This window comes from Rhinolophus ferrumequinum, chromosome 8 (assembly GCF_004115265.2).
Source record: "Rhinolophus ferrumequinum isolate MPI-CBG mRhiFer1 chromosome 8, mRhiFer1_v1.p, whole genome shotgun sequence".
Lineage (NCBI taxonomy): Eukaryota > Metazoa > Chordata > Mammalia > Chiroptera > Rhinolophidae > Rhinolophus > Rhinolophus ferrumequinum.
In genome coordinates this window covers 6,726,031-6,868,261 of record NC_046291.1, presented here as the reverse complement: position 1 = coordinate 6,868,261, position 142,231 = coordinate 6,726,031, and the positions used below count along the sequence as shown (strand labels likewise).

General features: G+C 47.8%; 3 protein-coding genes across 5 annotated transcripts; 2 read left to right on the top strand and 1 right to left on the bottom strand.

Annotated features, from left to right (window-relative positions):
- The first annotated feature begins 61,311 nt into the window (after window positions 1–61,311).
- On the top strand, window positions 61,312–66,205 carry PTMA (prothymosin alpha). Its single transcript, XM_033112705.1, has 5 exons — window positions 61,312–61,549; window positions 64,234–64,305; window positions 64,550–64,643; window positions 65,107–65,174; window positions 65,450–66,205. Exons 1-5 carry the CDS (start codon window positions 61,505–61,507, stop codon window positions 65,495–65,497), a joined length of 327 nt encoding a protein of 108 aa, XP_032968596.1. The 5' UTR covers window positions 61,312–61,504; the 3' UTR covers window positions 65,498–66,205.
- Window positions 66,206–76,744: 10,539 nt separating this feature from the next.
- Window positions 76,745–114,073, bottom strand: PDE6D (phosphodiesterase 6D). Its single transcript, XM_033112885.1, has 5 exons — window positions 113,814–114,073; window positions 80,742–80,830; window positions 80,017–80,142; window positions 79,219–79,324; window positions 76,745–77,353 (listed from the first exon to the last, which is right to left on the bottom strand). The coding sequence occupies exons 1-5, from the start codon at window positions 113,861–113,863 to the stop codon at window positions 77,272–77,274; spliced, it is 453 nt and encodes a 150-aa protein (XP_032968776.1). The 5' UTR covers window positions 113,864–114,073; the 3' UTR covers window positions 76,745–77,271.
- Window positions 114,074–114,423: 350 nt separating this feature from the next.
- On the top strand, window positions 114,424–138,077 carry COPS7B (COP9 signalosome subunit 7B). 3 transcript variants are annotated; one of them, XM_033112600.1, is made up of 8 exons: window positions 114,427–114,621; window positions 118,520–118,765; window positions 120,226–120,403; window positions 123,485–123,560; window positions 125,770–125,858; window positions 127,554–127,756; window positions 129,591–129,696; window positions 136,864–138,077. In XM_033112600.1, the coding sequence occupies exons 3-8, from the start codon at window positions 120,242–120,244 to the stop codon at window positions 137,020–137,022; spliced, it is 795 nt and encodes a 264-aa protein (XP_032968491.1). In that variant the 5' UTR covers window positions 114,427–114,621; window positions 118,520–118,765; window positions 120,226–120,241; the 3' UTR covers window positions 137,023–138,077. The 3 variants fall into 3 exon arrangements, with proteins under 3 accessions (XP_032968492.1, XP_032968491.1, XP_032968490.1); XM_033112599.1 differs by having other exon boundaries at window positions 118,490–118,765; XM_033112601.1 differs by lacking the exons at window positions 118,520–118,765; window positions 120,226–120,403 and having other exon boundaries at window positions 114,424–114,621; window positions 136,864–138,073.
- Window positions 138,078–142,231: the final 4,154 nt, after the last annotated feature.

The window sequence follows — 142,231 nt, the reverse complement described above, 5'->3', positions numbered from 1 at the left end:
ACAATTCAAACATCCATGTCAGTAAAGGCGGCCCCTTCTTCAACATGAACCTTTTTGAAGTCATGAGAGCATGCTTCGTTGTCCTCTGGTCTTCAGGAACCCCACCTGCTACCCAAACTCAGCAGCCTCCCCATTCAGGTACAGCCTGGGGTCTCCTCTGCTGCTCCCAGAAGCTGGCTCTTGGCCGCAGAATCATTTCCTAGTCTACATCTCTTCCCCACTCCAGGGACCCCACAGGTTCAGGCTTTGCCTCGACACCCCACGGCACAAATACACAAGGGGACATTTGAACCAGGAAGAGCCTGTGGCTGAGGCCAAACCAGGCACCAAGGTTTTTATTCTCAACTCCCACCAACTCCTTTTATGGCCTCTAGGTCCAGTTCCTTCCTCATAAGTCAGAATTGGAAAAGGCCTCAGGAGTCACTGGGTCCAACTTGCTCCAACACTTTCCTTTTCTACAAAAAAAACACAAAAAACAAAAAACCACGGCGTGCAGCCTCCTCATGTCCAGGCAGGTTCACGAGACCAGGGCAGGGTAGGCAGCGTCCTGCACGGGTCGGAAACTCCAGCCCTGGAGCGGGACCTTGGCGCGTCGAGCCCTGGGAGGCCCAGTTCCAACACCTGTAAAATGGAGCGGGAATAGGGGACCGGTTTCGCTTCTTCGGGGCTTCTTCTAAGGCCCCGCCCCAGCCCATGAGGTTCTGTATCTGGCCTCCGGGACCGCCATAAAGAGCATCTATTTCGCCCCCCCCCCTTCGGTGGGACCCATTCCTTCCCTCTATCCAGGGAGCTGCGGGCAGCTCGCGTGTCTGGGCGCACGAGCGTGTAAACGATCTTGTGTGTGCAGGGGCACATGCGTCCGCGCCATTGCCAGGTCTGTGCGCGCCCCCTAAGGGCCGGCCACCACAGGCTGCCGCAGCTGCCAAGTGGCCGTGTGCAGCGTTGCGTGTGCCCCGCGTGTGGCCACCCTCCCCCGCGGCCGAGATCATGGGGTGTGCACCGCGGGCAGGCTGGCGCACAGCATCCAAAGCACGGGGGCTCTGGCTCCCGGTCCCCAGCCCAGCCCAACCCTTCCCGCCTGGCATTTTCTGTCTTCCTCGGCCTCCCTCTCCACCCGCGAAGAGCGCTCCGGGGCAGGGGCCGAGAGCAGCCCCGCCCCGGCAGGCCGGCGAGGGTGGCAGGGCCGCCCCCGCCCCGGCGCCCCGGCGCCCCGATGGGTTTTTCCATGACTGCATCCGGCCGCGGGCCGCCTTTGTTCCCGTTGTCCCGGGCGGTAGCCCGCCTCTCCCCCGCGCGCCGGGGTTTTTCCAGGGCTCAATTGGAGCATGGCAGAGCCGCCTCCCCGCCCCCGGTCTCCAGAGCCCAGGCTCGGGCGGCGCCCTCCTCAGGAACCCGAGATCACCTGCGGGAAGCCGAGCACTCTCCAGACTGCCGCTCGGTCCCTCCGGTCCCCGCCGCCAAGGCTTGCGGCCACTGAGCCCCACATTTGTGCGCAAAGTTGACGGTCTCTCGGCCCGCGCGCCTCCGCGCTTCGTGAGGCGCTCTTGGTTCTCCGAGTCCCTCCCTGGCTGCACGTTGCGGGGCTGGGGTCAGGCGAGTGCAGTCTGCAGATCCGGAGCCGGGCCGCCTGTACCTCCAGATTGTGGAAGGGGCCTCACGTTTCTTCCAAGGGGCAGACGACGCAGTCCCGGCGTTAGCAGTCCCTACCTCGGAGGGGAACCCAGGCGCGCACACACGGCCTGGCAGAGCGGGGAGATCACCGGGGGTCCACCGCCTCTGGCAGATGCCAGGTGGAAACGCGCCAGCCCCCGCGGGAAAATGGGCACGCTCGAGGGCTGTAAGCGCCAGAGCTCTGGGACTCCTGTGTTCCTGGCATCCCCTCCCGGCCTTCAGGAAGGAGAGATAGGCAGGCAGAAAAGGTCGGTGGAGAGATGCGGGATCCGGGGAATGTTTGAGGCAGTGAGGGCAGGCCAGAAACCCCAGACCACGCCTCGGGCAGATCCCCATGTACGCCCTAGGGACTGTGTGTCCGGGGCTCCGATCCTGTCCGTGCTGAGCTGCGTTCAGTTTGTGCATGTCTCCGCCACTAGCGGAGCTTTCGGGCTATTACCCGGCCATGTTGGCGGGAAAAGTGTAAGAAACGCTGTTTGCTTCCCAGTAAGGCTTGCTAAGCCCTACCAGAGAAGCCAGAAAGAAAGAGTGGTCTCCAAGCTAGGGTACAGGGGTGAGGCTGCGCATGTGCAGAGGAAGGGGTCCTGGACTAAGAAGGAGGGTGTCTGGTTCTGTGGGGGTTTTGGAATCCTTGCTGGTCTCCTCCCCACAACCCAAACAGGAGGTGGCCTCAGACAGCTAAAGAGGTGAGGGTGTGAGGAGGATACAGTAAGGGACACTTGGGTCCATGGAGACCCAGAGCTATCTTCTCTGTCGGGGGTGGGAGGGATTGCCCGAAAGCCCTTTGAGTGCCAGCAGCTTTCCCCGCTCCCCTGTGCATTCTCCTGTTTTCTAAGCAGTAATGGGGAGCCCAACTGCTCTGAAAGGGCCCTTCCTCCAGGTCACCTGAGCCTGCTTTGCCCCTGTGTTGAGGTCCGCTCCCTCTCAACCCTCTTCTTTGCTCTTCAGAGGCTGAACACCCACCTCCCCAAGCTATACCCGTGAGGAAGTCTTGGTCCCACAAAGCTGGGCTCTCTCCTGCTCACAGACTAACTCAGATGCCCTTTGCCCTTGTGAAGTTGGTGGGAAGTTCCAGAAGCTGAAACAGAGCCCCTGATTGGGCACCAGTCCCTCAAATAGGGGAATTTTCACTGAGTTAACAGCTATCCTGCAACACCAGACCCTCAGTGTGTACAGCTTCTCACCCCAGAGCTGCCACCTAATATATTGACTGGAACTGTCAGACAAGCAGGCCTCCCCAAACCCACCTAAACATATTGAGGTGAGGGTGGCATAAGCAGGATGCAATCCAGTTCCCCAAATGATGGCATTCTGGCTTCTCCTTTCTTCTCTTCACACCCTGCACAGAGGTGCAAATCATTGTCAAGATCTTAGTCAACACAAGTGGTTCAAATAGTAAACCACACAGTTTTACTTGTCCTCCTGGGTGGGGGTTGATAATGGGGAGGGCAGGTTAGAAAGCATCTGCTGGCATAAACATCCTGCTTGCCATTCCTTTGTCCTCAGTTGTCTTGTCCACCATTTGCCCTTCATTCTCCCTCTTCTTGCTCAGGCTGAGAATCTTAAGCCCAGGCCTTCACCGTTATCCCTCAGTTTTCTCAGCTATAAAATGGGGATACTAATGGTGCCTACCTCCCAAGGTGGTAATATGGGTTAAATGAATTTACATGAATTTAATACATGTAAAGAGCCTGCATGTAGAAAATACTAAATAAGCATTCGGTATTATTAGAAGTTAAGCAATTTGTTCAAGATCATACAGTGAGCAGCTGAATTTGATATCAGCCCAGACCACCTGGCTCCAGAGCTCAGGTACGTATACCGTGCTCGTGAAATTGAGCACTAGCAGAACCGGGCAAGGGTATTCAAATACATAGTTCTGTAAAGTAGGACAAACTGCCGGGGGCTAGGAGACATTTTTGTAGGGAAGAGCCCATTCGTAACGGTGATGTCTGAACTTATTACCACTTTGTGGCTATTACAATTGTTTTATGGGGGTTTTAAATTACATACGTCAATAGAGAAAATTGTGAAATCAGATAATCACCTTGATGGTAGAAAACTTCGTTCTTCCAGCAGTGATGTGAATCCTAAAACATTTCTTCATTCCCATATTTGTTGTCTTGCTCGTCTGTGCCCAGCACTGTAGTGGATGCTGTGGGGGTAGGAAGACCGTTTCACTCTCTTCCTCAGGAGACAATAGGTATGTCTGTGGAACAATGATACCTTTAGTTGCCAAAAATAGTTCACTTAACTAACGGTGATATCTGACGAGCACCTGTGGTCTTCATGCTCTTGTGTAATACCCTCCCGAGTGTGGGTGGGACTTATTCTAACCCATAGAAGGGGACAAAGGTAATGGGATGGATGTGATTATGTGCACATGAGTATGTTACACAAAGTTCTAACCACCTTCCTGCTACGATATCTCTTCCACTGCTGGCTTTGAAGACCCAAGCTGCCATGCTGTGGACTGCCTTACAGAGAGGGTAAGATTCTGAAGTACCAGCTGACACCCAGCAAGAAACAGGCCTCGGCCTGATGCTGACCAGGAAGTAAATTCTGCCAACCACTCCATGAGTTTGCTAGCAGATCCTTCCCCAGTCATGACTCAGATGAGACCCCAGCCCTGGCCAACACCTTGACTGCAGCCCTGCAGAAGACCCAGTCAAGCCTTATCCAGACTTCTGTGAGAAACTGTGATGTATAATAAATAATACTATGTTAAGCTTCTAGGTTTGCTGTTCTATTGTTATGCAGCAACACAAAACTAATACAGGATCTATTAGGTGAAAAGTCCCGCATGGGACTTTTAGGAGATACACAAAAGTATAAGGAAACCAGCACTTCAGGAGCTTCCTAGCAGTCAAGGTGAGAAAGGAACCAGCATGCGTGGTTTCACAATTTGACAAAAATGAAAGTAATCTTCTAAAAAGGTAGCTTGGCTCCTGATTCTAAGAATTTGTCATATGGACAGTAGACTCTAAACAGAGCAAATGGCCTGGACTTAACCTGCAATTCAAGATCCCTCCTTATCTTGCCTTCCTGCGTGATCTTTTGCCATGTCATGCCCTCTTGTTTGCTGCCCTCTTTCTGGACTGCTCCTCTTGCTTTTCTGCCCATTGACTACTACATTCCAGGACCAGCTTGGCCCTGTCACCTCTTCTGCGAAGCTTTCTTTAGTTCCATAACAGAATCAACCTCTTCCTCCTGATCTCTCAAATCTGTTTTCAAAGGCATTGTGTTGTATTATTCATTTCTAATTTTTTATTGAACACCTACTAAGTGCTATGCCTCCTGTTAGGTGCAAGATATACTGTCACAAATACAGCGCAGGGCTGTCCTTGGGGTCTGCAGCCTGGGGGTGGCACTGCAGTCATGGGACCATCTTCTCCACGTAAGGCCAGGCCCTCTCTGAATCCTTGGAGCTCAACACCACACAGCAGCCACAGGCCTCATTGTTGGTTAGGTGAATGACAGAGGCTGGGCTGGCCTTCCTCTTATTATCTTTTGATGGGTTGCTGGCTTCCTGCCAGGCTTTTGGGGATGAATTAGCTGTAAAATATACCCTCGAGTAGCTGAATCGGTTGGATGTTATGATGTACGGAAGTCCATGGAAACTCACCATTCAACATGTAAATGTCCCCAGAAACCGACTTAGTTTACCTATAATTGATATGGGGCTCCAGGAGCTGACTGTAATTAATCCGTAGGTTCAGCAGCATTTTAAGGTTGTTCCTGGTTTATTGTCATCAGGTTTCAGCGGTATGGAGACAGGGAACATCTTGTACCAGTGATAGGAGATTTATGCATCTAATTTGTCTAGAAAATGAAGGACTTTAGCAGCAAGTTAAAAAGAAAGGGGGCCAAGTCAGGGCATTATTTCTGGTTGCTTGGCACCACCCCTAGGTGTTTATAAGACGGGATTTCAATTCCCCTGTAACCAGAGGCAGCCTCAGTTGACAAGACTGCAGAGGGTGCTGCCCGCACTGTCAGATGGAGTTTGCAAATGTCTGAGGGCCCTGGAGGGCGACTGTGGCATTTGGCTGTTACCAGGGGCGCAGCCCACTGCATCCTCCCACTATCCCCCACACACACATTCTCACACACAAACTTCCTGGCCATCCTAGGCAATAAAATGCATGGCCCCCTATGTTCAGTTACCTGGAAAGTCTTCTTCCCCAAACATCCTGGCCCGAAAGGAGGGATGGCGTGCTGCCCCAAGGTCTCCCTCAGTGGGGTCCTGTCAGCCTGTTCTGGGGTTGCCCTCAGATGGATTTTCCTGGCTGTGACTCATCCCTGTACCTGGGGCTTCTGTTATTATCTCTGCTCAGAATTTCCAAGCCACTCTAAAATCCTCCGATGGGAACCCCTGTCCCACCCCCAGACATTAGCCAGGGCGTCTAGGGGTCCTTTCTGCAGTATGACTAGGTTCCTGGAATCCACCTAGAGTTCTGCTTCATTCCCTGGACCTTGTTTACGGCAGACTGCAGCCTCTCCCCTGGGTGTTGTGGCCTTTCCCAAGTGTGGAGGAACCTGTCTCTACTTGTTTCCTCACTGCCCCAGTTTGCCCTCCTTCCCTCCTGGGCAGAGCTGATGTCCCCTTATTAATTTAAGCTGCAGGGGACATGGTCTCGGGAATGGTCTAAAAAGTTGCTCTCCAGCCCCAAAATTTAAAATATTCTCCTGTGAACTGTGCCCTTTGTATCAGGGCTCTGCCTGCTCCATCCTCCCTAGGACGGCACCATTTTTGGTGTCCTATCTTCATACACATTTTTCTGTTTGATTCTTGGGATTTGGTGACTTGAATTTTGGTCTGCTGTCTTGGCTGAGAGCCTGGCATTACGCTGGCTCCCCCTTCACTCTTGGCAGGCAGTTATAGAAGGCCTGCCTGCTGTTGTCCCAATGTCTTCAGGGCCCTGATCTGCCCAGCCCGACTCCTGTCCCAGGTTGTTGTTCCATTGGGGCCACTGCCGCTCCAGGCTCTGATCTCCTCCTCAACCAGACAGCTCGGCCCCAGGCCGATCTGCCCAGCCCGACTCCTGTCCCAGGTTGTTGTTCCATTGGGGCCACTGCCGCTCCAGGCTCTGATCTCCTCCTCAACCAGACAGCTCGGCCCCAGGCAGTTTCCAGTTGATGGTGTGGGATTAATAAACACTGCAGGAGGTCTTTGTTCTTAATAAGGAAAGTTCTCTTTTTAAAAAAATAGCTATGAACATGCTAAAATGTTCAAAAACAACAAAAAAAGTCTCTCCAATACCCTTGCTTTCCAGTTCCACTCTGCGTGGGTAACTATTTTTGGTGTTTCTTGTTTCTTCCAGGCATTTTTCTAAGTACTCTCCCTCCCCCGCCCCCACTACCCAACAAAAAGCCCTGATTTGTAGTATTTGCCAATTTTTGTGGAGTCAGTACTCCCACCGCAGCCCATTTCAAGCTTCCAACGTGATGTCAGTGAATGCAGAGCTGAGGAGAAATGGGCACAATTAGCTAAGGATGAGAGCCAGCTCCCGCTCACCGTGGGAAAATTACATGCACATCATTAAACACACAGCCAGACACACACACATGGGATCATAGGACACCTACACCTTGCTTGTGATCTTGTACTTAAACAACTTCGTAAGATGAAGCCAAGTATAGCAACCACAGCGGAATGGATGTATCAACCCATCTGCTCCTCATATAAGACTACCGATTGCAAAGGTCTGTCCTACAGTTGTGGGGAAATGTGTGGCAGAAAACTTTGAAGGGTCATCAGGTAAACTACGGGGTAAGTGATTTTAAGAAGCAATTAGTGGGATGTCATTTTTGAAAAATAAAAACCTTGGTTTGAGTAAATCTCGAAAAAAACAATATCTTCATTTCTAATGGAGTAATTAGGAGTTAAGAGAACCCTTAATTTAAGATAGGATTTAAACTGTTCTGTCGGGGATGGAAGGGGATTCTCCTAGCTCTTTTTAAAACTTCAGATGATTGATCAAATTTATCTGCCAGAGAGAATTCAGGAATCTACAAAACCTGAAGAGAGGAGTCCAGTGAGAGATGTCACATGCAGGCGTGTGACCGTGAGCTTCCTCGGTCTTTTCTGAAGCTATGAACAACCTAATCCTGACATCCGCCTAATTACCCATCTTGGTGGCTGCCCAGGACTCCCTCTGAGCTCCATTAAGAAACATTTGTTTTTTTGAAAACAGGCACTTGAGAAGAGGATTTCAACTCCCTGTGTTTCTGAGTGACTTCTTCTGTGGTTGGCTTGTCACTTTGCCTCCTGGCACTTCCATCAGGCATTTTGAGCTTCCAGCAGTCTTTGTCAGACAGGGGACAATTAGAGCTGGTGTCCACCTGGGCTCTGTTGGTCTGGGTTATTCTCTGCAAAGCTGCTTCTGATAGATGAAATGGAGTTTTACATATACTTTAGATGAGAAGGTTACCCCTGGGACCCAAAGTGGCCTCATGTCATGCTGGCCACTGTGAACCCCTCATTTCCCAGTCTCAATCCTGGGAACAGACGAGGGAACACAATGTTGAGATTTAGAACCAAAAACCATTTGTTTATGGGGAAAATGATAGCTTCTAAAGTACCCATCTCGTGCCTAGAACCAAGCAAGGGATTCATTCTAAATGCTAAGAAGTGCGAGTGTAGGGACCGCTAGATGCATCCCACTGGCCACTGTTCGGCAGCAGGAAGTGATGGATGACCGACAGCAGCACTCAGGGTTCCCCTTGAAGCAGGTGGCTGATCCTCACCTTAGGAAGCAATCCTTCAAGCCCCATCTTTTCCAGGGATACATCTTGGGCAAAGCCGTCGCTAATGAGTATATGAGGATATACAAAATGGGTATATACAAAGTTCAAAAGACTATCAGGTTGGAACCAGATAGCTGAGAAATTTCTTCAGCTTCTCATAGATACACAAGGACTATGTCATTTCAGTTTGTTTAGGGAACAGCAGCAGGAGAAATGGATCATACTGAGGGCCAGGTAACTCCCTGATGAGCTCTGGATAGGTAGCCCATCTATCTTGAAGCGGGGAGGAGGGGTTAAAAACCTAGGCAGGAAGGAGATTTGGTGTCTGAAAGCCCCAGGCTGATAAAGAAATGAGGCTAACCCTGGGAAGAGAGGTCACGTTCTTCGGATGTACTCACCATCCTGCCACGTTCAGGATTTGGGTTTTAGTTTACTGACGGGTACGTGTTTCAGAACACCTTTGGGGACAGAAGAAATGAAACCATTTCTTTTTTTGGAGTTCAGGACTGAATAATTCTCGAGTGGGTATACTCACATTGTCAGGGTAAGACACGCCTCATCCATTTAGGCAGAAGGGCAGCAATGCAGAAGACTGTACTCCTCCCAGCGGGAGAATCTGGCACGTTCCAAGGCTTTCTGTGGGGAGAGCCGGGAGCTCCAGAATCATCTAGCAGCAGGTCTTCTAGGGCTAGCAGAAATAAAACTCAGCCCTCTGCAATGGGGAACTTCACAGAGAGCAAATCTGGGGACAGGGTGCCACGCAGAGCCTAGAGGTCCTGGGTGGATTTGTCACTCAAGGTCAAGATAAAGGAAAGATCCTAGATGTATAAACACATCAAGAAAAAAGTGGGAGCAGAACAGATTGACAGGAAAATATACAAGGACAATCTTTTTTTAAATAGTAAATCTGAAAAGATGCTGGTGAGGATGTGGGGGACACGAGTACTTTTAAACACTGTTGTTGGGAGGTACTTTGCGACCACGTGGCAAACTGAGAAAAGCAGAAGGTATGCATATCCCAGACCCAGCCATGCCGTGCCCAGGTGTTTCCCACTGAGGTCTGTAGCACAGGTATTCCGGGAAACAAAGATATTTATTGAAGCACAGTTTGTAATGGCAAAAAAAAAGTGAAAACAATTTGTGCCTCAGCAAAAAAAAGGACAAAGTGAATTCTAAGTTGCTCATGGTAGATAGTCTATACTGCAGTTAAAAAGAATGTATAATCTCAAAAACATATTGAGTTAAAAAAGCAGGTTGCAAAATGATCCACAGTGATTCCCTTCACATGAAGTTTCTAAACACACACAAAAACACTACTGTTCTGTTTAGAAATACATTTGTAATAGGTAGCAGAGAACAGAAACATACATGGGGATTATTTTCACCAACCTCATGAGAGTGGTTACCTGAGGAGAAAGGGAGGGAAAAGCAACTGTCATGCAGGGTGTCACGCGGGGTCTCTGGTCTCGCTTCCCACATAAGAACGCAGGACATGGTGAGACCAAAAAGGAACACTCACGGAGCCATAGGTAGGGAAGTCATACCACTATAGTCTCGCTGGAGGCTGGGTTGGAGACACAGGAGGCAGGAGCCACACTATCCGCAACCCGCCATCCACTTGTCTCTGCCAAACAATCTCACTTGCTAGCAATCCGTTTCTCTGCAATCTGAAATCCACACCACACTCCGCTGCTTGCTAGCCCAGCCACCTTCTCCTTGCTAGCCCCCATTTTGTTGCTAGCGTAGCCACAGCAGTTATATTAGTGGCCAATGGCTCACTGGTTACAGCTGACGGCCAACTAGCCACAGCTGATGGCCATCCAATCACAGTTGATGGCCATTTACTACCTGAGCCAGCACCTTTCTATGTGAGGCCGAGAGCCTGGAAACTGCACTCCTGACTCTGTCCCCACAGCGACATAAGGTTTTAGCTATTTCCATAAAGCTTTATTTCTTAAAAGAAAAATCTGAAGAAAATAAGGCAAATTATTAGCATCTGTTTAATGTTGATGGTAGATACAGGTGTCTATTCGTATTACATTTTACACTGTGATAGACTAAATAATGGCCCCCAAAGATGTCCATCCATGTCCTAATCCCCAGAACCTATGAATATGCTACCTTATGTGGTAAAAGGGAGTTTGCAGATATGACTAATTTTAGGATTTTGAAATGGTGAGATTATCCTGCATTATCCGAATGGGCCTAATGTAATCACAAGCGTCCTTATAAGACAGAGGAGAATCGACAATGGATGTAGAAGTTAGAGGGATGTGCTTTGAAGACGGAAGAAGGAGCTACAAGCCAAGGAATGCATATGGTCAAGCTGGAAAAGGCAAGGAAACAGTCTTCCCCCAAGGCTCCAGAAGGAACATAGCCCTGCTGGCACCCTGATTTTAGACTTCTGACCTAAAAAAACAAATCTATGTTGTTTTAAGTCACTAAATTTGTGGTAACTTGGTAGCTTGGCAATAGGAAACTAATAGTACTTGTTGGGGAATGTTTCATAGTTTACAATTTTGTTTGCTTTTCTTGGATGGTAGTGAGTCAGGAGGATGGTGGTAAGGCCGACGACCATCTTCCTGCTCCTCTCCTTTAGAGGAGGAAGAGCTGTCCAGGAATGCTTCTCTCAGCCCGCCGTTGTACTGTGTGCCCATCTCAGGTGGGCCCTGGGGTTCTGGAAGCCCTGGATGTCAGAACATGTCCGGGCTGTTGGGGTGAGCCACACCCCAGGAGAACCTCTGAGGCTGCTCCCTCCGTCCCCAGTAGGTAAAGCTGCCACAAGCTCAAATAAGTCTGAGGGTGACTGCAGAGATGAACTTGAGACACTGCATGAGAAGCATCCCTAAGAAACTCTGGACCCCTTCATCCACCCCCGAAAGAGACCAGTGTCGAGAGGCTCTTCCTGGGACTGGAGAGTCCAGATGTCAGCCAGCCAGGCTCTCCTCCAAAGCCAGAGCACCTCTGCAGTGGGGGAGGGGCAGCATTGTGCTCAGCAGAGCCTGCACCCCTCTCCACCCCTGGACTGGGTCAGTGGCCTCCCAGGCACCATCAGCAGGAGGGAGCAGCCGGGGATCTGAGCTGCTACATGTGTGAAATATTCAGGAAGGGGGCATTTGTTGAGCAAGTTGGGCTTGAAAGGAAGGAAACTGATAGGAAACTTGGATAAAATGCATGCAAGGATCCTGAGATAGTCTCAAGAAAAGAAACGTGTATACACACACACACACACACACACACACACACACACAGGGTAAGGGGGGCTGTGGAGGGGAGAGAAGCTGGAAAGGGGGGGCGTCCAGGCCGCAGGCTGTGGAGGAGGCTGCAGGGCCCAGAACACAGTATGGGCTGAGAGGAGGGACCTTGGGCAGGAGGAAAGATGGTTCTTCTCTTTCCAGATCTGGAAACTTGGCAGGAAATACATGGACAAGGGTCTGGAGGGACACGCCCCTGCCACCTGCACTGTTTTACAATAAAGATGGATTCCTACATGACTTGTGAAATTAAAAATAAACTTAAATACATTAGGTCCTATGATCAGCACAGACAGTGAGCGCTAGCAGTTGAGAGAAGGGTCAGGCAAGTGCAGGATTGACCGCGAACTTGACCAAGTGAAGGGGCACATCAGGGGGAAGAGCTGAGGGAGGAAAGGGAAGCTTGGCAGGTCTTGAAGGCAGCAAGACCCCCAGGGCCAGAGCGAGGCTCCTCGTGGAGAGGACCTGGCAGCTGAGGAGACGAGGACCAGCTGCTTCAGTCTCTGGGAGGCCGGTTGAGAAGCAAAGGCCCACCCCCCCCACACAAAGGTTCTGAGTCAGGAGGGCTGCTGGAGGCTCTGGAATTTCCAGGTAACCAGGTAATGGGTCCACCTGGGTAAGGATTCTGCTGGGGACTGGGGTGTGGATGGAGGGCTGCCGTGTGAGGAGGGCTCCAGGTCTCACCCCTCCTCCAACCAAGGCAGCTCAGCTTTTATATTCTACAAGGAAGCAGCCAAAAACCTGGCTCAATGGCTAAAAAATAAAATAGGTTAGAACCAGAGAGTGGCAATGGTTGTGTCTCTGTGAAGTAAACTGGCTTGTACTCAACATGACCATGTTTCTGACCAGCCAGGCAACTCTCGAGAAGCCCTAAGAGAAGAGGCCAGGATGAGGATGAGAGTGGAAAAGAAATGATAGGGCCAAGGGACGTTTTAGAAGCAGAGGAAATGACCTGCTCTGTGGGGGATGCCCACAGACTGATGAGAAAGAGAACCACGAGGCCTGCGCCCCCAGAGCTGGGCTTTGTCACCGGGACCTGAGGTGCTCCAGAGGCAGCCATATTGCGGGAAAGGTTCCGAGTTAGGGGTGATGGGACACAGTAGCTGGAATGGCTGCCTTGCTTTCATGGCTGCCTTGAAGATGCATATGTCCTGCTGGGGAGAGGCTCGCTGGAGAGCCCAGGGCCACTTTAGGGAGCTTAAGGAAGACAGTAAGAGAAGGAGGGAACTCAGTGAGCTCACTTACAGAGGAAAGTTCAGGTGATGTGGCAGCTTTCCCATAAAAAGGGTATTCTCCAGGTCACCTTTCCTTGTGGCAGTGTGAAGGTTCCAAGAGACCGAGACCTTCACCGTAGGAAGGCCTGGGACAACAGCCCAGCGCCATGGCGACAGCAGGGTGGGTGGCAGGGGAGGCAGAGCTCGGCAAATCCTGACACAGTCTGTTGACCCCATCCCCTCCTATAAGGGACTTCTCGCCCAGACATATGGTTCAGCATCGAGGATCCGGTTACCTATAATCCAACCTCCAGGCTACTTCCTGGGAGCCTGCTACCTACTCCTCTGCCAACTTTTCTCCACCGAGTCCTGGCCCATCTCCTGGGCCTCACTCAGCCCAAGGTCCCACATACCTCAAAGCAGGAAACTGAAGGGGAAGGCCCTTTCCGTGTGTCACAGGGCCAGGGAGGGTCTGAGCTAACCCTCAGACTCACCCCAACTCAGAATATTTCTTATCAACTGCATTTTTTTATTAAGGTACTGAAATACAAAATAACATTCTGGCACAGTGTGTTGAGAATTTAAACAAATATAACATAAACCAGGCCCAGAAGAATTGGGTATACAGTCAAAAAAGAGGAAAAAATTATGAATGCATTTTTTTCTTTTTGTTTAGCAACAGTACTGCAATGAGTATTTTTTTCCTTAATAAATTTTATTGGGGAACAGTGTGTTTCTCCAGGGCCCATCAGCTCCAAGTCGTTGTCCTTCATTCTAGTTGCGGAGGGCGCAGCTCAGCTCCAAGTCCAGTGCTGTTTTCAATCTTTAGTTGCAGTGGGCACAGCCCACCATCCCATGTGGGAATTGAACCGCAGCTTTGTTGAGAGCTCGCATTCCCGGCAGCTTGTTGTCTTCACTCTAGTTGTGGAGGGCGCAGCTCACTGGCCCATGTGGGAATCGAACCCGCAACCCTGTTGTTCAGAGCTCGAGCTCTAAAAAACTGAGCCATCCAGCCACACCTGCAATGAGTATTTTTGTAGCTATACATTTTGGATACCTTCAAGATTCCTTCCAGGAACTTCTAGAGGTGAAACTGACAAGTCAAACGGTACTGGTAATTTTAAGGCTTAATTTTCTTCCAAAAGGCTCTTCCAATAATTGTGCATTCCTAGAAGTAATTAATGAGAAGACCCATGCTCAACAATAGGTATTCAGTTGCTGGTCCAATAGGCGATAAGGGGAAATGTTACCTCACATGGTTTCCTTTTGCCTTGCTTTGAGTATTAAGAAGGTTGAAAATTTTCTTCTTTTATTAACCATGTTTCATTGTTTTGATGGCTCTGCCTGCTCACATCCTACGTCCTCTTTGGTGCCCCGTACTTTATAAAAGCCCTTTGAGATAAAGGATATTTGTCTCTGTTGCTACCTAGTAGGCTTTTTTGTTGTTTATTTCTGTCTTGTGTGAGGCACTGATTAATCTTTTCAGGTATAAACAGTAAGAATAGAAAGGAATTCTGGTGGCGAGGGAGAGGATTTCATCTCTGGGAGGACAGATTGAGTATGTGAGGCCCCAGTTCACTAAAGGTAACTCCCTGTTGGGGCAGGAAGGGAGAGAGAGAGAGGGCGGGAGGGAGGGGAAAAGGGGGAAAGGGACAGAGGGCAGAAGGATAAGCATGGCAGGGGAGGTCCTGGCCAGACCCAGGGTGTGGACAGAAGATGTCTCTAGGTTGGTCCTGTCTGGTGATGGTTCTGGAAAGAAGCCTGCTGTGGCCAGCAAGACCAGATTATCTCATCCAAAAACCAACATAGTGTCTGAAACACGGAGAAGGGGACAGAATCTACACAAGGGGGCTGTCCTTGGACGCAGCTGAGGTCACAGCTGTCTACTATATGCCCAGAAGTTTCTGCCTAATCACAAATAAAGTCACAGTGTGATACCAGACTACGGTCCAGTCCTCAGTTTATACCCATTCCTGACAAGTGAGGGGCACTGCCCAGAAGGGGTCTTTTCCTGTTGTTTCTGCTATACTTTTCGACTCCGAAGCTGCTGCTGTGTGCCTGTTTACCAAGCAGGAATCGTAAGAATCACTGAAAAGTTGGTAAACTTGCCTTTCTCCTACATCCAAAAGTTGAAAACACCTCCAGCATGGTCTGTCTGTGAAATTTAAAAATTATCCTCTAAATTTTCACATTGTGCGTTTAGTGTTTGCACAGCTCATTTTGAAAACAAAGGTCAGAGGCATTCTTTGTAACTTACCTTAGACATTTCAAAAGAACAATCTTTGGTTAATACTAAGAAGTTACAGAAATAGACTGTTTGGTCACTGGCTGATTACAATGGAAAAGCCAAAAGTTTTCCTAGAGAAAACAAAAGGAGGGGAGGAGTCTAGGCTGTCACTGAGATGCGACTGGAAGTTTAGGGGGCTTACCTCGCTGTCTAAATCTGGGTGAGTGTTTTGGGGTGTGAATGAGCAGGCTCTGAAGTTACACAGCTGTTTCTGATTTGCAGGTTTTTCCTGGTGGGCATATTCCCATGGCAAGACGGTCTGCTTCCTGCGATCCTGTCATGTGGAAACAGCGTGAGTGTGTCTCAGGGCCTGGCATTCGGGGTTGCTGGGCAACCCAGTGTGTCTGGGCCTGTCCCCTCAGCACTGCTGATATCTGTGGGTACAGTCTGCACGCCGGTTTCTGGGCTGTGACTGTCCCCTCGTGACCAGGTCTGTGACAACCCCTGTCCTCTAGTCTCGGTGAATACACTCATAAAAGCACAAGCGCTGCATTGCTGGGGTTCCTCTCCCAAACTGCTGCCTCAGGAGGTTGTGGTTGAAACTGTAAGTTTCCATTTGGCCAATGGTGTGCTCAACCCTCTGTGTCTGAGTGTGGGACTATTCAAGGCTATAGCAGGATCTTGCTTGTGGCGGAGGGTGGAACTGGCCCCTGCAGGAGCCACTGTTCCTCTCTAGGGGCTGGCCTTGGGCAGCAGGTGCATTTTGCAGCAGTGATGGCGCCTGCCAGACACTTGTCATCAACCTCACACGGATCTTTTGAATTCAGTGTTTGGAACCAGCCCAAAGTCTCTTGGTACCACGGACAGTGATCCCTCTAGGCAAAAAGGAAACGTCTGGGACTGTAACAAGGCAGACTTGTGAGTGCCCAAAACTGGTTCTGAAAGGAGTTTTACAGCAAAAAAAAAAAAAAAAAAAAAAAAAAAGGACTTTAAAAGTATTTTGAACAATGAAAGCAAAATCTTTGAAACAGAACTTTTTAGGGTGGTTCCTTTAGACTTCTGTTCTATTTGGACTTTGAAGAGATCTATTTTAGTATTGTAGAGGTGAAAAAATGGGTTCATTAAAGGAGGTATTTGTTCATGCCTCTACACAGAGAGGTGGAGACAGAGAACTGGCTCCTTGGGTCCCTGGGGTTCCCCCCCTTTCTGTTTGTTTCTGTTTACATCTGTGTGTCTCTGGGCGTGTCCCTCTGGGTTGTGCACTTGCAGGCTCCTCTAGGTGTGTCCCATCTCTCTGCAGCAGATCAGGCAGCAGGGTGGTTCTCCACTGCAGGGAAATTCCAGGGCAGATCCTGCCTCAGCTGCGGTGAGACAATATTTCCTTGGGAGGAAACCAGCTCTCAGAGCCAAGAATGAAACAGTTTCCACTCCTGGAGGGAGAGGGAGGAGGGAGAAGAGAGAGGAGGGAAGAGACAAGAGGGAGGAGGGAAGAGGCAGGAGGGAGGAGGGAAGAGGCAGGAGAGAGGAGGAAAGAGGCAGGAGGGACGTGGGCATTGCTCTAGGAAGGCGGAGCCGTCCTCTTGGAGGCCCCCCAGGAAGGGAGCCGCCCAGGGCCTAAAGGCCCGATTCCCTGAAGCCTCCAGACACAGTTTAAATTTAGACCCTCTATTCTGGTCCTTGCAGCTCCGCCTCACCCTGTAGTCTTCAGCTGGCCAGTTTCCCTAAGCACAACTCCTGGGCCCAGGGGTGGATTGTGTAGTAAGCTTTTCTCTCAGAGGCAAACAATGTCCTAATCATTGTTTTGTGGAGCTGTGTGTGGAACTGTGATGTGGAGAGGAATGGAAGAAAGATCAAAGCCAGAAAAATCCACCACCCTAACTCATATTTCCAAACCTGGGACCCCCATATCCACATGCCCTGAAATGTATTTGTCCCACAGGCGTTCGTGGAGAGTTGGCCACATGAGCAACTGTGATGGGAACCCACTGAGTCCCATTCACTGCCTAGTGGAAATTCAGACAAGAAAAGGACTGGTTAAGTGCACTGGGGAGAGTGCTATGGAGTCATGCGGGGGAAATCAACATCACATAACCCCAGTTCTCCAGAATGGAAGACCCAGGACAGCAGGGATGGCTTCACTCACTGCTGTATCCCAGCTCTGGCCCCATGGCTGTATTAACTGAACACTTGCTATGTGCCAGGCACTGTATTAAGTGCTTTAAATGCATTATTCAATCTTATCCTCACGTACTTGAATCCCAGTTTTCTGTGAACTCCCATGCATGTATGTGAATTTAAAAATCTCTTTTCTCTTGCTAATCTGTATTTTGCCAGTTAATTTGCAGGCTCCCAAATACTGAACATAAGATGGTGGAGCAACAGATTTTCCTTGCAGACAATGTCACATTTGATCTGGAGGGAGAAACACTAGTGCTGCATCCTTCAGGTGGTGGGGGAACCTGTAGACCCCTAACCAGTTGGTGGTGGTCAGGATGGATCTGTACTAAGTTTTCTTTCACCTGGTCACTGTGCAACTATAGTGTCCGAGGACACTATAATTTTGCTACTGTGTTTCTATCACATGAAGCTAACTTACACCGGAACCTCTTCCCTCAGCCTCCTCAACACGCTTCCAGCTGAAAGAAGGGCCGCACCAGGAAGGGCCACTGCCCCAAGCAGCAGGTTGGCTGGCCATAGAGAGCAAGTGGGCATTTACTTTGGGGAACATGGTGTGCACTGCAGCCCTGAGCTCTGTGAGCCTGAGGGGAATCCCTTTTGGCAGGACTGACTCACACTAAACAAACTCATCAAGCACAGATGTAAAGACCAGAATGCTATCTTCTTATTTTACAGAGAAGCCTGTCTGGTCAACAAGATACTCTCATTTTGCAGGTCTGTACAATCTTTCTCTATCCCTTGGTATGTGAGTCTGGCAGGAAACTATACTGAAGTGGGAAGTTTGATGGGTGGGCCTGGCATCTGTTGGTGAATGTCAGTGGCCCAAAGCGATGAAAGGGTCAGATGTCCATGAGAAGAAGGCCCCTGCTGGCCATGTAGACCATAGGACAAAGCACATATTCTTCAGCTCAGTTATTCAGAGCATGACATGTAAATACTGATAAATTTAGAAGTGCTCTGAGTGTGTGTGTGTGTGTGTGTGTGTGTGTGTGTGTGAAGCCCGCCTACCCAGCCCACCCCTCGGGAGCTCTGGGGAGCAGGTGGAACTCTTCTGACCTCTTAGCATCTTTCTGATGTGTCCCTGGCCAATGGCTGCTGGCCTGCCTGAAGTCCCTGGTAAGAGAAGCTGGGCAGGAGAGCTTGCAGGAGGGTTCAAATAGTAAAAGGATGGTATTTATTATAAAGAGCCCCAAGCTCAAGGGCAAGGTGAGTATCTCTGGATAGACAGAGATCTTGGTACCCTAACACTTGGATTTGGGGGCACCACAGATAAAGTCTTCTACCCAAAAACCAACCCCCCTTTGACTCCCCTGCCCCAAATTCTACTATGTAGTCATTTTTTGGATTAAGGTACTATAGTCCTATGGGGCCCCTTTGGAATTCTGGGTATGAATAAATGAATCCAAGAGTTATCCTGAAATTTCTGGCTATGTCTGGGTACTTCTGTTTCTGTGGAAAGGCATTCTTTTTCAACAGGCTGCAGGGAGAAATGACCAGAGAAATAAAAGGAAAAGAATGAGAAGGGAGCTATTTATATGCAGATAAAGAGCAATTTCCAAGAAAATATTGTTAAATAAAGAAGCCAGGTGCAGACCAGGTGCCTAAAATCTTCGTATTTAAGTAATAACTGGCAGGGTTCCAGCACATTCCTTTTGGCTGTAAATGTGCTGAGTAGCTCTGGAAGGAAAGAGAGCTGGTCAAGTTTGAGGCCGAGAGGCAGGAAGGAAAACTTACCACATTCTCTTTTCGATTTTCGAATATTGTCCCATGTGTTTGTGTATGAATTCAAGGCACCATTTGTTTTTAAAACTGCATTTGGCCTGATGTTAAACTGCAGATGCTTCTGCCTCTAGCTCTAAGACTCAGGTCTGCTCTCTGCCACCAACATGTTCCCAGGTCATCACAGGCCATGCAAAACCGCAGGTCCGTGGCCCAGGGACAGAGGGCCACTGGCAAGGGAGCAAGTGTGAGTGGGAGTGGCACACAGGTCCTCTGGCATGAGTTTGGGGCACAGTCCATATCTTCACTTACACCTCATAGTTCCCAGAAGGAATAGGACACCAAGCATTGATCCCGGCAGATGGCAGCGTGCGGCCAGCCTTCCCAGGAAGGGTGCCAGCCACACAGCACACCGAGAGTGCTAGCAGGGCGACTGTGACAGCAGGAGTACCCTAGGCAGGGCTGGGCAGGTTTGTCGTCTTTTCGGTGCCACAGGCCCCTCTGGAGTCTGGTGAGGCCTCTGGAACCTTCTCAGAGTGAAGCGCTTAAATGCATAAACTAAAATACCCAGGATTAGTGAGGGATATAAATGATAAATGTCTAACTATTACATTGTTTTGTACACCTGAAACTAATAAAAAAATAAAATTAAAAATAATAATAATAAAATAAAATACCCAGGATTACAAAGCAAGCAAATTATTTTGAAACACAATTGCCATGTGTGCTAGTAATTATTAATGTACTAAATCAGGTCCTGATATATACTATGATTTTGAAGTCATGATATACCTTTGGGATATTGATGATTTTAAATTAGTTATTTTTCAAGAAACAAAAGACTCAGGAAGAAACTTTTACCTCCCCTCTAACGGCCTAAAAGAATTTAGATGAGGGCCTGTCTGGGAAGGGAGCTGTCCTTATAGGTTACTGTAGTTTAATATGAACTAGTGAGAGATAGACAGAGAGGAACCAGCAAGGCCCATTTGATCAGTCTTCTCTGTGTCCCACGGTTAAAGGTAGCCCAGCAAACATTTGTTTATCAAACTTTTGCTTTTCCATCCCCATGTGAATTGCTTCCTGCCCTTTGAAGTCCCAAACCGTCCCCCACCCTTCTCTTTGGCTCAAGGTGACATAGAAGCCTCAACTACTTGATTTGTCCCAGGGTCTCATATTCCCATGGAACCCCAGTACACACATATTTTGATCATTTTCTCCTGTTAAACTGTCTCATGTCAATTTGATTGTTAGACCAGCTGGAAGAATTTAGAAGGGTAGAAAGAAAATTATTTTTCCTCCCCCACATGAGCACAGATGATATTCAAAGTATCTGCAACAACTGTGGTGTGACACGAAAATAGCTGTGACTTCTGTTGTTGACAGAGTGCCAGGACCCGCCCATAATACTGTGGTGTGAGGCTACACACACAATGGGAGGAAATGCTGTATTTCAATGGAAGCTTAGGGAAAGTAGGTTTGTAAGTTCTTCCCATCCAAGTTCACCAACCCCCAGGACCTTAAGTGCACACTAAGAATCTGAGGAGTGGAAGTGTAGAGGGGCACCAAGTCGGGAAGAAAAGGTGGATTGCTAGACCATCACTCCAAACCAGTGTTTACTTTTTCCATTCAAAGTAGGTGTGGGAGGGGACATAGAGGGCGGCCTGGGCACTGGTCTGGGACACTTTGCCTTGGCTGGAAGCCAGTGTGGAGTTTGCCTGGATGGATGCTCCACCTGACATTTCCAGGCTGTCCAGTGACAAAAGAAAATCAAGTCACGGCTGGGAGAAACATTCAGGGCTCCCCTGCATTCTCATTCCTCCATCTCTCCTCCCAGGCTCCCCGGTTCATTTTGAAGGGGTCCAGAATGAGCCTCCCCAAAATGTGCCATTTAGGCACGTGGACTGTTTCAAGCTGAAGGTCACCAAGACCCAGCAGATTCAAGAAAAACTTTTGCCTCCACTTTAACTACCTAAAAGAATTTAGACAGAGGGCCTGTCCAGGAAGAGAAGATCACCACAGATAACTACAGAGTGCGAGCCAGGTGTGGTGGGCTGGAGGGGGGCTACTCACGGCCTAGAAATCACATTTCTGTGTCCCATTGTCTCTGCAGGACCCAACGAATATTTGTTTACCGAACATTTGCTCTTCCCATCTTCCTGTGAACTGTCTTCCTCCTTTATGAAGTCCAGGATCCCTACCACTGCCTCACTTGAGTAGGGAGGCTGTGAAGTACTTGACAGACATAGAGGCCCCTTACCCTCCTGATCTTGCTCCTTTGGATTTTCACAGTCTTTCCAAGTCCTTTAAAATATGGCTGCCAGACAGTTCCAGGAGCCGCAAGTAGGGGCTGGGCCACCCCATCCCTTACGCCTGACACACACTGGTGTCACTACCACCACCTGGCAGTGTTTGGACATAACTTCCTTATGCGACTAGTGCCAGCTCCCAGAGCGAACCTTCTCATCCCATGGGTGGCCCCACAGAGAGATCTGGAGAGTGAAGGGGAGCACAGCCCTCCCTCTCCACCCCTACCTTCCATGAAGTGCCTCTGCTGCCTGAGCAGGCAGACATTTCCCAACCTGCCCATAAAACCAGTTTCTCCAGGTCCTTGCAAGATGGTTCTATAGGGAAGAAAAATTTTTCCTTCTAACCTTCTAGGTTCTTTGGCTGCTCTAATCATCAAATTAATATACGACAGATTAACAGAAGAAAAACAAATCTAATTTTGTATATACCGGAGCGCCATCAAAAGTAAGACCCAAACGGCAGCCAGGTAATTGAAGCTTATGTAACATTCTGAGCTAAGGAAAGGTGTAAGCATCCATCTGATACAAAGGGGAGGAAGGCCTTTCACAGGAAGGCAGAGATGTTTGGAAAACAAAGGTTGCCCTGCTCTGCAGATAAGTTTCTTAGGTAAAAAAAGGTATCTCTGGTAATAGCTCTTTTCCTGGTACAACCCCCCCTTTCCAATGCAAATTTAGACAGTTGAGGGGGAGGAAAAGAGCTTTTCCTGAATCTGCTGGGTTTTGATTGCCTTTAGCTCAAATAATTCTCAGGCCAAAGTGACATCTTTTGGGGTGGTAAATTCTACTCCACTTAAGGACCTACCTATTGGGTGCCTCCCCCATCCAATTGTGGAACAAAAGCCATTTGTCAAAAATGGGAATAAATGTTGTTGAAGGTACAAGGGGAATCAAACTCTCTTACTTTTATGTATATTAAAAATTTACATAAATTTTTAAAAATTTAAAGCAGTTTGTTCTCAAGGTAGATGACCTTAAAAGTACATATCGAAAGAGTCTCTTGGTTCATCATCACTCACGACAAATTTAAAAATCTGCAGAACTACAAAATCCTAAATGGGTAGAAACCACCACATTCAAATCATTCCCTCTTATAGTCAGACTTGATTATAATCCCCAGTTTTAAAAAGTAGCCATGTAGGGCCGGCCCGGTGGCTCAGGCAGTTGGAGCTCCGTGCTCCTGACTCCGAAGGCTGCCGGTTCGATTCCCACATGGGCCAGTGGGCTCTCAACCACAAGGTTGCCAGTTCCACTCCTCGAGTCCCAAAAGGGCGCCCTCCACTACTAAGATTGAAAGGACAACAACTTGACTTGGAAAAAAGTCCTGGAAGTACACACTGTTCCCCAATAAAGTCCTGTTCCCTTTCCCCAATAAAATCTTTTAAAAAAAAAAAAAAAAAAAAAAGTGGCCATGTAGCCATTTGGAAGATTCTGGAATAAAGGTCAGTATGCTCACTAAGGCAGTAGGGAGTTCTGCATCTACCAGCCTTCTTTTCTCCATAGTAACAAGCTGGACCTTTGACCAGGCACTTTCCCCAGCCTTTGAAATGTGTTAACTCATAGAATTCGTCACCTTTAGAAAGGTACCACTACTATCCCCATCTGTGAGAGGAAAATGGGAGAGGTAAAGAAAGTGACTTGCCCTAGTCACACAGCCCGTGAGGGGAGAGCCCAGCAGTCCACTGACCTTGGGGGCACAGTGCCTCCCCACACTGTGGCCAAGCCCCAAGACACGTTCCCATCACAGACTAGAGACTTCTTCTCAAGTCTTCTGAGGCACATCCACACAACGGAATGTTATTCAGCCATAAAAAGCAATGGACTACTGAGATGTGCTACCTACCACCTCGATGAACTTAAAGACACACGCTAAGTGAAAGAAGGCAGGCCCAATGAGCACCTACGTGGACTCCCTTTACATGAGCTGTCCAGGACAGGCAAGTCCGGAGACAGCAAACAGACGAGTGGTGGGGCGGGGCCGGGCCGCTGAGGAGTGACTGCCAATGAATGTAGGGCTTCCTTGGGGGGAGAAGACGATCCGGAGTTTGTGGTGATGGTTGCTCAACTTTGTGACTGTATTAAAAACTGCTGACTTACATGCGTGTAAAAGGGTTGGGTTTTTTTAGAGATAATTTTTTTTTAACTTTTATTTACTTAGGTGTGTTTTTCCAGGACCCATCAGCTCCAAGTAGTTGTTTCAATCTAGTTGTGGAGGGCGCAGCTCAGTGGCCTACGTAGGGATCAGTCAGGTAACCTTGTTGTTTAAGAGCACCGCGCTCTAACCAACCGAACTAACAGGCCGCCCCCCAACCCCCCAAAAAGGGTAGATTTTATGGTATGTGGATTACATCTCAAAAAAACCATCCTTTGAAGGTTCTCAATAATCTGGTCTAATGAGAAGACTGTTTCATTTTAGTCAACCAAAGCTAATGAAGGGTAGTAGAATATACCACCCCTAAATATGCCACTTTGGCATAAGGATGATTTGGGGCTGAAAGCAACTGAGAAGCAGATACCAAAGTTCTCTGCCCTCCTCCTACTTGCCTAAAGGCAGGACATAAATTTGCCGACTTGTCCTCCCTCTCCCCTCTCTACCAGGAAGGACGGAAGTTAATCACTGTATACAACTCTAAACCCTTATCAGCCTGGAGATGGCACCAGAGGAAGCTTCATAACAAGACTTGCTAAAACTAGCCTTTACCTACCATTAGTTCCACATATATTTACCTTCCCATAATTTTTCACCCTAGATACTCAAGTCCTTTTCCTTTGTCTGGTCACTTCTTTAAAAATGTGTTGTTCTTTTGTTAAAATGCTATAATAAGCCCAAGTTCTAACCACCGCCTTTGCTCCCAAGTGTATCATGAGATGCACATTTTAATGAACTTCTGTTTATTTTTCTCTTGATAATCTGTCCTTTGTTAGTCTAATTTATAGGCCCCAGTCAGAGAACCTAAGACGGGGAGAGGAAAGATTAGTTTTTTCTTCTCCTATAGAAATCTCCACCGTCCTGCTCCTTTCTCCATCTCAGCTCCTGTCACTCCCGCCCTCTAAGCTCCCACGCCCAGCCTTTCTGGACTTCTTCAGTACAGCTTTGACGTGCCTTTTCCCTCTTCAGCATCTGAGAATCCTGGGCTCAGCTAAAGCATCACTGCCTCCAGGAAGCCTCCCTAGTCTTTTGCCTAAGTCAGGGCCACTGCCACCTTGTGTAGCACCCGACTGTCCTGCACTCACTGATATAAGTGATGTTGGATCTGGCGGCAGTTTCTGGGTGTGGGCCGGGATCGTGTCTCGTGAAGCCGAAGAATGGACACACGGGCCAGGGAGAGGCAAAAAATTGTAAAGGAAGATAGCTTATTAGAGGCAGAAGAGGTTGCAGCTCCCAAGTGGGAGGGGGTACCCGAAACTGGGAAGCCCACTAGCTAGGGCAAAAGGCTTTTACTTTTATACTTTCCCCTGCCTGCTCAGGAAAGGGGCTGGAGCCTTCTAATGGAATTCATCTATCAGGTTTGTCCTGTTTGCTCATCCTGAAGGGATTAACGAACCAACCCGTTCCTATCTATCAGATCTGCTCCTTTGTCCGGCCAGAAGGGATTTGAGATTGTCTGTTAACCTTAAGGTGTATTCTCATGTCTGTCCTGGAGTGAAGGAGACATTCCAGGGCCTGGAGTTTCAGGATATGGCTGCTTTTTTGTTTATTCCATCAGAGACCCTCCTGTCTACCTAGCAATCATACTAACCAGTCTCATCATACTAACCAGTACCACCCTGGTAGTTTGGTCAGGTTCTGGCTTCCTCAAGAAATTCTAGATTCCATGAGAGCAGGAGTGGGCTTTCTTATTCACTATTCTATCCCCTGCCACCAGCAACCCAACAGAGAAGGCACAAATCCACTGAACAAAGAACACAGGGCTCAGATGCAGAGGGGCCTGGTGCTCTGAGAGGGCAGGGCTCCTTCCCTCCCAGGGTCCCAACTGACATCCAGCCAGCCCATCCTTCAGGCCCTTTCAAAGGTGGGGGGGGCAACCTCACATGGATCCATTTCCCCTAAGCCCGTTACTATTTACTTCACATAATGCACGTACCTGATGCATCAGGCAAGCACCTGACTTGTTTCTGAATTTAAAAACTTCTCGGGGCTGGCCAGGTGGCTCAGGCGGTTGGAGCTCTGTGCTCCTAACTCCGAAGGATGCCGGTTCGATTCCCACATGGACCAGTGGGCTCTCAACCACAAGGTTGCCAGTTTGATTCCTTGACTCCTGCAATGTAGGTTGGGCAGCAGCACCCCCTGCAACTAAGATTGAACACGGCACCTTGAGCTGAGCTGCCGCTGAGCTGCCAGATGGCTCAGTTGGCTGGAGTGCATCCTCTCAACCTTAAGGTTGCCAGTTCGACTCCTGCAAGGGATGGTAGGCTGCGTCCCCTGCAACTAGCAACGGCAACTGGACCTGGAAATGAGCTGCGCCCTCCACAACTAATATTGAAAAGACAACAACTTGACTGGGAAAAAAGTCCTGGGAGTACACACTGTTCCCCAATAAAGTCCTATTCCCCTTCGCCAATAAAAATCTTAAAAAAAACTTCTTAAGTTTTAAGCAGTTTTGGATGTTACCTGTGGTGGAAGTGCTTGTGATCTGCAAGGAGCTGTATTAATGTTTTCTCAAAGCAACCAACTAGTTGATCTTGCTACTTTTGAAATGTAGAATAGCAACCAAACATAATTGCTGCCACTTACTGAGCAACTAGTATGGTCTATGGCCTAGTCACTTTACAAATATCATCTCCAATCAACACCCCCAACCCCAACTCTGCCAGAACATATTCTTACCCACGTTTTACAGAAGACAGAATTAGGAATTGAGTAACTTGGTAAAGACAAAGCTAGTGTTTCTTTTATAAAATTTAAGAAAAGGCAATTATCTAGGAAGCTTTTCACAGTTGCTGGAACTTTTTGATTGTTCTTGCCCTGACCTCTCTACCTTGAACTGACTCTAATCTGCAAAAATGCGTTCCTCGTAGGCTCAAATGAGCTGGGGAAACGAAAGTTAAGGCAGTTATGACCTGAGAAGGTGCTACAGTAGGGCCAAAAAGGGAGAAAGGAATGAGGAGGCTTTCCCTCCCAACCCCCAGAAATGATCACGAGTCATGTGAGTTCTTCGGGATCACTAGATGCCAACATTCCAGAGTTGGGGTGCTCCAGACATCACCTAGTGCAGTCCCTCAGTGCACAGGACCACCCTGTCCCCGAGGCAGCGAGGAACGGCACCTCCCGCGACTTCCCGGACACCTCCGAGCCTGCCCGGACTTTCCATTTGCACCACCAACAGCTCTCCCAATTAGTAAAAAAATGCCACAGGTTACATGTATAACATGAACCCAACAACGCATAGAAAAACACTGGCTGGAATCATGCCAGTTTATTAAATAGTGGTTGTCTTGGAAGGTGGGTTTGCTATTTTTCCTCCTCTCCTGTACTTTAAGTACTTTTGTGTACTTAACCTTTCCGTACTTCAGTTTCTCCATCAGTACGTAGTTACGAAAATTAAAGCACTTAAAAAACGGCCTGGCATGTAAGTATTCAGTGAATGTCTGCTATCAATTCCTTTGAAATTACCAAGAATATGTATTACTTACACGGTGAAAAAATATTTTTAATGTTTGACAGATTACTGCTTTTACGAATGTCTCTTTAATGAAAAAAAAAATTTACTTTTTTTGCATCGGTGTCCTCAACCCTCTCCCAAATCCACATCCCAATTTGAAGTAGCAAGTCGCAACTACTGTAATCATTTGCGGAGGGGTCTGCCTTTTCGTTAAGAAAAACTCTGGGAATCACATTCCAAGACTTTCTAAATAGCTACATCACCCTCTCCCGCGCTGGCGGGCGCGGACCGAGAAAGGAATTTGGAAGACGGCCTCAGCTTCCCCGGAGGCGAGCCCGTCCCTCCGCACTGGTGAAAAGGGCCCGGCTCCGCCATTACAGTGCGCGAGGCAAAATGGAGGCGCCGAAGCCTCCCGCGGCGGCCGCCAGCGGGGCGCCTGCGCCCTAGCGCACCCGTCCCGCCCCACCCGGCCCACGAGGCCGTTATGGCGGTTGAAGGAGGGCGAAGGGAGGGGAAGGAGCGCTGCACCACGCCCCAACTCGCGCCCGAGCTTGCGGTTCCGGCGAGCCCAGCTCCGGCCCCGGGAGTCCAGTCCAGGCCGCTCCGGACCGCTAGCCGCTCCGTAGATGCGGGCCGTGCTCCGTGCTTTCCCTCCAGCCCTTTGTGTCCTGGTGCGCGTCGGAGGGAACGCGGGAACGCGCGCCGTGCCGTGCGCCTGCGCAAGGGGGCGGATGGCGCGCCCAGCCGGGAGTCGGGAGTGGGCGCCGCTCCCGGCCGCCCCGCCTCCGCCCCGCCCCTGGCCGCCATTTCGTGCTCCGGCGCGCGCGGCCTCCGCGTGATGGACGCCCGGAAGCCCGGGCACAAAGGCCTGATCGCAGGGGCTGCGCCGATTGCACGTCTTTGCGATGCCCGGGGGACGAAATTGGCGTCGAGAGGCTGCTGCTGTGCCCGACTATGGAGGGAAGTGGGCGCCTCTACCTCCTGCGAAAGGATCTGCGCCAGAGCGTGCAGACGGTCTCGTATGCCCATACTTGTGTTTGTATCCGGCATGCACGAACCCGTGGGTCTCCACGTATTCCTGTGTGCACAACCTCGAGGACGTTCTCACGCTCGAATAGGCGCGCACTTGTGTTTGCACTGCCTGACTACTTACACAGGTCCGGTGTGCATGGACTCAGTGCTTATACGAATCTGGGATGTGCATGGACACGTCTATTCATGAATCTTGTGTATGGCCCATCCTGTGCCTAGCGGTGGATGTGCAGAGACCAGGAGTGCAAGCTCTGCCTCCCAAAGTCTGGGGCAACCACGAAAAGTATCCCGTTTCTGGCCTGTTTTGGATTGATTCGCTCTTGCTAAGTTTATGTGCAAAGCATAACCACCAGCCCGCTACCCTATGGTATTCTCACCCTTTCCTCTGTTCTTTCCTCCTGCTAATGGGGCTCCTATGGGGCCCTGACTTTGCACTGGGGGCACATGGTGACAGTGCGGCCTAATGAAGGAAGTAGACCGAGAAAGGGGCAGTTAAGGGCATCGTGATGCAGCTGTGAAGCAGGGACCTGGCCTGCAAAGGTCAAGAAAAGCTTCCCAGGTCAACCAGGTCCAGGCCCCAGAGGGAATCGGTGTTCAAGCCCGAGAACGTGGTTCTAGGAGGCATTTGAACAGGACATAGACCAAATTCACTTTTCTGGGAGGACAGGTTTGAAGCAGAGGTGGGCAGGTGATGGAAAGGAGGATGTGTGGGAAAAGGACGCCTGTTTGTGTAGCTCAGGCTCAGCAGAGAAGTGGCCTCCCCAGGGAGGGAAGGGGGAAGAAAAGCAGGATGGGGGACTGTGGTCTCAACAGCTGTTCACACCTCCTGCTGCTTCTGGCTCTTCTGTGTTGAGCACACTCTTCTCCCCAGGAGAGGGACACAGAATCAAGCCCCAGAACCCCCCTTTACCAACTGGGCGCAAGGACAAGCACCTATTATTGATGAAGGTGATGTTGGATCTGTCGACAGTTTCTGAGTGCGGGCAGGGATCTTGTCTCGTGAAGCTGAAGAATGGAAACACGGACCAGGGAGAGGCAAAAAGTTTTAAAAACAGGATAGTTTACTAGAGGTAGGAGAAGAGGTTGCAGCTCCTGAGTGGGAGGAGGTCCCGAATGGGGGGTGTCCCATGACTGAGGCAAAAGCTCTTACTTTTATACTTTCCCTTGCCTGTTTGGGGAAGGGAAGCTGTTTGAAGAAGGGAACTGGCACCTTCTAATGAAATTCGACTACCAGGTTTGTTCTGCTTGCCCATCCTGAAGGAATTAGCAAAGTAACCCGCTCTTATCTATCAGATCTGCTCCATTTGTCAGGCCAAAAGGAATTTTATGATTAACCTCAAAGCTTTGTTACATTATGTCCTGGAGCAAAGGAGTGATTTCAAAACCTGAAGTTTTAGGATATGACTGTCTTTGTTTATTTCACTAGGGACCTCCCTGTCTACCTTGGGACATGCTAACTCTCCTGTATCATTATCAGTGGGGATGGAGGGAGACACTGCCTGTGGAGAACAGCCCAGGCACAGAGTAAGTGTTCAGTAAACACGGGATGTGGCATCTGAGCAGGACTGGCTTTAGAAGTCCCCTTGTGTGGCCCTCCTTTCCCTTCCATCAAAGAACCACCTATCTGTACCTTTCATCTGGTTACGGGTACCCTCTTGTTATGCTAGTATTTCTAAGTACATTTTAAGGATATAAAAGTCCATCTCCTCTAACATACTTCTACATTCCCATTGAGAACCCTTCCATAAGATCCCCAATATGTTGTCATTGAACCACCTTTTGAATATATCTCAAGATGGAGAACGGGCCACTTCACAAGACAGCCTTACAAGCTTAGCATGTAACGTTTACTTTATGAGGCCCAGAACTTTCTGATCTGAAATGAAGACTTTGTGTTTTTTTTTTCCTGTCACCCAAAAGATAATTTCTGAGCATATGCTGTGTGATAGGCCTGGGGATAGAGCAGCCAGACACAGTTCCTGTCTCCAGGAGCTTATGGACCCAAATTGCAGGACACCAGGGTCCAAGAGCAGACAATCTCTTCTTCATACTTGATACGATGATGCTGAAAGTGGATTATAATCCACTATGCAGTGTGGATTATACATGCTGGGCTGTCTCTGTGCATCTTGAATGAAAGCTGTAGGGGGTTCTGAGGTGGGATTGGATGGGCGCATGGGGAGTGACCTTGTCAGGCACAGCCTAACTCCCCCCATCCTTCACACAGTTGCCCCAGGCCTGGGCATGGTCCGCAGTCCATTCTATTGAGGGTGGGCAGAGCTGATCCCCTGCTCAGAAGCTCCAGCCACTTTATGCAGAAAAACCCAGCAGGGACCCTTCTCAGAAGGGGACTTTGGGCACAAAGGATGCCCAGGGCTGTCCTTAGGGGTGAGGTGATCCTGCTGAACCCTCTCAGCAGCCACTTCTGGGCAGCCCTGCCTGCCTGGTGGGGGGGACTTGGGGATAGGCAGCCTCTGCAGGCTGGAGCTTCCTAGGAAACCAAGCCTGAGATCTGCTCTAATAAAGTAACCTCGAAGTAGGCAAGATGGTCCTACTTTCCCTCCTGCTGAACAGGCAAGCTGTACTGGCTTACTGCTCAGCATTCACCCTTTTCCCAAAGGCCCACGGACTGGGGTGATGTCATCCTCAAAGGCCCTTTCCTGGATTGTGGGCTCCAGAGGTGAGCCACCACCCCCCATCCCTTGAGCAGAGGGCCAGAGCTGCCTCCTCTGACTGCTGCTGCACTGGGCTTGGGGTCCCTGCCCAGGAAACACACCTGGTGACGTTCTCTGGCTCCCAAGAGTAAACCACAGGGACCTAGAAGGCGCCACCCTTGGATGGCTTATTTCCAAAGGGTTACATTTGAGAGAGAGGAGGGGTCCCTGGAGAAATGAGACTGTTTGCAGAAGAATAAATGCCACCTTGTGCCTGCTGACTTCCTACAGAGGTCTGTGGGCTTGTTCCGGGCCTGTGTAAATAATTCAATGGAAAACTCCAGAAGGGAGGCAGCCCACGTGATCCTGACCTTGCCCGCCAGCAGCCAGGTTATATTAATAAAATGTTTCCCCTCTAAGCAGTCAGTGACTGGGGGTCAGGATGCCTCAGTCACAACCCAGAGAAATAAGACATTGCTCTGGGCTCCCGGGGAGGGATCGCTGGGCAGGTGGGATTTCTTCTGGAAGGCCATCCCTCCCGCTGCTTCTGCGGTCCTGCTCAGAGGCTCCAGGATGTGGCGCCTCTGAAATTGCAAAGCCAGGGTCCTGGCTGTCCCAAATGTGTACTGCCCACCCACCCCCTACCCCCGCAGGGCAGCCCGGGGGCCCAGGCAGTTTGCTGGGGGTAGGGGGCGGGAAGGTTTCCGGCCGGCTTCTGCCAAGCCAGGCAGGGTGTCCCCCTCGGGCAGCAAGGCAGGAGGACCACCGAGCACGGCCCCTGCCCCTCCCCCACTTCCCAGTCCAACCCAACGTCGCCTTCTCTGCCATCCCTACCGGCACCTGGCAAGCTGGGGGTTGGGCGGATCCCGCGGCCCGCCCTGGGCGGTTCCTCCCGGGTTCCACCGCCCCAGTCCGGCCCTCCCGTCTGGGAGATGGCCTGGGCGGGGAGGAAGCAAGAGGGAGGAGGGAGGAGGGCGGAGGGAGGAGGGGGGAGGGAGGAGGGGGGAGGGAGCGAGTGGAGCCACTGCCCAGAGGCCGCGCCGCCGAGGCACAAACATTTCCTTATGTGGTGGCTCTGAGGGCCGAGGGCCTGGGCGGCGCCCGGGGGGTTGCTGGGGACGCCAGACACGCCCCGAGTGATCGAGGCCACCCTGGCTGCCAGAGGCAGGGCCTCTGCCCACCGGGATCTCCGCCTCATCTTGTGGACTAGACAAAGAGGAAAGTCCCCCTGCCCTGTCCTTTGTCTCTTGGAGCAAGTCCCACGTTTCCCCAGGAGGAAGTGGCTACTGCGTCTCCAGCCAGACCCTCTTTCTCCGACTTACCCTACATCTGTTGAGAAAGATCCCTGAGATCTGAGGTTCAGGCAAAGTCCTCAGGCCTGGGCGAGGAAGGAGAGCAGGTGTGGGCTGCCTGCCCTCCTTTGCGGAGGTACCACCCCGGCCCTTCCCTGGCCCATTAGCACAATGCAGCACCCTCTTTGCCTCGGGAGTTATATTTGGCCATGGGGTAACAGAGGGACTCATGGGAGGGACGCCAGAGAATGGAAGTGGATGAGGGGCATCCTTTTAGTTCCAGGCTCTAGTCCTCCAAGAGCGCTTGACAGCTTGGGCTGGCTGGAGCTGCCTTTTCACTGCAAGGGCAGGTTTCAAGGTCTCCCTGCACTGCTGGGGGCAGGGAGGACAGGGAACTGAGCAGGTGCCCGAGCTTTCCAGAGCCTGATTAATGCATCCCTACCTCTGACATCCCCCTCCCGAGGTTCTGGGGTGTCTGCTGTGACCCCCAGAACTATCCTTGGGCCAGTATCTTTCTTCTCCAATGTTACAGCCTTTGAGCAGAATTTAATATCTGATAGGGCAGTTTCCCCATGGGATATTTTTTAAGTAGGGCTTTTAGCAGGGCATTTGCTCAGCCTAGTGAATCTCTAATTGGTCTAGTTTCAAGGAGTATAATTTGAGGCTGCATCTGAGAGAGAATTCCTGTATTGGAGGCCTTCGCGTGCAGCACCACCCCCATGGGCTGAGGGAGAAGAAATTCCCTGTGCCCAGGCCCTCGCCCTCCGCACCAGCTTCCTGGTGACTCCCATCGGTCCTCATCCCTCCTCCTGTAGCCCTTGATCCCTGGCTCCCTGGGGTCTGTTCCCATGTCACAGGACACTCACTCAACTGTCTTCCCCTGCCACTGCCCTTACTACCCAGCATGGGAAAATCAGCTCCAGCCTCAGAGTTCCCCTCAGCCCCAGGGCACTCACCCCGTCCTGGTTCTGTGGGAATGGCCAGGATGCAGGCCCAGCAGTTAGAGAACCACTCTTCTGTAGGATGCGAGGTTCTGGGAGCCGAAGTCAAGAACCCTGTCAGTAAAATGACAATAGCCGTCCTGGCCCAAGGCACTAAAATAGTACATCAGTGCATAGACTGTCCAGTTTTAAGATTCTCTTTTCACACTGAGGAGAGGTCCCCAAGAAATCTGAAGAAGGAAGATGGGGAAATAGACACTCCCAACCATGTGGCACTCTAATCCAAACGCTGACAGGATGACGCAGCCTCAGAGTTAGATGTGATCTTCGTCGTCACCTCGTTCACCCCAACTTCCCAGAGCAGAAATCTTCTGCACTATTTCTGGATTGTTTCCAGTGGCAGGGAACTCACTACTGGAGTGTGTTCTGTCTTGTATAGAATTGAAATCTGCTCTCTTTAATGTCCATCTTCATGGTTCTTGTCTGCCTGCCTGTGTTCTCCGAAGGCAGGGTCCCAGCGAGTCCCACTGCCCTCCCACAGTGCTGGAGCATAGTGGCGTTCAATGAATGTGTGGTCCGGATGAATAATGAAGCAATATTCAATGTTTGTCAAAGTGCCACCTCGAAGCCATCCACTCTGGGCTAAACCACACCAGCGTTTCCCACCATCTCATCTATGACACAGTTTCCTGAACACTCTGTCCTTCCCAGCTCGCTCCTGCATCCAGGTTGCAGTGTTTGTTCTAAGGAGTGGACCCCTGAAGCAAACTCAGCTCTCCAGATGTGCTCAACTGGCACAGAAGGAGAGTGCTGTGTGCTCTGTGCTGTCATCCACACAGCCTGGCCCTGTGAGGCCTTATTTTTAGCATCCTGCTGTGGTTGCATCTCTCTGAGCCCCAGGCCGGTCCTTTGTGTGGCACAGCTGTAGCTTTAACTTTCACAATTTTAACAAAGAAAAGGGCTCTTTGCTGTACATGGCAATAGCCCTTGCCCTGGGATGGGCCCCAACTGGCATCTCTGGGGTCCAGAGTGGGGAATGGGCAGCCCCAGCCCTCCCGGGTGGAACCTGCTCATGGGGCCAGGACTCTGGATGTGGGCAAGGATGCCAAACTATGCCTTTTGCCAAGGAAGCAACACCTGGCTTTGGGGCTCACCCCAAGCCCCTAAACTGAGACCCATAATTGGGTACTCAGCAGGTTCCCTGACTATGGTTAGGGCCCTAGGGTTGCCAGATGCTGTGGGTCAGCCTTGCTCTCCCATAGCTGAACAGGTTTGGGGGAGCTGTGAACACAACTCCGAGTTAATATGTGTTTGTTGACTGACGCCTGGGTGGCTAGGAGGTGGGGAGTAATCCTAGGCGAGTGTCCACACCTTGGACACCTGCTCCTTCCACCCGCTCCTAGGTTGAGCGCCAGGGCAGACTCACATCTCTCGCCCTCAGTGTGTGGGTCTGATGAAGGGCCGTGAGAGGAAGTTCTGGCCCTGGGGCAGCCTCGGGTAGACCAGCGGTCTGGCCAGGACCAGGCCTGGCCTGAACATGCAGACTAAAGGCAGGTGGAACGTGAAGTCCAAAAAGTTCTACCAGGGAGGAACAGAGAGGTTTCCCTCCCATGAAGGGGCTTTATGCCACACAGAGTGCCCTCCCTCTAGAGTGACCTACCAGCCAGGGAGAGGCAGGCATCCTCCTTCCCGGTCACCACAAACATGATGGTGCAGTGGTGGGAGCTCAGGCAGGGGCCTGGCCAATGGGGGAAGAGCTTGGTGGGGGAGGGACGGATCATGGCTCCTGCTCAATTCCACTGCAGATCATTGTGACAGAGAGGAAACCCCAGAAACCAACAAGGCCAGTGCAGGGCAACTGAAAGGAAGATAAAAGTTACCCGAGGCTGAGAGGAAAGGAAGGCTGCGGAGAGGCCCCTGGGTGGCCCATGTGCCAAGGAGAGCAGGAGCCCACCCCTAGACCACACCCTCACACCTCCGGCCCTTCGCCCAGCCTTTGCACTCTCCTTCACGCTGTCCTTCCCACTGTGCTGGTGCTAAGTGGAGACAGGTGCCCCTCTCGGCTCGCTGACACTGCTGTGGATTTGCAGACACCTCAGGTTTAGACCCTCGGGGCCTGTCCCAGGCCTTGGTGAACACGAGAGCCCCTGGAGCCCCTTGCGGTCCATGGAAGGCAGGCTGTATGTGTAGGGAAAGAGTCCTGGACAGGTTCTCAGGGCCGGCGTTGAGGTCCAGCTCTGATCCTAGCTGGCTGGATGACCTCGGGCAGATCTCAGCTCTGCTGGCCAATGTGTAATTGCTCTGATTCTCAGAGGATGGGCCATGTGAGCCTTCCCTAGGTGGGAAGCAGGGAGGAGGTCAAGGCCAGAGCTTGGGTATGAAATGTAAATGAGAAACCAATATGTAAATCAGTCAATGTTTGTTCCTTCTCTTCCGACAAGGCCCAGTGTGACCCAGACGCCCCCAAAGAGTGCCTGTGACATGGCATTTGGGTGTCCTCACAGAAAGGAGCGGTCTGGGCACCTGGGGGTACAGCGACATTGACCTGCTGGGGACAAGGGCCCAGCTGGAAGCCAGCCCTTCCCTGCCTGAGCCCAGGGCCCTTGGTCCCTTGCCGGTGAAATGCACAGCATTCTGCCCCTTCTGCAGTCACTTGTGTCCTGTGTCAAACACAGACTGTCAGTGGTGTCTGTCCCCCCAGGCTCAGAGTGGAATGTCTTTCAGTCTGGGACCCAGGTGGCCCTGTGGGGCTAGGGACTAATATGGCAAAGACCTTTGAGGAGCTTGCTGGCCACCCAATATAACAGGAACAGTTGTGGCTTTGGATAGGGGTCTCTGTAGGTCAGGTCCCCTAGGCTCTTTCTAGTAAAAATACCTTGGGATGAGAGGAGACCAATCTTGGGATCCCGCCGCAAAGGATGCCAGGCACTCACTCAAATGTTGCCAGGCAGGGTAACACCAGCATTGTGGGGGAGGGGTGGCTGTTTCCTGAGGCTGCTGGCCAGGCAGGCAGCTGGGCCACTGGGGCCCTGGGGAGACCCAGATGTTGTCTCTTTTCAGCTCCGTTGCTTCCCAAAGTGGGAGGAGGGAGACTGGAGAGGCCACAAGGAGGAGCCAAGGGGCCCCTTGGGGTTTACTGAGGAGCAGTCAAGGAGGGAGAGTAGGGGACATCTGTTTCCCAGGCTGCAGGCTGCAGGGAGCAAAATGGGCTGAGCCGGGACTCAGAGCACCACCTTCTGCAGGAGTGGGCTCCGAGGTGCCCTGGTAGGCGGCCGAGTGAGGAAGATGGGTTCTAAGACCCCCACACTGAGTGAGCCCCAATCAAACCCTAGGAGTTTGTTGTGGGGGACGGGAGGCCAGGAAAGGGGGGTCAGCCCCCAAGGGAAGGTAGGGGGATCCATCCCCCAGCTCCTTCTCTCCCCTGGCCTGCTGAAGGGCACCAAAAACACCTGAGACATAGACCACCTGGCAGTTTCAAAGCCCGTTCAGGCCCTGGATGAGGACAGGGCCCCCCATTTTACTGGGACTCTTGTTTTCCACTAAAATCAATGAGCCTCAGTTCTTGAGGGTCCTTGGAGTCCCCCTGAAGCGCTAGGTGAAAGGCTGCGAAGGAGGCATGGGGAAGGGGTTACAGACCTGGGAGGCTGTCTCTGGGCACTGTGCCCCCTCCCTGGGGGCTCGCACATCTGATTGCACCCCCAGCCCTGAGACAGCTGGAAAGCCCCTTCCCTCCCCTTACCCCACCCCTCCTCTGGGCTCCCTCTCCCCACCACTCAGGTCCCAGAGATAAAAGAGCCCCTCCCCGCAGGGCATCCCACTTCCTGCCTTGGTCACTGAAAACAGATCCCTGTCCCCAATGAGGAAGCAGGAGTGGCTCTGCCACTGTGCTGGTTCCCACCCTCCCCCACTCCGGGTTCCAGGCACCTGATTCCACTTTTATCCACGATACTGACTCCTCCCCATCAACTGAAGCCACTGACTTGAGTCCCTCCATGTTAAGCCGAGTGCCCTGAGCCCACCTCCCTCTTGGATCCCTTTCCTCACAGCCACTTTCTTGAAAGAGATGTCCCCATCTCCATTTCCTCCTCCCTTCCTCAGTCCTCAGCCCGAGGCCCGGAACTGCTCAAAGGCTCGCCTCTGCAGTGCTGGTCCGCCTTCTCTCCTGCTCCCTTGAGCGTCCACCTCTCTGGCCCTTCCTGTGCTCCCTGTGTCCCTCTGTCTGTCTGCATGGGTCTCAGTGCTAGAGTTCTTCCACTAAGAGTGGCAGAGGATTGGGGCCAAGGGCACTGGCATCAGACACCCTGGGTTCAAAGAAGCCTTATTGCCTACCAGCTGGATTGCCTGGGGTAAGTTCCTTCACCCTCTGGGCCTGGGTCTCAGCTGCAAAGTGGGCAGGACAACATGGAAGCAACCTCCCGGGTCTGTGAGGATTTAGGAGCACATGCCCTCCCTTACCACGGCTGACACAGGACAACTGCTGCTCGGAGGGAGCCCCGGTTCATAGGTTTGCCTGGTGGACCCTGGCACTGGTACTGTCTGACGGCAATGGGCCAGATAACCAGGGTGAAAGTTTACAGAGGGCTTCACAGGGCTTCCAGCTGTTGGGCTGCTCTGGGGATCCCAGTGATCTGAGAAGTCACACACACACATACCCCATGATTACTCTTCCTGAGCCCCTGAGGGGCTCAGTCATTTGTACAGAATACCATGTTCTTCCCTCTGCTTCTACTGCTCCCAAGGTCAAAGTCCCCCAGCCCACCCCACCCTGGGCATCTTTACCCAGAACCTGAGGCCCCGGGACATAAAGGGTGAAGGCTGGCAACAGATGGGTTAACTGCTGGCCTGGCTCCTGGAAGGGATGCTTCTTAGGGCATGCAACAACCCCCTCCACTCCTGGCCTTTCTTTGGTTCCCAAAGCAGCCAGCGCCCCTGCCCTCTCCCTCTGACCGAAGGGGACAGAGGGCTCCCCCAGGTGGCCAAACGTGCCAAGGCCAGAAGCTGGGGAGTCTGCAAGGCCCGCTTCAAACATCTTGCCCCTTCAGCCCCATAAATATACTTGCCTGGTCAGACCAGATGTTCTAGTGTGGGGTGGGGAAAATCAGGTCACTTGTATGTGCATTCACGTCTGAATGAAACAAGCAATGTGTGCAGTCCAGTGTTGTAAAGTGTTCTGAGCTGGGCTGTGGGGAGTTGCTTGCAGCCATGCTGAATGCTGGTGGAGACTGTCTGCTGGGCCTGGCCTAACACTCTGCTTTGTGTCATGCATCACAGGTCACAGAGACATGGGGACAGGAAGCAGAACACAGAGGCCCAGCTAGAAGCCCAAAACACAGCAGCACCAGTAATCACCACCATCTATCACATGCCTTCTGTGTGCCTGTCACCCTGTCCTAGGTTTTCCATTCTTATTTACTTCTCACAACAACTTAGGAAATAGGCATTATTATAATCCCCATTTAGCAGATGAGGAAACAGGGGCTTGGTGAAATTAAATCTCTTGTCCAAAATCACACAGTCCCGTAGGTGAAGCCTGAATTTGAACTCACAGATGTCTGACTCCAAATTCCTTTCTCTTCTGGAAGCCTGCCTACGCACAGGAAGATAATCTGGCAAAATCAACAGAAGGACACGAGCATACATGGAGATGCTCGTGAATGAGGATGTGTATCTCCTTCCTGCCCCAGGAGCACACATGCAGGTGCTCAGCAGAAGCAAGTGGGACAACGATAGGCCAGTTACACCAGCACCGCGAATACTCACATGTGAGAGAAAGGGAGAGCCAACCAGCTGTCCTCTAAGGTGCCCACCCAGGCCCTGATAGCTTCCAACGTCTGCTTGGGTACTGGTCCTTCCAGAACACGGACTCCTGGACACCAGAAAGTTCCAGTGACGGGCTGCAGCCCCCCTCAGCTCACTGGCAGGCTGAGGCCCAGCGTTCTCAACCCAAACAGGTCTGGTGACAGCCATGCACAGCCCATACACGAATGTGGGCTCAATCACACATCCCTCACACACACATCTTCTGAAGACAGGACCTGCTGCCACCATCTGTTCTGTGCACACACAGTTGAACTCTTGACCTCTTGGGCACACAGTCCAGCTCACACTGACAAGTGCACAGCTCTCAGAGAGAAAGGGAAGAAAGACTGAGCCAGCTGGGGTACTAAAAATCCCTGAAGCCCCATAGACATCTGGGGCCTAAGCCCTGGGGTCAACCCCTTGGATGCAATATCTGACCTCAGGTAAGCTTTCCACCTTCCCAGGCCCTGCCTGAGACTGTCTTGGGCCCTCCCATTTTAAAGGTTGTGCCGAGGCCTGAAATGCCCACGATGGCCACCAGGGGGCGTGTGAGTATTGAATAATCCATTCAGCCCAGCTTTTCCCCAAACCTCCTTCATTCACTCCTAGTATGTATAATGTCAAGCATCCATTCTGTGCCAGTTGAAAGGACACGTTGAAGAGGGGAGGTGGTTAGGAGAAGGGAAGAGGCACTTACCTACGTTTCAGTGGGACTGGAAGTTAGATGGGGAAGGTGTTGGCAGGAGGCGCTGGGTCAAAAATAACAGCTAGAATTCATTAAGCACCAACTGTGTTCCAAGCTCTTCTAGATTTTGATATGCATTAACTCATTTAATCCACAACTGTATGAACTAGGTGCTTCCATTATTCTTTTATTGTGGGTACACAGTAAAGCAGGCATAATGAGTTACTGCGTGGAGTTGTCGTAAGGATTGAATGGATCAATATGATTATGTGCAAAACACTTGGAACACTGCCCAGTTGTTGTCATCGTCCCCATTTTACAGATGGGAGAACCAAGGGAGAGTTAGCAAGGAGTGGTCTCCTTGCTGGTTCCAGAGTGTGGGCTTATCCAGTTACTAGACCCCCTGATAGGTCCAATTAGGAAGTTCTGGGGGCAGCAGGGAGCCACTAGAAAATTTTAGCAGGGAAGGGACAAGACCTAGTTTGCATTTCATGCTGGCTATAGGGTGGGCCAGCCCGGTGGTAGGGGATTGGTTAGGTGGATGCTGTCACCATGTGTCCAGCTGTGATCAGGATGACAGCAGAGCAGTAGAGAAGACATATTTGAGATATTAAGGAAACAGCCTGGAGGGTCTTGGTGACCAATTTCATGGCAGAACTGGGGGAAGGAGGAAGAAATCAGTGGATGGGGAAGAAGAATAGGTAGAGAGTAGGGATGTATGGGGCATCAGAGGGGAGAAGTCTATGGGTCCCCAACCTGCCCTCTAGCCTTGACCTGGGAGAGGGCTCCAGCTCCACACCTTCAGGGCTGAAGGTAAAGGAAAAGCAGCGCTCAGATCTCTTTGCCCCATCTTTCCCAGAGAGCCTGTGGTGGTGTGAGGGCCAGGAACCCTAACCTCTGGCTCCCCTCTCTTCAGGGCCTGTGGGGCTCCGGGCTCCCTGAGGATGGCACTGCACTGGTCTCTCCCCTCCTGCCTGGCACCCACAGGGGCAGGACCTGTGAGTCCCACCCACTCTCTCTGGTTGGCCGTCCCCAGCATTGGGACAGTGATAACATCCCCCTCCCCTTGGACATGGAAGCGTCAGTCTCACAAAGCCCTCTCTCCTCTGCAGGATCTCCTTTAATCCTCACAACTACCTGGCAGAGTAGGCTCTTATGATTTTGGTTTCACAACTATAGGAGTCACCTCTGGGGTAAGAGACTTGCCCTAGGTCACACAGCTTGTGCCTGGACCTGTTCCCTGCCAGGATTTTGCTGCAAATCCTGGGCTCTTACCCCCTCTACTCCCAGCACCATCAGGCCCTTGGTGGCCATCTTGGGGAGATGGAGGCAGCTGTACTCTGCAGCTGTGTCTGTGCAGAGCTGAGAATGGGGCTGAGAGGGGCATGGTTTGGAGTCATCAGGACTCCTGGGGTAGAACGTGGGTCCAGCTTCTCTCCCAGCTGGGTGGGATACAGAGCCTCCCTAAGGGTGGGGGCGGAGTGGATCGTGCCCGGGCAGGCAAGTGGGGACAAAGAGGGCTCCAGCACACCTGGCCGCCAGGCAGCCAGAGCCCGCCAGCACAGATTCAAAGTGGGGTTGAGGCTGTGATTGGTGGCTCGGGTCCCTCGCTCCACCCCTTCTCTCTCACCTCCCAGGAAGCTGGGAAAGAGGGATGAAGTTGGGAAGGCCCCTCACTGAAGTCCTTAAGCACCAAGGGGTGGCCTCGCTGGCAGTGAACTCAATTAACTCCCTCTCGTGCCCCAAGCGCTGCAGGGCCCGTCTGGCTTTCTGGCGCCGCTGCCGTAAACCTCGGTGACCCCGAAAGCTGCCAGGCTTGGGTGGCCCGGGCCTCAGGTCATCCACCCACCCTGACCTGTCCTGCAGGCCGTGGCTCCTTCACTCCCAGTCCGTCCTCTCTGAGTGTTCCCTGTTCTCTGACCCTCTCCCAGTCAACTTCCTGGGCCCTAGCCCCTTTCCATCTGGGCACCCCTGGCCCACTCATGCCCTGGAACCCTGCCCTTCCGGCCTTCCTGCCCGGGCCCCGAACGACCCCGAGCGCACCTGGGCGGGGGGTGGCGATGGGGGGAGCTGGGTGCACAGGTTGCCGGTCTCGGCGGCGGCGGGTCTAGTGAGGGGGTGCTGGGTAGGAACCCGACTCCGGTCCGCGCCCCGCCCCCGGCGCAGATGGCGCGGGCGCGGGCAGGTCCCAGGCCGCGGTTCCGGGCTCGGGTTTCGGCCTCTAGGGGCGGGGTCGGCGCGAGGGGCCCGCTGAGGCCGCGGCCAATCAACCGCCAGGCCGAGACCCCAGCCACCAATCACGGCTCCGCCCGGCCGCCCCCTCCCCGCCGCGTTCTTTGTTCCCAATCGCGCTGGCGGCTCTCGGTGCAGCGCGGCGCGGCGCGCCCCTGCGGACAGGCTCCCGGCCTCCGGCCCTGTGACTTCCGACCCGCGTGGACCCGGTTGTGTGCACGCGCGTGTGTGCAGGGTCGGCCCAGGCTTGTCCCAGGGCACTCCGGGCCCCGCCTCCAGGGACTGACTGGCCCGTGGCCTTGCACACTCGGGTGCCCGCAGCTGCCCCAGTGTGAGCCTGGCCAAAGCCCCAGAAAAGCTCTTTTGAGAGGATGAACTTTGACCATGTACGGGGTGTGGGGAGGGGGGCTCTGAGTGAGCACCGGGACCTGGGCATTGGTCCAGCTCATTGCTCACCTTTCCTCCCTCTCTCTTGCTTCCTTGCCTTTGCTTAGGCTGTTTCTCTGCCTGCTGCCTTTCAGATACACCCACCTAATGAATCCGGATCCTTCCTTCCAGACTTACCATGGGGTTGCATTCTCTGATGCTCCTGGGAGTCGCACACGACCGCTCACCCAGCACGTGGTCCCCTCTAGTTTGGATTTGGGCATCTCAGCAGAGGCCCTGAGGGACTCACTCAGCAACCCCAGCGCCTGGAAGAGCGTGGTGCTGCTCCATGCCTGTCTTTTCAAGGGGGCAACAACAAGCTCTCAAACACTTTGGGAGTCACACAGCACTTTCAGGCCTAAGCTTGGTTCCACCTGAGACAGGCTTGGTATCCCAGGCCTGTTGTAGGATTAAAAGAACTAAAATCTGTGGTGAACAGTGTCTGATAAGGAACCATGCACCCATGCATGCCACAGCCCCTGCCACAGCATGGACTTGCCCTTCCAGAGCCCCTGCCACTTCCAGATTCCCAAATACAGCAGACACTCCTCTTATTCTCCCACTCCTTGCAGTCCCCTTCCTTGACCTCTGAGCCTGCTCTGGATTCTATCCTCAGTCCCCTTCTCTTCTCTCCACCTTCCATGAGCTCATCCACCCCCAGACTTCCACCTACCCTGCCCTGATCTGTCTCCTGGGTCCCTGGGAGACCTCCACCTGGACATCCTTGAAGTATCTCAAACCCAGTTTATCTTAAACTCAGGGTTCCCCTCATCCTGTCATACTCATTTCGGTATCTTTAAAGGACCCACATCCTCACCATTGCCCAGGCCAGAGACCTGGGTGTCATTCCCAACCCCCTCGCCCACCATCCCAGCTCGACTGCTCCACTCCCCCAGGGCCGGTGTCTTGGTCCACGCTCTCCTACTTCTCTGCCTGTTCTCCTAATCAGCCTCCTTGCTCTCTATATCCACAGTCTGCAGGGCCTGCTGATTGCAAGGTTCCTTCTCCCATTGCACTCAGCATCCAGTCCTAACTCCTGGGCATAACCAACAGGGCCCTGCCATCTGGCCCTGTCTGCCCTCCTGTCTCAGCCACAGGCACACAGAATTACTTCAGTTGAAGCCCTTGTCACAGACTAGGAGGTTGGGAGTGGGTCCATTTTTCCAGAGCCCCCTGATAGAAGTGGTGCCAGGCACTGGGGCAATCAGAGGAACAGTTAAGGCTGGGGAGCTGACTGGTTCAGCAAATAGGCTCTGCAAACAGGCACACTTAGGTCTGGGCCCTGGCTTTGCACTTGCCTACTTTGTGACTTTGGCTCAGTTACTCACCCTATCTGGCTCTCATGTCCCAGATGGGTTTAATATGGCCTCTTTGAAGGGCTAGAGAACTTGAGACCCAGGGCCAAGAATGGCCAGGGGCGATCTCCCATCCCAGGTACTCCCTAAAGCTCCAGCTTCTAGATCACCTAGGGGAGAGGCAGGACCTGAGACGCGAGAGCAAGTTGGGAGGCATTGGGGGAGGAGGAAAGAAGCAGGGGGGGAGGGAGGGGCAGGGGAGGCTGACAAAAGAGACCAGCTGCTGTTTGCACACAAACCCCAAGTTGATAATGAGTGGAGGGGCGGGGGCGGGGCAGGGAAATGTCTTGGCAGGAGCCTCTGCCAGCTGAAGAGTCTGCCCAGAATCATCATGCCCCTCCCTCCACCGCCCCCTACTCTGGGCCCTCACTACTCACACCCAGCCATGCATCTGCTCCTAGGGCCCAGTCTGGGTGATCTGGCCTCCTCAGCCCAAGACTCAAATCCTCGCATTCAGGCCACGCACATCTTGAGAGTAGCCCCAGGGAAGCCTACAGGAAGGGTCAGAGCCTAACAGAGCTCCTGGGCATCAAAGGACCAGCGAGAAGGCCCAGACTCCAGCCTCTGAACTCCTGGGCAGATTGGAGGCCCCTGCAGGAGCTCTGGAGAAGAGAGGAGGCTCCCAGATGTGAGGCATAGACGAGTCCTCTGCCCGAGGCCTCCCCCTTACAGGGGCAAAGCGGCATACCATGGCTGGCGGATAAGCCAGGATGCTTCCAACAGCCCCTTGGCTCCCAGTAATACCAGGAAGGCCCTGGGTGGCCCACCAGACGGGATGAAGATAAGGCCCAAGAAACGCTGATGGGACCCTTGGTATTAGGAGTGGGACCCCCTCCCCAGCCACTTGGTCACCCTTGCCTGGAGCATCATGGAATGGTTTCTCTTCCTGTGGCCCTAGGGACCTGCTCCATCTCCACCTGCCCCCAGGGTCTGGCTGGCCTGTTGGCATCTCCCCTGGGCCAAGAGCTGCCCCCTGCCCACAGCCGGCTCCTGCCATGTGGACTGTGGGTGCAGCTGACAAGCTGTGCCAGCAACAAGAGTGTGTGCTCCCACTGCTGCCATGTGCCAGCCTAGCAACCGCTCCCAGGGGCTGGGAGAGGCGGTGCGGGGAGGGGACAGCAGCGCTCATGCTCTCCTCCGCCCCACTGCCTCCTCTTTCCCTTGATGCTTGAGCTCCCTGCCAACACCTGCTCCAGAGCAGGGTCAGCCTGGCGCCCATCTCCAAGGATGGGGCAGGAGTGTGGCACACCACATCGCTGGGCCTTGGGCTTCAATGGGCCAGTCCCTAAGGAGCCAGAGGCCAAGCTGTGTGTGGAGCAGCAGAGAGGAAAACACTGTGGACCCTGAGGCCCCGGGCAGAGCCCTGTGGGGGAGAGGACCATTCCCTTCAGTGTCTTTCTCGCCTCTCCTTCTCTGAAGGAATGGGATTGGGTGCAGTGTGAGGGAAGAGAGGGCGGTACAGGGAGGCAGGAAAGCTAGGCAAAGGCTTGGAGATGGAATGACGGGCACAGGAGCAGAGGTTCACAGTGAGAAGAGGCATGGGGTCAGGTGATGAAGGGGCCTTGAACACCAAGGTAAATGAGGACTTTTTCCTGGAGTCCATGGGAGCCACAGAAGATGCTGAGCAAGGAGCACCAAGATGGCCAGGACAGTGGGGAGACCACAGCCACAGTCCCCCGAGAGGAGGAATGACACCAGGGGTCCTGAGCGCAGACAGGGCTGGGATCCAGCCCAGTCCGTGAACCTCTCTGGGCCTCAGCTCCCTCTGCCGTAATTCTGGGGCAATAGGAGACTGTCCTCATGAGTTGTTGGGGGGGGTTGGATGATGTCATGCATGCGGAGCTCTCCTGAAAATTCTATTGTCAGTAGCGGGAAGAAAGAGTGGCTTGAATGGGGGCTCGGCTCCTGAGTCACAGGGTGGCCTCCATGTGGTCAGAGTGCACCATTGCTCATGTCCATTCCTGGGAGGTTTGGGAAGTAGTGGTGTACCCAGGAAGAATGTTGACGGGCTCCCAAGGGTGCCCCCGCATAGCACTGGCTGTGCAGCCGGAGTCCAGAAGTGCAGGATGTGTTCCTGAGCCACGTGCTGTGAGTGGGCCTGTGGGTGGGTAGAACGAGTGCTGTTGGAGGAGTGGCCTAAGAGGGAACCGCGTTAGGATCTCCAGGGCCCGCCATGAAAGGCCTAGGTACCACCAGGGAAAAAGTGGGGTGGCAGCAAGAAGCCAGCACCCCACAAGGTTCTACATAGTGAATGGGGCTTGACGTAAAAAGGCCACTGGGGTGTAGAAGAATAAAGTTGTATTTCTCCCACACCCGCATGTGTGTGCACATGTGCCTATTTTGTTGAGCCTGAATGATTGTGTGCTCAGGGACATTTTACCTGAGCTGGATTTCACAAGTGAGCACAGGACCGGCTTCGGCAGGGGCTTCGGGAACATCAGGCCCTACGGGTAGAGAAATGCCCACGTAAGACCCCGAGGTCAGTGCCAAGGAGGCCGGACTGGTGCCACCCCGAGAAGGGACCAGGCTGGCTGGGGCCCACGGCGTTACCCGGCCCACCCTCCCAGGCCCAGGCCACAGAGGAGGCATTGATGGGAAAAGATGCGCCTGGAGGCCGCTGCAGCTGGCGCAGCATGGGCCTCGCTGGGCCTCGGAGGGGGAGCAGGATGGTCCCTGTAGCACTCCGTCGGGCTGCAAGCCCAGTTCTGAGCATCCGTGGTTGTGTGGGCACCCAGGCGTCTTCATGAGGTGCTTCTCTGTGGCAGGCACACCCCTGGAAGGAAAAAGCAATGGGCCTTCCTTCCCAGGAGTTGGCAGGAGGCATCCACCCTTGAAGCCCACAATGGATGGTCTCTGCCCTGCTGAGACTTCTTCAGTGACCCTCCATCAGCAGGCAGTATTGGAGCACCTATGCCTGACCACCTCTCTGGCCTTGCTTTTCACCACTGGACTCCCAGTGGACCTTTCGCTCACTGGCTTGCCCCCACTTATCTTTCTGATTCTTTGCTGCCAGTGTCCTAAGCTCCCCACATCTTCACCCACCTTGCCTGCCTGGCCAGCTCTCAGGCTTTACCAACCCTTCAAGCCTCAGCTCAGGCTTGTCTCCTCCACAGAGCCTTCCAGGATTGCTGCAGGCCAACTTAGGCCCTCCTAGGCTCCCCTTGCATTTTGTAGGCACCTCCAGCATAGTTATCTTAATTATCATTCTAGATTATAACTGTTCACGTGCTCCTTAGAGATGTAACTCGCTCAACATCTTCCTCTTTTTCTCCTCGTAGGCACCGAGTAAACTTTACAGCGGCCAATGGCCAAATCTGCACTTCTCGACCTCCTGCCCATGCCCTCGTGAGCTTTCCACTCCAGGCCCCACCTGGCCAGGTCCTTCCAGCTGAACAAATGCACAGGGGCTGCAGGTGCCACCAGCCATTCATGCCCCGCACGCCCGAGGCCAGGCAGACAGATGTGTGCATGGACACGCACACTCACACAGACATGTGCATAGTCACACACACACCTCCACACACGCACAAATACAAACACAGATTTGCACACATACCAACACGCACATTGAAACATGCTCACAGATACAGATATGCACATGCGCTCACACAGATCCAGGCACATGCACACACATGTACACCACACATAGGCACCCATAAACACATCTACAGACACGTGCACACACAGACCCACTCACATACAGGCACACACTCACAGACACGGACGTACACTTGCATACACAGTACAAACATGCACGCACGGTACCCACCAGTGTACAAGCAGCCCGGCCTAAGGTGCGGGCAGGGGGAACCGCTGCCCTAGGCCGCAGCTGCCATCTCCTTCCTCCCGGAGCCCCCTGGCCTGCAGAGCACGCCTGAGGCCCCTTCCCTCTGGGCCCAACACCCCCAGGAAAAGAGAACACGTGGTTGCCACCTGCCCTCCCAAACCAGGTTCCCTTTGTTCCAACGCCTAGGAGGTGGCCACCATGCCTGTGGACTGCCCCGCCACAGAGTCCTCCAGGCCTTGCTTGGTCGTGCTCATTTCCTCCCCAGAGATGAGTCTGGAGGGGCCATGAGGTAGTTAGGGGACCAACGCTCAAGGCTGGTGCCAGGCATGGGGGTGGCAGCCACAAGGAGGGCGAGCTGGCCCATTACCCCACTGCCCCTCCATAAAGGACCACACAGCCCCAAGGGCCCTGCAAACCCACACCGCTTATAGGCCTGCAGCCCTTCCTCCTTCCCCATTGTCTTTCCAAGAGTTTGTTAAGGTGGTGCTCCCTGGGAGGGGGGGCCCTGGGAACACTGAAATAGGAGCTAAGACCCCGGAGGGAAAACCTTCAGTCCTCCCCTTTGCCAGTGTCCAGCTCTTCTGTCCCCATTGAGCCGCTGGTGATTCCTTAAGTACAGAAGCTCCCCCAAACTTTCCCATCCCCAAACCCAGAGTCCTGGAGCCGTGCCAAGCAGAGGTTACGCATGTCATTTAAGACCCACCTCTGCTGCTTACAAGTTACGGGCCTTGGGCGAGGGGCCTATCCTTCTGAGCCTCAGTTTTCTCCTCTATGAAATGGGCACCCTTAACAGTCCCTGCCTTGCAGGTGGGTGCGTGGACAAACAGGGCAGCACAGGAAGAGCTGCTGTGGAGCCAGGCACACAGTGCATGGAAGTTGGCTGTTATCACTGTGGTGGTTACTATGTGCTGAGCCCTTTCCTGGCTGAGCTGTTGGGATGGTGTTTGGACCCCAGCAGAGAGCCACTCAGCATGTGCTCACTAAACCCAGGGACATGCACAGGATGGGGGTCAGCCCTGGAATGCCGCACCTGTGCTATCAGCAAACAGCATGCATCAGGGAGCATCTGGCAAGGCACCAGGCCTTGTTTCTCAGGGACTTAAGTGTCTATTCCTGGTGGGGCCAAGCTCAGGACCTGGCCATGCGCCCTGGCTGAATGAAGTTCTTCCTCCTCCTTCTCCCAGGAGGGGAGGACAAGGGGAGGATAGGCCCTCCCTGTCCACTCTCCTCCCCCAGTTCCTCTTCCCTGTTGCCCCACCATAATTAGGCCCTTTGCAGCTCAGAAGGAGGTGTCTGTGTCTCCTCTCCATCCCCAGTCTCAGCTGGCCCAGGGTGGGGGTCTCTCCTGAAGGAAGGTGGGGAGCCCTGGCCAAGCCTGTGGTAGGGTTGGGCCCTCTTGTCTCCCGCTGCACGGCCCCTTGCTCAGTGGTCAGCTGTGCATGGTGCTCGGCAGGGCCCGGACAGGCTGCTCTCGTCATTAGCGGTCCGGCCTCGCTCCAAGTGAATTAGCTGGTCCTCCGGGAGCGAGCACTGAGGCCTGCAGGCTCCTGGCACGGGCCAGTGATTCATTCACCACAGCCTCACCCCCACTAGAGGCCAGCGGCATCCCTGCCCCCAGCCCACCAGCCTGGTTGGCGGCCGGGGAGCAGGAGGCAGCTGCCCAGAATGGCCCTGGCTGCCTGTCCGTCTGCCCCTATCATCCTATTAATCAGGATGCTCCCTGCTCCCTCGGGTCACGCTGGCCGCCATCCGCAGTCCCCTCCCACATGCAGACCTGGTGGCTCTGGATCTGCGCCTGGCCCTGCTTCCGCCAACCTGGCCCGCTCTGCCAGGCTCTGTCTTCAGCTCCCTTCGTCCACTGGGCACCTTGAGTGACCCTCGGGAGGCTGCCTCATCCTCTTTCCCCCTCCGTCTGTGCCTTTCTGCCTCCCTCTACAGAGGCCCTGGGATCCACTTAACTGGTCTTGATGAAAAACAGAGGCTCTGCCCAGGCATAGGAGGCTCCCGATAACTGCCCGGGGCCGGGCCCTGCCAGCCTCAGGGTCGGTCTGGGCTTTAGGACTAGTGTGGATGAGGAAGGCACTGCCTTCTACCACATAAGCCCCTAGAAACCCACACACGTCCTTCAATGACCCCTGCCTCATTTTCATTTACTCAACAGGGGACAGGGGTTCAGAAGCAGGTGTTGATGAGTGAATGAATGAATGAATGCCTTTCCCGCACAGCAAATATGACTTCTCTTCATCAACTCATGTAACTCACGTTTGTTCAGATCTTTCTGGCTTGAAAACTGTCCCACAGCAGCTGCAGAGTGGAAAGCACCTACGTTTCGCAGCCAGAACTGAATCCGGCCCCAACCTGTTGCCTATGAGCTGCCTCTGAGCCAACAGGTCCTCACGGTCACATGGGGCCGATCGCCCTCCCCCAGGCTAGTTCTGAGGATTAGAGACCATTTGTCTTGTACAGGGAACCAGCTATAGAGATACCACCCAAATGGCAGCCAGAGAGGACTCTGCCCCAAGGGTTCTCCCTGGGGGGCCTCCCCAGCACATATGTCACATGTGTGTGCAGTTTCCCCCGCATTGTTCTCTAATCCTGGATGGTTGCTCTATAATTGCTCTCAGATGGTCTCATCATAATGCATAGCATCTGCAGAACAGGTGACAGTTTACAGACTGTAACTTCTTCCTCATCCCCTTCCCACCTTTACAAAAAGAAACCGAGGCTCAGAGAGTTCACCAGTTTCTGTAAGACCACACAATGAGGAAGCAGAGCTGGCCCCTCCCAGCCTATGAGGCCTGCTGATCCCCAGCCCACTGTGTCCCCATTTCCAGGCACGGGAGGGAGGCACAGGGAGGGAGCTCAGCAGGAGGCAAGGAGACTACCTAGGATCTGCAGGCTGATGGGGGACGTAGGCATCTCACTCAGCACCAGGCAGGCTGCGTGCATGGCTGTCCATGCAGGATGCTGTGCTCACCTGTGTGTACAGGGGTTTAGGCTGACACCAGGCGACCCCTGAAGGGGGTTTATGGAGGGATCATGCTTCCCAAGGTGGGGATGTGAGGCTAGGTTAGTTCCACAGTCCCTTCCTGTTCTTAGGTCTCCTGTCCCGCTCAGGTGACTCAGAAACTTCTAGAAAAAGATCGGGCCAAATGAAATGTTTCTACTGGAACTGAGGTTCCATTATCACCCAGATAAGCTGCATTATTTGCTGTTTCATTTATTTATTTAGTTAGTTAGTTAGTTAGCTAGTTAGTTAGTTAGTTAGTTTTGGTCAGAAAACAGGAGCATCAGGGAGGTACCTGGATGTGTCCCAGAGGGATAGTGAGGTGAGAATGGGAGAGGAGGTAGCTAAGCTAGGAGCCACGGGAGGGAGCGGAGGGAGCGCTCAGCCAGAGGAAACGGGAGGAGGATCAGCAGGGAAGGCCTGAGTCCACCTGGAGTAGCACTCCTTGCCTTTGAAGTCCCAGCTCTGAGGATGCCTCCTCTGGGAAGCCCTCCCTAACTGCTCAGGCGGGGCTCATCTGGCTCTCTCCTCAGGTTCTGTTGCTGTGGTCCTCCACACACTTAGTGTGGACCTTCCTGATTATGCCTGCCTCCCCCACTGGGTGGTGTGTGTGTGTGTGTTTGTATGGATGCTTACATTTGGGAAGGTTAAAAAAGTACAGAAATGTACAAAGAAGAATGGAGCAAACACCCGTGTACCTGCAGGGACTGGCTTTGTGTCCCGGCCTATAGATGGGAAGGGTACTTGCATGACTGCCGACGTCGCAGACAGTGCTCATGACTGCACACGCACAAACACATGTCTGGCCCACACTCATGAAACATGTCACCCAACATGGATTATGTGTTCATGGTTATATTTCCAAGGCACGTGCACACCCATAGTCGGGATGTGGAAGGACTGGAAAGAAGCCTGTTTCAGAGAAGAAGCTGGGCCAAGGCCAGGGGTGTGTCTGGGCCAAGGCAGCGTGTCTGCCTTGTGCCTGTCTGCCGAGGGTTCCGCCGAGGGTTCCTGCCACTCTCACTCGGTGTTTCTGATTGATTAGGCAAGGCAAGCTCCCTCATCTAGGGGAGTCCACAGTGGGCCAGCAGGGTTGGGGCTCCCTGGCCCTATTTCTGGGATTTCAGGCTGCAATACTTGGCCGTTTCCGGGTCTTTCCTGCTGGCCCCTCTACCAGACCTGACGTCCAGCAGCTGGGAGGCAGCAGGCAGCCCTGGCTCCTGGATGATTTACACATGGTGTGACAGATCGGGACTGAGGGGGACCCAAGGGCAGAGATCAGAGTCTTCATTGACTTCGGAGCTGTAACCACCAACTGCACTGCCACAGTTTCTTGAAAGGCAACAATCATGAGCTTTGTATGCCAAGAAGGGAAATTACCACCAAGTAATAATAATAAAAATTACCAACTCGCTCTAAGTTGTGGGTTGCTTTGTCACTGAGATGTGAAGAAAATGACTGCTGCCAATGTCGTGGAAAAGCTCATATGCCCCATTTCTTCAGAGCAGTTCAGTTCTCTCTCCCCAAGATGGCCCATTTGGAGCTTCAGGTGCTCAGCTGGTCTCAACAGCTGTAAGCCTCAGAGGGCAGTTGGGGTTTTAAAGAGGGTCCCCTCTGCATTTCACTGGGGATTTGTGAGCCCCTGGCGTCCTGAGCCCAGGGAGCCCATTCAGCGAGTGAGGGGGTACCTGGCTGGATGGCGGATCTTTCCTCTAAGGAACTGGCCAGGCCTCGTTGTGGAATGTCCCAGCCTTGGGACCCTGGTGTTTCGAACTCCTGCTGCTAGTTCTGGGGAGCGTTGGACCACATTTTCTTAAGGCTGAGCCTCGTGCCAGGACTCCAGGGACATTACTGTCAATAAGGAGAAAGCCAAACCTGAATTATTTGGTGTAAAAGGCACGGAAGAAGCCACAAAGAGAGGTGGCTGATTTGTCACTCATCCTTAAATAATGCAATGAACTTTACCATCTCTTGGAAAGTCCCCCAAAACATAGGAGAATGATAACAGGGAAATGGAAGGTGGAATGGCAGGGAAGTGTGAGGCGGGGCAGAATCACCAAGCCCTATTCGGGCAGGGGATGCTAGGAAGATCTGGAGAGTTGTGTGTGGTTTTTTTTTTTGGGGGGGGACAACCACTTCTGGAGCCAGGCCAGGGGCAAAAGGGCAGCTGGGGCTGTGTGGGACGACCCATTTACACTCCACCAGCTTGCTCTGGGAGCCTCCATTTCCTCTTGCATAAAATGGGGCATGTACCTGGATTGGTGTGAGGCTTGAAATGGCACAACCTGTGAGAAAGTGCTTCAGTGTAAAGGGCTCCAGCTTGTTTAATTAATTACCACCTCAATTAATTTAGGCCTCGGTTCTGAAGTTTATAGAAATACCTAAAGGCCAACAGGAGAAAAAAAATTCACTGAAGAAGTTGGGCTAAGGGAAAGTAGAGTAGAAATAAGAGGAAGCTGGGGTTTGGTTAGTCTCATCCACCCGGGGTCTGTTCCAGAACCCAGAAGTACCTTCCAGGTGAGTCCGGCAGCGCAGACAGAGAAGGAAATGTAGTCAGTTATAAGACGCAGAAGTTCTATCAACAAAAAATGAAGCAAGTGATTCAGGAGAAGTCTTAGGAGGTTGTTATTGAGCCCAGTTTACATGTGAGAAAACTGAAGCTCGCAGCAGTTCATCTTGCCTGAGGACCCACACTCTAAGCCACAAAGGCCAGCTGGGAAACCCCCACACAGAAGGACAGGAAGGGGGGACCTGGAGTTTGTGCTCCTAACCACCGGGAAACACTGCGCTGCTGGTGCTGAGGCCCAAGAAAAATTTGTCCTGTGAGTCACTCTGACAGGGACCTTGTATGACCTTGTACTTTCACAGCCCTGAGCCAGGCCATAGTAAATGGTAGTTCTGCCGGGAGAAGTGTTCGAGGCAGATGTTACCAATTGTCTACTGATGCCATGAAAAAGCACAATGGAACACCCTGGGAGCTCTTAGCTTTCAGTAGGCTAACTTTCTGGGGAGCCCTTCGAGACAAACAGTTGCAAAATGCTCTTCCCCGCAGGTCACCAGGTCTCACTGGAAAAAATCTTGCCTCACAAGCAGGAAAGTCACATATCTGGAAAGACTTCTCTCATCCCCCTGCAACCTGAGAGGCACCTGCTGGGGGATGAGGGCCTCGGTGGGTGAGAATAAAATCAACAGAGGATGGCAAGCACCCCTGTCCATGTTCAGGCAGTGGGGTTGGGCAGAGACGAGAGGGTGGTAGGGTTGCTTCTGACCAGTGAGTAGCTTTACTCTTTGAAAGTTGGAGGCTGCACCTGCTACTGCAGGTAGGATGGGTCTCTGGAGTCAGGCTGCCTTGTTTCAAATCCCAGCTCTGCCACTCACTTTGGGCAACACCTGCCCACACTGTACCTCAGTTGCCCCTGTTGTAAGGCAGAGATAACCGCAAGCCGTATAGGACTGAATGAGTTAATGTTAATGTACGTTTAGAACTCTGAACAATGTCTGGCCCAGAGTTTGTTCAGTAAACAGGAGCTGCTCTTCTCACATGGCCTCTCTACTGCTTACATCAAAATGTGCCGGGGTTTCCACTGTGGTCACTTGTTATGACCCCGATGGGGCAGGTCTTTGGGGTCTTGCCCAGTAGCTGTGCACCAAGGTGGAAGGGCACTTGGAATGTCTGCTTGGTCGAGTCAAGCCAGGTTCCAGAAATACCCCTCTTCCCATTGACCCTCCTGCCCCACTTTCGTGCTCACACACATGCCTGGCTTGTTTCCCTGCTGGCGCTGCCATTGCTCACAACCCCCTGACACATCTTACCCTGACTCCTGGCTCTTGCGAAACCCTGCTTGCTCCAGGAAGTGCCCCTGATCTCTCTGGTCTGCCCTGGTCTTGTAAGCTGGTGTCAGCCAGGACCCTAGTCATTCAGCGACAGAGAGGGGGGGTGGCATGGAGCCCTGACAGCCAGGGCCACGGGGGCTGTCTTCCTGGCCAGGGGCCACTCCGCTGGCAAATCAGGCTTCCATTTTGGGTCCCAGCGTCTCCATCTGTCAAATGAGGTTCTCGCCTGTCCTCTCGATCTGCAGGGGTGCTTTCCATAACTGTTTGAAGTGTGTTCAGTTTTTCTCTGCTCCTCTGGCACAGAGCAGGCATCAACACCCTGGGATGAGGGTTCAGTGGAACGTCAGGCCCAATTCCATTCGACTCAGAGCAACTAAAGAGTCAATTCACGATGAAGTATAGTCAGACGTACAAGGCACAGGGCCACGCCAAGTGGAAACACAACCACATCTGCCCTTACCACTCCCAGCTCATGGCGCCTGCAGGGCGGTGGGCGCTTACACAACTGTCCATGCCCAGAAATCCCTTCATTTCAGCTCAGATGGTGGGAACAGGTGAGGAAGGTGAAGGAACTTGTTTAGAACCACTGTCAGTCAAGCCTAGGAGTGGATTCTCCAGTCCCACTCCTATTGGTGGCCCTGAGAGGAAGAGAGGCTGGGGCTAAAGAGAGAAAGCACAGAGAACCCCACTATTGCCAGTTGACAGCCTTCTACAAAGCTGAAAACTTTAAGTAACCAGAAGCTGGGGTTCTTGGCTAAGGATGGCCTTCATGCTTGTTCTTCCCTGCTTTGATGGCTGTTTCGTGTAGGCTCGTTTATTAACATTAATCATTCATTTCTAATTTTCCTTTTATGTGTTTCTGCAGGTATTCAGAACACATTTTACTTTCCATCATGAATGCCCCTGAATCCAGATTCAGCCTTGTATAATAGTCGTGGTGACTTCTGAAGAACATTCTGGAATACATTCTATCATCCTGACAATGTTAATTGAGGAAACCTTGAACATATCACATATGGCCCAACGGAGACTGATTTCTACCAACGTGATAAATACTTTGAGGGAGGAGTCTCAAAACCATGTCTTGGCCAAGGATTTTGCAGCTCAGAGCTCTGTGGCCTGTGAAGAGACAGGACAGAGAAGGGACAAATAGCCAAGCTGTTCTCTCCCTGTGGGCTGGGCCATATTCTTCTCTCCATTTAGCAAGTGGGAAAACTGAGACCTTGCCAGCAGCCAAGTGGATGGGAGGTGTCTGGCCGATGCTTTTGAGGTAACACTTTTAAAGCACCTAAGTGGCAAAACCAGTGGCCTGGAGAAAGCTGCAGACAGCCAATAAATGGTCACAATTCAAGACCTGGCCACAAGGCAGCAAGTTGAGAACACTGCAGCTGAGGATAGTGTGAGCCAGCTCTCAGTTCAGATGTCTGAGCTCCTGCTTTCCTCTCAGGCTTTAAACACATGGAACTCCGCTTCCCTAGAGAAGGTGCTGCCACTTTCCTTTCCCTGGGGAAGTTTGAGGTGTAGGGTAATTCTGCACCCCATTTTGAGATTTTCCTATAGAATTGTCCAAGTGAGAGTTTCACTTTTTCCCCCTTGTGAATCTCAGAAAACCTCTTAGAGGAGAGAGCATTTTATTTTTTTTTAAGATTTTATTGGGGAAGGGGAACAGGACTTTATTGGGGAACAGTGTGTACTTCTAGGCCTTTTGTCCAAGTCAAGTTGTTGTCCTTTCAGTCTTAGTTGTGGAGGGCGCAGCTCAGCTCCAGGTCCAGTTGCCGTTTCTAGTTGCAGGGGGCGCAGCCCACCATCCCTTGCGGGAGTCAAACCAGCAACCTTGTGGTTGAAAGCCCACTGGCCCATGTGGGAATCGAACCGGCAGCGTTGAGCGTTAGGAGCAGGAAGCTCCGAGCGCCTGAGCCACCGGGCTGGCTGGGGAAAACATTTTTGAAAGGAGCCTGAGGCGTTCCTCCCACAGTTCTAGAGACTCTTGCTCCCACCTGGATCTAGAAACTAACAGATTCCCATGCTCACAACCATCACCGCACATGGCAGCCAAGAGCCCACCCGGGAGCGTGTGGGAGCTGCTGATCCCCGCGCTGCGAGTGTTCTGCGAGCTTCGCTAAAACCTTCAATCCTTCTGCTCTGTCATGTGCAAACCAAATGCTCCCAGCATCACCCTGTATTCTCCATGGCAAAAAGAAGCAGCACCCAAGTGGGAGGCTATTTTGGATTGAGGGCCCCAGCACCCTTCTTGGCGGTGGTAAAAGATTTCTTGTGAAATGCCATTCTTACCAGCATGTGAATGAGGACTGACCAGTGTGACCAACGTGTCCCAGTGTGTCCGGGAGTTTCCTGGTTGCAGCACTGGGAGCTCTGCGTCCCAGAACAACCTGGACTGTCAGTCCCCGTCTGTACTCCCCTTTGGTGTGAGAGAGTGAGCAAATCCTGGCTGGTGGTGTGTCCTCCATTCCTTATACCTTCTCCCTGCAAACAAGACTGGGGGTGGCTTCTCTGCCAGGGGTGAAAGGAAGGTAGAAAAGACCCATTTGAGGTTAACAGAGAAGAGGAAAGAGGAAGCTCTGAGATGTCAAAGAACCTGCATTTCCTCAAGCTCAAGCTTACATGGACACACAGACCCTCAGTGGGGGCCCACTCCAGGCTCCTGTTTGCTGTGTTTCCCCGTGGGGCCAGGTGGCAGGAAGTGCCAGGTGCGGAGGTGCCGGTTAAATGCTTCCTCACAGTCACATACAGGTGTTTAACCTTTCCTCAGGCGCCCCGCTTTCACAGGCTCTCGCAGGCAGAGCAACTTGGTGTGTGCCTGCACATGTGCTCTCCCCACCGGCACCTTCACCTGCCACAGTGATGATGGGCCCACGCACTCACCAACGGGAACCAGAGCTTCAGCAAAACACCCACGGAGCTCGAGCTATGCAAATAGGCTTGCACACACGGGGATGGATGCAGGGAAGGGGGTCGGGAAATAGTCCAGGCAGGCAGAAGATGCCTGGAGACCCTGCAGGGGGCATGTGCAGGGGAATCCAGAACTGGCACCTCCACACGAGTGTGCTCTGGGGGAGGAGGTGGCCGCGTACACAGCACACACTCCTCCCCAGCCTCCTTTCCTCATTTTTACTCGGTCCTCCAGTTTGGCATCAGTTTCGGGGCAGGCCTTGAATCTCAAGAGATGCTCCCCACCCTCTCCCTGCCAGGCAGGAGCCTCTTGGTGCAGCCAGACCTGTGTGGGTACCAGGGCCTCTGGCACAGTTTCCCGGGAGAACGGGCAGGCCCGGGCGAGCTGCACAAGGGAGCAGGCGTGTGGGGGGTGACTCTTACACAATCTGCTCCTGGCTCAGTAGGGCGGGAGAGTTGAAAGGCCTCTGGCAGCTCCCCAGGCCCTTACGCCTGGGCAAGGAAACCACAGCCTGAAACTCCTGGGTTCTGAAGGGTGGGAAGGCGGGATTTTTTGAGGTCTGCTCCACTCGGGCTGCCTCCCAGACTCTGTCATTCCTCTGAGGCCAGAGGGACTGCCAAGCATGTCAGGCACCGAATCATAGACTTCCAGAAACTCAGCTAGGCCAGTGCCCTCATTTCCCACCGAATATGGGAAGATTTGCTGAAGACATTGTTCCTTTGTCCAGAGTCCTACAAACAGTGTGAAATCAACCATCTTAGGTACAGAGGGTGGCTGGAAAATGGAGTCCCAAGAATACTGATGGTTTTCCCAGAGGTGCCGGACACTATTTGAAGAACTTTCGGAATATTAACCCTTTCAGTTCCCACCATACCCCTGGAAGGTAGGAACTGTTACTGTCATCTCCATTTTTTTGAGGTGAGGAAGTACCTCACCCAGTGTTACATGGGCAGCATGTAGCAGGGCTGGGATTTGAATCCAGGCAGCTTTCCCAGCATTTATATTCTTTCTGGTCTTTTGGGAATCAAGCAGAATTGTGAGACAACCATTTAGGAATAGGATGGAAATGGCTTTGGAGAAGGTGTTGCAAACTTAAGTGCCTACAGGGCCAGGCTGGTGAATAAATGTGTGACTCAGGCTGGGCAGGGAGAGGCCTGTGGTCCAATTGGAGAGTGTATAGGGAACCCAGAGGTGTCCCTATGCAAATTTCCTAAACACAAAACTTGCCTGAAGGCCATTTGGGGGCTGCTAAGAGAGCTTTAACATAAGCCCAGTGTACCTGAGGCTGTGAACTGACCCTGGCCGGGATATGTGGCCTACCAGGATACATTTTTTTTTTTTTTTGGTGGTGGGGGTGGGGATAGGGCTTGAAAGGCCACAGAAGCAGCAAAGGGCAGAGATGCATCAATAAATAAAAGTGGGGAGTTGCCTAAGGCTCATGATAGCCTAAGTTGAATACCACACTCCCATGGCCAGGAGGAGAGGCCCAAGGAGGCTGCTTCCTTTCCAGGGCTCATCTAACAACTTCTCCATTCTAGGGTTTTAGACTCAGCCTAATCACGGATTCATTTGGTTACTCCAAGTCCCTTGCTATAATCCTTCAGTCTGCTCTCCTGACTTGTTAAAAGGAAAGTGATATCATATTAGAGGTTGAACCTATAAATTCGCTGATTTTCAATTGGTTTTGACCTACAAAAACATCAATTTCATATGATTCAACCCTATAATAGTCCTACCTATTGCAAGGTGCAGAGAACAAAGGAAAATGCTTGAAGCATGAGCCAAAGGCTCACTGCTATGTACACAGCAGGCACTCAGTGAGTGGTTGGTGAATAAATGCTGGTTCCATGTGGGCATGAACCTTCCTTACCTACTTCAAGCCAAAGGCAGCTGAATGGGGACAGGGTCAGGCAAAGCAGTGATTCGAGGGCAATTCACACTCACCCAGCTTTTCCTAGATGCAATACCCACCCTGCTGCACTCCCCACATAATGGCCACAATCCAGAACAGTCATGTTCAGCTGTGGACACAGACGACTGTCCAAGGCTACCATCCAGACAGGGAAGACGACCCAATCGCTTAGATGTGGCACAGACCAAGCTCTCTCGCTGCATCGGGTTTTGTGGACTCAACAATCCCCTAGAGTGTAACCAGAGCTTAATAGATGCACCGCAGGTAGACGGCGCTCTCCTGTCCCATTTATAATGCCTCACAAACTTCTCCGAGAATGTGGCACAAAGGAGGGGGAGGTGGCGGCAGTGGCCGAAGAGCCCGTTCCTCATCTGAGGCCAGGGGCAGCCTCAGGTCCGCGCCTCAATAAAGCTGGCGGTGGTAGGGAGGGGACCAAACAAAGAGTTGAGACGCCTGGTCCTCAGGGACACCTTTGTGAGTCCCTTGGATTGGCACGCGCTCAGCCTGGGGAGAATCCCATCTCCAGCTATTGGGGCGCTTTGGGGCAAGGCGGAGACCCGGCGGGCGCCCCCTCCGCCGTCGCGTACCTGGGACGGAATGGCGACCGCCGGGCAGCGGGAAGTGGCGCGGTGCCCCCGCCCTGTCCAGCACCTGTCCCACGTTTGTCCTGGCCAAAAGACGGAGTTCGGGTTTCTTTCCCCCCCAAAGACAACTCGCGCGAGAAAGCCCCACAGGCCAGAGGCCAGACTGGCAGATGTGCTCGGGGATGCGGGGCTGACGCGTGCGGGACAGGGTGAGCGGGTAAGGGCCCAAACCCAGCTGGCGCTCTGGTTCTCGGTGCCTCTTCCCGGTGGGGCAGCGGAGTCCGAGGCCGGGGGAGGCAGCCAAACCAGTGCATGGTAAGCTCAGTAAACTGGGTCTCGCAGTGGGAATGGGGCCAGCTGGCCCCTGACCTAAGAAAACCAAGAAGAGCGACTCAGTTTCTCCCCTCGCCCCTGATTTCAAGCTCTACAGGACTTGGCAACTGTCTTTCCTCTATGATCCCAGACTCCGGGTTTTCTCCATTCCCAGATCGGCGGCCCCAAGAGACAGACAGCGGCACCTGCCAATGGAAGGACGCAAAGCGTCAACTTTGTGTTCGCCCGCCACTCTCAGCCAGTGCGCGCTCGTTTCTCTCGAGTCCCGCCTTCCGTGTCGGGCGCCCCCTTGTGGCAGCACAGGGATGAACTCTATCTGTCGCCATCTTGTGTGTGGCACAGGTATTTTTCTGGAACTCATTCCCATCTATTCTAATCTTTCTTCCCACACAGCGGGTTTCTTAATTCGACAGCCAAGTGCGGTGGCAATAAGGAAAGTGTAGCCTACAGTTTTCGGATCGTCTGCGTGGGTTGGCTCGCCACGTCACGCCACGCTCGCCGAGCCCAACGCCATCTTGAGTGTGGCGTCGGAATGGTTCCCTTCTTGGGGCTCCTCGTGGTTCCCTAAATGGCGCCCCAAACTTCAAGGATTCCCCAAGGAGTAGCCCAGTTGGCCTAAGGGACGGTTATTGCCCCCCAATAACTCCTCAGTGTTTAAGTTCATGTGCCCCTCGCAGCCCCTTAAGTGGGATGGTAGAGGGGTATGTATGCTCGAAGGCCAGGCGCTGGAAGGAGGCTCCCTGAGTCTGCCGCGACGGCAGTGACCGTTCCGGGCAGGCGCTGTCCAGAATCCTGGAGTGTGGCGCCCGCGGGCTGTCATGCTCGAAGGCAGGAGCCTGTACCGGCCTTTGCGTCCCCTCGATGTATGAATCACTGAGTCTGTGTGCTTGGCTCGGAGCCCGCTCCTCGACTGGCTTAGGGGGTGAACGAAGGGGATGATGGTGGGCGACGGGGTGACCTCCCCAAAGACTCGGGGCCCCTGGGGCAGGGCAGATGGGGTGGACATGGTAGAGAGACGGGCAGTCCAGGTACGCAGGTCTCGGCCTCGCGCCCTCATCGCTCGTCGTGGGGCTTACGCCCACCTGCGCAAGGACAATCCTTGCTCGCGAGGGGCCAGGCACGGGGGGCAAGCATCTCTTCGGGTACGGCTAAGGGAACCGCCCGGGGCGAGCTCAGCCCAGCACCCGACCTTCCCCTCCCCCTCGCTGGCAGCCGCTGTGCGCCGGCCGCCACCTCCTCTTCCCTCCCCCTCCTTCCGAGGAGCCACGGGGAGGGGAGGACGGGGGGCTGGGCGGGCAGCTTTGCCGCGCTTTGGCTTTTTGCGTCAGCAGCCCCAGCAAAACAGCAGCGGGAGCGCGCGCCCCGAGCGCTCCCGCGCGCCCTTCCCCCGCGGCGTAGGTGCAGCGGAGACCAGGCAAACTCAGGCCCTGAATGACAGTGCGATCGGCGACTGCGCAGCGCGGGACGCACCAAGGCACTGCCGCTTTAAGCACGCTTGCCCATTGTTCGGAATGGAGCCAATGAGCGAGCGCCCGCTCCCTGCGCTCAGCCAATAGTATTCGGGCAAGGGAAGCCTAGTGCCGCCCATAATCTATATTAAAGGTTCTGGCGCCGCGTGAGTTCCCCACTGGCTGCTCTGAAAAGCCATCTTTGCATTGTTCCCGTGTCTGGCTCCCCACTCGCCGCAACCACCTCCGCCGCGCGCCTCTTCCGCCGCCGCGGACTCCGGCAGCTTTTTCGCTAGAGTCCTCGAACTCTCGTTTTCTTTCTAATCCGCTGCTTAGGATCACCGGCGTGCCCCACCATGTCAGACGCGGCCGTGGACACCAGCTCCGAGATCACCACCAAGGTGAGGGTAGACGCCGCCCGCCCCTTCGGGCTCCGCGCGTTGTCGCCGGAGCGGTGTTTGGCGCGCCGCGGCTGGGTTACCGCGAGCCCACTGTGGTTCCCTCTTGCGGGGAGCCCGGCCTAGGCCCCCAGGCAGTCCACTCTTTGTGTGTGCGGGGGAGGGGGCGGGAAGCGCCGCGGGCAGACCTGATGCCGGTGGTGGAGTGGGCCGGGCGCCCTCAGGGTCGGGCGGGAGGGGAGCGCGGAGGCTAAGGGGCTCTGGGGGAAGGTTGCTCCACGGCTCCGAAAACTTGTTTGTGATTCGTCTGAGTGGCGGCGGGAGGAGAGGGGCCGGGCTGGGGGGTCGTGGGCCCGCAGGGCGCACGGAAATAACTTTGAAACTCGAGCGCGTTTGGAATCGGAAGTGCTGGGGGGGGGCGCGTGTGCGGGCCGGCTGCGGGAAGTGGCGGCGACTGCCCGCCGGCGGCGCTGCTCTTTGTTCCGCGCCGGGCCGCCCCTTTTCGCGCCTTGTGGGTCAGAGGAGGTTTATCTGCCCTGAGGTCTGATAAGGTGGAGTGGGCGGCGGGCCGGCAGCGAGGTCGATCGTCTCTGCGGAGGTGTGAAGGGCTCCTCAGACTTGGGTGCTTGGGGAGGCGGGGGTGGGCGTCTTCCGGGAGAGTGTTCCAGGAGCAGCCGCCTAGTTTCAGTAATTCACCAGCGGTGCCGGGTTTGGCTGAGGAGCGAGCCCACGCGCCGGAGGGGAGGAAACGGAAAGTGAAGGAGCGGCGCGCCGGGACGACGATGGGCGCCCCCGGCGGCTGCCCTGGAGCACCGTGTACGCGGTCCCTCCAGGGGCGACGCGGGCGAACAAAAGCTGCGGCCGCTCCTGACCTGTTCTGGGGTCGTGCTGGGCGCCGGGGTTGCCGAGTCTGGAGCTGCGGGTTCGTTGCCGCCCTCAGTTTTGAGGTCCTGTGCGTTTGGCGCAGCTCCGCTTCTGCGCGCCGCGTTTGTCCCGCTGCCCGCCCCAGGGAGCGTCTCCGCCCTCGGCGGGAGCGCGACACTTTGAGGCGAACCGACTTTTTAACCTTTAGGCTCTTAGCGCCCCTCTTGTGCCCGTGGTGACAGGCGCGAGTCACCTTGGCGTCTCCTTAACCCCAGTGCCCCTGGCGTCACCTGGCTCTCCCAGGGGCGATTCCCCCGGCGGAGCAGAGCTTGCGACCCGGCTCTCCACGGGCTCGCGCCGATCTCCTCTGAGCCCAGCCGGGGACTAGTTTGCGTTGGAGGATCGGCCTTCCCCAGCGCGGACGTCCGCGTGTGTTTTTCTCCGAGGTGATTTCCCGCTGGTGGCACTAAACGTGTGGAACGCGTCCTCGACGACTTAGGTTATGGGGCTGAAAAAGCCCGGCAGACGTGGGGCGTCCTCCCGCGGGACTTTGCCCGCCAAATGCGGAGACGCGGGCTGGCCGCGTATCTAGGCCGGGGGTGGGGGGGCTGCGTGGGCGACGGGAGCCAAGGAAAGACTAGTGCGCCCTTCGCGCGGTCACCGGGGCCGCGGCGGCTCCGCGGGCTCTGGGTCTCTAGGGTCAGGGACACACTCGGCGGCCCCGGGGCCACGTGCTCCGCGCGCGCGGTGCGTGCTGAAGCCCGCGCGCAAAGCCCGCCGGGCGGGGACTGCGCGCCTGCGCGCTGCGATCTCCCCGCCCCCACCCCCACCCCCTCCCTGGGGCTTTGGCCGCCAGGGGGCGGGAGCGGGCGGCACCCGTGTCCACGGTGGTCCGGCCGGGGCCAACCCGCAGACAGGTGCCCGGCGCGGCTCTCTGGACGGCGCCCCGGGCCGCTCGACGCCTGTGTTGGCAGCCGGCCCAGCCATACCGGGTGGAAAAAGTTACGGGGCATCAGGGCGACGACCGCCATGGCGCTGCCCGCTGGCCGTGTCATTCCTGCCAGGTGCGCATGGACGGAAGGGCTAGAGGCCGCGGGAGGGAGATGGGGCGCTCCAGGCCGCGCTATTCTGAGCGAGAGAGAGGCGCCTCAGGCTTAGGCACGCGTCATCCGAGTCCATTTTCAGGCAACGGTTTGCGACACCGCCCCCTCCCCACCCCTGGACAGCTGTCCAATATGGGGGGGATTGGGGTTTGGGGGCTTTCACAAAGGCCTGAGGTGGCCATGTCCTGGACCACCGTGGTTTTGGTCCTTGAGCTCTGGCTTGGAGGACTCTGGTGAGGCAGCCTCCCCAATTCTGCCAGTTGGCTCTCTCCCTTTCCCTTCCCCGGCTAGTCCACCCACGGGAATCCTCCCGCAGTGTCAGGGCCCTCCCTCCTTTGCCTTATTTATGGCACATACCTGCTGTCTTCCCAGAAGGATTTGTGAGAGGCGGTGCTCCCTCTGGTTGGAAACAAGTCTGATGGGTGTGTGTGAGAGTGAAGTGTTTCTGGGCTTGTCTGCCCGGCCAGACGAGTTTGGGGCTGTGGTGCCACATGGCCTTTTTAGTGTGTTTCTCTAAAGGCTGCGAAGTCAGACTGACAGCCTGACCACAGACACACTCCGTATTCTGCGGCCTTTCCTTGCATGGGTTCCATATGTAATATGTGGTTCTTTTATCTTTAGTCATCAATCAGCACCACATACATACCTGTAGCCCCTGGGGGCCGTTGCTAGCCTTAGGTTTCTTACAAGGCTTACTAGTTCCTTCTTCCCTTTTTGAAGGACTTAAAGGAGAAGAAGGAAGTTGTGGAGGAGGCAGAAAATGGAAGAGACGCACCTGCTAACGGGAACGCTGTGAGTGTCCACCTTGCTCATGACCCCCTAGCAGCTTCTGGCCAAGAAGTTCTCCTCCGATGATTTTGGACATAGTCCAGGGTGGGGGATGAGGCTGAGCCCTTGGGCCGTTCTTGTGTCAAGGTCTCCTGGTGTGGAGCTTCAGGGGCTCTGAGGCTGTAGTAGCACTGGGCAGGGTTTGGAGGAAGGGATGGGGACTGCAGTGATGCTGTGTGTTCATTAACCTGGTGTGTTTTCTGTTGAGAATGAGGAAAATGGGGAGCAGGAGGCTGACAATGAGGTAGATGAAGAAGAGGAAGAAGGAGGAGAGGAGGAGGAGGAGGAGGAGGAAGGTGATGGTGAGTAGCCTTGTCTGTCTCCCCTTTTGGGGGGGGTACCTGTCCCTGGCCTCAGGCACAGGGTGGGGGCCAGTGGACCACCTGCAGCTCCTTGTTTTAGGCTAGCAATGTGAAGCTGTATCCCACACTTACTCCCGCTGGAGAGCTCCGTCCTCACTGAGCTGTGGGTGTAGCCTTGGTACCGTTGCTTGGGTCACTGGACCCTTTTCTCCCTCCTGAAGAAAAGTGCCTGCATGGGCAGTGTGGGTGGTACCCTGACTGCCTGGTTTGTCAGGCAGCAGACAGATCAGGGACATTCTACCCTGGCATATCTGTTACTGAGAGATGCCCTGAGGAACTGCAGTCCAGCTCCCCACTGCGTGCGCCACCCCCCCACCCCATCTGGCTGCCACTGGGTGGGGCGACCAAGGCCCTCCCTGATTGGCTGAGAAGGCAGTGTGGCTTACCTGGGTTAATTCTCCAGGTGAGGAAGAGGATGAAGATGAGGAGGCTGAGGCAACTACGGGCAAGCGGGCAGCTGAAGATGATGAGGTGGGTGCTGGCCTGCGGGAGAGGTGGGGTCTGAGGCACTGTAGCTGGAAGGGCTGATGGGACTCAGCTGTGTGTGAGGTGCTGCGCGTTCCTGAGTGGCTCCATCTCCATGTTGAGCAGGAACAGGAGGGAACATGGGCCCGGCTTCCCAGAGCTCTAGAGGCTTCTGGAGCTGCCAGTGCCTGGTCCTTCACTGCCTGCAGGAGCTGAGACAGTTGATAGGTGGGCCCAGTGCGTTGGAAGGGGCCTTGACGTGACGGTCTTTCCCTGCCCAGGATGACGATGTTGACACCAAGAAGCAGAAGACTGATGAAGATGACTAGACAGCAAAAAAGGAAAAGTTAAACTTAAAAATAAAAAAAGGCCGCCGTGACCTATTCACCTTCCACTTCCCGTCTCAGAATCTAAACGTGGTCACCTTCGAGTAGAGAGTCCCGCCCACCTGCCCGCCCACCACGGGCAGTGCCACCCGCAGATAACGACACGCTCTCCACCACCCAACCAAAACCACAACGTGAATTTGCAACAGGGGAGGAAAAAAGAACCAAAACTTCCAAGGCCCTGCTTTTTTTCTTAAAAGTACTTTAAAAAGGAAAATTTGTTTGTATTTTTTATTTACATTTTATATTTTTGTACATATTGTTAGGGGTCAGCCATTTTTAATGATCTCGTGATGACCAAACCAGCCTTTGGAGCGTTCTCTGTCCTACTTCTGACTTTACTTGTGGTGTGACCATGTTCATTATAATCTCAAAGGAGAAAAAAAACCTTGTAAAAAAAGCAAAAACAACAACAAAAAAACAATCTTATTCCGAGCATTCCAGTAACTTTTTTTGTGTATGTACTTAGCTGTACTATAAGTAGTTGGTTTGTATGAGATGGTTAAAAAGGCCAAAGATAAAAGGTTTCTTTTTTTCCTTTTTTTGTCTATGAAGTTGCTGTTTATTTTTTTTGGCCTGTTTGATGTATGTGTGAAACAATGTTGTCCAACAATAAACCGGAATTTTATTTTGCTGAGTTGTTCTAACAAAGCTGTCTCGAAGCCTGGTCTTTCTGTTTTGGTTTCTTGAAAGCTGGGGACACGGCAGAGAGATAGGGGATGATTTTGAACTCAGGCCTCCTGTTTTTCCTGGGTAGGAACAGTAGGTTGAAGACACCTGTTTGGGAGGGGATGGGTATGCCTTTTGAGCCACAGCCTCTGGAGTTACGGGCTGAAGGGAGCTGTTTACCAGGTTGGCCTCCTACTGATTGTAGCAAGAACCTTTCTGGGACCACGTCATTGGATGCCACGTGGAGCTCGGTGCCCTGGAAGGTGTCCATAGATAGCCCCAGTCACTAGAACAGGCTGCATGAGTGGCAGCCCTAGTGTGGACACGGCCTCCCAGTGGGACAACTTGGCCTTAGCTGCGTGGGCCTCACTGGGTTAGCCTGGCCATGGAGTGGCTCCCCCTGGTGGAGGTACGTGGCACCTTGTCCCTTAGGACTCGCTTTCCAGGGCACTGATGCAGCCGCAGTGCCCTCATTATCCAAGCTCTTGCCTCCTGGAGAAACACCTTGGTTAGCCTGGCAGGCCACCCTTGTCCTTCAGCACAGTGGGAGGTGATCTGTGGACCATTTTGACTTTCAGACAGGTGAACAGTGTTGGGAAGGCTAACTAGAGGAAGTGTGACCTCAAGCTGGAACCCTCAGGGAGGTGACAGCCGCTAAGAGCCTTGTTTCCTGGCCTGGGGTCCACAACTTCATGCGTGGAAGTCGCCTGTTAAGCACTCATAGTATGTCCTTGAGTAGAGGTGGTTGTGCCCATTCTCCAGGGGTTCGGGGAGGGTTGACACCCCAGCTGTGGAGGTTCAGGCAATGGGCATATTGCAAGCTGGAGGCTGCAGGACCCGCTGGAAGAGATCCGCCACTGAGGACAAAGTTGTGCGTCCTGAGCCCAACTGCCACCAGCTGGGTGACCCTGGGCCTCCTTTGTCCCTCCTGAGTACATCTCTGGTGTCATGGTGTCCAAGTGAGATACTGATGGTTCAGAAGGGGTGGGCCACAGACCTCCCCTCGGGAGGAACCTCCGCCTGGAGTTCTGAGTTTGTCCTGCATGCAGGGGTGGCTGTGGGCAAAGGAGGGTGAGGGGACTGAAAAGCCATGCACCCTGCCACCCCAACACTGGCCACATGGGGGTTACTTGCTTTGGAGCTGATGGGGTGGGGGGCACACTGCTTATCACAAGAAAGAGCCCTGGTACCCCAGCACTTCTGATAGAGGGAGACGGGTATTTCATCCATACCCCATCCCTCTCCCTGCCTTCCTCCTCCTTCCCTCTGACCCTCACTATTTGCCTTGAGTTACTTGTTTTAGAGACGCCTCCGGTGGGGGTGGGGGTGGAGGTGGGCGAATGTTAACAGGCATTCAGGCCTCCATCTACAGCTAGTACCATATCGGGCCACAGACCAGGGAATGGGATGCAGGGAGGGCTTCCCTAGGGAGGCAGCGTTGAGGCGGAGACTGGAATGGCCAGGAGGATGAAAAAGGAGATGGGGGTGGGGGTGGAGAGGGTGAGGGTGCATGGGCAAAGGGGGTGGAAAGGGACAGGCAGTCAGTCTGTGGGCCAGTTACCGAGATAGGATGAGGGGAAGCCAGGATTAGGGGAAGCCGTGGAGGAGTTTTAAGCAGGAAAACTGGGAAAACACTGAAGTGACAGCTGCAGAGGTGGGGTGGAGGTTACGGGGGGAAGCTGGGAGGGAGGGAAGTGTGCATGTAAGAGACCACATGGGGTAAAGCATCAGGACTCAGGGATGGATTGGATGTTGGAGGTGGTTCCCAAGGAGGATCCCCCAGGCTCTGGCCTGAGCCCCTGAGCACAGGAAGGAGCCATTTACCACAGGGAAGGAGCTGGAGATGGGGTCTGGAGCCCATAGGTGCACAGGTGTGGAGGGCAGGAGACAGGCCTGGGCTGGGCCAGAGTAACCCCGGCCAAGGTGTGGAAAAGGCGAGCCAGAGCGAGGGTGTAGCAAGAAGAGACAAGGCTCAAGTGACACTGGGGAGCATACCCAGCTGGCACTGTCCCACCCAGTAAGTGAGAACTCGGAGACCAGGGTCACCTCTTCCTCTGTGGCCTGCCCTGTGCCTCGCCCCCCTTGCTTACCAGCCACGCAGCCTCCTGTGTCTACGACAAGCTTGGTCCTCAGGGCCTTTGCACTTGCTGTTCTTGCCACAGGAATGTCTGACTCCCAGACTTCTCATGACTGGCTCGGTGCCAGCATTGGTCTTCCCTGGTCCCCAATCTAAAGAAGGCCCTCTTCAGTTCTCCCTTGGTGGCATAGTCATTCTCACAGTGTGAGCTTATATATGTACCTGCTTGTGTGTTTTTAGCTGCTCCCACTGAGGTCAGGGGCCACTTACCACGCTTCCCTGCATGTGGTAGTATTCTGTTCACTCATTCGTTCGTTCATTTATTCATTCATTCACACATGTACCAAATGCTCTTCCTGTGTCAGGTGCCTTTATAGGCTCCAGAGATACAGAAAAGACCAAGAGAGACCAGTCTCCTCATCCTGACACAGCAGGACACCTTCTGGTGGCAGGACACCATGCTCACCGTCTCCACCACAATTGTGGTTTCTGTCGGGCATCGTGTGCTGGGGAAGTCCCTGCCCTTCACAGGGGCTAGAGTTTAGCTGTCCTCAGCGGGCCGCTCAGGCCCCAGGACACCCGTCTCCCATTGAGCTGCCCCCAAACTTGCCAGGGTCAGGGTCAGACCAAGACTTTGGTAGCAGGGACCCTCTGACCATGTGCGCCCACCCCGCACCCCGGCACAGGCCGGGCCACTAGCCAGATGCTCTGTCCTGCTGCCCAGGGCAGCAGTCCCAAGCCTGGAGTCCAGGGGATTCTCTAAGGCAGCAGAAGGGGGCTCCATATAGCAGGCAGCACGTGGAGCTGAGTCAGGTCTAACGCAGATCCCTCAGGCTGCGGTTCTGCTCAGAACTACTCGCAAAATCACACAGGAGAGAAGCAGCGCCATCCAGACAGACATGGCAGTTAATATGGGGCAAGTAACTGAAGCTTGCTGGGCTTCAGTCTTCTCTGCACAATGAAAACAATAGCAGGAAGCATGAGCCTGGGCCCAGGCCTGCCTCTCTTGGGGTCTCACATCTGCACTGAGCTCTTGTACCCTCTGTCCCAGCACATCCCCATCACCCCACTAAAAGTTTGGCCTGGGACAGCCCTTGCCGGGTTTCGCAAGGGATGAGCGCCCTCTGGTGGCCACAGAGGAACTGCCGCGGGCTGCTCTGGGTTCTCCATCTAGGAAAGAGCCCTTCAGTGGGCCCTGGTCCCAGGGGCAGCCTCAGCCACCCCACCCCCAAAACAAGACCTTCCATCTCTGTTGTTGGAACCTCAGTCAGACATGACAGTCATTTCCCAAGTGTGCTCTCTGGACAGCTGATGGCCCATCCCGGGAACCCGAAACCTCCCCAGAACTGAGGCCAGGCTTGGCTCCTCTGAGGTCACCGGCCCCCTGGACTTCCTCTGGCTGAACCCCATTCAAATGCTCAGTGTGCACAGCGCCCTCCTAGGGAGGCCCCCCTCTCTGAGCCCTGGACTCCTCACAGTGGCTGCTGCCCTGAGTACAGTCCTAGGCCCTTAGGCTGCTTGGAACTTGGGACGGGGCTGGGGCCACCCAGCTGCACTCCCTGGCACTGTCTGAGCTGCCTGCCAGGCTACTCCAGGCCAGAGAGCCAGGATCTGGTGTCACTTCTCCGCTGTCAGTGCCGGCACAGGGATCCAAAGGCCTCCTAAATCCCTGATGGATGCCAGGCGTCCTGTGACCTCCTGTGTCCTATATGCAGGCCAGCCCTACCTGCCTCAGGCCCCTGACTCCCCATGGTCCCCTCCTGGTGGAAGCTACTTCCTGGGGATAGAAACCCTGGTCCCGGCTTTACTTGGGATAGTCTAATTTTGCAATGTGGTTGCTTGTCCTCCCCCAACCCTAAGCTCAGGTCGGACAGGGAAAGGGGCAGGGCTGTCCCCAGACCCTCCCATCCAGAGACCTCAGCCTGTGCTCACAGGGTCTGATCTGAGCTCTGACATGATGGACATTCAAATTAGGAAACATGGGCTGAAACATTCTAAGAGCACCTGGGACATTGACCTAATATACTGGGTGAATGACTGTGGGGACAGAGCCAGGTTTTTGGCTGCTTCCTTGTAGAATATAAAAGCTGAGCTGCCTTGGTTGGAGGAGGTGTGGGGACAGAGCCCCAAAAAGCAGTTTCCAGGCTCTCGGCCTCACATAGAAAGGTGCTGGCTCAGGTAGTAAATGGCCATCAACTGTGATTGGATGGCCATCAGCTGTGGCTAGTTGGCCATCAGCTGTAACCAGTGAGCCATTGGCCACTAATATAACTGCTGTGGCTACGCTAGCAGGAAAAAATGGGGGCTAGCAAGGAGAAGGTGGCTGGCAAGTGCAGATAGTTAGGACAGTGGGTTGCAGACAGTGTGGCTCCTGCTTCCTGTGTCTCCAACGCAACCACCAGTGAGACTATAGTGGTATGACTCCCCTACCTATGGCTCCATGGGTGTTCCTTTTTGGCCTCACCATGTCCTGTGTTCTTATGTGGGGAGCCGGAGCAGAGACTCCGCAGGCCGTCCTGCATGACACATGGCGCAGCGAGCAGGGTCTCCCGCATGATACCCCGCACGACAATGACACATTATTTCTGGAGAAGGCCTAGCAGTCGGTGTGGGGTGAGTTCTGTCAAGACCTGAGCACAGTCAAGGGAACCAGCTTGGAATGTACGTGCCTGCATGGGCTCTATGTCAAGTCTGCTGCCCGTAGCAACAAGTACCAGGTGGTCACTTGAGACAACCTCATTTCACTTGCACCCATGCCAGGGGCCGGGGTGGGGGAGGTGGGTGGATCAGCTGTGAGGCTCTTTGCAGGGAGCAGATAGATCCCTTGCAGCAAGGAGCTGCTGGTGAGGATTCCAGAAGGTACCAGGGGACAGCTGTTATTTGTGACACCAGCCACCATCTCTTCACCCTGCTCTTGGCAATAATCCCCTGAAACAAGGTCCAGTTTTCTTCCTGGATAACTTCCCCTCCCCCACTCTCAAGCAAGCCCAGGTAAAACGTGTGACTTGCTTCTGGCCTATCAGTGCCCTGAGTCCCCCCACCCCCCACAATATTGATTAGCTTAGAGTTGACACATGATCCAAGCTGATCCAATCATAGTGAGCCCTGGGATTTTTGACTGAGTTTCTGGGAAGGGAGGAAACATTTGTTTTTGTCCTTTTGGGGACTTGAATTTAGGCAGCTGCGGGGCTAAGGCTGCAGCCCACACAGATAGGAGCAGAACTGAGTTACAAGGTAGAGGAACCACAAGTTCTGATAACATGGCTTTCAGCCCCTGGCTCCAACTGTGCCTGACACCTGACTAATCTCGGAATTTTCAGTTATACCAGTCAGTAAATTTCCTCCCAACTTAGGCTCGTTCAAATAGGTTTTCTGTCGTCCATAACTGGGTCCTATTAGTCCTATTAGTAAACACGAGAATAAAGGGCTCCAGGCTCCAAAGCCAACCAGGCTCCATGAACAAAGACAGCTTGAGAAGGGAGGAGTGCAGAGATGTGGGAAGTCCCTTCTCCGGTGTGGTTTCCAGGTTGAGGGCAGAGAGGTGACGTGACTTCAGAAGAGGTTGTGATGCTCACAGTCCATCGCGCGATAGGATCCCAGCACTGCTTGAATCCTTCCCAGCTGGGTTGTGGGGGTTGGCCCAGGGCGATCTGAGCTGCCCACCTTGTATCCCCTGCCTACAGCCCCGTTCCTCTTCTCCAGCACTTGGTGATCACTGGTGCTCTGACCTCTCAGGAACACACTGAATTTCCAGTGTTCCCACCCGTGCCTCACAGTCAAACAGTCTCATTGAACTAACTTGATTGCTCTGAGGCTGCTGGATAAGGGGTGAGACCCCCAACGGCATGTAGCCTGGCGCTTCCTAAGTCTCTGTCCGAAGCTGTGCCTAAGAGGTGAAATCCATGCTGTTTGGTGACGAGCTGGGGTAAGCAATGTTGAAAGGGCTTTCTTTCTGCAGAACTCACTGGGTCTTTAATATATCAAGGATCTCCAAGAGGAAGGTTTAACATGCAGCTTGCACCAAATTTAGTTGACCTTGATTATTTTCTCAGAAAGCCTTATAACATATTGAAGGACATTAGTGCCCAGAAAAAGCTGAACTTGCACAACAAAGACCCTCACCAGGGCTCAGGAAATATTTGCTGAACTAAACAGATGATGGGAAAAGATTCTTTTGGGAAACAGTTCTACAATCTGGCTCTTAGAACCCTGCACGGGCCTCCTCGTGGCTCCCCCAGCTGCAGCTGGTTCGGGCCCCATGCTCAGCTGGTGCTCATTGTCAACCCAGCCCAGGAGGTGACTGGTATCAGTAGGTGGGCGTACAGCAAAGAGTGGAAACTGGTACAAATCTTTCTGGAAAGACCCTATATTTCAAGATCCAAAAAATGTGCACATACTTTTTGGACCTAGAAATTCATCTGCAACTCTATTCTGCATCCTCAGAAAACTTGTACCCCTTTCCACAGTTATTCTCTGGGTCCTTCTCTCCAGACCCCAAAATGTCCCACGTCAGACTCCTGTGGTTTCCACTGGAGCCCAGGGCCGTGGCCTGCTGGGAAGTCACCTAGTCTTGAAAATGCGGGAAGGATGGGTTCCAGTCCCTTGGGGGAGGTGACAGTAGATTGTACAATTCTGATCCTTTTGTCAACATATTCCCTGAGAGCTCTGAGGCTCCTCCACCAGTCAACCTCTCAGTAAGCATCTCTACCCGGGAGCTGCTCATTCCTTTCCTTGGGGACAATGTGGTCTCAATCCATTCTGAAGAGAGAACATTTCCTGACCTTGGCATCAAATGGGTCCTATTATTAGGTGGGTGGGCATTTTATGAATTTCCTGCTCTGCCTAGGGGGTCTGCCAAAATCACAAACAAGGACTAAACTTGAAATGGTCAGCCTCTTGTTATGCAGTGACATTGTTTTAGATGTGGCACTCCCAGTGGCCACTTGCCCCCCCTCCCCCCCCCCCCCCAGGCCAAGGAAGTGCCTGTGGGCAGAGGCAAGGTTTTCCTCAGCAAATGCTGGTGTGTCTCCTCCCAAGCCCACACCTGACGTCCCAGAATTCTGTGCCATAATGATATCATTTGGGCCTGGAAAGGTTTGAGGCTCACTATGATCATAAAACCATTTCCGTGTCATAAAATGTCTACCTTTATGTGAATGTAAACCCTCCAAGAAAAACTGATTGTAACCTTAGCCTAATTATAGCAATGAGTTGTAGACTGTTGCTGAAGATAAGCCAATTATTCAAAGTTGGCAGATATCTGCTGGAAGAGATGATTTGGATTCCAATCCTGACCCTGGGCTGGGCCCCAAGTAAACGATCTCTATAGCCAGCAAGGTAGCATGGAAGAAATGACCATCATCAACCGCTGTAATAACATAAAACAGCAAAATAAAACCCCAAGTTCTCTAACTAGTTAGACTGATCACATGCAGCGCCATTCTATGGGCACCCTGTGCACCATAAAATATTCAGAGAGCAAATTGTTTAGCTCAAATGCACATACGTTAGCCCAAAATGAAAGTGATAATTAGAATATAAATTAAAAATTCAAGTGACAATAATTTTGCTTATCCCCTTATAATTGAGAAGAGCTATTTGGGGGATGATTTCAATAAATCAAATCACTTAAAAAGCCATTCTAAGAAATCTAAATAAATGCCTTCTTTTTCTTTGAATATATTTTCTTTAATAAGTACAATTCAAAAGCACTCCATGGGACCAGGAGCTGCCTCGAGTTCAGAAGTGGGTGTTCAGCACCCACTTATTGCTGCCGGAGATGGAGATGTGTGTTTCCAACCCTCTGAAAGGCATATTTTAAAACCACGGGCTTACCAGAGGTCACCAGACTTTCTCTATTCACTGCTTCCTTAGTGTCTCTAATTTTTTCATTTTTACTTTTGGCAACTAAGCCAAAGTAAGTAACTAATTATGCCCTTTATTAAGTAGTTAGGCCCAAATAACTTATTAAGTATTTATGTCCTAACTTAGTGGCTATTGTATTATTTTGGGGGAAAAAAGCCACATAAATTGAGAGAAAATGTTTTTATTTCATTTATAATCACAATGACTTACTAATGGGGTGTGTGCCTGTTGGGCACTGCACAGCTTCTCAAACCTTGGAATCAGGTTAGACACCACCACCCTCATTTCCTGTTCACACTGATTTTTGAGGGGTACTTGCTTTTTTCCAACCCAAACCTCCAAAAACCCGGTCTCCCAAAGATACCTCATCAAAAAGCATGTAGTGTCTTCTAATGTTCAAACTGAACTATCTTGAGCTAATAGTTTGAGCAGTATGTGACAGATGTCCTTCCGTATCACTGTACTTCCTCTGAAAATTAAAAGGTCCTGCAGCGCTCCTGTGAGTTTGCTGCAGGCCCCTGGGGCACCTTGGTGTACAGTTTGGGAACCGAATGTCTTCACCAGATCTCTATTCTCACGACTCCACTCCATTCTACCCCTCAGCCTATTCAAAGTTATAGTCAAAGCTGCTCAGTTTCAGACCAAATAAAATCACCAAAAAAACTGTTAAGCCAGATGACGTCTTCACTTTGAGGACCATTTTAACAGGATGTTTCGAAAGCTCTACAGTAATCACCAGGTCAATAGCAAGGAGTTCTAAAAATAAACTTGGCAATACAGAGGGATTGGTGGTCAGACGCACATCCTGGGGCTCTCTCTGGTTGTGATGTGAAGGACAATTGAGAAGGGGAGCCAGTGCCATCGGCTGGACAGGCTCCAGATGCTTAAAAGAAACGAGGTGCAGCAGTGGGCACGGAGGTCAATGAGGGAGAGGTTTCCGGAGCCAAGGCAACAGGCCTCGACCTACTGGATTGTGGGGCAGCACATCCATCCCATCTAACCTCCAGAAGTTCTCATCTTTCCCCCATACCTGGGCAGATGTTTCTCCCTGCCCCTCCCACCCAAGCCTGGAGGGTGAAGGAGAGCAAGGACCTCTTTTTCCTGCTCCCTCCTCCTTTCTCCTCTCCATACTACACCAGGCTGGAAGGGGCAGGCTTTCCTTCCTCCCACAGGGAGGGCCTTTCCTATCAGATCCCGAGCTCGTTGTAGGAAACTAGACAATCAAATGCGCACACCTGGTTCTTGTTCTGTGGATGCCAGTCTACGGGATTAAAAAAATCTCTTCTTTTGAGTAGAGCCTGGCTTTCCAGGCTGTTGGCCTGCTGGGGACTTGTCAATCCTGTTTTGGTGATTTGAAGCTGTTCACTGCTGACTTCTTTCCGTTTCTTCACCTGCTCATTCCAGAATGCTGCTGCTGTTGCCCTGTCCCGTTTTTTTCAGAGCACTGGTTACATACTACCTGAAATTATCTGCTTTCTGTCTCCTCTCATTGGAATCTAATGGCAGGGACTTCACTTGTCTTGTCCAGCAAGTATCTCCACCATTTAGAATGGTGTCTGGTACATAAAAAGTGCTCAGTAACTATGCATGTGGTGAATGCATAATGCTTAAAGAATTTGAGAGATGGCATTTTCAGAAAGCACAAGGAAACCTTGACTCAGTTTTACCTTGCTGTTTTGTTTTTTTAATCCGATCTTTGGTAATTAAAAATGAGCTTTTCAAGACAACAGATCTAATGTGAGGAACAGAATTGTCACTGAAATATGGCGACAGTATACTAAAAATGTACTGCTTCTCCTCCCCTTCCACAGAAGCAACCAGTCCCTTCAGTAAGCGACAGGGGAGCAGGAAGCGGGAGCAGGGGCTACACCAGGGACGGCCCATCTCTTGGTGTATTCTCCTCTCCTCTCCTCTCAGACCGTGCTATTTTGGGAACTGAAAAACTTTTAATTGTTGGTATTTTATAAAGGACAGTGAAGGCTACTGGTAGCTCAGAGGTAAGTTCCTAAAAGAGAACCTTTTTAAATTTTCTCTCTTATGTTAGACTTGAAAGCACTGCAGATATAATAATCACTTCTCTCCCACACTGGCATCGTCTGGTCCTCTGATGGCAGTTTTTAAAGCCTCCTAGCATCCCACCCCATCCCGGATGCTTACCAAGGGATCTGCAGTTAACTTCAGGGAGATCTTTTCTTCATTTTCTAACTTCTGTTCTCTCACTTAGGAATATGAGTCCCTACTCTACCAACTTAGAACTTCTACCCTTTCTGGAAACCTCTTGAAGAAATGCGCATTATAAAGGAATGGAAAAAGCTAACAACAACAAACTAACAAAGGGAGCATGTATGTTGTGGACGGGAACACTAAATATCAGGTCTAAAAGACAAAGTTAAGGTCATAGGTCCTGTTCAAGTACGTTTTAGGTTCTTGGGAAGCAGGAACTGAAGCACTCGGGCACCGCGAGATCTATCTGTCACTCTCTGGAGTAAAATACTGTTGTGATTCTACAGTCTGATAAACATCTTTTTTCCCATCACGGAGCCAGGTTCATGTTCCAGAAAAAGGAGAGATGAAAGCAGTGCCATGCTAAAGACTGTAGGAATATTTTAATTCATATGTTTCAATTCATTACGTAATAATAATATCACAGTCTATTTTACAAGTTAAACGTGTGAGAATGTATGAAATAGAAACAGTAGGAAAAGACTAAACATGGGTCAAGAACATGAATTTTTCCAAAACCAGGGGCCAAAGGAAGATGTGTCCCCTGCAGGAAGAGGCAGGGAGGGTGACAGGAACAGCATCAGCCCGTGGTATGTGTTTGTCCCTGTGTTTACCCTGGGAAGGAGTCGAGGCACGCCCTCTGCCCTGGTCTGAGGTGGGGAGTTAAGTCTGGTCAGTGGAAGATGGCAGCTTGAGGGAAAAAAGCCATCTGGTTACCTACACAGAGAGCTGGTCCCCTGGTGGCCTCAGGTGGGTTTTGTCATAGAGGGAATTAGGGGTGGAAGTGTCAAAAATCAAATGTGTGGAGGAAATAAGTAAACAGTTTTCTCCTCCGCCCCCCCAAAAAAAACCCCCAAATTCTTGAAATGCACATACATTCTTCTCAAACGTAGAAAAGTCTCACTCTGGATGTGCTTACAAGAAGATCGTCGTCAAAAAACTTTGTCTCTATGATAACATTCCCACTATAAGTAAGAAGAGAGGGCAAGAGAGTGATGTATTAGGCAAGAGATTTCATTTTCACAAAGTAGCTTCAATCTGGGTCTGTTGGACCCATGGACATGCACCCACCTAGAACCTTGGCTTGGGGACATAAAATTTGTGTCCATATGGGGTTAGAAGTCTAACATGACGTTTAACTTATGACTAGGTTTGTCTTCTTCAAGTTCGGAAATCAGGAGAGAGAACATGTCTCAATCCTTGGTCCACTTAAGGCCCTTAGTACAGTGCTCTGCATAGAAGGGTGCTTGAAAATATGACTGACTTCCTGAAGCACATGAAATCTGCAGGCTGCAAGGGTGGCACTTCTCCTTATGATTCGGCTGTGGGTTGGCCTGTCCTGCATCTAATTTCCTCACTTTGGGTAATAGCACTCTGCTCTTCTTTTGGGGAACCACGTATCTCTAGTCCACCGGTCAATCAAATGGCCCTTCCCTCACCTGACAAAGGGGTGGGCACTGGATGTAATTTGGGCTAATCAGACACTCTTTCCTGAGCAGGATACTTCCTATGGTTGGCTGCTCCTTGAAGAAACCATCCACAGATTCCTGCCATCTGCCTTTCTGGAGCGGCCCCGTGCTCAGCCCTACCCTTTCAACTCTGTCATGTTGGCCCAGGGTCAGTTTCTACCGCTTGAAACCAAAGAACCTCAAATGATACACCTGCGTTGGGTAGAGTAGAATTTCATTTTCCTTGGTGGATATCTCAGTGTTTCCAAACCAAACCACTTTTGAACTGAGTTAAGGGCAGCAGAGGTACTGTTTTGGGGTTCTAAAAAATAAGACATGACTTCAATAACCTAAATATATTAACACAGACTTACTGGTTTTAGCACCTAAAGGAAATCAGGCTGGCCAAGGAGAAGTCAAATTAAGGTTAATAAAATCTAAAAAATGCCCTTCTACAGACTACACTGTACTTCCCCAGGATCATTAATAGCCAACAGATACATTTTTGCTGGCAATTACTTATAAAAAAGGTAAATAAGGAACTCAAGATCTGATTGGTTCATAGAATATAAAAATACCTATTATTCTAATTAAAAACCTATTAAAGACAAAGCAAATAATCTCTATTTACAATTTCAATGTGGCTTTCATAAAGGACCTGTTTAATGAGATGATCCAACATGACACAATTAATTATGTGAATAAATTGTTACTAGGCACTATTACTTAAACCTTTGAAAGACTGTCTTTTCCCAAGAGAAAATGGTGGGTGGGCCATTATTGACAAGTGTTTTTGGATAAAGGACAAACGAATTATTCTGTGAGCAGGAAGTACAGCTATTAAAATGGAAAGTTAGTCTCTGAAAAACTGTAACAAAACATTATCCTCTAAAACAGAATTAGGACTTTGCCAGATTTTGTTAAAGGCCATCTAAATAGAGCACCAGAAGTTTGATGGTCAGCAAAGGGAGGAAATTAGCATGGATTGAATATATTTTAATTACGTGCCAGTTTCCTTCCATGTCATCTCACTTGATCCTCACTATACCGGTGTGAGAGAGCATTATTAATTCCATGTTTAGAGAGGAGGAGAGTAAGGCCCAGAGAGGTAAGTACATTGTCTGAGATTAAACAACTTGTTAGGGTTAATCAAGAATTTAGTCTAAGGGTCTAATCTAAAGCTTTTTTATTCTCTCCTTTCTATCACACTGTCTTTTTCATACGACAAAAGTCAGTAACCTGTAACCTTGGATCCCCCCCGGTACTCTTTTACCCTCGTTTTCCACCTAGCTTGCCTGCCTGCTGAACGGGACCACGAGTCCCACCTGCCAGGAATGCCTGCTTCTAGACACACTCCACGGTCCTGTGGCCTGCTCACTCACGTTAGCACGCTGGCTGGCATCATCTGGGACTCGGGCGCTGCCTCTATCAGGGACTGCCAGGTGTTTGTGGAGTTAGGGATCACAAAGCCAAACTCGAAGAACCATTCTGAAGGGAGAAGGAAAAGCGGGTGAGCGGGCGCCACAGATATTATATAGTATCAGGGCTCTTTGTTCCCCTCTTTTAGAGCGAGCCTCTTCTTACCCCAAGAACCACCAATGAAGCCATCGGAAACCCCTCAGGCCAGAGGCATAGAAAGGATGCGGAAGCCCCTTCAGGCTGCCCTCTGAACCACACCAGAGGCCTGCTCCCTATGCTCCGGGGTCTAAGGACTAGGGCCAGTGGGCAAGTCCAGTATAAGCCACGCTTTCTTAGAAGTAGATTGGATGTAATTATAAACAGACATATGGATTAGGCAGCCCACTTGACATCTGAACTCTGGGACACATGTGCACTCTTATGCTTCCTGGTGAAAACTCAGTGCAGAGGGGCCCTGCGTCAAATCTGTGCGGCTGTCTGGAGAGCACTGTACCAGGCCCTCCGGGGCAGCTTCCCTGTGACCGTGCCACAATACCACGTCAGTGACAAAGCAGGCACCAATCCTCGGCCCAGTATCAGAAAGCCTCCGGTTGGGCTCAAAGCCCCTTTTCGTGCCAGCTTTCTTTTTGTTTGCAGGGTGTAGAAATCCTATCACAGACTGAGATGCAAAATGAATGTTATCAAAGCAGTGCTTTAGTTCACTGTGTCTTATGTCCCTGTCACCCTGAGCCTGGATTTCAGGCCTGGAGGCAGCAGAATACCTTCTAGGCATTGCCCTTTGAAGTAAACTTTTTGTTCCAGGCGGAATTTTTCCATTTGCTCTGCTGAAGAGAAGTTCAATTCTCGAGACACTGCCTTGCATTTGAGAATTTTCTTGGGAACACGGGCTGGGAAAGAGAAAGAAATATTGAAGTCATTCTAAATGAAAACCGAACGACTATGATGCTTCAAGTTTCTGGGAGCTGAGTTAGAGAACCCATTATCTATGCTAAATTGCAGAGAATGCCTCGGTAACAGAATTATACTGTTTAATCAAAGGCAGAGGTCCCTAATTGGTCAAATGCATTTGACTGAAAGATATTCAAGGAACACCAGAGGTAGTGCACCTAAGGGCCTTACCGAGCTACTCATCAGGAAAGGGGCTGAATGGGCACCGTCTTTCTACTCTGTTCTGTTGGTTTAAACCCCTTAGTTTTTCTTTTACTTCAGGGAGATAAAAAAGCAAATTTTACTTTGGAAAAAAATAAGTTGAGACCTTAGTTTTTATTTTGGGGTATGTTCTAATGCTAAAATTTCCACACAAAGTGGGTTTTGGGAAGTGGGAGACAGAAGCATAAGAAAGGAAGTAGAAAACTCTATGACACCTGGATGAGCGTGCTGTACCTCCAGGGCCTGCCCTCCTATTGGATCTGCACTGACTGAGCTGCTGGGTGCTTAGCCCTGTCCTCCAGTCTCAGCCCAGGGAAGACAAAGGGTGGGCAAGTACCTTCATGCTCCACGCCAGGGACTGACAGATCTTCTGTTCCTTGCCAGAGTATCTTCCCTGTCTCAGCATCCCGAAGGTTCATCCAATTTCTGATCAAATACATTAAGGAAAAATAAGGCACTGAAAATGACTCCTACTTTGTACTCGGCCTAACAGCTAAGTGCCATGAAAGCAAATAAGAATGTGTAGGAGAGTCCAAAACCCATCTAAAGGAAGAAGCATAAAACTCAGAGGAGATATATATTTTGTGTATTGTTTTAAATTTTGTGTTGTATTCTTCTTCTTCTTTTTTTATTATTAGTTTCAGGTGTACAAAACAATGTAATAGTTAGACAGCTATACCCCTCACAAAGTGATAACCTCCCTCCCCCAATCTACTACCCTCAGAGGAGATATTTTATCCACAACATAAGAACCCAAAGACTGTACATAGTTAGAAATTGCAAGAAAGAGGTAGAAAATGAACAGTGCAAAATTTCAAATTTTCCAACAGAATCTGACCAGCCAAGATAAGACCTAAAGCAACAGATATAAGTAAGTATCCCAGGAAACAACTCGGGCAGATCACTGTAAAGATCACAGTCCCTACGTTTTACTCACAAGTCCAGGGCTCTCAAGTAACTTTTCGGAGGCCTGCTCTTAAATACGACGATATAGCAAAGGATCACCAGAAACTCAAGAAAGCATTTTTATGAAAGACAGACCAAAACAAAGGAAAAAAGCAACTTAGAGGAAAAAAGAGATTACAAAAGAAGATACAAAATTTTAAAAAGGAGCATTAAAAACAAACAAAAACAATCAGAGACAACATAAGCCTTACAGTCACTAAAAATGATACACAGTTGAATTTTGCATATTTTAGGTGATTTTCTCTGGCTCAAGATTACAACTTTTGAGGTCAGTAAATTGATAGATAATCTCAGTCAGAATATATCTTCTAACTTAAGTATAAATATTTTCTAGCAACTGTATTGTTCATCATACAATAAATGAGTAATAATACCAATATAAAAAGAGAACACTCAGAGAACAAAAAAGAACTCTAGAAAATTATACATTTTGATAGCAGAACCAAACAACTCAATGCAAGGATTGGAAGACAAAGTTGAAGAACTCTTTCAGGAAGAAAAAAAAAAAGGCAGTAAGGATAGAAAACAGGAGAGTAAAGACACAAAAACTGCAAATCAGTCCAAAAAAATCCAACATCTAACTAATAGGAGTTCGAGAAGGAATAGAAAAAAACCAAAGAGAGGAAATCATCAAAGAAGTAATTTAAGAAAATGTCCCAGATGAAAACAGTCCAGCAAGTGCCCAAGTCACATTATTGTGAACTTGCAGAACATCAAGGTTAAAGAGAAGCATCCAAAGGGAAAACAAATTGTCACACAATGGGTCAAAATCAGAATGGGGAAAAACAGTCAGAATGAAACAGACTTTTCAATAGGACTCTGTAGGATTAAAAAAAAAAAAAGGGAGCAGTGCCTTTAAAATCCTCAGGGACATGATTCCCAAAACTAAAAAACAAAACACTTTACTTTCTCAAGAAACTAATAATAATATGCTCCTTCAAAACGACAGAGAACAACAAGGAAGAAGACAACACTGGATCCAGAAAGCAAGGGATCTAAAACAAGAGACAGGTGAAGGTGTCCTTGGAGTCACGGTGAAAGAGACCCCAGAATAATAACTCTTTATAGAGGCCTGGAAGGTGACTAGGGGTCCAGACAGGAGCAGGTCAGAATGCTCAGGGAGAGATTTTCTTTTAAAATGAAATTCATAGAATAGCCAATGTGTTTATATGGAAAGAAGATTGATACAGTTAGGGGAGATGGGGATGGTTTAAATTAGTGAAGGTAAAGAAAATCTAAGCAAATGAATAAAAATCCAAGACAATTATTAACATCAGGGGAAAAAAGGTGGTACTGAAAGAAAGCAGCAGTCACAGTATATTACATGGCTTCATTGCAAATGGTGTTGACATAGTCATAATAATAAAAACACAGACTATGGAGCCAACACAATTAACCTGGGAGGATAGAGGAAGAAGAGTGTGTATGTGTGGTCAGGTGTCAAGTGTCATTTTCCATAGTGTGAAGTCAATAAAAAATACCTAAAAAACCTTAAGACAGCCACAAGGTGCTATTTAGAAATACCAAGATACATACCAAATAAATCAGCAGGAAAGACTTGAAAATGGTTTTCTCTGGGGAGTAGAAAATAGGAGTGGGAGGACATGGAATGCTGCTCTTCGTGAGAAACTGGGTAGAACTATGACTCTAACGATGTACCATCCAACTTTGATAAAAATAAAGATTAAATTTAAAAAAAGATAGTCCTGAGGTTGTTGTTTTTTTTTTTTTTTTAAAAACAAACAACAATGGACAAATCATTAAAGGAAGAGAGAATATTATCCACACGTGGAGGCTAACTATGAGAAAGAGGGGTAGGATTTGTAGAGAGACTGAGCTTCAGATAAACACAGTTGATACAGTTTAGGTGTCTTTTTTTTTTTTGCTGTCTAGCAACCAAACCTCATTCCAGCAGCACCTTGCAGCCTCCCTTCCCCAGTGGGAGGCAGTGACTGTTTTGCACGATAGCAACTAGAAGAGTTGCTTCATATTTCTAAATTACTATTTTTTTGGTAACACCTAAATTCAAAAGCAAGTCGAAAGTGTACATACTTGCTTAGGTCATGTCTTAGAATTCTAATTACTACAAATATGCTTACCCATTCGGGGTCTCCACATGTTAAGAGAAAGCTGCCCTAACTTGCTCTAGCAAGTCCACTCTGAGCTCCTATCTAAACAGTACGGCCTTACACATTTTAGCGCAAGGTTTTCAGAAGGTACAGTACTCATTTGACTTCCTCAGTTCATGAGTTTCATTCTCTCTCTACACTCTATTTTGTACCAATACAAACCACTCTGAACACCAGACTTGCTTAAGTTAAACAACAAAACTAAAATTACTTCTCAAGTTCCAGGCTCACATTCAAGTGGGCGCATTCTAGCCAAACTACTGCAAAAAAAGCCTTGGAAAAGGGGCTCCCCTCACAACGCAACAGCTGGCTAAGACCTAGCACCCTCCAGAAAAAGCATTGCTGCCACTGGCCCAGGTCAGCAAAGAAAAGTCTGGGACCGGCACTTACTCTTCAGTCTATTAGGAGATAAAAAGAAAAACGTCTTAAATTAGAGTGTTCTCTGATAGTGGACAGTGAATTTCAGATTCTTCCATTTTATAGCAAGGGAGAGAAGCTACTAAAAATACCTAGTTTATCTCCCTAACATTAGCTCCTCTCCACTTTATAAATAATCAGGTGAAGGACCTACTTATCTTTTGGGGAAAATTATTTAAAAAAATACCTTTGGTCAGTTCAACAGTTAGGCGTTTCCTGCCTGGACCCTAATCTGAAAAACTGCCTATGTCTATATCACTTGCTTCAGTTTATTATCCTAACAGGACCTGTAAGATTTTTATCCTCAATAAACAATACGAAATTAGAGAACTAAAAACAGAGCTCTATCCAACAACAAAGGGATAGAGGCTACTTAGAGCCCCTCCAAATTCTGTAATTTTAGGGGTGAAAAAGAAGGCTCATAGTTCATGGTAGACATGTAGCCATTTGGGAATAACTTTATAAATCATAAAAATACAAATCCACGCTAGTCTATTAGTAAAACAAAATAAAAATTATTGATGTAGGTGTCAAAATAATGAGAAAAGCTGGTCCTTAAAAGAGGATGCATTCTTGGCTAAAAATGTTGGAAATGAAAGGCAAATTTTGATGGCTGGTCATCATCTGGCTGAAAACAATTTTTGTCTTAACAGCTTTTTGCCAAGCAGATTTTTCAGAGAAAAAGAGCCTGAGTTTTAAGACTCAAAGGTCAAGTCACTTCCAATCTTGAGAGAGGAGAGGATTAGGTGGACAAGCTTTAAGGAGGGGAGCTGGAGGACTATTTATAAACACCACCTGCTGGGTCAGCCAGGTCTTTTCTCATTTAAAAGCTCCCTGGTGATTTATGTGCCCGGACAATCACCAAGGAAGCCTCCGCCCTGAGGAGAGCTGTTCCTGGTAGGTAGCCTCTTATGTATAACCAGGCAGGCAAAAGAAATACTCTCACACGTAAAAGTGAGAGCATCTTAAAAATAAGCTTCAGAGAAAAATCAACAGTGTGTCAAGTGTCAAACCTTAGGAAAGGTAAAAAAGGAAGTAAATGAAGGTAAACATTATGGAGGTATGAGGGACACTTGGCTCACCTCGGACAGTTACATAAGTCCTCCGATGTTTTAAAGAATAAATGTGAAGGGGTATTTTTTAGGTTCAGTCCAGGGCAGGAGCTGGGGACAGACCCGAGGCAGAGAAGGCGGTCACTGAGGTGGTGGCGGTGGAGTGGGAAGGGAAGGCCTGGGGATTGGAAGAAACTCAGTTAGATGAGTGGGGTTCTAGGTAAATTTCCTCCAGGGAGGTGAATGCAGGAATTGGGATAAAGGATTTAAAATATTTTGTAACAACCAGCTAGAAGCATTTTGGAATGAGTACACTGGCTCTTGGAGACTTAATTAGTTTTAAATAGAAATGGTCCACATCAATTTTTATATATTAAACAGAACAGATCCACTGTACATGCAAGTACTTCACTGGCCAGTTGAGGGAGATTAGGGGAGAGGAAGAGAGCAGAGAGAGGGAACAAGGAAGGCAAAGAGGGGAAAGAGGCAAGAAACACAGAACACACATCAACAGGGAGAGAAAGAAAGAAAGACACTCAGAAAAAGACAGACAGAACCAAGAGACAGTGCCAGGACAGAAGAAAAAGAAAGAGCTCAGGAAGTTTGGAGATGAGAGTCGTTTTTCCTACTATAATACTGAGTTATAAGAGTTGTCTTGGTTAGTGGCTTTCACACAATGGTTTTGAATTGATGGAGGAAGACCATGTGCTCTTAACTGTTAAGTCTCTTTGAAAATGTTAATTGGCTGATTCATAGTTTCCTATAATTTATCATCCAAACTGTGGTACTTTTGAGAATTAAAGAGGGTCTAACTGGAGAGCACACTTGAATGAGTTGGTTCATGTAAAGTGTTTAGAACAGTGCCTGGGTATTGAGTAAGCAGTATGTTAGCTATTATTATGATTATTGTTAATTCATAATCATCTATCTAGCCTCCTGATGGTTTTCCTTGCTTCTATTCTTGCCTCTAATCCATTCTCCTCACAGAAGGAAGTGGTTTCTTAAAACTGTAAATTAGATGTCAATCCCCGCTTTCCTTTGCACTTAAAAAACAACTGAGATCTTCCCACAGTTCACGAGGCACCCTAGCCAGCGTGCTCTAGCCACAACGGACTCCTTTCTTTCTCCAACACACCAGCGTCTCTTCTGCCTGCGAAGCCCACCTGAGCCCTCTTGCCCTTGACTCCTCACACGCTCAGGTCCTGGCTTCAGTGGCACCTCCTCAGAGAGACTCTTGGGACCACTCAGTCTACAGCCGTCCCAGAACCTAGATCTGCATGACTCCTAAGAAAATCAGTAGAAAACAATGATTTTTTCATACTGTTGATACTTGCTGTTAAGCTGGTTCTCTTAAGGTATTTTTTTCTTTTATATTGTTGATACGATAGCCTCCCAACTAATCTCTCTCCTTCAATGTCTAGTCCATTGTTTCCCAAAGTATGCTTTGAGATCTTGTTTAAAATGCTGTTTCCAAGTCATCTCAGATCTATTTAATCAGAATCTCTCCAGGGTCTGGGAATGCTCATTTTAGAAAGCAATTCTTATGTGCAATAAACTTGAGGTACCGCTTGTCTAGTCTTTATAATCTAACACATTGTGACTAGGTTTGCATTCCTAAAATACAGGCTGGAGCATATCATCACTTCAGAAACCCTCAAAAGATGTTCACTGTTCGGAGAATATTTCTTAAATTCTTAGCTCATCGCTTAAAGTTCTATACACTGTGGCACAGATAACTCTCTAGTCTCCTTTCCTGCTTCAGACGCCTTCCTATGCCCCATTCTCACCTGGGCACAGTGAATACACCATACCCTCATGCACCTCTGTGTGCTCTGGTCAGCTCGGATGCTTGTTTTGAAGTCTCTCACTAGAGGAGCCAGCAAAATCAAGAGTTGAGTTGCCTTTTGGGGACCCAATTAAGTGTTATGATCACCACAAGGCCACACCAGACAAGCTGATAAAAGGAGATGGGAAGAAACCCTTCTTTGGCGTAGAGGACCTCTATGGAGGCAACCATGACAGAGGAAAATGGTAAGACACGGTAATTGTCATTAGCAGAGGATGGCTACAATTGCCACAGATGTACCAACTGTAGAGCAAAGCCATCCATATCACCCCAAGAAAATCTTTCTAAAAAACACCAAGTGTGACTAGTCCATTTCCATCACTGAGAGAAGGAAATGCCCTCTGTCTTTTTTATATAATGCCGTAAAGGCTGTGAAGACAAACTTGTTCCAAAAACTGGCAGTTTCTCATTGTGTGATGAGACTAAGAGAAAAGCAATAATGCAGAGCTGTTAAGAACCCTAAAAAGTTACACAGCTGAGAAGTAGCAGCTCAGGATTTGGAATGATGGTCAGACTCTGAGGCTCAGGCTTCTCCCTCGATCTCCCACTGCCTCCCTCCCGATGGGTGAGGAATAAAGCAACAATAAAACAACCACCTTATTCTTTGTGCTCTGCCATCATCCTTCTTATCCTTTCCTCCAAAGATTAAAGTTCACCCTTGTTTCTATTACAACTTTTTAAATTACCGTATTTTTTCTTAATGAAATGAAAAATAACTTATTTGTAAAAAGACCCAGAAAAACTAAGTCTTAATCACCAAAATGCTCAAACCAATGCAATTCTGATTTCAGTCATAGGCTCATGAAAATGATTTTAATCCTTTCAACCATTAGCAGTTCAGGTCTCCCTTAGTTTGCTCATTCTGGTATATCCTGAGTTTTATGGTCTTTGGATGATGTAGAGTTGAAGGTGAATTATTAGGTGATGGAACAGAAATATGTTTTTAACAATGGATTAAAAGACGCATTTAGTATTCAGGGAAGAGGATGAGTCAAGAAATGTTGAGGAAGGAGAAATAAAGATGCTATGTGTAAAGTAAGCCATGATTGGCCGGCCCGGTGGCTCAGGCGGTTGGAGCTCGGTGCTCCTAATGTCAAAGGCTGCTCGGTTCGATTCCCACATGGGTCAGTGGGCTCTCAACCACAAGGTTGCCAGTTCGACTCCCGCAAGGGATGGTGGGCTGTGCCCCCTGCAACTAGAAACAGGCAACTGGACCTGGAGCTGAGCTGCGCCCTCCACAACTAAGACTGAAAGGACAACAACTTGTCCTGGAAAAAGTCCTGGAAGTACACACTGTTCCTCAATAAAGTCCTGTTCCCCTTCCCCAATTAAAAAAAAAAAATCTTAAAAAAAAAAAGCTATTAAAAAAAAAAAAGTAAGCCATGATTCATGCTTACTAGAAAGACAAACACTAGAAGCATTTACTTTAAAGTCAGAAGTGGCACAGAGATACCTTCCAGCACCACTATTATTTAACACGTTATTCTGAAGATACTAGGCAATATAATTATAAGAGAAAGAATCAAGAAATATAAAAATTGGAAAAGAGAAAGTAAATTATTGTTATTTGCAAGTGATATGATTAGATATTTGGAAAATCCAAAAGAATCAAATAAAAAGCTAGTGTAAATAATAAAAGGATAAGTAAGGCTGCTTGGCTTAAAATTAATATACAAAAAGTAATAAATGTCTTGTATATTAACGAAAATCAGAAAACGCAGTGGAATGAAAAATCTCATTTGCAAAAGCAACAAAAAAGTTAAGTACTTAGGAATAAACACATCATATAAAGTGTAGGACCTATAAGAAAAACTAAATGTTACTGAGGGACACAAAATAAATCTTAAATAAATGGAAAGGTACACCCCAATTTTGAATAGAAAATATTAATGTCATAAAAATATAATACTCCATATATTAATGCAATGTACAGTTGTAAAAAAATGTAAATTTAATGCAATCCAAATAACTATAGGATTTTCTGAAAAACCAGAAGGAAGGATTCTAAAGTTCATATGGAAAGTATGAGAATAACCAGGAAAATTATGAAGAGTAACAAAAAATAAGTAACAAATATATCCTCCCAGATGTTAAAACTTACAAAGGTATAGTAATTAAAATAGTGTGTAACGCTGGATATGAGACAGATCATCAGAAGAGAATAGAAAGTTCACCTAGAAAACAAAATTATATGGAATTTTATATGGTAATAGGGACCTTTTAAATCGGTGGCAAAAAAGATGAACTACTGAATAGTGTTGGAGCCAAAGGGTGGCCATCTAGAGAAATTAAATTAAATCTCTACTTCACTCCTTCCATTAAAATGTATTTCAGATAGATCAAGATTTGCGCGCGCGAGAGAGAGAGAGAGAGAGAGAGAGAGAGAGAGAGAGAGAGAGAGAGAGAGAGAGAGAGAGAGAGAGAGAAAGGTGGGAGGGAAGAGAAAACTACTAAGGGAAAATGTGGGATGTGGGACTCTTTTGTATAACCCAGAAGTGGGAAAGGTCTAATATGACAAAAACATCCAGAAGCCTTCAATAGGAAGTCTCTTCCTTCTCTGCCCAACCCTGCAAACGTCCGATCTTACTCCAGTGCTACAATGTCATTGTCCTATTCCTCCCATTTAAGGCCTGTAAAGGCTCCCTCTTTCTTTTAATATGTAATTTATTCCTTCATCTGAGTTTTAAAAAAAGATAGTCCACCTTAGAAACTGAAAAATTTTTTTTGGTCAGGGGAGACTTAGTTTTCAGTGTATAACCTTTTATACTATTTGAAAATGTTTAAATCTGTGTATGACTTAAAAATAAAAGCATAAATAACTTTTATAAAAATTACTTCTTAATTATTAAGCAAAGGACAGGCCTAATTTTTCATAGCCTTGCTCACTTGAATTTCTTTCTTTCACTGGAAGCTTTTCTCTTTAGTGATGCGGGCTTGGGTTCCTCATTATTCTAATATACAGTAAATTCCAGCAGGGTCTGTTGAATTGGATCTGATTAATTTTCGCAGCAGCTTCTGCCAAGTCAACTCTGGTGTCACAGGTTTCACTTCACTAAAGGCAGCGGTGTGTAGCTTCTTTAAACAAAGGGGCAGAATGACCAGGCCACAAATTTGTACCTCCTGGCTAAGACAGACACTATAATCCTACATCTCTGAACTCATCAACATTTAAAAATCAGCTTCCACTTGCCAAACAGCCCCTCCCCAATGCCTATTTCTTCTCTTCTTCCTCTGTGTAATTTTCTAGTATGGCTCCCCATAACTCTTCCTTTTATTCGGAACTCTCACAGTGCTTTTAGCAGGCATTTTGTGTACTAGTTACTGTCTCCCTAATTTGATTATGGGTTTCTTGAGGGCTGAGGTGTTTCCTCTCATTAAGTTGATAGCAAAAGCAGGGAAATCTTTGGCTGTGAGTTCCTTGGCATTTGGTCACATCAATCAGTAACGTTTCCATTGTACCAAAAATACTTAGGAAAAATTTTATTTTTCTCTTGGGTAATATGGCTTGGAAAGATGAACAATGGAGAAATTGCTTAGAAATTATTAGGTTTGGGGTACCCTACATAAGGGTAGTCAATATTAATTTTTTATAAGGTACATTTTCTTAGGAGGGATCTTTAGAATTGTTTGAATTAAGGCAAAAAAAGGGACTAATTTTAAAATCAGTATTTTATTTTTATTCTACCTTGTGAAGTACAATTAATTTCTCTTTTTCATGGCACTTATTAACAGATAGCTTAGAGTTATCATATACTTCTTATTTGTCGACTTTACTATATTTTTAGTCTATTTAAAAAATAATCAGGGGCAGCCGGTTGGCTCGGTTAGAGCACAGAGCTCATGGCACCAACATAGCTGGTTGAATTCCCACAGAGGCCAGTGAGCTGTGCCCTCCACAACTAGAGTGAAAACAACAACGTGACTTGGAGCTGATGGGTCCTGGAAAAACACACTGTTCCCCAACATTCCCCAATAAAAATTTTTAAAAAAATTCAGATTCTAGAAATAATCCTTTCCTGCCATGTTAAGAACAACTTAGAATTAGAAACTGGGAAATGGAGTTTCTAAAAAATGCTACGAAGTCAAAACAGGGAGGAACAGTCCTAAAGCTTTGCCAGAGAAGCAAAGATCATTAGCTCCATTATGCAACTTGACCAAGTGCAAGGGAATCAATTTTAAATGGAATATTATTATTATTATTAATAAATAGCAGTCAGTCTCCTTTATATTTTCATAGTATTTTTAAGATTTTCCAGCTTTTAAAATAAATGAGTATAGCCGCTTGCTGGTCATTTGAACATACACATTTAACTAGAAAAAGGTACCACTCTAAGATCCTGTGCTATGCCTTAATATGAGAGGCCAGAGAGAACACTTTTTCATGCAGGTGAATTTAATTTTAGCAATTTAAAACAGCCATGTGAAAACAAAGATTTTTTTTTTGTAAATTAAACAATTTAAAAAGATCTGTAGGAATTTACTGTTTTAAAGGTACCAAATGAGTTACCTTATAAAGGAAATACCTTTTCTCTAATATTAACATTTAAAGCCCCAATCTGAGAGCTGTAAGTGAATTTCTGTGATTGTGATGTCTTAAGACACAGTATATCCACAATAAGTCTTCATTGTGATAGGGAAGAATTCCAGTCATGTGGGATGATAACAACTTCTAAAGATTATATCCCACTTAGATACAATCACATTTTAGATACTGAACCCCCTAAAAAGCCAGAACTTAATTTGTCACACCACTGTACTATATCTTTCTTTACCGCACAATACCTTTCTTAAAAAAATTTCTTTTGATGTCTTCATAAAGTTATCTTTGTTCCTTTTTTTTAGCCAAAGACCCTGAAGTGCATCACGGTCACAACAATGGCGTCTTATAATACACTTTCAATACTGCCTCACGCAAGGGTCAAGATCAAACTATCTGTATGGGAAACAGGTTCTAGGGCAGCACTGTTTGACCAAGAGAACCTGAAATTCTGTGTTATGTTGGTATCTGCTGGCAGAGATGGCTGCTGTCAATTTGCTTCTGTCACATTATTTTCCTTTGTCTCAGTGAAAAACCACAGGGGAGGCCTACAGGGTTTGCTTTTGACTTGTAACAACAGCAGAGGCTATGGACTCCCTCCCCTGCCTAACATGACTCCTGGCTCCTCCCCTGGAAACGGGCAAAGTGGAGACACACACACCAAACAGGAGGAGTAATCTGCTCTTCCATGAAACTTTTGGTTGGCTACTTGGGGAACATAAAAATGTCCCTCAGAGGAAGGATCAAAAGGAAATTCTGTAGAGCTGGCTTTGACAAAAGTCCACTAGGTTTCCTGTTATCGTTTGTTCTTGGCTCAACTTCTCACTTCTTTTAACATACATCGCTGAGTCTGAACGTAAATAAGACAGTTGAAAAGCAGCTGGTTCCACAATTGTTTTGCATGGTTAGTCACCAAATGAACTCTCAGGGTAATTCTAGAACATATGTGATCCAGGTGAGACAGCAGTTAATGGTATTGTACCTACCAATGTCCATTTCCTGGTTTTGATAATATACTATAGCTATGCAAGCTGTTCTCATTGAAGGGCGCTGGATGAAGGGTACATGGGAACTCACTGTACCAAGTTTAAAAATCAAAAAAATAGACAAAGGCACCCATAGGTGGTACATCCACACTACTAGTTTCTAAGACAAAATTTAAGACTCCAAGGCTAAGCTTTTCTTTATGGCCTTCAATATATCCCATTGTTGTTTTACTTATGTTTAAACCTTATCAATGAGGTTTTCTCCTTAGTAAATCAGAGTAAATGATATTCTAGTAAGATAACAAACATTTCAACAGGGCAATAAGGCCAGGAGTACATCCAAGTGAAATTAAAGGGCCAGGAGGAGGTTTCCTATGCTCCTTTGACTGGGGGTTTATTTCTCACCCTGAGAATTACAGGTTTCGGGATGGGGAAAAGATGCAGAAGAGTTAGTAGTTGTGGAGAGAGCTGCTGAATTATACACAGCTGCTGGTGCTGTTGAACCTGGGTAACTAGAAAAATAATGGTACTTTATAAACATTCAAGAGAGAAAACTGATTTCATTTCAGAGGAGACGAACGGAGTTGGTAACAGTGGTGCAGGAGGGCGCTCACTGCGAAGCCCTCAGGGACCGCAAGGATGAAATGGAAAAAAAAAAGAGCTACTGTAGAACGAGGGTGGCCGGTGGGAAGTGCACGGAAGTCTACCTCGGGCTGTAATAAGTAGTGTTGTACTAGCACAAAAATTGGCTGATTGATGTACTAAAAACCTAGCTGCGACACTACAATATATGAATACTTTAATAGATGCTAAATTCCAAATCAGTGACGAAAAATGGTTAATTATCTCACATTGCTTGCTCTAATATACTCCAATTGGCCTCAAGAGTTAGAATATAAAGAAAATATAGGTGAATATTTTATGACCTGAAGATGAGGAAGGCCTCTCTAGGTATAAAAGCAAACGAAGAAATCATAAAAAGATTAGAGTATATATAATTCCATAGAAAAAGTTCAGGACCTGAGTGGTTTCAGCAGGAAAGAGAGAGCATTCGAGCTGGGGACCGAGATCAAGAGATTAGTTTATTCAAATTGTTTTAAGTTTTTTCGAGCACAATGTATTTGTGTGTTACTTGAATTAATTAAATTTCATTTAAAAAGTATTTCAGAAAGTAAAAACATAGAACACCTTCTCTATCTCAAAAGTCACCATAAAAAAGTTAAGCCAAATGAAAAACTAGAAAAATATTTGTAACACAACAAGCAGAAACAAGGTCTTTACTATATAAGGAGCACTTACTCAAATATAAGAAAAAAACACCTTAAAAGAACACTAGGCAAAACATGGGGGAAATGCAAATTTTCACCTGTCAAACTGGCCCCCGGAGCCTGGCCCTCAGAGTGGTTGAGGGAGACAGAGCTGCCCTCCCCAGGGTTCCCAGGGGCATCTCCTCCTTGGGGACAGGTCAGGTTTCAGTGAGGGAGGCCGATGGGAGGGAGGCTCAGTGAGGGGCTCCAGGAGGAAGGGGATTTTGTTTAGAACGAAAAAGGGCTTTTGGAGGGGTGGTGCTGGGGAGAACTGGGTGGAGTATGAAGCAAGGGGAGCAGACAACCAGAAAACACTGGTGCTGGGAGGAGCCTGCATTTTGGGAGGTACAGGAAGTTTACAGAAATGAGGGGCATGGAGTCATCTGTAGCCTATTCTCAAGGTTTCCAACTTTGACAAAATTATTTTGGTGCCAAAATTGCCCAAGGGCTTTGTCTCTTTGGGCATTGACCTTCATGACCTCCTCTGACCTTCCGTTCTAGTGAGTCACCAAGCCCTGCTATTTCTTCCATTGAAATGCATTTTCATGTTTTCTTTTTTAATCCAATTTACGCACTACTGCCAGACTATTGTTTCTAAAATATCACTTGGATCCTGTCACCTTTCAACTCAAAACCTTTCAGGGCTTTCTATTGTCACTGGATCAAGAGTAGACACACGCCCTTGTCTGACACTTAACTATGTGGGTCTCCAGTTCACTTCAAAAACCACCTGCTCTGGCCAAGGTAGACCAATCACTGACCTGACCCTACACGTGGCACCGTCCCTGGAAACCTTTCTTGGTGCTTTTCCTGAGGCTGATGTCCCTCCCACCCGAGACCCCTTTCTTCAGTCCTCCTCCCACTAGCATACAATGTGGCTGAAGCACAGGACCAGGGGCCCACAGCCCTGGCTCTGCCATTTCACAGTTGTGCAACCTTGGGCTTGGTTTCAGGCTTAGTTTGCCTCAATTCCAAAACATAATAAATATTTATATGATTTTTGTGACGATTCAATGAGAATTAATGTATACAAAATTATACGGTGCCTGAAACACGGTAAGTACTTGCTAGATTAACATTATTGTCCAAAACACTCTTTTCTTAGTATATAGTCTTTCTTACTAGCCAGTACTAGCTTGTGTGCACTGTATTTTATCTTTTCCATTTAACCTTTTTATGTTTTTGTCTTGTTTCCTCATACTTTATATATTTCATCTCACTGACACAGGGTGTGACAAGCCCTGTATAATGTGCTTTACAAACACAAAACCCCATGAATTAGGTATCGTTATCTCTATTACTTCACTTTCTGGGTAGGAAAACTAAGTTTTGGAGGTATTAAAAACCGTACCTAATATTAAACAACTATTCAATAATGGGCTGAAGATGCAGGTGATTTTTTGCATTGATTTTTAAGATTGAAATTGCTTACGATTTCTACAAACAATCATTGGGCAGTCCTAACGAGCCAGTTCTGTTGTTCGTCCCTTACCTGGAGATTTTCCCCAGGGAGAACTGATCACTGTCACTAGATCTGGCTTCCACATCACTCCCCAAACAGCCAGAGCCTGTGCTTTGCTCCAGGGACTGCCATGACCCTTTCACTTTCAGAAAGAAAGCACACTAGAATTTCCATGTTCTGTTATAAGAGAGGAAGATCATTTGAAGAGTGAGAAATCACACCATTAGGCATGAAGAACAAAAACCAGGTTTCCATCAGCAAAAAGCATCCTTTATCTTCCTTTAGTTTTTTAACAGAAAAAAAAAAAAGGCTCTTAATAGAAAGAGCTAAGCCTTCTGAGTACAAGAGAGGGCAACTTTTCCCAAAGGTAACATATAAAAGAGTGTGTCTTAAGAGTCAGAAAGACAAAACTCTGAAGGGCCTGGAAGGACAGACCCCACTACTATTTATTCTCTACTGTGATCTATTACATGAGAGTACCACTACAAACAACCAAATTTTTTTTTTTTTTTGCAAAATTGAAGGAAAACAAAAATGAACCAATATATTAACTGATATTGCAATTATGTTTACAAATTGATTCCCAGTGGAACCATCACACATGGTATATCCACATAATGGATTATCATATGGAATTAAAAAGGAATTAAGTATTGATATATGCTACAAAATGGATAAACCTTGAAAACACTATCTTAGGTGAAAGAAGCCAGTCACAAAAGACCCAGTCTATGAGTCCATTTATATGAAATATCCAGAATAGGCAAATCTATAGAGACAAAAAATAGATTAATGTTTTCCCAGGGCTGGGGTAGAAGGGTAGGGGAAATGGGGAGTGACTGACAATGGGTGCAGGGTTTCTTTTTGAGGTGATGAGATGTTCTAAAAGATTGTGTGGATGGCTACACAGCATTGTGAATACACTGAAAACTGTTTAATTGTACATTTTAATTTGGTGAATTGTATGGATTATATCTCAACAAAGCTGTTATATGTATATTTAAAAAGAATTATAGCGATATCAAGCCTTTAAAATTAGTGTTGTAAACTATTTCAAAAAGCAAAAATCCAATAAAGAAATCAGAGAGACACTGTGAAAAAGGGGTCTGCAGGAATACGAAGAATCTAGCATAAAGAAGAAATGTATTCCTGGTCTGGACCAATCTGAAAAACAAATAAAAAAACCACACGACAGATCACTGCACTGTACACCTGAAGCTGAACAATAATGAATGCCAACTATAATTTTATATATATATGTATATATATGCATGTATATACTTACAAGAAGCGGAGTACAGCATTAGGAATAGAGACAGTGGAAATGTAATGGCTCTGTGCGATGTCAGAGGGATAGTGGATGGGGGCAGGGGGTTCACACAGTGTGAGGGATATAAATGATAAACGTCTAAGTATTACTTTGTCTTGTGCACCTGAAACTAATAAAAAAAAAACCCAAAAAACAAAACCACACGACATGTCAATTATAGCTCAGTAAAAATGGAAAAAAACACTAGGGAGAGTCCAACAACCTGTTTCACCTTTTTTTGCAGTTTTTTTTATAAATGACAAAAATATGTCTAGTCTGCACATGGACTCCATAGATATATGAAAAGCTTAATAGTAGTTTTTCCTCATGCCCAAATAACCTTCCACCATAATGTTTTCTAAATCATTGCTTCAACAATAATTTAAAAATAGGGAATTAGGCTATTAAGGCCATCAATGAGATCCATCATTCATTTGCACAGCACCTTAAAGTTTGCAAATCACTTTTACACATATTATGTCCGCTGACCCTGTTGAAGCAGGTGTCTCCCCCATTTTAAAGATGAAGAAACGGCCTCAGAGACATTAACTAGCTTTACAGCTAGTGAGAGGTAGAGACCGATTAGAACCCAGGTCTTGCTCTCCTAAGCCACCTTCTAAGTTTATAACAAAATCACTCTTTTTGTATAAAATATTCCTTTATTTTACTACAGTTTTTTCTTGGTGAATTTTCTCTTACATATATTATTTGAAGCTGATTTTAAATAATAATTTAGTGCATACTGAGACACAGTTTAATATACAGTGTAATATATGTTCTACACTAATCTCAATCATATACTTCATTTTTAAAAATAAAAGAACTGCTACTCAGGATGAACAAATTCCAAACTGACTACTACAAATAGTTTTTGACTAATGGTTAAGAAGTCAAAATAATGCTTTAGGGCAATAACTGTGCTAGGAATCCAAAAATTAACCATGTCTTATCCATTTAATTTACCAAATATATTAACATCAGTGGCCAGATAAATATTCTTCCCTTAATTTGTGTTTTCAAACCTTATGTAAGAGTGAAGGTGCTATGACGACAGAGGACAGTAGATGCACATCCTCCAAAACACAGTGTCATTCTGAACATAAATAAATGTGGTCTAAACCCCAAATGTTGATATCATTTTAGGTAGAAGTTTTCATAATTATGTTCCCTCCAGAATGTCCACAAGAATCATCTACTTTACAGTTGTTTAAAACTTAACTGGTATAAAGTAATGATCAACATGTAATTGGTAAAAACAAAACAAAACAAAACAAAAAAACCAAATTAACCCAGATTTGAATATGACCAAAGGGTTTTGGATCCTCACAAGTATAACAAGGCTGAACTGGACATTTCATTTGTCCACCATTTATTGAACGTTTATGAGTGTTAGACTCAGGGCTAGGATATACTATGATTCATAAGACATGATCCCTGAGTATGTTCCCTAGTGTTCCCCTCCAGGTAGGGAAAACCACCAGGTAAAAGAATAATCACAATGCAATGTGAGAAGGACTATCTATAACGAAGGCTTGTACAAAGTACCATCTTCGTCTTGCTTGTGATCTGGTCTTGCGAGATAAGATAAGTATCAGTGTCTAAAACATGCCTCCAAAGCTGACGATACACTCACGAACCTGTATCACCTTTCAGTACTGTGCCATACCCAGGTGTCTCATCTCTTCCTGATTTGCATATCCAGACAAGATAGCCCAGGTGATAGTACTACCGTCTCAGGTTAAGGCGCAAACTCAGATCAGACACTAAAAGGGAACGCACATCCCTCGTCAACACGTACAGCTCCTGAAGCCTTTAGGTTGTGAAGTGCCTTGGAATCTTTCTCCTCAGAAGAAATGCTAAGTTTAAAAGCTCTGCTAATCAGAGCTCTGTTATTCACTACAATTCTGTGAACAAAACATTAAGCCTATTTCTTTAAAACTAAAAACTACACATTTCTGAACCTTTTATAGACAGATTCTGGTAGAGAAAAGGTTAAATGAGGTAAAAGGATGACAAATACACCGAACTTTTCTTCTGCAGAGTAAGCCACAATGCATCTTTAAAAAGGTTCCCCAACTGCAGACTGTATCTCCTTTCCTCTGATTGGAAAGAGACCATTAGCAAAATTGTTTTCCTCCCATAGAATTCAACTTGACTGAGTTAAGGACATAACAGTTTTATAGCAGATCATTTTTTTTTTTTTTTAAGTTGTAGGACTGGTATTTATTCCCAAGGTTTGGGAAAGGGGATGTACTTGACTTTCTTGGATTACAATATAGCTTGGCTAACTACACACCACTGAGATTCTCTAAGGGTTTTCCAGCTTTCCATGTCATGATGTACATGACTCGATTCACTTGATTAATGCAGAGGAAACTCAAACTGTAAGAGATACTAGTTGTCTTTAAGCACAACTTCAACTAAACCAAAAAGGATTTGAAGAGGAAGTTTAGAACTACAATTCCTTCCAACACATGGGTTGCAATACAAACATCATTAAGAATCCCCTGTGGCGCATGCAGCATCTTCTGGGAAGGTAAAGTCAAGTTCTTTGTGCTACGTTGAAGAGCTCAGACAAATGCTGGTATCCAGCGACCGAGAGTTGAAAAAGCCTCTGGCAGGATGTGATCTGACCTCACTGTAGTGTCGACATCGCCATCTAAACATCTTCCTTCTGTTGACAAGGAAAGCTTCCAAACACTAAAGGTTTCTGAGTTCATCAGCCAGTCTCTCCCAGGCCCTAGTCAGTATGCAAACATACTTTTTAAGGTAAAAATCCAGTCATCCTGGGTCAGGATTCACTTTAAACAATATAAAAACCTGTGTAAATGCTATTGAATGGTATGAGAAAATATTTATAATATACTGATACGTGAAAAAGGAAAAAAATTTAAAAAATTAGAAAGCAGTTTATGAAAAACATTGAATGTGATTACATTTATTGAAAAGTATATATACACATATGAGGATTCTTTACCAAAAGAATTCATGGCTATTCTAGAAAGTTTGGAAAACATAAGACAAAAAGAAATAGCTGTAATCCTATCACCCAGAAGTTACCATTTCATATTTTGGTGTCTATATTTCCATTTTTTCTATGCATATATACATCCTCTTAATAAATGTAATTGTAAAAAATATAGTTTTTGGTTTTTTTTTAGTCATTAGTCTTACAATGATTTATATATAATGATATTCTAATAAACTGGGGCAAATTATAAGATTCATGCATAAGAGTGGTTCTCAACCTTGGCTGCATATTAGAATCACCTGGGGAACTTTAAAAACTCCCAATGCCTGGACCATCCCCCAGACCAATTAAATCAGAGTCTCTGGAGCTGGAACCCAGGCATCAGTATTTCTCAAAGCTCCCTTGGTGATTACACTGAACAGCCAGGGTTGAGAACCACTATTGGCAGAGTTCCCACTGCCCTCCCTACCCCCAGCCCCAACATTGAGCAAAACATGATTTACAGCAGTGCTTTCTTAAACTTCCACGTGCATACAAATCCTGTGGGGGATCTTGCCAACATATAGATTCTGGTTCAGTAGGTACGGGGTGAGGCCCAAGATTCTGCACTGCTAACCAGCTCCCCAGGTGATGCCCATGCTATTGGCCCAGGGACCAGACTTTGAGTAGTGTTAGGTGTCTGGGAAAGAAAACCCTTTTAAAGAATGGAAGGAAAAATTATAGACATCGAAGCCCATATTCTATACCACCAGACAGGAAGGGGTAGTCTACAGTGGACGAACAAAGGATTGATACTGGGAGTTAAAAGACGTTTCTAAGAAATAAGATTTTATGGAACTGAAAGTTTGAAATAACACCACATTTTTCAGGGGGAAAACAGTCATTGGAGCTTAAATATTTTGTGTGCACAAAGGAGGGCAAGAAAGCATGGGGGAGAAGACAGGTGGGCAGTGAGAGAAAAAGATCAAATGTCTGAAACATTGTTATGGAAAAAATAAAACCCTTGGCTACAGTGCTGGAAAGGCATGGAGAAGCACTGTAAGGGAACCTGCAGAATTCTGTGCCAAAAACATGTTTGGGAACCAGTACAGATAATAAACTGAAGTTGGTGCAGATTAATAACCACCTTCCATCAGCTCCCTCCTGGGGACACAAGAGACCCGGGAGTATAAATCTCCCCAGGCAGTGCTTTAGGAACCAACAACAAACAGTGGACTATTTACCCAGACGCTTTCTCTTTGTGTTCAGAGAGCACAAGAAGCTCAAACATGGGGTCTCTTTGCAGCATCTTGGCAATACCCTTCTTCAAATTTCTAAACTTCACTAGATAGATAACAAGAAAAAGAAAAAGATGTAAGATGTTTTTTTCCCTGAGGGCTTTCCCACGGAAATTTGAAATGTTTAGCATATTTGTTAGAATGACAAAGTAAATATTTAATATAAAAATATTCTTAAGTCACCATCAGACCCTTCATCTTCCAAAATAATTTCTAAAAATAACAAAATAGAAAAACTTTCATATGCAATTATCTAGGGCGACTATATGAATGAGCTGGTATACTTTATTGGAAATTCCTTATCTAATAGACCATATCTAAGTAAAATTCTATTTAAATGAACAGAGGAAACTAAAGGGGAAGACTTTACCAAGAAATGGGAAGAATTCTTTTGTCAGATGATTCATGTTACACATCTCTTGGGTGTTAAGAATCTTTGGCAGAACATACACAGTCATAATAATACCACTGATCTTTATATTCAGCACTTATTTACTGTATAACGGTGACGGCTAACATGTACTGAATGCCAGCTATTGGCTAAGTGCTTTATCCATATCTAAATTAATCTTCACAACCCTATGAAATAGGCATTATTATTATAGCGCTTATGTGGATGAAGAATTTGTGGTTTAGGGATGGCAAGTAACTTGCTCAAAGGTCACAAAGCCAATGAATCATAAAGTTGGTTATTGACTGCCTGATTTCAGTATCCATTCTTTTAACGTATGACACGATCAGCTATCCTGTATATGCCAGTCTGTACCAGGGAGAGACTGGGGGACAGAAGATGACTAAGTCACGATCCCTAAGATCCTGGTATAAGACAAGCAGTCCTCTGACATGAAGCTAGAAAGGCACCTCCAAATACTGCAGGAGACAGGATGCCTTTTGGTGTGGAATGCCAGTGAAGATTAGGCTGTTAATGTATTCCGCAGGTCAGAACACATTCACTTTTGGGGTCCCTGATTCTTGGTCTTTTATTATATATCCTCCATGGGTAAAAGACATACTTACAAAGAGGATGTGTTGTATGACTAGAGACACTATTTTCTAGGTTAGGCAAGTTTTACAGAAATTGATGAACCACATCAAACTATATAAAAATCAATAAAGCCACAACCACGCCCAGGTAACAGATCTAGTACAAACTGAGGAGTTGGTCTCTTCCACATTCAAGTGGTAAGGAGTCCACTTAGGACTGGGAGAACAGACTCAGGTCTGGTCTCTCCTCTGAGCTTCTATAAAATCTCTGAAGGCTAAAGGAAACCTCATTGATTTTATTAGCCTATCAATCGCTGTAAAGGTCAATAATTCTTAATCTATGGTTCATCACTAATGCAGAGAAAGTCCTAATTCTTGCATTTCTCAAGAGCTAGCTTCCTAACAGTCTTGTTTAACTTGATAACTGCAGACAGTATAAGGCCAAGGAGAAGGTGAACAATATTTCCAGCCTTTTCTAGCATCTGGCTACATTCATTGCGTAAAGCTAGTCCTCAAAGAAAGAGGAGGCAGAGTAAAAGAACTAAATTTGAGTACCTAAATTCAATACATATGCCAAGTGCTGTACTAAGAGCCCCTCTTTTCTATTTTTTAATCTTATCTCACTTAATGCTGACACCCACATGAAACAGTGGTGCTCTCAGAAGTTGAAGACCTTTCTCAGGAACTCACAGCTCGTAAGTAACATTATGAGCTGTGATCATAAAATATGGTGAATGTTTAAATTAAAAAAAAATGTATTACAATAAAAGACACATTGCCATTAATCCCCCTCAAAATACTCCCCCTCACTTCAAACATACTTATCCCATCACTCTTGCTACTTTCTGAAGCAGTTCTGGAAGTCCTCTTTTGTGTCTTTAGTTGTGTTGTCGTGGCTGCCCCAATGTCCTGAATTGATTCAAACTGTTTACCTTTCATGGTCATGTTAACTTTGGGTAAGAGCCAGAAGTCACACGGTGCCAGATCCGGTGAATAAGGTAGTGTCTTTATTTGACAGAAGTTGCTGTACCAGAAGTGATGTGTGACACGGAGCCTTTCCGTTATGATCACAAAATATGGTGAATGCTGCTGCTGAGTGCCATCCAACGGAAAGGCAGGGATCTTCAATATGGGCAGTGGCACGTAGACAGCGTGTGACAAGTGTCAAGTTATTTGGTGTAGTCAGTTGGGTGTGAGCTACGGTTGAGAGAAGGTGTGTTTTAAAGCGTGCCATAAATCATCCTCCATCATAACAATGCTCTGTGTCACACATCGCTTCTGGTACGGCAATTTCTGCCAAATAAAAACATTACAATGTGTCCTCATCCATCTTATTCATCAGATCTGGCACTGTGACTTCTGGCTCTTCCCCAGAGTCAAAATGATTCAGGACATTGAGGCAGCCATGACAGTGCAACTAAGGGCACTCATGAAAAAGGACTTCCAGAACTGTTTCAGAAAGTGGTAAGAATGATGGGATAAATGTGTTCGAAGCGAGGGGGATTAATGGCAATGTGTCTTTTACTGTAATAATTTTTAAAAATTTTGAACATTCACCATATTGTTTAATCCATCTCGTAGCTAGCTAGTGTTCAGAGGTCTGTGCATACTACATACTCTTGGAAAGAAAAGTGCTGTCAGGCAGCTGCTGGGGGCTGAGTATTTTTGTGAGAATAGGCCTCCAGGGCCAGAATTGCTGAGGGAACTGACGAGAAGGTGAGAAAGGCAGGCAGACCCCAAATGTACCACAAAAATGTTTCTTTTGCCTTTCCTAACAATGTCCTCTTGGGATATGGTTAGTCGAAAATGAGGGTGATGTATTGAGTTATTGATGCTGTACTGATCTGCAATGGACACAAAATTCTTTTTATAAAACTTCTCTATTATAAGTTGCATTCAAATATTATTTAAGTTTACATATTTCAAAATAATGATCTCCTTCAACTGCAGCTATGTGTTTGAATATTAAAAAGTAGACCTCCTGCTTTTCTATCCTTTGAATGACACCATGAATCCCTCTTATCTGAGGGGGATTCAAGACCTTATAATTTGCTTTTCAAAAATTATCTTGACATAGAAGAATTGTTTGTCTGTTACAAAGTTTTTGATAAAAAGACTTCGTACCCTATTCAGCTAATCTTTTGAGAAGATATAGAAGGAAATGAGAAAATCTCAGGTAGGAAAAGCCTTTGGCAGTATGGTCCATATTACAACATGGAGAGATGCCCTGATTCAAAGAGCAGGGGTTAGTATTTGAAATCAATCCTAGCCAACTATAGATTTGCTCATGAGAGCTAGTTCGGATAAGTGGGTTGGCATTTTTCTGTAGATATTTTGAGTAAGTTTCACATATTTGGCAAGATTAAAATGAATCTTTCTCAGAAATTCATGCAGGAGACTTACTAGTGTATATTTACCTTGCTAGAGAGCCAAAGGAGCGACATTCAGAGAGAGTGGTAAGAAAAAGTTTGTTTTACAAGGAGGGTAACATGACTGTAGTACTCTTTACTTTCTCACTTAATCATTTCCCTCCGACTCTCCAAAGAGAGCTGTTGCTGTCATTTTTTCCTTCCTATTACTATAATCACACTAACGATCTCATTCACCTTTATTCCCCAAACATGCACTGAATTTCTACTGTGTATCAGGCACGAGTTATATTAGGGATTCCACAGCCATGCTTCTCAATGTGGTCTACAGATCGGTGCTGGTTTATGAATTCATTTGTTACCAGTCTGTGACAAGATAAGTGTTTAAAAATTCTAATAGCAATTTAGCAGAGTAATTTGTTGATTGCAATACTCTGTTTCCCCAAAAAGAAGACCTAGCCAGAGAATCAGCTCTAATGTGCCTTTTGGAGCAAAAATTCATATAAAACTGGGTTTTATATTATAGTAAAATAAGACCAGGTCTTTAATGAATTTTTGCTCTAAAAGGCACATTAGAGCTGATTGTCCAGCTAGGTCTTATTTTCGGGGAAACACGGTAATAAAATTTTTTGACTTATATTTTGTATGTCATTTTCTAATAATTCAGTTTCATTTATTTTATAAAAATATCAGTCTGTGAAGGACTGGAAGTAAAAGCCTGGTTCTTTAGCAGTGACAGTATAAGAAGCACTTTCCAGAGGACAGAAAGACAAGACCTCTGCTCTTGACCGGTCTTAGTTTAATCCTAGCGAATGTACAACAAGAAAAAGTCCTTCCATCTTCAGACATACACATTTCTGAGCAATTATGTGAAGTTTAGGTTTTGTAAACACGTTTGGGGAATGTTGATTTACAAAAAAACGTTGTAAGTTAATAGAGAAGGGTGAGGTGGGAAGATAGTGTTAAGTGGAAAGGACAATTTGCTACAGAAGAGGAGGGCAGCAGGTATAAGAAATCGCTGCAAACCTGGGGTAAAGAAGTCAAGAGGGTAAGTCAAGGCTTACTGGAGGGAGGAAGACAATGAGCCTAACCTGTGCCAGCCAGTCACTTCTTCCGTCACCTCTTAGCCTAGCCCGTCCCCTACATGCACCCTATCCTCCAGCCATGCCCAAGGGCTGCACTTCCTAAAGACATTATATTCTTGTGCTTCAGTGCTTAGCACACGCTGCTCCCCTCTGCCGAGAACAAGCATCCTACTCTCCTTACAGACCCAGGGCTATGTCAACCTCCTCTATGACTGTGGTCCCCAATGCACCCCAGGCAAAGCTATCTGATCCCTCCTCAGTGCACCTGCACACCTGTTTACACCTGCATCACGGTACTTATCAGAATGTACTGCACATTCAAGTTTGCAAGTCAAATTCCATTGGCACCACATTATTTCTCCTTCCTTCCCAGTGCTCAGCACATAACTGGCACTCAAATATGTGTTGAACCACACCGAGTATCAGAGAGCACGTCAGAGGGGTTATGAGAAGTCTCTCTTTCAGGCTAAGCAACCAGAAAGCAAGGCTCACTGAAGAGTGTCTAGAAGCCAAACCAGGAGAGTTCCTCATTCAGGGTTCAGCAGGCTGTGGAAAGACCAACCTGGAGCTGGAGCTCAGCAAAAAACAAAAAGCAAACCAACCAACCCCTCAAAAACCCATTCTCCCTAAGGAGAACAGCTGAGTCAGTCAGCTGAATTGCAGGTAAAAACACATTAGAACTTAAAAGCTCATTCTGCAGTAAGTTGAATTCATGACTTGGCAGGGTACTTGTAAATTATATATGGGCATGTGGTTCATTACCTAGTCTGAGAAATTTCAAGGTAAGTAGAATTTTCAGGCAAAGTGGCTGACTAAGCACATAATGATATATGCTAATGCCTACCAGGGTAGACCTGAGCAATATGAGGCAAAGCTTCACTACCAAGGTCACAGGAATGAAGGAAAACTTCTCCCTTCTCATTCCTCTGGGCTGGAAGCAGCTGCAATGACTAGCAGTCAACAAAGGGGGTTTCTATTTAGTGGGAGCCTGAGCATTTTCAGATAGGAAGGCCTTTCTTTGCTCCGCTTTCCTAGTTGTTTGTTGTGGCTTTTCTTTTTCTTCTTCTTCTCTGTCTTTTAACACTCTGCCTTTATAATCTCTCTCCACTCAAACTCTTTCCTCCTTGCTCACTTTCTGAAGTCATTTCCTTCTCTTACTTCTACCTTCATTAATTTTTAAATAGCCCTTCTGCCAAAGCCCTCTTTCTAGGCACGAGCATTGGTTATACAGAGCATCCTGTCTTTTAGTACATTCTTAAGAACCAATTCTAATTCCTGGACATTTAAACATCTTTTTCTGCCCAAAATTTCCCAGTGATTTTCCCTGTGATATTTATCTTATTTATGAGGGGCAAGGTGAGAAAATATAAATGGTTTCCCTGAGAAACCAGGTTTCAGTATCCTTGAAACCTAATATGCCGCACTGTAATCAGTGGTGAGATCCCTGTGAAATAATACTCTAGCCCTGGCAAAGGTACAGAGCTTGGAGAACATACAATCAAAATTCAAACTGGCCTGGGAAACACTGGAGGTAAGTAATTTAGTAATGAGAAAAAGATCACTATTTGAAACAACACAGTCTTCTCACTAGCAAAGTCAAACGATGAAACAAACCTTTCTTTTTCTAGTAGGTCTATTATTCTACTGATATGTGCCGTTATGTGCCTGAAACTGGCTAGAAACAAGCTAGAATAGACATATCCGAGATTCTGAGAGACTCCCTTTGCATTTTTATTTGCTTCCCAGAACCTATTAATTGAAGAAGACATAATACAAGGCACTTTCCCAAGGGCAGGTTCCTAAAAGGATCAGCCACTGTTTCGGATATGTTTTTTGGAGGGATATTGCCTTGAATTTTATTAAAACCCAGTCAGAGATTCCTGAATTTTATCCAATTTTTAAAACACTACAGTATTGAGAGGAAAATCAACTTCCTCAAGTTATAACCCTCTTAATAAAAGCAAAGCCAAAGATGATTTTGGCTTTCCAATGGGACATATGTGTCATGTAAGGGATTCCTTTCCTATCATGCCAACAGCTACAATTACTTTCCAGAATGGTGGGGAAAAGCTTCAAATGTTTAAGCTGGAGTAAAAAAACAATCAGTAAGACTCTGGCTTTATCAATGCCCTGAAACACGATACTTCAAAATTTGCAAAATAGAAAGCAACCCTGAACTTTAAAGCAAAGATAAATAGTTAACAATGTAATAGCAAGCATAATGCATTTGCAGAGCTCTGATTTTTAAAGTGAGTTGGCATATATTATTTCACTTATTTCATAACATTTATGGACGGCATATGGAGCAAGCATTATCCTTTAATAGATGTTAAGCACCTTGCACAAAGTTGGATAGCTTATAACAAGTGATTTCCATTCTTTAATAAAATCTCTCTACCTACTCAAGCTACTTCCCTAAAATCTGCTTTCCTAGGTCACCAGATTTCTTGAAAGAGTAAGCTATTCTTGATGACTTTATTTCCTCATCTATTATCCATTTTCTAATCTTGGCAAATTATAGTTTAATTTGTTTCCTCAAACATCTACTATTCTCAAAAAGATCACCAATGACTTATAAGGTATCATGGGACTCTGAGTAGTCTCAAATATTCCCTGAATGAATGAAATTTCCAGCAATTCCAAGGACTTGGTTTTGATCCTCATTCTTAATCCTTGTGAAACACTTTCTTCCCTCATTTTCCATGCCTTCACTTTCCCTCCTCTGTTACTCTCCAGCATCTGAAAAATTAAACTGCTCCACACCTACTCATCTTTCAAGATCCTATTCAAATGACAATTCTGAAGTCTTCCACGCCTCCAGCAGAAGTCATTCTTTCTCTAAGGTTCCACAGCACTTGACACTACTAGGCACTTATCACACTGTATTCTGATTGTTCTTATCTCTTTCTCTCTCCCTTATATATGAAAACTGGCTTATCATTTCATATCTTTTGGGTTTAGTAGATTACCTGGCATTTACAGACCCTGCTAACAAACATCTGAATGAACCGCCAGTAAGTGGTAGCACTATGGCTAGAACTTACTGCCTTTGCTCTTCACAGAGAAGATGGCTCAAAAGCAAAGGCTTACAGTTAAATTTCTCACCTCTTAGTCCATGAAAATTATAAGACTAGATTCTCAGATTTAGTCCCTTTTTAAAAATCTTTCATTGAGCAGTGACTGTCCATGAACCATTATTTCCAAACAGAACTGTCACCCATGGGATGGTTATGACTCTCCTGTGATTTGCCCATCCGCTCTTTCTCCACCATGTGAGGACACAGAGAGAAGGTGGCCATCTGCAAGCTAGGAACTGAGCCCCAGAACCAAATCAGCTAGCACCTTGAGCTTGGACTTTCTAGCCTCCAGAACTGCTGAGAATCAAATCTGTTTAAGCCAACCAGTGTATGATATTTTGTTTTAGCAGCTCTAGCAGACTAAATACATGCTGTTTAAATACTTTCTGGAAAATGTTTTTTGTTTTTTTTTCCAGGTAACTTTAATTGTTAAAAAGTTCTTCCTTATTCGATTCTAAACCCTGCCCTCTGTATCTGAGAGCAAGCAAAAAACATAGGGCAGAAAGCCTGGTCTAAAAAAAAAAAAAATATCTCTGATTAACGTATAAAAACAATTAAGGAAAAAAACCAAAAAAACATAGGGGATATGACCACAGTGGAAAAGAATAATTTTCAAGTGAAAAATAAACCTGTGACTTAAATACTACAGAAAAATTTTAAACTTAAAATCAATACTGCAAAAAAATTTTTAATTCTCCAGAGAGGCATCATGGTATATTGTAGAAAACAGCAGTTTATAGAAAGACAAAAAAAGGTTTAAATTGAGGTCCTGCCTTTATCTGAGTGATAATCTCATCAATCCTTAATTTCCTACATATATAGTGAGGGTAATAATGCATAGAGTTGTGATAATATATCCAAGTACTTTGAAAAACTGAAAAAGATGATAGGAATGTCAGATATTATTAAGCCATCCCCTTTCTTCTGTGGCTATATTTATAGTATTATTTATATTAGAGCTATTTATATTTAGTTCTCTAGACTTTATCTAAATTCAGAGGCAATAATTGCTCTCCGTGATTCTGAATCAGTGGATCCACAATGTACTACACAAAACACTTCATCAAAAGCAACAGTGAGTATCTAAGAAGAGTTGTCTGAAAAACAAAAAGGAAAAGATATCTTGCTTTAATTACATTAAATCACAAAAAATATTTTGCCTATTTTAGGTGTAATACATATCTCAGTAGAAATACTTGCTGAAAAGAATCCTTGTTAACTAAGAAAGGTTGTCACTAAGTCAAAGAACTGCAGTGTTGGAAAAGGATTTGAGTCCTTCTGGAGATCACGTACTCTGTACTCTAATTCCTTATCTGATGCATACATAATTTCCCCCTGCAATACTCTTGATGGACAGGCATCCATCTGCTGCATAAAATACTTTCTGGATAATGTGTGTTGTTGTTTTCTGCTACCTCCTAATTGTTAGCAATTGGAATAAATAAACTCTGTCTCCTATAACTGCTACCCCTGAGTCTTGTATTTCTTCTGAGAGCCACACAGAACACATTTAATTCTTTTTCTTTAGAATAGTTTTTTAAACTTTAGAAGAGAACACTCAGGTCCCTTGCCCAACTCTTCAGGTGAAAACTCCTTAGTTCTCCAATTATTGTATGTATAGCACATTTCAAGTCCCTCTCCTCTGGACCAGCTCCATTTGTCGTGTGCCCCCTCAATTGTACACTAAAGAAGTTCCTCATGTGTGTGCTTACAGTGGGACTACCACTTTGTTTGCTGTAAACAGTGTGTTTCTTTAGTCCAATCCACTGAAATCTTTATGGGTACTGGACCTTACTAGGCTTGAGAAAATATATATGCTTTTCCTCAGCTTCAAAATTATCAGCAGATCAAAAGCAAAAAAAAAATGCTGCTCTTAAAATCTTGACAATTTGAGTTTAAGCATTTGAGCAATGGATGGAAGAGTCAGATTACTAGACAAGATGGCCGTTAAAACACCTTCCTATGATGCTAAAGCTCAGGAGTTAGGGACAGGTCTATACATTCAGAAGTTAAGTCCTTCCCTCTCATAGTGATTTGTGGATGCAGAGTGCTGACAAAGGAGGTTTGTGAGGCAAAAGTGAGGTCAAGCCTAGTAAGGACCTAGAGCTGCCAAACCTCAGCACCACTGCTGGCTAGCCCTTTATCAAATACAGTGGTGACGTAACTGGAATTTTCCATGACAGTCTTACCACGTTCTGTTCTATTTTTCCAGAATTTACTATAATGTTTCACTGTAAACCATATACACAATCATGGAAAGAAATCGAGAAGGTCTGAAGAAGACTATAAGTATCTAATTATATGCCAAATTTCTTCCCAAAATGCAAAAGCAGGAATGCCTGTTTAAAAATCCTAAATACCACGATCAATAGGACATTATATTCATTTAATCCATTCAGGACAATAGTAACAACTTCTCAAGAGTCTATGCGTGAGGATCCCGGAAAACAAACTACCAATCACGATCTACATGAAGTCCATGACTAGACAATCTGTGATCAACAGTGTACACTGGCTGTATGGGTGGTATATTTTGGTTGCTTTCCCAGGACTTGAGTTGATAGGCAAAGACTATATTTTAGGAAATCGTAAGCCTCAAACTCATTTGTAACATTTGGCCAAGGTATCTATTAGGCAATATTGACATTCAAGAAAAGTTCAACAGTCCACTATTCTTAATAAGGAAACCCAAGTGAATAGATGTAAAGCCAACTGTTTTTGACTGGAAGTAAAGTCAAAGATCAAGGTGCTACGAGAAAGGATATAGGGGGATCCAGGACCAAACTATGAAGAGGAAATGCAAGAACACAAGTGAAAGGTGCTTTCAGAAACCTCTGAGCCAAACTAGTTCTTTATTTTGTTAACTTGCCACAAATTGGAATGTGATTAATTCCTAAAAAAAAAGATAAACACCAGGTATACATCAATGCTTATTAACTGAATCATTTCTTCAAAGAGGCAAAACAGAAGTATCATAGTTTCTCAGTAAGAAAACAGAATACTAGCATAAAGGCATTGGTTATAATCTCAGAAAAATAAGTGGTATTACAGTAATATTAACACTATTGCTAGTGTGAATAATATTAGTAATTGTTTATAAAACAAATAAGTAACATTATTACTTACTTACTATGTGCCAGGCACTGTACTAAGCATTTTACATGCAGTCTCATTGAATCCTAGTAACAGCTCTCTGAGGAAATGCTGTGGATACTGAGTTTGAGTGCTCTGCCTAGGGTCACAAAACCCAATGAGATAGGTACTATTTTTATCCCCATTTACAGATGAGGAAATTGAGGCAGTGGCTAAAGAGGTTGCTAAGGGACACAGAACTAGGAGTGTGGAACTGGGATTCCAATGCAGGCAGCACACCTCTGCAGGCCAGTACAGCTCTCAACCACTCTCTAGAGATATACGGATCCAGGGAAACACAAATTAAAACAAGATATCATTTGTTGTCCAAATTGGCCAATATTAAAAAGACCAACATAGTCAATGTGCAAAATGAGTACTGTCAACCCTGTTGCTAGGAGGATATAACAGCAATTTCTTTTTCTAGTAAAAACTCTTTTTACAGGAACAGATACTCTAAAAGAAAGTCCAGAAAACAATTTATCCAACAAAGGTGGACAACAGTCAGGCAGTTTCTTAATAAACTATTAATTTTATTTTTCCTGAAGGTAGTAGCAAAACCTAGAATTCCCTCTCTCTTTTCTCTTAATTCTCAAATGCCAATAACGGCTACCAGAGGATGAGCATTCCACTGCTTCCATGCTAACGTATTTTCATACGGCTGCTTTCCTTGTGATTTAATTGGCCCAGGTCAAACTTTTCCTGAAAGTCTGTTTCTTGACCCACTAATGTCATCACTGAATTAGTTAATTTATCTTCCCTTCTACTGTTTTCCACATTTGTCCCTTAGCCTCTTTCTCAACAGGTTCAAGAACCAAGACTGAAGGAGAGAAGCTCAAACTTTCCCTTTCTGTTTTGTTCAAAAGGCATTAAAAAGACCCCTCCTTGTTTTCAGCAATACGTTATTTCCAATCCAAAAAGTAATCTCTCAATTCTCCAGTCTCTGGTTTACAGTCTACAGCATACATGTTAAGTAACAATATAAATTACTCAGGGGAGAAACAAAATCCATGCCATAGCTTTTCTAACATTCAGCCGTCCCATTCTACTTATAGGCACCATTATGAAGAGAAACTTGGAAAGGCACGTGGAGCTGTAAAAGAGGCCACTGCGTAAAAGTACTGCAAGTTTCTCATGAATGGCAGTATGCAAAGGTGATAATGCCTTTCAATTTTTAAAACAAGCACAGCAGGTCAAGTTCCATTTGAAAACTTTCATTTGTATATCCACAATGTCCTGTAACTTTTTTGCATTTGTGTGCCAAAACTGACTACCAATTTGGTTTCTGATTGTGACAAAACAATTAAAATTGGCAGGGGTGAAATGGGCACTGGGAAAACACACAGGCAGCTCAGAAAACAGTGCTTTCCTAAACCTCCAGGGGAGGGGCCCTAAAGTAGTGACTGCCTTTTCATTGAGAGAGGAATTTAAGAATGTTCCATATTGTATACATAGGAGGTAAGAAGAGGTCAGCAGGAAAATGCCAAATTGGAATGTACTAGATTGCATTTTTTTCATCCACATTAACTGGTTACAAATGAACATTCCGTTAAAACACGAAGCTTTCTCACTACAATTAAGGGGAGAAGGTTGCACAAGCGGCATCACAATAGGCCCGAGGCAATGATTTCTGTCTATATCCTACGTATCTTACCGTGTCCCCAACGCAATCAAAACATTGCTGGACAGCTCCACCATATCTACACGTTAACCGCACAAATGCGAGCGAGCAAAGACACCTTTGCCAAGAATCTCAGTGGAAAATCAAAACACCTCAAGGCACCTCACGCACAAGTTTAGGGTCCTCATTTCGCTGGAAAGAAAACTGAGAAGTTGAGGGAGAAGCAGCCACCGTCCGTCCGATGCCTCAAAAGGCCAAGACGGAGTTAAGACGAGGGCGATCTGAGACGTCTCTCCTCACCACCCCGCCTCTGCTCCAGCCCTGGAAGGAGCCACAAGTGAGGAAGAGAAGTTGTGGAAACAAGACGGGGTGGGGTGGGATGGGGGAACCCGAGAGAGTTGAACACAAACGTTTGCATTTGTCCCACACAAGGTCACTCGTTCCAAGTCACTTTTCCCTGCTCTCTCCGGGGGCTTCCCGCCAAGGGGGTTGCTGGGCTTCGAGCCCAGCCCACCGCGCCCCCTCGGCCCTTTCCTGAGGGCCGCAGCCCCTGTCCTGCCTCAAGGTGCCGACCGGAGCTGGGACCCAAGCTCGCCTCCCCGACACCCGTTGCCGACGTCCAGCACTTCTCCCAGCCCAATTCCGGGGCTCCTCCGCCTACACCCCCCAAGGCTCCAGGCAACGTCCCCTTCCTCCCTCAGGACGCCCCTTGCCCCGCCTCCAGCGCCGGGTCCCGTCGGGGGCCCGGGACGCCGTTCTTTCCTCCCTCCCGCAGCCTCCCTTCGAGTGCCCACCTGGCGCGGCCCCCATCCCCAGCCCGTCTCCACTGCAAGCGGCCGCCTCCCAAGTCCTCCCGGCCCCGCCCCGCTCCCGGGCGGATACAGTTTGAAGCCCCTCAGGATCTCCCTGGCACGCTCGTCCTTGGCTGACATGATGCGGCGGCCGCCGCCCGCGGCTCTCCCACGCTGGCCCGGCGGAGCCTCGCAGACGGTGCCCCGGAGCCGAGGACTGAGCCGTAGCCCGGCCTGAAGACCTCGGGAGAGCAGCGGCAGCGGCCAGACCCGGACCGGCCTCTCCCTCCCCTCAGCTCCCGCTCCAGATCCCTTCTCCTTCTCCCTAGCCTCGGAGCGCCCGCCCCGAAGCCAATAGAAAGCCTGCCTCGGCGATTGGCATCCTGTTAAGCCAATAAAAGCACTCAGCGGCTTCGCGGGGGGGACGAAGAGCGTCAATGGGAAGGGCCCTTCCCGGGAAGTCCCGTAGGACAAATTTTTCATTCGGTGTTGTTGCCTAGACTTTGCCCCAGCGGAGGGTTGGCTTCAGCTCTTCAGAGGCTCGAGGGACCGCTGGGTACACTAGGGCTCCGAGATGACGGCCGGTTGCAATGAGCGATGTGGCAGAGACTACATTTCCCAGCATTCCATGGGCGATCGCGGGAACCACAGATCCCAGAGCGCAACAGAGTCTCGAGGACTACAAATCCCAGCATTCCTGGCATCATAGTCCTCTAACTTCGACTCCAGTGTGCCGCGCAGTGTGCGCAAATTCATAAACCCTCCCTCAGGTTTGGTGGTTTCTGAATCTCGAGAGTTGAAACCAGGCGTGAAGACCCTCTTCACTCTCAAAGAAGATGACAGCCTACAGAGAGATAACTTCTGTTTACATGGAACTCAGAAATCTCCTGCAAATCATGGTAAGGCTCCAAAACACAAACAAAACTGATTAAACCATGAAAGATAATATAACAAAATGACTCCTTCAAATCATGCTTGTTTGTTGGTCTGGGGCGCCTTTTACGTATTTTGCGGGGGTTTCCTGTTGTGCTGCGTTGGGCAGGGAGAGAAAGATATACCCAGAATATCAATACAGGAAGGGACTTGAGAGAATTTGCTAATCCAACCCTTGTTGTTTTACATATGAGGAAATTGAGGCCCAAAGAGGCGAAGAGATTGTCCACGGGTCACAGTAAGTTGGGGCAGAGTTAGAATTCAGCCCTAAGTCTCCTGACCCGCAATCTGGGCTCTTTGCACACTAAGCTGGCGATATTTTTAGCAGCATGGCTATGTGATTATTATTCTCCTTGGTGAAATTTCCCCATCAGGTTGAAACACCCAGAGGTTAGGTAAGCATTTATTTGGTGGTTTCCTGCAAGTGTGATGTTTGTTTATCTTCAGTGTGGGTAGGACTTGATGTTTTGATTCGTTCTTTGTTGCTAAGGTGACATTAAATGAGATTTCAGGAACTAGGTACAATTGTAGTGTAAGCTAACGTTTCCTTAGAGATCTCTTATTTCTTTTCCTAGGCTTTCCTTCCTTTTCCTGTCCCCCTTTCACCCATCTGGGCATCCACCCAATTTTTCCTTCCATGTAATTCAACAAACAGCTTTTCAGCTTTCCTTATTTGCCAGGCTCTCTGTCAGTAAAAGGTGAAAGACATGGTCACTGCCACCAGGAAGATAACCATCTAGTTAGGGAAATGAGGAGACTCCACTGAAATTCAAGATGGACTGTGATAAATGGCAAAAAGGAAAAGACATCAGAATGCTACAGAGACTCTGATGGGGAGATTTATTCCACCCGGCATAACTTGATAGAAGAGGTGGCATTTGATCTTGAAGGATGGGTAGGATTTTTTTTTTCTCTGTTAAAAATTTTTATCTTTAGATTTTTTTTTTGTTAATAAGGTATAACATACAGTAAGGGCACAATTTTTGCATATATGTACACCTGTGTCACCACCCCCCAAATCAAGATATGAACATTTCCAGCACCCTTTGTGCCCCTTCCTGATTAGCTCTGCATCCTCCTATCTCGATAACCACTCTTCTGACTTCTTTTACCACAGAACAGTTTTGTCTGTTCTTGAATTTCATGTAATGTAATCATACAGTATGTACGGTATGAATCTGGCTTTTTTCATTCGTCAATACTTTTGTGAGATTTATCCGTGTTGTATATAACAGTAGCTTGGTTTTTTTTCTTTAATTGCTTACTATTCCATTGAATGTATGTAATACTATGTATCTGTTCTGTTGATGGGCATTTAGGTTATCAGTTACCACTTTTTGGCTATAATTAACAAAGCTGCAATGAGCATGCTTATGTTTCTTTCTGTGGACTTGTGCACTCATTTCTAGGAGAGGAGTTGCTGGCTTGTGTGGTGGTCATATGATCAGCAATAGTAGATATTTCCAGTTTTCCAAGTGTGTCTACCAATTTTCACCTTCACCAGCAGTGTAACAGAGTTCTAATTGACTTTTATCTTTGTCAGTACCAGGTGTTGTTTGTCAGTCTTTTAATTTTAGCCATTTTGGTGAAATGTGGCCTCTCATTATGAATAGTTTTTATTTACATTGTCCTTGATGTTGAGCTCCTTTCCATATGTGTATTGCCTATTTGGATGTCCTCTTTTGTGAATTACTTGTTCAAGTCTTTTGTTTACTTTATATTGGGCTGTTTTCTTAATAATTTGTGGTTCTTTATACATAGTCTAGATATGGAGTTCTTTGTTTGATATATGCTTGCAAATATCTTTTCCAAGTCTATGGCTTTCCTTTTCACTCTCCTTACTGTTTGGTGTCTTTTGATACACAGAAATTCCTAATTTTAGTGCAACAGTTCAGTGTTTTTTTTTATGATTAGTGCTTTTTGCATAGAGTTTAATAAATCTGCGTATAGGGTTCGTAGGATTTTAACAGGGAAATATGAGGGAAGAGATTTGCAAAAAAGACAGAGCAAGCTTGAGGCCCTGCTATGAGTCGGGGAGGGTGTAAACTGTGCTGCGCATGGGAAGGCCTGGAGTTTGGGCTGTAAAAAAGAATGAGGCAAGACAAAGCTGGGAGGGTAAGTGGAAGGCATATGCGAAGGGCTTCAGCTGCAGCCTTGGAGGCTGGACATTGTTCTGGAGGAAGTGGAGGCACTGCTGGAATATTTATGAACTCACACAGAACTTAGTTGTCTTCCTTCCACCACCAAATTTGCACCTCCTCTTCTGCAGCCCTGTTCACTTAATACCACCTCCAGACAGTTCTGCCCTCCCCAGCCAGAATCCTGGGTGATATTCTCCTTCCCTTTCTCTGCTTTCAACTGGTCACCGTGTCTGGTAGCTTCTACGGTATAAATTTGTCCAATAACTTCCCTTCTTTTACACTACCTTTGTTCAAGATCTCACAATCTCTTATCTGGAATATATCAAGTCAAGTTTGATATATTCAAGTCAAGTTTCCCTTGACTTGAAGTTTCAAATCCCTTGAAGTTTCCCTGCTCCAGTTTTCTCCACATCCAATCCATTCCTATAGCAGCTAGTATGATCATTCTAAAATGGCAATTATTCATACCTCTCCATACAGCTTAAAAACCCTAAATGGCTCCCCAGTGTCCTTAAGATAAAATAAAAACTCCTTTACATGGCTTAGATCCATTGTGATTTGCTTGCTCATTCTTCCAGGCTCAACTCAAGCCCCATCCCCAGAAGCCTGTCTTAAATCACCTCTGCCTAGGGCACAGTCCAGAGCACTAGGTGCCTGTAGCAACCGACTGTCATAGCCACACAGGCCTGTCTCTCCCAGGGGGTTGTGAGCGCTCTTTGGTAGGAACTTTGCAGTATTTAGGTATTCACTGGGTATAATGCCAGCCCTGAGGTTTCTAAGAAGCTGAATGACCTGACTCCAGGTCTGTATCCCTCATTTCTCTCCCCTGAACCCCGGTTCCAGCCTTTCTGGTTTTCTTTTCTGCATCAGTATATGCTGCACAGTGCAAGCCTCTGACTATGGTTACTACCCCCAGTTTTTCCCCCTTTGCCTGAAAGATGCCTGTTTTTTCTTCCCCAGCATACTCTGCTTTCCAAAATGTTGTCTCTCATAGCACTTAATACATTGAAGTTTTTTCAGGGCAAGAACCTTGTCTTATCTTCATATAACCTTCTAGAACATAATAGATGCTAACGAAATTTTTGAATAAATGAATGGGTTGATGTTAGGCTCCTTTGCATCTGTCCTGTCTGATTTCTGCACTCTAAAGCACAAAAGGCTTTAAGACTTGAAAGTATGTGGTGTATACTGTACTTTAAAGGAACCAGCTTAAGTGTTCAGTTACGTAACATTCCTTAGCCATCTTCCAGGGGAGTTGGTAAGTCCCAAAAGCAGTCACGAATGTCATTTTGGTCACAGAGGCATTGTTGGCTTAACCAATCGCTTTCTATTTTAAAACATTTTTTTTTTTTCTGAATAGAGGTCAAGAACATGGTCTTTGGCTTCAGATAGCCTGGATTCCAAATTGGACTTTGCCACTTTTGGATTTTTAGGCTTAGTTAATTCACCCGAAAAATGGAAATAATATTACAGGCCATAGAGTTATTATGAGAATTGAACGACACAGCGCACAGCACCTGGCACATGGAAAAACGCTCAATAAACAGTAGTTATTAGGCATCACATGTCTTCATACCCCGGGATAGCCACAGTCGCCACAGGAAGCTCCTGGGGGTAAAGCACCACAGGGGTGGATTTCACGTCCAGGATGGTGATGGGGCCAGCACCACCTAAGCTGCATTCCTTTTCTTAGGCCTCTGCCCACCCTATTCTTGTGCTACAGTCCGGCCCAGATCCTTTTCCCCTGGCCCGGCTCCCGACTGGAGACTGCGAACGCAACGCGGGGAACCTAGTGTGGGCGGAACTCTCGTGCAGCGGCCGGAGGCTTCCAGGGGAGAGGCAAAGGCGACGGGTCCGCGGAGGTAGAAAAGCGTCGGACGCCGGACCGATCATGGACGCTTGACAACCTGCGGGCAGGCGCCGGGAGGCCGAGACAGCGACCAAGAACATAGAGGGGCGGCGAGAACAGGTAGGGGCCAGCGACAAGGCGGTACCTGGCGCGCCAGGCTTGTCGGGGTTGTCGGGCTTCGCGTCCGCCTCCGGGAAAGCCCGCGGCCACGCCGCCCCCGCCCCGGGGAGTACGCCCCGCAGTCCCTCACTCAGCACCCGCGGCCCTGCCTGGAGCACACCGCCCTGAAATCCACCCCAGCCTGAGAACCTCAGCTCCTGCACCGCCGCTGCTCTGGCTTCCCCACCTCCCCAAAGGCTGCCTCTTTTCCCCTCTGCTTTCCATCAAAGTAGCGCCCCTCCACGATGGGAATCTATCTCCCCAGTGTCTCTACCCTCCTCTTCGGGCCCTCCCACTCCAGAAGAAAGCTGTTATCAGCGCCTCCTTACCTCGTTTCCCCACGGGCTTTGCTCCGTAGACCAGGATTTTTTTGAGGGATGAAAGTTTCTGTCCATTTCTCTAATCCCTCTCCATTCAATAGCTTCCATTCAATAGCTTCGCACTTGTCTGCTTGGAAGGGAGGTTTTCATTCCTTATCCCGGAATCATCACCACTCCCCCACTTGCCTCTTTAGCAACCTTTATTCCCTAGCACTTTTTCTGTTTCCAACAAGACCTTCTTAGGTAACCCTAAATGAGGCAACGTTCTTGTTTTTCTAATACTGTGAAAGAGCTCCGGTCTACTTGCCTCCACAGGAAAACTCAGTGTCTTTTGCACCAAACTATCCTTTGAATTATCTGCTTACCATACCTCTTCTCTTTCATTTTGTCATACTGCCACAATACCTATCACTCTTGGAGGAGTAATCTTTTCTTATACAGGACTCCTGCACAGTAGGTATGCAGTGTGTATGCTCGAATCCACTCAGCATGTGATTAGTTTATACAGTTCAGGGACTCTCTTGTCCCTAATGTCTTCAGGGCAACAATACAATATCTTTGTTGTTTTCTCATGTCTTTTTATTGTTTTCTTGAGGTCTTGTACAAATTCTGAATTCATGTTTGGTAAAATGTCATGTATCAATAGGAGGTCAAATAGAGGGATTTTCTTATCTCTACCTGGCTGCAGTTGGGAATCTAATGACACACTGGAAGCTGTAACTGATTGCTTTTGCTTATATTTGCCGCCTCTGTGTATGGGCAGGATTCTCTGTTTCTTAACTAGAGTCTAGAAAACAGCTACTGAGAAACTCCTGTGTGTTTCTCTAGGTCCTGGTTAGGTTTAAGGGCTTAGAATGTGCTGTTTTGGGAGAGGGCCAGATGGGGATGAAGTGGCTTTTACTCATTGTTTTTCAAACCTCAGAATAAGGACAAAATCTTTATTCCAGGTGAATCGTATTCATTTCACAAAATGGTCATAGCATCTGGAATCAGAAACTTTTTTAAAAAAAATACTATAAAATTATTCTGAGGTCAGATCCAGCGTTAAATAAGCATAGACTTTGCAAAGGAGAATGACGGAAACACTTTTCTTTTGCACAGATCTCAAGGCCAGAGAATGGCAGGTGAACAGAAACCCTCAAGTAACCTCCTGGAACAGTTTATTTTACTAGCCAAAGGTACTAGTGGCTCAGCCCTCACTGCTCTCATAAGCCAAGTCTTGGAGGCTCCTGGAGTGTATGTCTTTGGAGAATTGCTGGAGCTGGCCAATGTGCAGGAGGTAAGAGCAGTTTCTAAACAATTTCTCTGTCTTCTTTGTTCTCAGCCTTCCTTTGAAGGAAGGTTTCCCAAGAATTTCAGTGCTGAACCATTGTGGACTTGTGAAGTGCCCTGTTGAGGGAGGGGTGGGAATTGGCAGGACTGGGGAGGAAAGCGAGGACTCCTTCTAGTCAATATTTTCATATGAACTTGGGGTAAAATTAGATTAGTTGCTAATAATTTGAAAGATGGGGCAATTGAACCTAATAAGTCAGAGAAGTAGAGTATAAGCATGGACTTACACTTATACAGGATGTTTAACAGAACCTTTGTTGTGCCTTCAAAATGAGACGATCCAGTGAAGAATGACCAGGTGGAATAATGAGATATAAAGGAACCTCTAGTTTTCAACCTCTGCTTCTTACTTGGGATACTTTAATACAGTCTTCCCTTGATATCCATGGGGGATTGGGTCCATGGGGGATTGACCCCCCTCTGATGCTCAGTATTTGCATGTGATCTATATTTGTGTATGGCTATGGCAGGATGTGCCTATATCTCACTTCATTCGCGTGGATTCAGCGTAGTGCTTGGTGTGTGGCTAATTCAAATTTTGCTTATTGGAACTTTCTGGGATTTTTTTTCCTCCATATGTTTTTGATCTGTCATTGGTTGAATCCGCAGATGTGAAACCTGCAGATATGGAGGGCCAACAATTGATTGATTGGTTCTTTTATATTTATTGATTGAGAGATAAAATAAAAAAGTCTGGCGACATCTTTATTACTCTGGGGGCTGTGTTCAGGAGGTCTTGGTGGCGTGGGTCATCTTCCTCTTCAGCATCACAGCTTCTTTCTAGTTGCCCAGGAGGTGCTGACTCTGCAGGTGGCTGCTGTCACAGGTCTGGGCGGTACTTGTTCTCGTGAATCATGTGCACGATGCTGCTGTGGGGGGCTTGGGCGTTCTTGTTGCTGGTGGTCCACACATAGGAGGGGGTGGGCTTTTGTTGGCCGGTTCTTCACTTCATTAGGACACCTTTGCTGTTGGCTGCTGGCTCCACGCCCACAGCTTTGTGGTGAATCAACCCCTTGTAGGAGGGGTCACAGGCCTTCAGATTACTGGGCTTGCTGCTGGACATCTGCTTACTCCTCTTGATCAGGAGATGAATGCTTCCCCATAATCGTCCATTGCAGACGTGTGGCCATGGTGTCACCTCCGCTCCCTGCAGCAGCCAGAGGTGGAAAGAGCCACTTGTAGTTTAATTGTGGATTTTTATTTAATGTCAGCGTTGCTTGCTAGATCGTATACTCTTTTGTGCTCACCATTGTTTCCTTAGAGCTTAATACATGTAGCCTGACATAACACAGTAGGCTTTCAGTAAAAATTTAATTTACCAGAAATGGAAAAGGAATCCTGTGAGGAAAATTTAAGAGAACTGGGTTCTTTTTTCTGTTTCTTTATAGACTCTATTTTTTAGAGCAGTTTTAGATTCACAGCAAAAGTGAGGGAAAGGTGCAGAGATTTCCCATATACGCCCTGCTCTCACCCATTACGAATATCCCCACCAGAGTGGAACCTGTCTTGACACATCATCACCCAAAGTCCATGGTTTACCTTAGGATTCAGTCTTGGTGTAGTGCTTTCTGTGAGTTTGGACAAATGTGTAATGACATATACCCACCATCACAGTATCATGCAGAGTAGTTTCACTGCCCTAAAAATCCTCGGTGTTCTGCCTGTTCATCACTTGCCCCAACCCCTGGCACCTTTGATCTTTCTACTATCTTCATAGTTTTGACTTTTCCATTATGTTATATAGTTGGAATCATACAGTATGTAGCTTTTTTAGATTGACTTCTCTACTTAGTAATATGCATTTAAATTTCTTACGTCTTTTCATGGCTTGATAGCTAGTCATTTTTCAACAGAAGAGATGACCAAGGGATAATATATTCCTTCAGGTTCATGAAAAGCCTGAATGAATATGCCAACTAGTTTTGTAATTCTGAAAGATGCTAAAAGGAGATATTGAAAATTAAAGGCAGAAAGACCTTATTGATTTGGGCCAGTGGCAAAAGTTTTGGAGTATCTGCTCTAGAGAAAATAGTCTGTTACAGCTAGTTTTGTAATGAAAAGTGGAGGCTAGATTGGATGGTGTCTTCCACCTCTGATTCAGGACCTCAGGAGGTTCTTGATAAAGCTGAGAAGGTAGGCGTGGGTGTTAGGATGCCCGAGTTCTCATTGGCGTGCTTCGCAAATCACTTTATCTCTCCACAGTTTTGTTTTTTCCATGTGTAAGCTGGGAATACGCTAGTTGCCTTTCAGTGGTCTGAAATTATGGATGTAGTTCCTTAAAAAGATGGTTAAAATTTAGTATTACCGGTGTCCACAGAATAACTTGGGTATTCCTGTTTAGACTTGACTGAGTTTGGTAAATTGGAAGAGTAACAGGTACGTATTTGTGGGTAAAAGAAACACTCAGTTAAGGTGATTGACAACAGAGCAGAGCAGTTCCAGGCAGAACAGTATCTCTTTTTTCTTCTGCAGATGGCTCTTTGCTGCCAGCATCAGTGACGAATAAGAAAAATTTTAAGGAAGTTTTTATTTGGGGTAGCCTGATACCTTGGTTTCCTGTCCCAACCTGGCTCCTCTGTCACATCTTCCGCTCTGATGGTCTCTCCCAGCGCTCAGTCCATATACAGTCCTGAAACTTGGAACCAAGCTACACTTTGTTCAGTGAGGGTTGTTAGTGAGTGGCTCGTGCTGTACCTGCCAATCTGGTGTGTAGACGGGCTGTTCCAGTGTTCGTTTTAATGGCAAGGGAATCCTCAGAAAACGTGAACTGTTTTTAGTACTTCTGCTTTGTGTGTATAAGGCAAATCAGTTACTTGGGCAGGCTGTGTGGAGTGTAAAACATGTGTTCCGGAGAGAGAAAAAGTAAATTGGGGGCTTTAATTTTCCCCCCAAAGAATGAAAGTGTTGGAAGGGACCAACTAATAAACAGTCCAGAATTATGTGCGGTGCTTGGTCATCTGCCCCATGGTTGGACCCTGCAGTGCCTGGTAGACTGCTTGGCCTGTGAACTGTTTCTTTTCCTCCTCAGCTCGCAGAAGGAGCTAACGCGGCTTATTTGCAGTTGCTGAACCTGTTTGCCTATGGAACATACCCGGATTACATAGGTGAGTTGGTTAAGATCTTGCAAGGACTTTTCCTTATTATGTCCCTCTGTGTAGATGTGCTGCCTCCACAAGGGTCCCTGGGGTTGGGAGGTAAGGCCTGGGGTGGGACCTTCTCCGTCTGGCTGTGTCCCGTTTTACTGTGCTCTGTAGGTGCTTCACATGAGGACTTGCCCTTCCCACCTTTTATGTCCCAATGGGTAAAACGGGGCTTTGTTTATGCACATCCATAAGTACAGCCCTTGTTACTCTTGAAGTCTGGTGTTTGTGGAACACTTGGACATTGTGACATGTCGGAACCCCCCTTGTAAAGTGTTTAAACATTTTCAGTATTATCAAAATAATACCACAATGTATGGAAGAAAATTTGGAAACTAGGGGGAAAAAGTCACTCGTGGTTGTACAAGTGTTAAACTGCTGTTAGCGTTATGGTGCTGGACTTTTCCTCCTCGGCATGGGTGTTCTGTTATGTAGGTACAGTTACATGATGGGTATAATTTTAATCTTTTTTCACTTATTTCATTGGCACTTACCCATGTTTTAAGTCTGTGTGATCATTTTTAATATTCTATAACCTAATGCTCCATAATCTCCTTAGCCCATTCTCTTTTGTAGGTCATGTGAGTCATTTTAAAGTAGAATCATAAGTATCAGGAAGGAGGTGAATGCATGTCCTAATGCTAACTTACCTTCCACCCAAGCCATTTTTGTCTGACTTCCCTGGTTTACTTTCGTGGCATGACAAGGGCTGGTGCATAGTTTATTCTAGTGGTGTGACTCAGGGCTGTCCCTATTACTGTATCCCTGACCTGCCCCTCTGAATTACTGTCTTTCTTGCTGGTCACGTCTACTTGCTCTTTGCTGCTGTCAGACTGGACAATTTGCCAGTTTTTTCTGCTCTTCGCTTTGTTCCAATGAGCGCATCCTCTGTTTCCTTCTCACTAAAGACACAGCATTGCACAGACTCTGGAACCAAACTGCCTACATTATAGTCTAGCTCCACTTCTACCGTTGTGTCCTTTGGCAAATTAAGTAATCTTCTGTTTCCTTATCTGTAATGAGCCAGGTCCATTGGCTAGATGTTCCAGAATTTAGAGTTTGGGGAACTTTAACAGGGTAATATGATGCACATATCTTTTTATTAACCCCCGGGAGGGATGCGGGCAGCATCTGCAGTCAGACACATTCATGATTTTGCATCAAAACAAATGAATGTTTGCAACAAGTAGGATAAAAAGCCCACCTCGATTCAGGTCAGGATTGCCACCAGATGAATTTTAGCTCCAGGCTCAAGGGATAAAAATCAGGATGACAGATAAGGAATTGAAAGCATTTAGAATCTATCTCGTGGGACTGTTGTGAGGACTGACTGGATGTGTATACGTGCGTGTGGATCTGTGTGCATCTACGCTAAGCAAAGCTGGCCATGCGTGCTACCTGCGGCTGGCTGCTGCCATTGCTGCTGTTACCATCATTGCTAGTACTAAAATTCTGCCCATCCTTCAAAGCTCGTCTCAAGCAACGTATCTCTTTTGTTCCTGTACCTCTCCAATGTGATTGGCTCACAGGCTCTCTTTCTCCCCTTTTCCCCTTGCCTCCCTTCCTCTCTCTCTCTCTTCCTCTCTCTCTTCCCCCTCCTTTTCTCTGTCCCTCCCCTTCACCCTTTTGCTCTCTTCTGGTAGTTTGTACTTTCTGCTGGTAATTCTGTCTCGCACTTGTAGCTGTTGAGACATCTGATTGTAAGACTGAGGACAAGTCCAGGGCCACTGAGTTGTGTAACTCCGGGCACTTGATGGCCCTGGAGCTGTGTAATGCAGTAGCCCTGACGAGGCCCATCTTGTTTCTGCCCCTGAATCATTCAGGACGGTGCCTTGCACATAACAGATGCTCGGTGATGGCGTGTTGAACTTGATTGAATGTTACAAAGGGCACCAGTAGCATTCCATTAAGATAATTGTCATATCATTCTGTGCATTCATGCCTGGCTTTTCGGGAGATTAAGTTCCTTCTGTGTAGAGACAGAGTCTTCTTGGGAAGCACGTCTTCCAAAGAAGACAGGAGGTGCTCGTGGAATGTTTGCCTGATGAATAAAGGCAGAGTCATGAGCGTATGTCAGCAGTAGATTTCGTGTGGGGAATTGGTGTACTCCTTCCATAAAGAAATCCTAATTTGATCTTGTGTCTTGATTTTTGTGGTGGGTGGGACTGAGCAGCCAACAAGGAGAGCCTGCCAGCACTGAGCACAGCTCAGCAGAACAAGCTGAAACACCTCACCATCGTGAGCTTGGCGTCCAGAATGAAGGTACAGTCCCGAACCCTTTCCTGTCTCCTCCTCACCTCGAGGCAGGTCTCTCGTTGGCGTCGTGACGGGAATTCCCAGCTACACACCCGTAGAGTCACATCATAAACGCACAAAATTTGCTTGGCAAAGGACAAAAGAGGCAAAAGGTAATTAACATAGTGTTGACAATTACACACCATGCCATTTAGGAAAAGCATGCCCCGGAGTGATTGTGAATCAGTGGGTCTCAGTTCTGGCATGCCATGGTGCCTCACGTGGCAGGAGCATTTTGCCACTCTAAAAGGAGACTGCTCTGTCCAAATACACATTTTGCAAACTGTGGGACATCTCAAGGCAAAGCCAACCACTTCATCTGTTGTTCAGTGTGCAGTGAACTGTGCTAATGCTGGAGGAAAAACTTGCTATGTTGGACTTACTGAGAGGTAGACTTTTAATATGCTGCTTTCCTCTGGGGATTTTCAAGGTTTTTATACGCATCAGAATTTTTGCCTTATATGCTAGCTTTAGACCCTGACCTGCTGTAAGATGCCACTCGACTGTATCTCTGACTTCTCTGCCCCGCTCCACTAAGAAGAGCCTTGCAACCAGCGGCTCCTAGTCATTAACAAAGAAGGTCCAGATTTGGTTCATTTACAGTTGATTTTAGCTCTCTGCCTAATCCCAGCCCATGTGTCTAAGTATGGGGCTGTGTCTTTGAGAGTTCGCTATTTGCATTTCCCTTCTGTGATTGAGTTTGAGAGATGTGTATTTCTTCCTGCATCATTTCAGTTGCTGAAGCCTAATCACACATTTCAGCCTGGCATTTCAGGTGGGAGGCCTATTTCATTAGGAAATGAGGACCTGACCATTTTTTTTTTTGGTTCTGATCAGGGACTTCTCAAGTGTAGCAAAGAGTAGGAGTAACTTTTTTCCTTATTTCTGCAACCTGTCATTTTAAGCCCACCTACCGCCCCTGGTTTTCAGACCTTTAGTCATAGAATACCCCTCTAGGTGTGTTTGCTGTTACTCTCTTCTCTGTATGCATTTCTTCCGTCTGTTTCTGCATTTGATTGCTGTGTTAATTTCCAAACAAATAGTGATGTGTCAGAGAATTTGCAGAAAACTGGTTGTTAGGTAGCCAATTGTCTGGGAGTCATGCACGATGTTGGTATAGCCCAGTAAGGGTCTGTTGTTGGGAACTCACATAGGTTGCAAGAGTCTGAGGCAACAACTGTAAACTTCAAGATGACCTCTGAGCTGGCCATACTAACTGGACACGTGTAGGTGGATGTGTCAGCCAGCAAGTTTTTTTGCTTGTGCTCTGCTGGGCAAGCAGCCAATTCTACTCGCCAGTGTCTGAGATTGTTTGGAATTTTGTGATGATTTTGCATTTTATGCAAAGTCTGCAAGCTTCCAGAAGGCAGCAGAGTGGCATGTAGAGTCTTCTTAGGGTCTCTAAGAGTTTGCTTCAGAGCAGGAAAGCTGAAGACTGGGCAAAGTCCAGGAGGTAGAAAATCTCAGAGAAAGTATTCCTAGATGCTGTGAGTCTTGTTTGAATCCCACAGGTCTCACAGCTCTTGTTGCCATAGATACTAATAATTATCACTAGACTGCATTCCCCCAAGTCCTGAGGCAGCTGTTGGCTACGTGGGTAATACCTGCATTTGTTGAATATTTGCCAATGGTTTTTGTAAACATCACGTGGCCTATCTGCAGTGTATCCCCTACTCCGTGCTGCTGCGAGACCTGGAGATGCGGAATCTCCGGGAACTGGAAGACCTCATCATTGAAGCTGTCTACACTGACATCATCCAGGGCAAGCTGGACCAGCGAAACCAGCTGCTGGAAGTGGATTTCTGCATTGGCCGGGACATCCGGAAGAAGGACATCAACAATATTGTCAAGACCTTGCACGAATGGTGAGGCTGAGAGAGGCGGGTCTCTTCTCTTTAGGGAGGGGGAGAGCTAGCCTCTGGTTGGGGAAGTGTGGTCTCCAGGTATTAGCTGGGGCTGCCTGGGAGCTGGGGCCTTGGGACAGTAAGCCACAGAGTGGCGGGCTGCATTTGTGACATAGCCGTGTGGCAACGGAAACCATTTCAGGCTTCCTAGTGCCTTGGATGTAAACTAGTTCCTGTCCTCGAGCAGCTGAGGGGCTTTTAATAGCGGGCTGTAGAATGCCCAGAGTTCACAGGTGGAGCCTCTGAAGCCTAGCTGTGTGACACTGATCGCGTGCCTTGCAAACTCAGCTTCAGAGTTTGACCAAGCTCAGGAAGGTGGTGTTGGTAAGATTCTTTGGGTAAGAGAACCCTGGTCAGTCAGCGTCAGTAACATACTGGACCAGTGTTCGTAAAACAGGGTGAGGGATAGTGAAGATAAGGAATCTTCACAGATTCCCTAAGTTGGAACACAGACTCACACACAGAATATTTGGTAACTATACTCTGGTGTATAAAAAGTGGGACATTTGCCGGTGCTCTTATTTTACTAGAATTTGATGTTTGCAAGAGCTGTTGAAGATTCAGCAAAGGTTTGTTACAAAGTTATATAAACGATCTGGGGCTTGGAAAGCCAGATGGGCTTAGTGGGAGAAGAGGTGTTGGCCGAGTTTTGAAGGGGGCCAGGGTTAGAGTGTGACTGGAGGTGAGCAGAGTGTGTTCCCAGGCGAACACATGGTGTGTTGTAGCTCAGGAAGCAGAGCAGGCAGCTTTGTGTAGAGGGGGAGAGCAGTTATTTCCTTACCCCCCAGAGGAGTATGTCCAGAGATCCTGCTCTGACCCCCTGGGGTCTAATGTCCCTCCCTCCCCACCCCCCCCACAGTTTCTCTCCAGCTATTGGACCCCAGCCCTCACCCCAAGTTCTAGCCCAGGTGTGGCCCCAAACACCTTCCCTTTACAACCTCTGATACAAGCAGGAGCTTTCAAAAGATTGTAGAACTGTTAAATCAGAATAAATGGGAAACAAACATAGAAAACACCCCTAATATGAAAATGGTCTGGCGTACCATTAGGATGTCTTTCTGATCCTACCAAAGTTGGCTCTTAGGCCATTTTTGAGGTGGCTGACAGTTTTCACGTCCAAGTCTGGCTTCCTGTTTTTAGCCCCGACATGTTTCCACCCAGAGGTGCCATCCTATCCCCCATCCAGGATGTTTACTAGAACAGATTCTTAAAACTTGTGTTTAGATTTGGAACAAAATTGGGATATAGCGTGGTACACAAACACTGGGAAATGTTCACGCTATTGAATCTTAAGAGGAGGGTATGTGTGTATTCATTGTACTATTCTTTCCACCTTCTTTAGGTTTAAACATTTTCAAAATAAGTGAGGAAAGGAAAATGAGGGGAGGGAGTGACAATTAGGAAGTAACTTAAACTCCTGAGAAAGGGGACAATCTCCAAAGTAGGACGCTTTTAGAAAGGAATTTTCTCTCTTGAGAACAGTGGTTAATCAGTGCCACCCATAAAGTCTCCTAGTTCCTTTAGTCTCAAATTGTGTGAAACTTTCCCGTGGGATGCAATGATTGGAGATGAAAGCTGTACTCTGAGAAACCACCCCACTTCTTCCCTATTAGTCTCCACGTGCCCTGTGTTACCTGTTCAGAAATGGCCGTCTTTTGGAGGCAGTAAAGGGGCGAAAGCCCTGGCAGAGGGGGCGGTACATGAAGACCCTGTAGGGGGTGGGGAGGGAGACTCGGAGGCCGGAGGAGAACCCCCAGGCCTTTCTGCAGCTCAGGGCTGGTTGTCTCCTTCGTAGGTGTGATGGTTGTGAGGCAGTCCTGCTCGGCATCGAGCAGCAAGTTCTGAGAGCCAACCAGTATAAGGAGGACCACAGCCGGACGCAGCAGCAGGTGGAGGCAGAGGTAAGGAAGGGGGCTTTGCTCCCCGCTCCTGCTGGCCGTTTCTTCCTTTGTCTTGTGAGTCTTGGTGTAGATGAAACAAGCCGTGACCAACACAGAGGCACTGGGCCAGGTGCCAGGGTCGAGGTACATGTCACAGGTCCCTGCTCTTGGTGCCCCTGTCTCCTCTCTGATTCCTGGGGGCCAGAGGGCGAGAGGCTTGGAAAGCAGAGAATGTTGTGATTCCTCAGTCCACACGAACGTTGCAGCTGAAGAGCAAAAGGAACGAGTTTGGGGGTGTCCCTTAAAGATGGACAGGTGGATGGGGGTTACCAGGCACGGTGGAGGGAGGGCGCAGTTCAAGGCCCGGGTACCACTGTGCTTCCTACACTATGTGATAAATTAAATGTGGTTCATACTTCTTTAGCTAGAAGTTGGGTTAAAAATTAATGATGGACTGGGCATCCACAGAGTAAGCATATATGCACAGGGGAGTGTGTGTGTATCCCAAATAAATTCGCTCTGGTTCATGAAAAGCAGAGTTCAGCAGTCCACTGACCCACTTTAAATTGTGCCAGAAATATTCAGCTCAACATCTGAGCAACTCCTATGGGTAAACATGGGACAAGGAGCTGGTCTTACAAAGACAAAAAAACACAGCTTTTATTTGCAAGGAGTACATACAAAGTAGCGGAAATCTTCAAATTTCACAAATCCCCCCTTGAAAGGCACATCTACTTATTTCTAACTGTTCCTTAGCTGTAATTCTGGGTCCCATTCTGCCACACTCCTGGACACCTGATTTACAAAACATTAAATACCATCAACACTTCAAGCCCTGTCACACTAGAAAAGGACTTCCAATGCTAACATTTTGATCTTGAGGGCTCCAGACAGATTCTGAGGTCACGCCACAGGTGTCCAGGCTACAGGCACCCAAACAAATGCCCATTAACTCAAAGGCTGGAGCCTGTCCCTCCGAGAGGCTGCAAGTGCCCTGAACAACCAGATGTCACTAAACCCACAATCCTTTTATCTTCACTTACATGTCATCCACCAAAGTGTTTCCCTTTCTTCTTTTTAAAGGTTATAAATATATGTACAGTTTAGACGTGAAAACTATCAGCCATCTCAGAAATGAGAAGAATCATTCTGTTCTTCTCTAAACTGTACATAACTAAACTGTAACCCCGTTCTTGAATATTGTGGCCTCTTCTCTGACCTGGGATTGGTGTCTGAATAAAGTAAGAAGGGCTGATTACTCCGTCCTCTCCATTGATTCTTCCCTGTAAATCAAACCCTGGAAGCAAATGAGGTTTGGAGGTGAAACGTGCGCATCTGATCTGGAGTAGCCTGTGTGACACAAACTGTCTTTACCTGGGTCGGTCGCCTGGGAGGAGCCTGATCACTGCTGGCTGCCCCATCGCGCCCGGACTGTTGCCAGGTGTGTGGTAGAGGGTGGGGTGGGCTGGGATTGTGGAGGTTAGCAAAGACGAATGACACTTAGTTTTATAGTTTCGAATGGTTCGAGTTTATTTCCGTGATGAATGGCATCTGATGAAAGAAGGTGGGTGTGAGCAGAGGTATTTTAGACACTTGACTAACGTTGAGGCACGACCAATACTCAGACAACAGTGTGCACTTTATAATTATTTTTTAAAAAGAGAGTCAGCACCTGTGGATTTGTTGTCAGTGGCCCGCTGTGGGAAAACACGGCTGTGGATACCCCAGCTGGCAGAGCCTGATGCTGCCACCAGGGGGCAGTAAGGGTTTGATTAAGTTTGAGAAAGAAATGCAAGGAAAAGTTGTAAGGCCACCTCCACCACCGATGAAAACAGTCTAGCGACTTAATAATCTTCTAGAATATGTGGAACAGACCAGTGTGAAGAGAGGGAGCGTGGTGAAAGCGTGGAGCCTTGGCACTTTTTCCGTTCAGTAAATGTATAATCAGGCTGCCAGGTGTAGGATCACCCCCCAGCAAAGGTTCATTAAATATTTGTTGACTTGAAAAGAAATCTCCAAAGAACAAAAGTATAATTCTATCATATTCTGCTTGTATTTATGCTTCTGTTACCCTTGACATAAACGTTTTTAGCCATTTTCTCAACTGAGTTGATCTTTTATTTGTCCTTAAATTAGACTGCTTGTTCTCAAAGAGAAAAACTTGATGCCTCCCCCTCGAAATCTTATAACAGCAGGTTTCTTTTGGTGAGTCGTAGCTTCAGGAGCCTTCTGTCTTAATGAAGTCAGCTCCATCACATATTGCCTAAGAATATTCTCTCCTCTTAGCCTTTCACAGAAATAATACATGAATTAGTTATAATTCCAGCAAACCGGGTGGATGGATGGCTCAGTTGGTCAGAGCGCTGGTTCGATTCCCACATGGGCCAGTGAGCTGCACCCTCCACAACTGATTGAAGACAATGAGCTACTGCTGAGCTTCCGGAGGGGCGGCCGGATGGCTCAGTTGGTTAGAGCACGAGCTCTCAACAACAAGGTTGCCGGTTCAATTCCCGCATGGGATGGTGGGCTGTGCCCCCTGCAACTAAAGATTGATAAGGCGACTGGACTTGGAGCTGAGCTGCATCCTCCACAACTAGACTGAAGGATGAGTTGGAGCTGATGGGCCCTGGAGAAACACACTGTTCCCCAATATTCCCCAATTAAAAAAAATAATAAAAAGTAAAAAAAAGGAATTCCAGCAAATCTGGGGGAGACAGAACAATACATTTATTAGCTGTTTCATTATCTCTGAGCGAGCACTCTGGAGGAGAGGCATCACAAAGCACCTCCTCGTTTATATTTGATTCTGGAGCATATTTTTCTTTATATTTGAATGTGCCTGTGTCTGCTGTTCTGTGGGTGTTAATATATAGCTATCACTGCATTCACAAAGTAGGCTTTGTTCCAGGCATGTAGGTAAGAAAGCATAATTGGACAAAGTCAGCTCTGTTTTCTGTGAGGTAGAAACCCCCCCAGGAGTTAAGAGTGCACCCAAAGTGTGCCTCCTGGAGAGGTGTTCTCTCTCTCTGTCTGCCAGCTCTCCTTTTCTTTCTACCACTTTTCCAACTGCGTCCTCTATTTGCTGTTGTCCACCTTTGTTTTACCCTGTAACTGAGAGAAGTTTTCCTATCTGGAGAGGCTCTTCTCACTCCTTTTGCCTGAAAAACGTCTCAGAGCTAGGCTGCAGTTTTGTCAGCAGGTGCACCTGAAAATTCCTGAGGCTCGTGTGTTGACAAACTCCAGGTCATCTAGGGTAATGGAATGGGGTGGCCAGCCAGCCAGGCCACTCAGGAAGAAATTTGGAAGGGAGTGGGACATCTAGGCCAAAGAAGACAAGTCTGTGTGTGTGTGTGTGTGGGGGGGGTGTAATTGTCATCATTTGACGGATGGCTGTCTGAAAGAGGAATTAGACTTCATGAGGTTGTTTCACAAGGCCGATGCATGTTTAGACCTACCCAGCCCTTGTAAGTCGGCTGTTGCAAGGCTAAGAAGGGAGAGCTACCTTGGCAAGTGGGTGTATGTGCCACAGTGGGGTGTATGTGCCACGAGTCTGTTTCTCAGGCTGGCAGGTCAGGAACTGGCCTCTCAGCTTAGCCACCAAAACTCTGACTCTAAAGCTAGCCCAAGTCACCTGAGGTCACTATCAAAAGAGAAATGTCAGTTAATTTCTGCTAGGCTTGTAATGACATATTCTATAGAAACACAGGTGCAAAGGATCAAAAATAGAATCATTATTTGGGGATTGATTAAATACTTTTTCTTATTCATGTAGGGATTATGAGACTATTTGTCAGTAAATCTTAGATACTGTCGAATGAACTCAAAAAGAGTCTGGAGGCTTTGGCTAGAAATAAATGATAAAGATTTATTCAAGGACCTTGGGGTTTGCAAACCAGAAACTCAACTCGGCAATACCCACAGTGTTCCCAAGAAGAAAAGCTGACGGTTCTTACAGTAAAAAGTACTTTTTTTTTTTTTTTTGGTTTGTTTGTTTTTTTTATTTATTGGGGAAAAAGTACATTCTTGAGAAGAATGCATTCATAGCTTCCGTATTGGTCCAAGATGGTAATCCTGTCGAAGACCAGTGGTCTGGACAATGGATATCAGATGGTCTGGATACATGAACATTCTTCCTCAGTCTCTCAGGGGGTAATCACAGGGTTATCTGGAGGTCTGATGTCTATCCAGACATTGGAGCAGGACTGGAAAGTTCAAAAGGTCAAGTTCCCAGGCTAGTTAAAACAAGAATAGAATCATTTCCTCAGGCCTCAACTTCCTAAAATTTAGCAGCTTGACTGTAGTGACCCCATTTTATTTCTTCACTCTGTTCCTCAGTGTATTAAATGAAATAATTGATATAGAAAACTTTGTAGTATAAGCTGATTGTTTAGCAAAAATTATAAAGGACTAGAGGAAATAAGGTCAAATGGTGTTTATCAGCCAAGATGAATGATATTAAGGAAACTACTTTTGTGTTTATTTTTAATAGGCTGTTTTTTGCTAAATGGAAAAGATAATCATTTGCTTGGAAAGATACCATTTTTGGAAATACAGGCCTTGTATTGAAAACATGTTAGTTTTCTAATGTTTTATTTAGATAAAATTTTGTCAGTTTTTGGGGAAACCTTAAATTGAATTCTCTCAGGCAGTGCATCACAGATACTGAAAATATGGGCATGAATCTTGTTTTTCTTCATTGTCTTAATGTATATTTTTAAGTTGTATCTTTTAATACATTGGAAGTCAGAGGTAACTGACATGCAAAGAAATAAACTTGTCAAGCTGTGACCTCTTATTAAGATTTTAATTAATTTTCCTCAGAATACTTAGAAAGCATGTCAAATTGGAGAACTCTTGGAATGTTTTTATAAACATCTGTTTTATAAAGCAGTGATAACTGAGAAATCACATTTCTTAATCTCTCCTTCCAGACCATCAAAATACACCTTGAAATAAAAACAAATGTCTGTTTTATAAGACAAAGAGTGGCAAGCCATCCACTTGCTCCAAATTTTTCACTCTTTGTCACTAAGTAACTACTGAACAAGAGCTACCAAGGCAGCAGTGAGCCCCTACGGGGATGCCTAGGGCACCAAGGTGGCACTTCTTGGTCTGGCAGGACACTGGATAAACCCTGACTTGATGTAGGCTGTCCTCTGTATTCCATCCACAATCCCCTTTGCTCCTTTCAGAAAAGTTACAGTGTTGATTGAGGCGACAGCAGTTTGGGACATGGATGTTCCGACATCTCAAAACAACAACAAAAACCCAGAGTGAAAAATGACCTACAATTGAGTCGAGGCTCGTCCTGCGGATGATGTCTCATCCAGGAACTTAATTTCTGTCTCACTCTCACAGTGCTGTCTCTTACTCACGCTCCTGAGACTGGCTGTTGAGAACTTTGGACCCTGACAACTTCCTTCTCACTCTGTAGAAAACCAAGCCTGCTTCCCAGAGAACATAGAAGCTCCTTTACTTTCTCACCAACACACATACACTACCTTGCCCTGGACCAGCCTCCTCTTCATTCTAATGATTAAAATAAAACTACAGCTGCCATGGAAGGCAGTGTAAAAAATTAAGAATACAATTACCATATGATCCAGCAATCCCTCTCCTGGGTATCTACCAAAAAAATCTGGAAGTATATATCTGTAAAGATATATGTACTCCAATGTTCATTGCAGCTTTGTTTACGGTGGCCAAGACATGGAAACAACCAAAGTGTCCTTGATAGACGAATGGATAAAGAAGTTGTGGTACATACACACAATGGAATACTATTCTGCCATAAGAAAAGATGGTATAGGAACATTTGCGACAACATGGATGGATCTTGAGATTATTATGCTGAACAAAATAAGTCAGACAGAAAAAGTCGAGAACCATATGATTGCAAGCAACAAAGGAACAAGCCAAAGAAAGAAAGAAACAAAAGCTCACAGACACAGACAATAGTTTAGTGGTTACCAGAGGGTAAGCGGTGAGAGAGGTGGTAGATAAGGGTAAACGGGATCAAATATATGGTGGTGGAAAGAGAAGTGACTTAAAAAAAAGAGCTAATGCTTCCTCTTTTGCTTTTTTCTTGTCTCAGCCAGCTAAAAGGGCAAAGGCATCAGAGAGCCATTAGAGCTGGTTGTGGACGGTGTATATAAACAGGCACGAAGTTGGTACAGTCCCTTTTCTGAACGCAATATAGCAACAGTTATTAAACTGTAAACTGTGCAAATCCTTTGATCTGGAAAACTCACTTCCAGGAATATGTTCTTCACAGATGTTCACAAAAGTACGCCAAGGTGGTTGTAGGAGCTCTGTAAAGAGGAAAACAAACTGGGAGCTAATTTAAAGATTGTAGAACATTCGTACCTGAATAGTACACAGGTGTTACAGAGCGTATGTGTTCTGACTGGGAAAATTTTCAGGAGTTGCTTAAATACAGAGGGTGCCAAAAAAATGTATACACATTTTAAGAAAGGAAAAAACCATTAAAATCATAATACAATGAATGACGCGAGCATTCATTTGATTAACGCCATCTTTTGAGTGAACATCGTACTACACGTTGCTACCGTAATTCAATTCAACTTCGAAAAGTAATACATAGATAACATCTCTTAAAATGTGTACATGTTTTGGGCACCCCCGGTATATTTGAGCTACGCTGTTAAGTGCAGAAAGGTATTCTGAAAACAGGAGTGTGGTTGCATTTTACCAGGTTTTACTACATTTTTATCATTTGTCACTTAGTTGGCTGAAGTTCATTGTCTAGTTGTTTATTCAAGAAGGGCTTCTGGAGCTGTATTCCCAGAGTTCTTGTGAAAATATTTGGTTTCATATGTGAACAACAGTAGTTAGCTGAGTATGGAGTCCTTGGTTACCTTTCTTTTCCTAAGGCCATTTTAAGCACTGCTTTCTTTCACTTCTTTGCCAAATGAAGCCGCTTGGTTTTTCCCCTTTTCAACCAAGTAAGCATTAGTTCCACTTTTTTTTGCTTGATTCATTTCCATGTATCTACTCCGTGAATAGGCCCTGCTTCTTTCTTCTCATCTGGGTTTCTGAAAATAATTTCTGATTTTCTCACAGAGGGTTCTGGCTTCTTCCCTGGGTGACCCCCATTCTAATGAGAATGAGTGCGGTGGGTTTCTAGTGCGTACAGGCTGGGCACAACAATTCTGTGTCTCCCTTCAGGTTACCAACATCAAGAAGACACTCAAAGCCACCGCGTCCTCCTCGGCTCAGGAGATGGAGCAACAGTTGGCTGAACGGGAGTGCCCCCCTCACGCTGAGCAGAGGCAGCCCACCAAGAAGATGTCCAAAGTGAAAGGTCTGGTCTCCAGCCGCCACTAGGGCCGGCGGGGGCAGCTGGCACTCACCAGGCCTGGGTCAGGTGGGGAGGGGACACCAAGGGCCCGTTCACTCCCCTCTCTACCTTCAGTGAGTTCCAGACCTGCCCAGCCCCTCACCAGCACCTCCCCTCCCTGTTGGTACTGTTCCAGAAGAACCGTTAACTCCCTGCCCTTGCCCACTCCCTCCTGTCCCCAGTTCCCTTCAGACTCAGGGGCTCCACTGATGCCATCCCAACAGGGTCAGACACTGCCCAGCTTCCCTCCGGGAGGTTCTTGTCTCTGTTGAAGGGCTTGTCTCCCTCCCAGTTCTTTTGCTCCGTGTCATTTTGTCAGGCTGCTTATTGCCAGAGTCAGCTTTAACTGGCCCACAGGGATGACTGCAAAGGAGGCCCCCCTGAGTGATTCGGGGCGCTCCTCGTCCAGCCCGTGTACCACAGTACCCACAATGGTGCAGGCAGTCTCTAGCCAAGGATCAGAATGCTGTGTTTTCCCTCTCCTGCCTTGTCCCTTGTCGGCAGCTCTGATCAGGCCACAGAGGGATGTGATGCTGGGCTATGTTTACTAAACCTGCGGGTTTCCAGCCTCTTAAGCCCAGCTCCAATCTCTCAGCAGTTAGGAGCACCGGGCTGGCTGACGTCTGGTATCAGCACCAGCGGAGGTGCCGTGGGCCTGCCCGGTGGCAGAACCTTCTTCCAGCTTGGTGTTCTCTGCTGCCTCCGACTGCTCAGACTGGTTTTCGGTGTGAAGGCTCCAGCTGCCCCCTGGGGCCGTCTGCCAACACTTGCTCTCCCATGATCTTTAATTCCTCCCGGCTGTGTCTGTGGTAGGGATGGTGGTGCCGCGGCCCCTCCCTCTGGGGAAGGACCTGTTGCTGCCTCTGTCTGTTCCTCCCCCCCGCCCCCCACTGATGACCCAGAGCCCTCTGATGATGGCATTCTCCTGGCAAGAGAAAAGGACTTGACTAGCCTTTCTGAACTTGAACAGTTTCAGGTTATATTTTAATTTTTTTTTTGTACAGGTTCTGATTCTAATACATTTCAACATGCTTTTTTTCCCCCTTGTGTCAGTATTTGTTATAGACTAATCGCCAGGGATTTTTCACCTGGTTGGACGGTGGCGTGTGTGTATGTGTGCGTGTTTTGTTTTGTTTTTTTAAGGGGAGGTGGAGGTCTGGACTGATTAACTAAAGTTCATTGAGGGAAAAAGCACATTTTAGAACAAAAGATAAAAGTGTAGATTTAATTTATGTAACTGTGGAGTGCAGGGTCACCTGGCTGGTGGAGCTTGGGGGCTGGGGTGAGGCTGGTTCAGGGAATGGGATGCTGTTGCAGTACCCTTTCCATCATGTCCGGCAACTACCTACCATTGGTCAACTGTCGGCAGGTATTCTCGTTTTCCCTTTAAGCTGGTACATGTGCCCATAGAACATGCCCAACTAGAGAGTTTAATTCCCAAAGTGTATTTCATGAAACCCCTTGTCAGATGCTCTGTGGAAAAGGGGTTCTATTGTTAAATAAATCGGGCTCATCCTGCATCCCATATCCCCATTGGAAATGCACTATCACGGTCTCCGAGCAGGTCTGGGTGAGGCAGCCTGTCTTTACACTGATGTCACACCAGATCCTTTCTGCTGATACCTAGTGGAACACATTTTGGGGAAATTTTTGGAAATACTTCTCAAAAATACCTCCGAGCCTTATAGGTTTTCCAACAATGGTCATTCGTGGCTTAATGATGGGATATGTTCTGAGAAATGTGTTGTTAGGCGCTTTTGTTGGGCATCGTGCGAACTTCGTAGAATGTTACACAAACCTAGATGGTCCAGCCCGCGACACACCGAGGCTGTGGTACAGCCGACTGCTCCTGGGCTACAGACCTATGCAGCGTGTAGCGACTGAACACTGTAGGCACTTGTAACACAGTGGTCAGTGTCTGTGTACCTAAACATAAACACAGAAAAAGTACAGTAAAAATAAGGTATAAAAGATAAATGCACACACCTGTACAGGGCACTCAGCATGAATGGAGCTCGTAGGACTGGGCGTTGCTCCGGGTGAGTCACTGAGTGTGTGTGGGGGGGTGGATGTGACAACCTGGGACATACTGTACATGACTGTCCACTGTCCACACTGTACACTCAGGCTACACTAAATTGACGGAAAATATTTCTCTTCAATAATAAATTAACCTTAGCTTTAACTTTTTTCTTTAAACTTTTCATTTTTTTTTAACTTTTTGACTCTTGCAATAACACTTAGCTCAAAACACAAATATAGTACAACTGTACTAAAATATTTTCTTTCTTTATATCCTTATTTTACAGTATAAGCTTTTCTCTCTTTTTGAAGGGTCTGATTTTGCAGTTTACAGTTTTTGGTAAGAACTAAGATACAAACACACACGTAGCCCAGGCCCACACGAGTCAGGCCCATCAATGTCACTGTCTTTTGCCTCCACAGCTCCTCCCACTGGGAGGTCTTGGGGCAATGACATGCATGTCACCTCCTGTAACCACACTGCCTTCTTCTGGAACACCTCCTGAAAGGCCTGTCTGAGGCTCTTCTTGAGGACGTGTCACCCTTTCCAGAAAGCACTAAGACGTCCCTAGTGACAGGAGTTTTTCAGCTCCATTATGACCTTATGAAACCACCGCCCTGTAAGCTGTCAGTTGCTGACCGAAATGTCGTTATGGGGCGCAGGACTGTTTTCTTCTAGACCCCAAACAGGCACACTTGCTCTGAGTGAGTAGTCTTTCATCCTTACCTTGCCCACTGGTTAGTAGAGTAGGACCTGTGGCTTGACTGGTATGAAACGTGTGATTATTTTTTGTTGCCCCACGGCCCGAAGGAGCTGTAGGTTCATCTCCACACTTCTGCTGCTTCCTTAAAAATGGTAATGACAATAATAACACATTTGTAAAGTGCTCTACAAAGTGTCTTCATGAACAATAAGTCATTGAATCCCTTCCACCCAGACCGTCTCCTGAGATTGGTAAGAGTAATCCTCACTTTACATACGAGAAAATGGAACTCAGAGGTTCACAGTACCACCACGGTAAGTGGCAAAATGGTCCCTGGATCTCCTGACTCGTACGTCCTGCCACCTGTGTTACATTCTCATTTAGAGTCTGCTCCCCAAACTTGGCACCCCTCTTGCCCGTTTGGTATTCAGAGCTTATCTTGCTTTTAACTGATACCTAACACACCACAGTCTCTGCTTCTCAAACCCACCCAGCCCCTTTATAAGGAGGCCAAGAGTATGGGGGTGGGGCTCCAGAAACTGGGAGAGGCGCCCCAATGTTCTTTGCTCTGCTGGGTGGGACTCGGGGAGGGGGCCTGGCCTCCGGGCTCTGCAGTGTCCCATCTGGCGAGCTGTGACAGCAGTCCTCAGGTCTGAAATGTTTTTACATAGGTGTTTTCCATGTAAATACAACATTCAGGAGAGGTGTCTTCATCAGTGGGGACATCTTAGGTTAGCAAGGAGACACTGCAGTATTAAAACAGCTCAGGAGTAGTGCCTGTGGGCGGGCTCTGCCACCTTTAGTCCTAAACTGTCCGCTTCCTGACGTCCTCTGCTCTTCTTTAGTCTGTCCACATGACTGAGGCATGGTTCCCACTTGGGTCACAGTAGGGAGGTGGTCAAAGCCCCCAGTACAGGCCATTGTTGTTCCAAATCCAAGATGGCCGCCAGTGACAGGCTTCTCCCTTGAAACTTGAGTCACAGGAAGTGGGGACCAAAGACACTAAGATGAGAAGCAGCTTGTGATGATTTTACATATTTGCTGTTTTCTTCATCTCTGATGTGCTGGGTTGCCTGAAACCAAACCACATTCCAATTCTAGTACTTAAGAGTCATTATTCTAACAGCCTGAGACTACAAACACTTTTAAAAATCCAGTAATTAGTTGATTTTTACTGGACCTGATGAACTGTCACACTACTTAATATTTGAGTTTCAAGTATAGCATACATACTCAGTCTGTAATTGTACCTGTGTCTTCCTGGGGAATTTGTTTACAGCCATGAGCACCTGAGTGCTTCATTAAACCTTTCTTGTAGTTATGCTTGAGATTTACAGATTGAAATCCATTTTTTATTATATGTGAATCTCATTTTACATCTCCTTTACCTTGAAGACATTAAATTGATCTCTTAAACTTATATCTGTTAGGTCGGTTATCTATTAGGTCAGTAAACGTGGTAACTATTCATTCTACAAAAGGAATGTTGAGTCTGTTGGGGATCAGAACTGTCCTTGCTTCCGGATGAAACCCACAAGGAAGGAAGCGATGGGGAAAGCAAAGATAGGAGACAGCTCAACTCTTCTTGTGGTCATTTATGCCCATCCTTATGTTGCTTTTTCCTAGAAGAACCCCACTATGGATTCATCTAGTTGTTTACCTTTTACAGGCTTTTGAGTCCTAGGAAATGTGGAGGAACCATGGAGAATGTATAGAAGTAAAATAAGGTCACAATAGGACCCTAGCAAAACACCTCCGACGGGACTCTGAGGGAAGAGATGCCCTTGAAGAAATTTTAGAATAGGAGGAGAAATGGAAAACCAGAGAGATTGGGGCCTCATCCAGCTGCTGGAGAAGTCGAGAAGCTTCTTAGGGTGATGCCACAACACATGTGTTGTCTCTAACCACTGGGTCCTCAGAGCTGTCGGGCCATCATGTCGTATGTCCCTAATCAGGCCTCACTCATTCCCAACAGCTGTTAGAAAGTTTTCACCAGTCTCTTAAAATGTTTCTCCCATCACACCCTTCTCACTCGCGGCAGATGACTATATTTCCTACTTCGTGGTGAAAATAGAGAACACTAGGTGGAAAAACCCCCAGTTTCTTGTCTTCTGTCTACAGAATCGTCCACGTCCATCCTTACCTCCTTTGTTCTTATCCCTCCTTTCAGGTAGAGTGTGATTCATCCACCTGTGCACTATCGCTCCGCCTCACCTTTTATCCCAAGTTTTCACTTACGCATCTTCCGCTTCTCCTTCAATGGCTGTATGTGGTGCAAAGTTCTACACGTTAAGGAGACCCTGCCTGAACCTGATGAGGTCCCTTACCAGCCACCACCTTTTTCTTCAACAAACAAGCTTCTCAAGAGCTGCCCACCTTTTCTGACTCTATTTTCTCATTCACACCTAAATTCTTTGCCTCGTGGCTTCTGCTGCCAACCGTCCACTCAACGATTTTCTTGTCAAGGAGA

Excerpts from the sequence above, each read along its gene's own strand:
- PTMA (XM_033112705.1), top strand. The coding sequence starts at position 61,505 with ATGTCAGACGCGGCCGTGGACACCAGCTCCGAGATCACCACCAAG. Across the intron at positions 64,306-64,549 it reads CACCTGCTAACGGGAACGCT|AATGAGGAAAATGGGGAGCA; the intron begins GTGAGTGTCCAC and ends TTTTCTGTTGAG. Across the intron at positions 65,175-65,449 it reads GGGCAGCTGAAGATGATGAG|GATGACGATGTTGACACCAA; the intron begins GTGGGTGCTGGC and ends TTCCCTGCCCAG.
- PDE6D (XM_033112885.1), bottom strand. The coding sequence starts at position 113,863 with ATGTCAGCCAAGGACGAGCGTGCCAGGGAGATCCTGAGGGGCTTCAAA. Across the intron at positions 80,831-113,813 it reads ATCCTGAGGGGCTTCAAACT|AAATTGGATGAACCTTCGGG; the intron begins GTATCCGCCCGG and ends GTATTTGATCAG. Across the intron at positions 79,325-80,016 it reads CAAAGGGCAATGCCTAGAAG|AATGGTTCTTCGAGTTTGGC; the intron begins GTATTCTGCTGC and ends TTCTCCCTTCAG.
- COPS7B (XM_033112600.1), top strand. The coding sequence starts at position 120,242 with ATGGCAGGTGAACAGAAACCCTCAAGTAACCTCCTGGAACAGTTTATT. Across the intron at positions 125,859-127,553 it reads GCTTGGCGTCCAGAATGAAG|TGTATCCCCTACTCCGTGCT; the intron begins GTACAGTCCCGA and ends GCCTATCTGCAG. Across the intron at positions 127,757-129,590 it reads GTCAAGACCTTGCACGAATG|GTGTGATGGTTGTGAGGCAG; the intron begins GTGAGGCTGAGA and ends TCTCCTTCGTAG.